Source organism: Tachypleus tridentatus, chromosome 11, assembly GCF_004210375.1.
Source record: "Tachypleus tridentatus isolate NWPU-2018 chromosome 11, ASM421037v1, whole genome shotgun sequence".
In the NCBI taxonomy this organism is placed as follows: domain Eukaryota; kingdom Metazoa; phylum Arthropoda; class Merostomata; order Xiphosura; family Limulidae; genus Tachypleus; species Tachypleus tridentatus.
In genome coordinates this window covers 4755491-4879487 of record NC_134835.1, presented here as the reverse complement: position 1 = coordinate 4879487, position 123997 = coordinate 4755491, and the positions used below count along the sequence as shown (strand labels likewise).

The 123997-nt window shown below is 32.0% G+C and overlaps 2 protein-coding genes across 3 annotated transcripts; one reads left to right on the top strand and one right to left on the bottom strand.

Annotated features, from left to right (window-relative positions):
- The first annotated feature begins 18551 nt into the window (after positions 1 to 18551).
- LOC143231627 (beta-1-syntrophin-like) lies at positions 18552 to 84439 on the top strand. Of its 2 annotated transcripts, XM_076466164.1 has the most exons (6): positions 18552 to 19330; positions 27526 to 27929; positions 39997 to 40139; positions 57302 to 57516; positions 77786 to 77964; positions 82993 to 84439. In XM_076466164.1, exons 1-6 carry the CDS (start codon positions 18892 to 18894, stop codon positions 83083 to 83085), a joined length of 1473 nt encoding a protein of 490 aa, XP_076322279.1. In that variant the 5' UTR covers positions 18552 to 18891; the 3' UTR covers positions 83086 to 84439. The 2 variants fall into 2 exon arrangements, with proteins under 2 accessions (XP_076322279.1, XP_076322280.1); XM_076466165.1 differs by lacking the exons at positions 77786 to 77964; positions 82993 to 84439 and adding an exon at positions 75385 to 75727.
- A 17317-nt stretch (positions 84440 to 101756) lies between these two features.
- beg (malonyl-CoA-acyl carrier protein transacylase beg) lies at positions 101757 to 116894 on the bottom strand. The gene is made up of 5 exons (XM_076466163.1): positions 115888 to 116894; positions 114182 to 114394; positions 104638 to 104725; positions 103273 to 103490; positions 101757 to 102220 (listed from the first exon to the last, which is right to left on the bottom strand). The coding sequence occupies exons 1-5, from the start codon at positions 116482 to 116484 to the stop codon at positions 101825 to 101827; spliced, it is 1512 nt and encodes a 503-aa protein (XP_076322278.1). The 5' UTR covers positions 116485 to 116894; the 3' UTR covers positions 101757 to 101824.
- Positions 116895 to 123997: the final 7103 nt, after the last annotated feature.

The following is a 123997-nucleotide window of genomic DNA, read 5'->3' as shown; positions in this document are numbered from 1 at the left end:
CTTTAAATTACACTGATAACAAGTTACTGCTCTCATCTCACGCCAGTTATAAAATCAGTTGGATGACTTGAAGAAACCGGAGCAAGAAAACAAAAAACTTGAGAAATTAGCTCGTCATCTGGATAGATTATTTGACATTATAATATTAAAGAATAATAGAATTCCAGATACCTTTGTATCTTATCGTTCCTTATGCTCTAAACGCAAACAAAGCAACAACAACAAAAAGTGATAATTCGCAATAGCCGCTGCATTTCAAATTCTTGAAGGATTAGAGCAAATGAATCCATGATACCATTGTTTCCCTTTTTTATTAGCTATATTTTTGTGCGACTGCTTTTACTCTATTCGATTTTATTATTAATCGGGATTTTTAGTGGCATACTCTTAAATTGAAATTCTTTTAAGCAGGATTAGAATATATTAATTTATGAGACCGTGGACGTAATCAAATATATAAATCAAAAGTTCTTGACCTCCTAAGTCGAAAACTGTAATTAGATTCCAAATCGATCAAAATATAACGAAGCTATGATATATAAAAAATTGTACATGGGATAAAACGGACTCTCAGCCATTCTATGATCCGCTAAAAGGGAAAAATAAAAAGTTAAATTACATCTTCCAATCTTAAACTGTTGTCTTGTTATTAAGCATTTACTCGGCCTGGCATGGCCAGGTGGTTAAGGCACTCGACTCGTAATCCAAGGGTCACACCAAACATGCTCGCCCTTTCAGCCGTGGGGGCGTTATAAAGTTATGGTCAATCCCACTATTCTTTGGTAAAAGAGTAGCCGAAGAGTTGGCGGTGGGTGGTGATGGCTAGCTGCCTTCCCTCTAGTCTTACACTACTAAATTAGGAACGGCTAGCGCAGATAGTCCTAGTGTAGCTTTGCACGAAATTCAAAACAAACAAACAGTTAGTATTTACTCTCTTGTCCTGATATATTTAAGCTGATAGCTTTTATTTTGGTTATATTGAAGGACAAAGAGCCTGTTGTGCTTTTCTCACAACAGATATCAAAACTCGATTTTAATAGTCTTTAAGTAAAAGAAGTAGAAGAACAAAAGAGTTCTAGACGTCAGGGGCACAGTTTGACCCTCTGGTAAAACTGTGGATTTCGGATCTGGTGAACCGAGTTTAAATCCGTGGATATATAGACTGAGTAGCTTTAATATACATACAAAATTCAAAGACTTATCGTACAATTCCACTAAGTCAGTTCCCGAAACAATAACTGATAATATCGATTCTGCTGTGGGAATTTGACATTTTATAGGAAAATAATAACTCTGGAATAACGCAATAGCAAAATCAACTCTCACACACACATGTATTGCTGCAGGACTTGAAAGTGGAGATGAGTCCCAACAGTTCATAAACTAAAAATATGCAGGTCCCTACACAGAATGTTTAAAAGGACGAGTTCTAATTCGTGAGATCAAAAACCAACACATATTGTGTAAGGTACAGTCAGTATTGCTAATGGTACGAGAGCCTAGGGGTATGCCCCTTATATTTGTAAAACAAATTATATGTTGCAAGATTAAATCTGGAAGCAGTTTTATATCGAACATAGATTAAACAATTGCATGGTTGTTCACACAAAATCCACAAACATCCAATGAAAAGTCGACAAATCACCGTTCTGTTGTAACACTGCATAATATGTATCCTTTATTATTGTAAATTACTGTACTATCTACATGCAAAGTAGTTATTAGTTGTTAAATTATATTACATATTTAAGCAGCTCTGTAGAACAATCGTATATAAGCTATTCCAGTCATTGACTGTTTTGTTTGATTTTTGTTTTTGAATTTCGCGCAAAGCTACACGAGGGCTATCAGCGCTAGCCATCCCTAACTTAGCAGTGTCTGACTAGAGAAGGCAACTAGTGATCATCACTCACCTCCAACTCTTCGGCTACTCTTTTACAAACAAAGAGTGGGATTGACCTAACTTTATAACGCCCCTACAGCTGAAAGGGCGAGCATGTTTGGTGTGACGGGGATTAAAATACGCGACCCTCAGATTACGAGTCGAGCTTCTCATTGGCTGTCATTCACGTTCATGTACTTACTACTGATATAAACATGTCAGCACGCTCTATTCTTCTGGAATGTGTTTCAATACAATACTTACAGTTTTAGCGATAGCAGTAGTGTCATAATGATTATGTATTAAAGCTACAGCACTCAGTCTTTCTTCGGTTTGAGTACAATAAGTAACCATATTGCCTATATATATGGAGGATTGTATTTTGTTTAAAGTGGGCTATAAATCAGTCTTTATAATCTTTGTTTTCTACCAAACTATATTTAATTACGTTGTTGTAATATTTTAATTCCATTTGGTGAGATTTTTTTATATTATTATTAGGTAAAAATTATGCGAAGTCTACTTCACTTTACGGTAAATAATTAATAAATTCATTCTATACGTTTGTTACAGGATTTCCTCGCGATTATAATTAAATCATAATTATTCAGCTTTGTTTGATGTACAAATAGTAACTCAGTGAATAACTGAATAGCACGATACACATTCATATGATACTTCAGTGAATTCTTACTAAATAATTCAGTCACTGATTATCACTATTTATAATGTACTCCCGTTCTTTCTACTTTCAACAAAATTTCAAGAGTATTACATCATTACAACATTTTTAGGTGTTTTAGGACTACTTCATTGAAAGTTATCGATCTACCGTTATCATCTCTCTAACAAATAATTAAATTATAACAATGAAAATATGTTTTAGAACTGTATGGTTATAAACAATGTTTTCAATTTTATTCTTTCAGTTGTTTGTTGTAGGAAATGCTAATAACGGTGACGTAATAATCGAGGAATTTCGTTGAATATCTAAAGAGGAGGATACATTATTTATAAATATGAGTAACCAGTTGCTGAAGATAGTGAGTTTATGAGTTCAGTATCAGAAAACTTGTTCACACTTCAATGCTAGAAGTGAGATTTGCCTGGTCTGTTTACTTACTACAAATAATAGCCAAGAAATTTTGTAACTTTGTTTGTAAGTAAGGCATACTTACCATTAGTCTTGGAATTTTGGTTGAAATATTACTCGTGAAATTATGATTAAAAATGTGATATGCAGGTATATCATACCTCCTCAGTTTCAACATTTTTGGATCATTTGATTTATACCCAGTAATGCTGTAACATGTAATTCATTAAGTTTGTATTGTTATAGTTATTTCTTTCTTTTGTTTTCTATAGTAGGTGATATCTTTTTTGTTTTGTTTTGCCCGTGAGGATACTGCAGTATCATTCAGCGTCAAAATTAAAAGGATTGACACTTACAGTTAATATCTTTTGTTGTTATGACGTTGAACATTGTAACAGCCAATCAGTGTTGTGAAAAGAAAAGTCACGAGGTGATGCTGTCGATTGGACAAAGAAAGCGATTTTACCTATTTAATTCAAGTGAACTTCTTTAGTTCAGTTCTACTTGGTTTTCATCGTGACTAGTTTCACAGAAATTTATCTCGAGGGACAGGATGAGAACGAGGTATCTATTAATCCAGTAGATTCAATTCTCAAATCGTTTATCCAGGTATGCACACTCTTTATTTTCACTAAATAAATTCTGTTTTCAGTGCCCATCAAACAAATTCAATCTACTATTTCTTACATAACTTAAAATTCAAGGACAGGATATTTTCCTTAATTTTTATTTAGTGATGTTATCTTTTGGTTTACCTGTGTGGTAATTGTTGGGAATAAAGTTTATAACTTCTTTTCACCCTTAGCCTAGCACGGTTTTGGGATTAGGGCACAAGATTCAGAATATGTAGGTTGTGTTTTTGAATTCTTTCACTGAACATACTCGCCCTTTCAGCCGTCGAGGCATTATAATGTAGTGGTCATTCTCACTTTTTATTTGTGAAAGAAAAGTTCGAGAGTTGGCACGTGTTAATTAGCTGTCTCCCTCTAGGTAGTCGCTTGTAAATTATGAATTATTTATGCAAATAGCACTCGAGTTGTTTTGCCAGAAATTCAACAAGCATATTCTTTTACCCTAGTTACTTATCCATTTTGTGCCATTCATATAAGATGTCACCTTTGTCATTCTGGATAAATATTTTTGTGAAGTTTACATATTATATGTGAAAGCAGAAAGATACTTTGTTGTTTGATGTTTGAGGACTAAACCTCCCTATTAATTGAAACATTCAACTGATCAACACTTTTTTCAAGTAAAATACACAATTAAAATCATTACGCTGAGCCATTAAATTGGCCAGGAAAGAGTATCAGAATGACAATCCTTTCAATCTGGATACTATATTTACTACAATATCACTCGAGGAGACTAAACATTTCCTACTATAAAGAACAAAGCAACGATAACAAGGAACTCTCAATAACTTTCTTCATCATGTGTTTGTACTAAAACTGCTTATAAAGCAAATAAACAAAAAAAAATTTCGAAAATTCATAAATCACTAAAGCAGATAGGAAACTTAAGATATGTCTGCATACCACACTTTTCCTCTCTTCTCTCTTTCAGACTTTACCACCAGGCGGTAATTATATTTAAATTTAGAGCCAATAACCATTAAATTCATCTACCATCTTTAAAACAAGTATAGTAAATATATATATACTTCATGTTTATTCGCACTATTGTGTTGTTTGGTCTTTAGCCATCGCCTATACAACTTATATAAATGAGCTTCGTTAAGAGACAGCACTTTTCTCGACATTGCTGTATCTGGATGGGCAAGGTCGGATCCTACGATTTGGAGAGAAAATTACAGCTAACTAAACAGTGGTGCATTGGAGAAGCTTACTTTCTGGTCTTGTAAGAAGTGGAACTTTATTCAGTTTCTCGTCAGTGAAGAAATCAATTTACATCAAAAGATTCGCAGACAAGTTTCTGTATGTGACTTCTGACGAAAGCTGCTTCAAGATATCCAATGGTGAGGGTAATTTATTTGTAAGATATCCAATGGTGAGGGTAATTCATCTGTACTTGATCTCTGTTCTACGCAAGAGGAGACAGACACTCAATTGATTTTACATTCTGCACATGCAGTTGACGATGTATATAAATCAGAGACAGTCATTGTTGATGATACTGACCTATTTCTTTTAGACCTATCATTCAGTACTAGTATACAAGCTTCCATCTATCTCAAGTGTGGAACATAAAAAAATAATCAATTATATAGACATATATAGAGTTGAATCTGCTTTAGACGATTCCGTATGCTAAGGATTGATAGGTATGCTTGCATTCACTGGTTGTGATAGCGTTAGCACTTTTGCTGGAAGAGGAAAGTTTAAGATACTGAAGAAAATTTGAAGAATTTAAAATTATTATTTTTTTCGAGCTGGGAGAATTATGAGAAGTTTCTACTTTACTAATGGATGATCTTGAGATATTTACTTGCTAATAATATCCTTCTAAGGCTACTTCGAAGAAAAATGAATGAGCTTAGGGTGTCACTCATTCAGAACAAGCACGTGTCATATTGAGCCACACCAACTTCTGTGTCCTAATACCCTTCACAAGCATGTACTCAGAGCCTATTATCAGGCAGCTATTTATAGAAGGAGCATTGATGCATTACCAAGCATACTTTCACCAAAAGGTCATGGAAGAAAGGTTCAAATACACAATGACAAAGAGGAGTTGGTTATTGCTTGGCTAGATGGAGTTCTTGCACCTGAAACAGTACTTGAATTCCTAGCTTGTAACTGCTCAAGATCTTACAAGATTTAAAAATGCACATACATGAGCATTAATATGTAACGCTCAAAACTTAATAATCCGAAGAACTGTAACAACTAGCCAGGAGAAGATGGTGAAAACAATGAACAGAAACTGATGAATGAGAAAAGTGACACTGAAGAACTCGAACTTTGATATATATATTTGACATGATTAATGAACCTGAAGATAAAAATATACAATGTCTATAAGAAATTCGGTCTTGACAAGAATAGGGCAAGACTATAGTACTTACCAAAGCAAACATTAAAGAATGGAATGCTTGTTTACATTTCTTGCTTCATCCAACTTACACTTACACTCTTGTGAGAACCAACAATACCAGTGGTCTCTTCAAGAAGCTGGTCACAAATCATTGGTAATATTATTCAACATATAAAATTGCAGAATTTTCACTTTGTCACTCGTCAAAGCCAGTCTCTTATCATAAGTATCTTAGTTGGATCTGTCAAAAAGTCCATCTATCAACATAACGTGAGTAAGAAACTTCATAATTGTTTACATTAGTGAATATTTACCAAGCTTCATTTTCAAATCTGCCATTTATATGTGCTGGAAGACCATCTTCAGATCCTTAGACACATAAATCCAACCAAGTATCAAACATCATTGATTTACGTGAAGCTTCTTTCCCATTTTATTCATTTGTGTATAAACTCCGTCACCTGTTTGAAAGTAGTTGTTTCATTATAGAAATCACAGGGCATGTTGCAGAATACATATGAATCATTTCTTTCGCTAACAGCAGTTTTAGCTCCGCTTTTAACATTCAACTTGAATTTTCAGTATTAAGACATTAGATTCAGAATATTTAACCAACGGGAGCTTTTAACATATCCAAACATTCATTTGCTACGGTAAGAGAAATAAATTCGATGAGAGTTACGATGTTCATCCTGCGAAAATGCACAAACATGACCATGTCCTCAAGATCTGCTGTATTTCAACACTCACAATCTTCCTAAAGCTCAAGGTAAATTGACACTGGACTTTTTTCATTAGATATGCATTTCTTTGTCCATGTGATATTGAGTAACATCTGTTTGACCCAAATGACCATCTGGTCCCACAAATACCTTTATATACTCCCAGAAAAACTCATGGAGTTGCTTTTACTGAATTTTGTTTAAACCATTAGTACAACCATCAACCAACAATTTCACATATGCCTATAACCTCATAGTTGCCTTCAGCTATGTACAACAGTTGCAACCCTGACTTTACCATAATAATTGATTACACTTACTTTGTACACCATACTTACAAATATTACATTATCCAGACAAATACATCACTCATAATTGCAAAATAGCAATGTGAGGCAGATCACTGCCTGTGCTAACGTTGTTTGTATCCTGGACAGGGAACATTTTTTTCAAAAGTGGCTTTTGCGAGTGGATTACACGTCACCAATGTACTAAACTTTGTCCAGGTTATAACCTGGATACCATACAGAATACAGAATACCAACTTTGTACATCCAGGTACTATAGTTACCTCTTCTTTATACACTGTTGTTTTCATCTGTTCCTAGGTTCGACCTGGGTGATACTGGAAGACTTTCTTGTGAAACATCAGATCATTCATTGTAAAATCATAGCGGACAGAAAACTCTGTAGTACATCCATCTTGAGGATAAACTTATCTGGAGATCAACATCTCCTGTAATTTCTGATTTATCATCACTTACGAGAGCAAAGTTGCTATTCAATGGCTATAGTGTTGGTCTTCTTCAAAAGATTTGAAGGATCACGAGGTCCACTAAGGAGTATTAGGATAATTTGTCATAGAATATTTCATTCCCAGACGTTTTGCTGCCAGTCAGATTGCTACTTGTCTTTTCGTTACTAGGGTATTTTGCTACCAGGCCATTTCATTACCTCTTTAGCGATGTACAAATGACTCATTATGGCTCAACGACACTTCGAAACAGTGAATGGACTATAGGCTTACGACATAGCAAATAAACATCATCTTCTCATGGAACTGCTCACAAACTGAATCTGTTTTTTAAGTTCAAATCTTTCATAATTTGAAATAACATGTTTTACAACATAAAAGCCTTTTCTGATGGAGTGTTTCTCTAATAAACTAATATTTTCTAATATTTTATTGACTAGGATGTTTGTCTAATAAAGTAATGATGATGAACTATTTTTATTTTGTGATCTTTAATAAGATAAGTAAAGGGGATTATGACATAAAATTATGAGATAGTGAAATGACTTGGTAGCAAAGTACCTAAGAAATGAAAAAACTTGTGGCAAGCTGATCAGTAGCAAAATGTCATGGAATGAAATGTTCAGCAACAAACTATCTGGCCATTCCACCAGAATCTTTATATCACTGCTGTTTCTATCAGGAACTCATATTCTTGTCCTTGAACCCTTATTGTCAAATGTCAATCTCCATGTTGTCCTGACAGAGCTAGACGGGTCGCTAAACTTCCTGACGCAAGCTATCTGATATGCTTCAAGTCATTGGCCAAAGCATTTGTCACAGAATTTAATACTTGTTGCTGGTAATTTTGAGCTTGCTAATCCAAGCCAAAACTGAAAGCTATACTGTCTTTATCGTGCTACAAATTATGGGTAGATCCTTTGCCAGTGTTCCATTACACTACAAGTAAAATAGATGCATTAATCATCCAATACTGGATAATGTCTGCAAGGCATCAGTCATGACTGCAGTATATATTACATGAGTGGACTTCCCAATTTTATTTGTCTTTGTTATGACACATACCATATAAACAAACTATTCTGCAGAATATATGCTATTGAAAAACATTGTTGCAGTATGTAACCCTTGTTTGGACCTGTGTAGTCCTGTCCACACATTGAAAGCCTGTGTTATTGCATCTCATTTATCTCTGGTAGAGGTGGTTATTGTTAATCCACTGAGTGGATTTATCTGTATATTGTATAAATACCTGTAGCATATCATCTGCTGGAAGAATTGCCAATATAACTTCCACCACAGACATCTTATTCTCTGATTGACAGATATTTCAACATAAAGCAGATGGATCTATTAACAAAGAAAATGCTAGTAAGAAAGAAGAATAGAGTGGGTGGCACTATAAATACTGCTGTAAGAAGAAAGAGAACCGTGGCAGCGCTTCATATTAAATATATGAAGAAAACACTATTGATCAGTGCACGAAAAATGGTTGACTCAAGTGAGCAAATTCATCAACAGTGGTAATAGTGATGGGATCATGTGACAAACATCAAGAGGTGCTAACAAATCATAATATGCCAATATGTGAAGGATATGTTGGGGACAAGAAAACTAAGGTTCTACAAAACACTGGATGCAGTATTATAGCAGTGAGAATCATTCTAGTATCTGAGGGAAAAGGAAAGGAAAAGTACATGTGTCTATGGGACAGCAAGAAAATTTCCCAAAGCAAAAATAAAGGTGGGTACTCCATATTATTTAGGAGACCTTGAGGTTATATCTATTAAGGAATTACTACATGACTTGTTAATAGGAAACATAGCAGGTAGTAAGAATATAGAGGAACAAGACAAAAAGAAGACAGCCAAAGCAACTGCAGTCATAATAAGAACTCAAAGTAAAAGGAGCAAGAAAGACAGCAAATCTCTTAAAGTCTAGAAGAGTTATAACTCGAATGTAGGTTAATGTGAATTGAAGGAAATGCAAAAGAAAGATACATCACTCAGAAACTTTGGGGCAGTGCCTGAGAAGAAGTCAAGCACAAGACAAAGAGAATTAAAAATCTGAGGACCAGAAAAGAGTATTGAAGCAGACTTATTAAAACAGTTTTACTAAGGAAACCAAACCCAAAAACAGTCAGGAACACTTATATAACAAGAAGATCAAGGGTAGATATTTCAAGGTCCGACAAAAACAAACTTATCTGACAACAGAAATAACCTTTCGCCATACAAAAAGTGGTAAAAAATGCACTATAAAGTGAATGGGATAACTATCTACCATGTCAAGTTGTTGAAGAGGCGCTTCGAAAGAGAATAAGACATTGCGAATGTTGATGCTGATATACAACTGGACATGGTGGTGTGGTTATCATAGAAGCAAAATTTTAAGAAGATAGTATCTTCACTACAGAAGATAAGGGCATACTAAACCTAAACGTGCTGAATAGAAGTAAAACATTCAAAGACGTCAACATAACTATCAACATGGCTAATAAGAAGCAAGAGGAAAAACTGTAATGCGTCAGTATGCCAATAGATCACAAAATTCGGACTTCAAGATGAAGACAAGGGATTTCGTCAAGGAGGCCCTACTGGAGACTCTATCATCAAAGAGACAGACAAATGACTGTGTGTGTTTTCTTATAGCAAAGCCACATTGGGCTGTTTGCTGTGTTCGTCGAGGAGAATCGAACTCCTGATTTTATCATTGTAAATTAATTGACTTATCACTGTTCTAGTGGAGAACCAGACATATGAAAATGTAAGTGTTGGTGTAGGCCAGGGATGACGAACCTTTTCGAGAATGTGTGCTCAAATTGGGGAAAATCTTCTATTCATTCAGCGTTGAATTTATCACCAACAACTAACAGACATCTACTGTAGAAAAATCCTAAGCCAAACAAATAACTCAGTATATATTTGTAGTGTAAGAAACATAAATAAAAGCCTTTAATGGACAATTAGCATAACATCTGAAAGAATAAAACTAAACTTTTCACTACTATTTTTGTATGAAGTGTGAAAAGTAATGTATGAAATAAAAATCGTATAACAGGTATGCTTGTATATTTGACTTATAAGGACGTTTTGTGCCAAACCTCTACTTATAGAGGTGAGTGATCAGTATGTTTACATTTAGTAAACCACTACAGCCTCATGTGGCTTTAGTTAGTTCTTTTGTTTATCTCTTCTAAACATTAAGTTTTATTATTTCTGCAAGTGAAAGTCCGGTATCAACTATCAAACAATGCCAATAGATGTGGTTTTTGAGTTGTTAAAAACAACCTCACTAGGAAGTGCTTGAGGTTTGAAGCCCTTTAACTCAGTCGGTGAAGCACTTGGTTTGCGTGAGGTTTTTGGTTGTTAGAGCGTTATTTTTCCATTTGTGAATTTTTTTTTTAATTTCTAAGCCATGAAGGTCATGCCCTGTAAACTACAATATAATATATACTTCTAAACCAGAAAAAAACACCTATGACCCCACTTTAAAATAAAAACATATTACAGAATTGCGAAAGATCAAGAAAATTGTACGTTTCACTATTACCCTATTCATTCACGACCATGGTTTCGCAAGTAAAGTAAAACCTAATGATTCCTTTAATGGAGTAAAAGTGAACGTGATGATTTAATAGAGAAACCATGGTCGTGAATGAATGATGTAGTTGTAAAATTATTCTTCCTCAATTTTTTATTTATGGAATTTCAACAAGTAGGGATTTCAAGTATCAATTGTAAAACATATATTAATATTAATTTTACTATATAATGTTCTAGAAATATTTTATCGTGCGGTGTAAACATGAAATATGGAGAGAGAAAAAAAGAGTACTTTACTACTATGTTTCTTTTATGGTTTTGAAATGTTTATTCTCTAAAATGTATAATTAAAGCGCATTTTTGGATTTATTTTGGTATAAAATTTAAAAGCTGGGATTGTGGTCAGGCAACATAACCAAAATGTAAAATACGGGCGAGTATAGTATTTGTAAAAAACACGTTTCTTCCTGTTTTAATTTATAAAGTTGAACACTTTGTTATTCAAAAAAATTCAATAATTTTCCACACTCAGACGCATTGGCGCATAGGTTAACATATAGCATTCTTTCAACTGTATGTTTGGTCTAATCTACACATCCTCAAAGATAATTTACCATTGATAATTCTAGGACCTTATGAGACTCATATATTGCTGGGAAATTCGTTTACTAAGCTCTAAATAAATTTTCTGCTGTAAAGTAGAGATGAGTAGGGCTCCGTCAGCTCCATCTTTTTGTTAACAGGAGTAACCAAATGATGTGGATGTTAATCCATTTTAATAGAGTTCAGAATATAACAATCTAGAGAGAATCAGTTCCCTCAATCAGCTATTCATTTAGGACAGATCTTAACCAGCACTTAAGTCTGTACCAAATTGATGAATTTGTCTGTATTGTGTTTAATAAAACTTATGGTGAAACACTGTTGTCAGTATTTTTCCTGTTTTAAAGCAGTAGACTCTCAAATCATAAATACATTTCGTTCCAAACCTGTTGTTTGAGCAGTTACAACACTTACCTGAATGAAAATCATCTCTGCGCCTGATAAGAATGTAACAATAAGATATAATAAAACCTGATAAGTCGAGCTTTAGGTTCTTGCTACCATAACAGTGACATAGGATGTAGAAGGGAATTTTTTTCAATCTGGCCCACTAAATTCCATCAAATGTTAGTAAATTTATTGTTAGCAAAAAGCATGCGAACATAACAAATTTAATAGAGCACCAAAGAGCTACCAAGAACCTCAGACAAACCCTGAATCCCGGTCATAATGTGTTTGTTACGCACATGCTCTCGTTTCACCTTGTGAAATAAATCTTAGGCCTTCCCAATTTTAATTTGCTTTCTAAATATCTGACTGACTGTAGATTACTAATTTGGAGAAAATATTTTAAAGTAAAAATAGTATTTGGAACAACTTTGTGACATGGGTTAGTTTCTTTGATTCCTTCAAACAGGGGGGCCGGCATGGCCTAGCGCGTAAGGCGCGCGACTCGTAATCCGAGGGTCGCGGGTTCGCGCCCGCGTCGCGCTAAACATGCTTGCCCTCCCAGCCGTGGGGGTGTATAATGTGACGGTCAATCCCACTATTCGTTGGTAAAAGAGTAGCCCAAGAGTTGGTGGTGATGACTAGCTGCCTTCCCTCTAGTCTTACACTGCTAAATTAGGGACGGCTAGCACAGATAGCCCTCGAGTAGCTTTGTGCGAAATTCCCAAAACAAATCCCAAACAAACCTTCAAACAGAAGAATAACATGAAAAGTATTATACTTTTCTATTATTAAAAGTATTATACTATAATACATAAAGTATTATGGACATTTGAATGTTTTTGCTGATAATGTCCATCCCGTAATGATGCAAGACTTCACCCGATGTTCAAAAGATCTTCGAAAACGATCGCGCGACAATTAATTATGTTTGCGTTATTCAAAATTTAATTTCAAGAACAAAATAAACTTCAGTCACCTTTTTGTTCTCTACAATTTCTAGATTCCAATCGCACTTAGGATTTTAATTTTTAAATAAGCTTGAACTTGACATTTACCACGATTAAAATATGCCGACATCTGTTCAATTTGGAACCATACACGATGAACTACGAATTATGTGAGATTTCCGAACAACGTATATTTCAGTATCTTCTAGGGCATGATACTATATGGCTTCATTTAATCCAACTTGTTATTATAGTGTAATATAGTTACACCCAAAACTGGCTGTACTATATATATAGGGTGTCCTAAAACGAATAAATCATAAAAAGAGTCGAATAACTTTTTTATTGTTTAAGATAACAAAATTCAAAACAAAATATCTTCAAAAGGCTTATAATTTTTATTTTAGTTAATTATTATTTATGTTATTTGCATGACATATCATTATTATTTATGAATGTCTTATTGTATATTTCAAAACTGACCATGTTTTTGAGTAAAATGACAACTTCTGAAGAGTTTCCTCGATTTAACTTCTATGGACTTTTTATATTTGGAAGCTTTTCCGAAAACAAACGTATTTTATAACAAATAAATGGATCTTGAGGAACTGCAACTTGGTATCAGTGATGCTGACTTACCCATCCCTACAGCTTGTTTGGAAAATATTTCTCAGAATTTATACACATTATTAGATTGGTTAGGGTTGATGAAGTTTATTAATTGAATGAAATAAAAGTCTTCAGAGCACATTTGTTTTTCTAAGTTTGCTGTTATTTCAAATAATACAAATGTTATTTAGTGTTTTATTTTTTTTTATATACATTTTGGACGCCTTTTCTATACATCATATGCTCAATATTTGCTTCACATAGAGACTACTTTTAAGTTTATTTTAGTCACTACACTTTATAAATGTAAAATAACACACACTGTGTTACTACTTAATAATCACATTAATCCTTGAAATCATGCGCAATTCCTTGGTTGATAAACAGCTTTGTGACAGTGTTTTGGCGAACAATTTGTGAAAGTGTTTTGGTGAAGAAACAATGCGAAAATTTAGATCTGGAACAAATAAGTTATAGAAAATTCTGATACCAAATTACTAGAAAATATACATACTAGCGGATTATTCTGAGATCTATAGAAAAGTTTAAAAATCTCAACGAGAAATGAAAACCTTATTGGATTTAATGACGTACGTTAATGTTTTCTTTAGTATTAACGTTATACATTTATAGCTGGGTTAACCCGTTAATACCTGGAACTGATGCATATTTAGGAGATCATCGATGGTTTTTGATCGATTATTTGTAATTAAGCACGAAGCTATTTGTGCTCTGCCCACCACGGGATTCAAAACCATGTTTCTAGCAGTGTGAGTTCGCAGACATTCCGCTGTGCTACTGTAGGCGACCATCGACAGAATGTATGTATTTTTCAAAACTTTTCAAGTTTGTGCTGTTTTCTCACCCCTTTCTTTATTTTTCATATGATTCATGAAACCTAAATCTAGAGGAATGATAGTCAAATAAGAGTTTAACAATTATTTGCAATACTCTAAAAGTAGATCAGTTTTTAAGATACTCAGTTTACATCTGTTAAAAATAAGTGGTTGAAAATTAATTGTAATCATAACGCTACTGTGAACTATCTGAAGCAACACTAAAATCAACGGTTCGATTCCACTCGATGGACCTAGCAGATAACCTGATGTGGCTTTGCTATGAGAAAACACACACACAAAATGCTTAAAAACAAAATCCTGTACCCGATGAATAAAAGGCTTCCAAAGTTATGAAATCCTTTTAACTGCAGACTACTTTGTTCAATTCAGCATGATAAAAACAAAAGAATAACAAAGTTCTTAGTAGATGACTTATTTGTTTATTCTCTTTTTGACCCAGCATAGCGAGGTGGGTTAAGGTGTTCGACTCCCCGTCGCACCAAACATGCTCGCCCTTTCAGGCGTGGGTGTGTTATAATGGGAGGATCAATCACATTATTCGTTGGTAAAAGAGTAGTCCAAGAGTTGGCGGTTGGTGTTGATAACTAGCTGCCTTCCCTCTAATCTTGCACTGCTAAATTAGGGACGGCTAGCGCAGATAGCCCTCGTGTTGCTTTGTGCGTAATTCCAAAGCAAACAAATATTCATTTTTTCTTTGATTTTTTTATTTTTGTACAAAAATTGCAGTTATTTGCAGAAAAGCAACATTTCACTCCACTGTTCTCATTGCAAATTTGCTTATATTTATTTCAGCAACAAGAGTGAAAAAAAGAGTTAATAACAACTGCTGATTTTAAAATTATTGTAAATATTATTGTAAATTACTTTTTTGTGAATTCCTCCGAAGAATAACATTCTCATGTCAAGATATTTATATTTTGCTAATCTTGAGACGCATGTTTTCATGAGAAATTATTAAAACAAATTCAATCAAACGTATTTAATTAGTGCCTATATATATTTCCCAATGACCTATCAGTGGATTTTTTTTTGTTGCTGTTATAACACAGTTGATTATAAATTTAGTTTGACAGTTTATTTATAATTTCAACAAGACGTTTCCTTAATTAAAAGTGTTTTAAACCATTTTTGTTTGTTTGTTGAGTTATCATCCAGAAAGCTACACAACGGGTTATATTTGTTCACCACTACGGATATCAATATAAGGGGTTTAGTATAATAAGCCTTTAGGCTTACTCCCGAATCACTGGGAGGCAGACATTTATATATATATATATAAAAAAAAAAGAGTTAAGAGAACAGTATTTGATCTCGCAATTTGACGCTTTAGCTGACTGAAGTTGCTGACCAGCTGTTGAGCGTTAACTACTGCTTCATTGTTCATTAAAGCTGCACTTGATGAGATTTTGAACGATGAAGATTGGCTTGTAAAACTTAAAATTACATTATAAATGTTCTACTGTAATATTCTGTCAGACATAACAAACATTTCCTACTATATAAAACAAGAAAAGAACAATTAGAACAAGAATGAACGTTGCTGTATTTATAGCATAGAAAGTAAATAATCGAAAAATAAAAATCTCCAAATCACTAAAGCAGGTAGAAAACATACGGTATGCCTATATACCTACATATCACATGAAAAGATATTTGTAAACTTAGGCCAATAACCGTGTACAAGTGATAGCAGCCTGTAACAATCGTTAAGGAGGAAATAAACAAATGTATCATTGTTACGAGGTCTGTAATTCGCATTATTTACGCCAAGTAACCCAAAAACTCACTTCAATATAAAGGAAGCGAGAGAGAGTTCAGTAAGGATAAACGCGATGCTTCACGCTACACTTAAATACAGGTGACGTATTCATTGAAACGTTTTTGAATGATATGATAAATGTACATGGTCTGATTAATATTATAACAGGGCCTGGCATGGCCTAGCGCGTTAAGGCGTGCGCTTCGTAATCTGAGGGTTGCGGGTTCGCGCCCGAGTCGCGCCAAACATGCTCGCCCTCCCAGCCGTGGGGGCGTTATTATGTTACGATCAATCCCACTATTTGTTGGTAAAAGAGTAGCCCAAGAGTTGGCGGTGGGTGGTGATGACTAACTGCCTTCCTTTTAGTCTTACACTGCTAAATTAGGGACGGCTAGCACAGATAGCCCTCGAGTAGCTATCGTTTTTAAGAACACCACTGAATTGCTCTGTCCTCGCCTGAAGCATCTCCTATCGCTTATACCGCTTTAGAGCCAAAAAGCTGCACCATAAACCTGTATATCGCCCATATTCACCAGTCTTGGTCCTTTTCATTCAGCAGCCATCTCCTGAAACAGGTGACCGAAGACTTAGTCCTCCGCGCGCTTCCCCTCACTCGTTCACGGGTCAACTCAAACAGGGATATCTGCCCCAACCACTAAACAGTCTATCCAGATCATCCCCGATTATCACACGAAACGCCTCCACAACAACCAATGACATTATCACAATCATTCAGTCTACCCAAATGAAACTCAACAAGAAATGGAATTTAATACAGATCCTGCCACCTACTTAATCTTCTAAAGATAGCATGGACCTCATATCTCCCCTCAGCACCATCACCGTTCCATGCCCTACCTCACAGACTTATCATTCATTACCCAACTTGTCTGATGCCCTCTTCATAGATACCTTAGCTAAACCTCAACTACTGCCAACAGACGAATCCGGTTACATTTATTTCTCTTTCTTCCGACGTATCTCGACCAGTGATGAAGAAGATGATTTACCTTATGATTGACCTCCTTACGATAGTTTCACAACATGTCAACCCCTTTCTTCTTCATCATTAGTAAATCAAAAGCAGTCAAGCCTAACTGAGCACTCGTTGGCACTAATTGGCGCTACCCGGTAAAAGTGGGTTTTCTCGAGGTAGAGTGGGGTCACCCCACATCTAACTGTATGGATCCGATCAAAAGATCTGACGCTGCTGTGATGAGCTGTAAGTTTAACATCGGCAGTTGGTTCTGTACTGATCGTTCCTTGTTCCTATTCTGCTTGTTGCTGATCTGTCAAACATCGTGTTGCCCTCAAAACTCTCCTTTTATTTCCCATGCTGCCATTTCAAAACTGTATGTCACGACGGGGGTGAAGATAAAATGTCTTTAAGAATGCTCCCGACTGTATTTACCTATTTTGGGTTAAACGTTTCAAATCAAAATTACTTCAACGATTTGATTCGAATATTCGATATCAATCTTTTTTTTTTTTTTTTGAATTTCGCACAAAGCTACTCGAGAGCTATCTGTGCTAGTCGTCCCTAATTTAGCAGTGTAAGACTAGAGGGAAGGCAGCTAGTCATCACCACCCACCGCCAACTCTTGGGCTACTCTTTTACCAACGAATAGTGGGATTGATGGTTACATTATAACGCCCCCACGGCTGAATGGGCGAGCATGTTTGGCGCGACGGGGATGCGAACCCGCAACCCTCAGATTACCAGTCGCACGCCTTAACACGCTTGGCCATGTCGGGCCTTCGATATAAAAGTGCACCTATATACTTCGTATGTTGTGGCTCCAAAAATGTAGGAGGAATTCGCGAACAAACACAGAAGTTGAATTAACGTGATATAATTATCAGTCACGTGCTTCTAGTTGAAATGAAATTAGTATTAGAAATTTTGAAATCGAAAGTGTTAGTTTATTCAAATAGTTTTAATCAACTTTAAAGTAAAACTAGTTCTTTGAGAAATAAAATCTGAATATATTTTTAAAAGAGAGCATTTGTGTTTCCTATTAACAAAACCACACCGGGCTATCTGCTGAGTCTACCGAGAGGAACCGAATGCCTAATTTTAGCGCTGTAAACCGTAGACTTACCGCCGTACCAGCTAACGACTTAAAAGGGTGAAACACTTATGTTTTGTAATTTTGTTTTTAATTTCGCGCAAAGCTACTCCCTAATTTAGCAGTGTAAGACTACAGGGAAGGCAGCTAGTCATCACCACCCATCGCCAACTCTTGGGGTGCTTTTTTACCAACGAACAGTGAGATTAACCGTGGCATTATAACGTCCCCACGGCTGAAAAGGCGAGCAAGTTTGGTGCGACGCGAATGCGAACCCGTGACCCTCAGATTATGAGTCGCACCCCTTAACCCACCTGGTCATTTTGTAATTGAAAGTGTTAGCTATCTAAGTAAAAGTGCCCATTTTACTTATTATTTAAGAGTTTAGTTTACCTGTTGATAGTTGATATGATTAAGGTTCCAGATTTTTTCTTTTTTATTTAACAATCGTTTCAAGAAAATATTTTTATGAAGCTTATTAGTTATATAATATACGAGTTCTTTACTGGAATATAAGCGCTTCTAGATAAAAATTAATATAAGTTAGCACGAACTTTTATTCTGCGTTCTTCTTCCAACACGTGCAGAGAATAAGCGCCCAGTGTTGATTTTATAACCAATACTATCCACGTGACCATCATATTTTCAGAGTGACTTCAAGATGGCGGGAACGGCATTCTCGAGAACGGGAATGTTAGAAGTTTATGTGCATCAACAATGGCATAAAGTTTTAGTTACACTTGAAGAAGACTGTCTCAACATAAGTTTAGACGAAAGTTATGAAGCTGCTAATGGTTCATCCAATGGATTGTCGGATACAGAGCCGCCAGATATATCTGAAAGCATTGCCAATCAAAAGAGAATGGTGCGTGTAGTGAAACAGGATAACAACGGTCTTGGCATTAGTATTAAGGGTGGAAAGGAAAATAAAATGCCAATATTGATCAGTAAAATTTTTAAGGGAATGGCAGCAGATCAAACAGAACAACTTTATGTAGGAGATGCCATCCTTTCTGTAAATGGGGAGGATCTTAGAGATGCAACTCATGACGAAGCTGTTAGAGCATTGAAAAGAGCAGGAAAAATTGTTGATTTGGAGGGTAAGTTAAGTTTGCTGTGTTCGCTTTCTTGAAAAAAAAAAAAAGTTATCAGGAGTTAACATGAATTTAACAATAACAGTAAATTTGGCAGTACAATAATGCTGATTCATATCACATGATCATTAATTTTGAGTCATTTGACAAGAGTTCATGATGGAAACAGAAATGGAACCATGATTTAATACTAATGTAACCCTTCATTTTCACTCGTGCCATAGAAACATTCATTGAAAAATTCAACTTAATATATAATTACCATATATGCTAGTGTACAAGGCAACTGTGAGTATAAGATGATCTCCTAATTTTCAAGTTAAAAGTGTAGGTTTCAGGCTATACTTGCCATATAAGATGACCCTCCCAAATTGTGCACTTGATTAGTGAAACCAAATGAGCCTGTGAGAAATTACTATCTGAGAGTCTTTAGTCATCAGTATTCGAGAGGAAATGGTGTATGTTTACTGAATGTATTTAAAACATTCAATACAATACATTTTATGATTTTATACACAGTATAGGTAATTAAAACAATTTAATTTTATTTGTGATTTAAACATTTTATAGGCTTATATTTTTTGGCAGTTTCAACTAAATTGTTTGAGTTATTACAATACTTTTAAATCTAAATCTTGTTCATCATCTGACATCAGAAGTTCATCAATTATGTCTGATTTCGACTAGTTAGGATGCCTAACTGGTTAGTATGTAATTGGAATGTGAAATAGTAATAAGACTTAAGTTTTATTATTAAAAGATAAGGTATTATATAATATTTACCAAACTCTTCAAGTGACATCTGGCTTGTTCTTTTGATTTTATTCCATTACCAATACATTTAAAGTCAACCCCACTATCCAACTGTATTGGATCTGCCAATATAATCTTAAAGTACATCACAGGATTAAAAGTTCACATTTCATACTTCATGTACAAAATGACCTCTATTTTTGAGGGATTTTTTAAAACTTCAAATGCCGTTTTATACACCAGCATATAAGGTATTTCTATAAATATCTAACAGAAGTTATTAGTTTTTAACTTAACAGCACATACCACTTCTTATTCTTGACATGATGATGAAGCAAAAATATTCCACCAGTTTACAACTGTTACTAGATAAATTATATTATCAAATTGATATTCTGCTACTCAGTATAGTGGTATATATTTTCAATATTATTCTGCTACTCAGACATTATGTAGGTTAATTTTCTAACAATTTTTAGTACCTCGATGAAATTAATTGTAAGTTTGTTATTTTTCAAAATAGAGATGTCTTAAGTTTATTCCTTTTTTTGTAGCCCAATTTACATCAGATATTGTTCTAGGAACTTTTGCATGCTTCCTAACAAATCTGTATCCTGTAAATGTTATGGAAGAAGCATCTAGATATGGAACTACTTCTTTTAAAAGAAAAGGAAAAGCCCACAGAATCAACCTTTTCTAGCATTTTAATACATACAGCAAATTTGTAGATACCATTGTTTATACAAGTATACAGCTATATAATTTGTTCATATAAATAATGAAAAGTTCCCTAAATGATTTAATGATTTCTCATAATGGGCATATTTAGGCAATTAGAAAAATGTGTTAACAATAATTCCTTACTTTATACAATTAATCTAATTTGGTCTTCTCCTGTCCACATTTTATCTTTGCTCTGGATTCTGTTCATCTCATTAACTAACGTATGTCTCATGTTAATGCTGTTGGTATTATTGAGCACCAGTGATTGAACCTTATTTATTTTCAAAAGTTTTAAGGTATTTTCTTGAGCATATTTAATAAAAGAAGTAATTATTCTGTTAGTTAAAAATGAGTTGTAAACATTTGAAAGAATTGATATTACCAAACTTGAAAACAACATGGAGAATGATTTGGAGCTCCTAAAAGCTCAAAAAGATACTTAATGGAATATTTTATGATCTAAATGTTCAGTATTGTAAAGGTCAGTCAGAACACACATACATATTCTTAACCCTGAGTAGTGTTTGTAAAATACTGGAATTGATCTGAATCATAGATATTAATCCTTTGGTATTAGACTTTGAGATTACAAAGATTAGAGAAGTCTTTTTTTCCCCAAGGTTTTAAAGGTGATCAAAAATCAGATATACAAGATTCTGCATAACATTTTTAAAAGGCCAGTAGAAAATGAACAGCTATAGGGTTTGAGAATTGCTAATGGTTAGACCTTGGCAATTAGTCAGTATAATAGACTAACTAAGAGCAACAGCTAGTATCTGTTGTGGTGGGCAGAGCATAGATAGCATTTTGTGTAATTTTGTGCTTAACTTCAAACAAACATTTAGTGTCATGTAAAATAGTCAAGCTTCCAAAATTATAATTAAGTTGAATAATGTTACACAGGGCTATGATGGTTTTATTGTGAAATTTTTGTATGTTCTACAGCTTATAAACTGTATTAAAAACATACATTTTTCTCCATTGCGTACAGATATTTCACAAACGTCAGATGCACTTTTACCCAACTGAATCATTTTCGTTGAAATCAGGTAACATTGTTTAAAAGGTTAACAACCATTGCCTGTACATTTGTCTTGACCATTTGTGCTAATAGTCTTATCAGTTGTTCTAGAATCTTTGAGAAATAAAAAGGGTTCAGTGTGGTAAATAAAATAATAATTTGATCTGACATTTTTTTTTCTTTATAACTTGCAAAAAAAATCCTTATGTGATTGAAAAATTAGGAATATTATTTTTGAAATCTGCATTGCTGAATTATAGAAAATCTGTTATTAAAACCAAACAACTTTTTATGAAGTTTAAATTTACAGGCATGTGTTATCAACTAATTTAAATTATTGTTTGTGATTTCTGTCAGTTTTTATTATTCCAACTATCAACATTATTGAAATATTATTGTTTCTGATTAAATCAGGGTTGTTCAACTTAACTGTATAGTGTCACAACTCATGAAAGTAATCAGCTAACTAAATTTAGTGTTTCAAAGTATTACTGTTTTTTTATTATTCGAATTATCCTAGTCTTGTGTGGGAACAATCAATTAGATGAATACTATGAATTAATGAGCTGTATGGTTTATTGATTTGCAAGTTCTATTAATTGCTTAAGTACTAATGATAGGACACCCACTTTTTAAATGGGGTAATAATAGTTACCTTGGAAATTATAGACTAGTTAGTCCTCTGCAGTGAGAAAAATTCACTTTTAGAGTGGTAAAAGAAACTTTACAAAATCATTTATGTAATAAATAAAATCTTATCATGGGTTCAGTAAAGAGAAATCTTGATTTGTTAATCTGTTATATTTTTAATATGTTATTTGTTTTCTAGATGATGGATAATGTGTGGACTTGCTGTACTTAGATATAAAAAAAAAACACTAAGGTTTACATTTAGCTAATAAAACCACATTAGTATGGACAGGAGAAATATTTTGACATTGAAGTGTAGGATTGTTGAATAGAAGAAAAGAAAATTTTGTTATCACAACCCAGTCAAACTAGTTCTTTTTAAAAAAATTGTCTTTTAACTTGCAGTTGTAAGTTGATGAGCAAGTTTGAATATACACAGAAGATAAAAGTGGATGTTTTGTGTATAAATAAGCTGAAGTGAATAAATGTTTTTATCCATAAAATATTGTTAACTTTATGTATATTTTATTTGTTTAATATATGCTTAATTGGATTAAAGAGAATTCCACACAATGATTTTACTTTTCACCTGATGGAATAAAATATACAATCTACAAGGCCTAATGATATGATATTTAATGATACAGAATATTAGGAACATTTCTCCTTGTCCTCCTTACTTGCACAAGTAAGTTAACATTAAGACTTAATATTATTTCTAACACTGCTTTGAAAAATATCTACATTTTCATAAATTACTTTTATATCATCATACAGCTGATTTCAGAAGAAAAGCTTTAAATGTCTTGTTTTATTAAAATACTCTGTGTTGATAATCTATTTGCATTGACACACATTGGAGGTTTTTTAGGTGTCATAAAAATAATAATTAAAAATTAGTTTATGCTTTTTTCTCACTTGGTAAATATAGCATGTAGTGAACATTGAATATGCTGTGGATATGTGCACATTTATTTCTTTGTTACACCTTCATATTGATGTTATTGTTAGATATATATACTAATGCATGTACATGCAGTCATCTCTCTATGAAAAATTTCTTACTTTCAACAGTTCAAACACTGGTTTTTACATATGCATGCTGTTTATTTTATGTATATGTACAGTTAAAGGTTTTTATTATGTTTTGTCATAGAATTGTTCAAGGACTTGGTGTTTTTTCATGTTCTTAACATTCTTTTATGAAGGTGATTGTACTGTTGTAGATATATAGCAAATGCAGTGTAGTTGACATGTAACATATTCTTCATTATCACTCAAGGGCTTTGAAAATGTATATGTATTAAATAAGATAAACTTTGAAAGTATTATATAAATAAATCAATTTATATATATGTATATAATACTATACAATAGATCAATTGTTCATAGATTATTAGAATAAGTAGGATAAAGAAGAAACAGTATAATAGAATTTAAAATCAAAATTATGCCTTTGTTATCATTCCATGTAGTCTTGTGTGTATATATATTTATAATATTTGCAAAAGTTCATTGTATTTAATTATTTGGGAGTTTATTATTATGCTGAGTTGTTAATGTACTACAAGACTTATTGGTGAGAAGTGTAGGACTAGAAGACACACAGATATAACTTTTGGCAGGATAGAGTTGTCTTCAGCTAGACAATTTATTTTTCCAATATAGTCGTTACATTTTGGAAAGAATTGCCTTCACATATGGTAGATCAGTAAAATTAAGAAGTTTAAGGGAAGGCTTAAGTATATAAATGATTAGAGCTGATTTTGAGTTGTTTTTTTAAGTATAGTTTAATATAATGGATGGGATGTCCAAATGGACCAAAAAATCACTTATCATTAAATGTTTTATATATAATCATCCTGTATTGCTTACCAACTGTGGTTAATAAATGATTTTTGTTTTTCTTATGTAATGGTAATCTGGAGTTACTGAACTAAGGTGTTTCTTTATTTGAAAATTAATGAAACTTTTGTTTATTTTTTTTGTGGAAAAGTAACTTTGAATTAATCTTTCCATTAATACTCTTTACTGTAGACAAAATATAATGTGTAATTATTTAAGCAGTTCATAAGAACTAGTAATTGTTTTATTAATCACAGATTATCATATTTAATATAAATTATATGTTATATTGGAAATATGACAAATAAGACTATTAAAATGTTTCTTGAACAAGTGCAAAGGTTTCACAAAGTTAATCTGTGCAAAGAAAATTATGAAACATTTGATATTTGTTCTTCAGACAACATAAGAATGGAAGGTGACTTATCCAAGTGTTCAGAATTGTTAAGGGTTTCTTTGGTAAGTGGAATAAAATGTTCAAAAATAAAGTAGATTATCAGGGGTAATAATTTAATAATTCAGAATCCGAGATGTAAACTTTCTTTGGCAGTAATATTTTTCAATGAGTTATAAGCTTGTAAAATTGTTTGTTTGTTTGGTCTTGAATCTGTAGTAAGATGAAGTTATTCTACCATGTAAATGTATTTTATAATATTACAACTATACAGATGTTTAGTTGTTTTTCATAATCTTGTTTTGATAAGTGAGGGGTAGCTTCAATGGGCTGATGACCTTCTGACATTTTGATTTAATGATCTTAACATGCACACACTAGACTATTAAGGGTTAACTTACATATGTGTGGGGGTGATAAATAATAGTGTATTCAGTACAGACAAGAAGCAATGACTCATTCTGTTTCTCATTATGAAACATAACTTTTCCCCAACATATTCATCATGAAGTCTTCAGAACATTGTTACATTATTTTAAAAAAAACAGCATTGATTTCTTTGAAAGCTTAAATTGTCTTTCCCTTTCAAATAAGCATGTTGTAGAAGTTAGGACAGACCACCACTATCTACTTCATGTCCTTCAAATGCCATCTTAAAGATCCTGTTGTTCTGGCATGTATAAGACTCAAGTTGAACAACTTCTTTATTTAAACTACATTCCAAGGCTCTTTATGTGCTACTAAAGATATACAAGTTGTTAGATAAGACAGCTAAGTAAGAAATAACACTTCACATTTTAGTTGTTTTTCAACACACATTATTTTGATATGCTCGAAATGTATTGAAGGTAATATTAACATTCATTAGTTTTATAATGCAGTTGCTCAAATGTAATCCAATATTTCTTGCTTTAATGTGATGACTTATGTACTTTGGCATTTATATAATTTCAAACGTGTCTGCTACTGTACCAAAGATTGTATGATTATTACCTGTAATATATATTATTATACTTGTGTCATTATTTATGTAAATTAGGAATATTTTATTTTGTTCCTCTAAGACAATATATGCTCAATTATAAAATTTCTACCAGTTCTTCTCTTTGATCACATATTTTTCAGTTTTATTGAATATAGATTTTTTTAATTGCAACTTTTCAATGTATACTTGAAGAATAGAAATATTATCTTTGTGCCATATGATTTTGATCTCTGTTCTTGTAAAGTTGGAATGTTTGATTACCAAACTGAGAAAAAGGAGAAGGTAATACGTTTGTCTATAGTCATTGTATTAAATTTGTTTATATTTGTGTAGCTCGAAGACTATGTTTCTGTTTCACCATATATACGGTGTGTGATTTTTTCAATGGAATACATAAGAAAGTTTGTTAATCTTAAATTTTGTGTAAATGCACTTTGTCTGGAAGTGTGTGTTTTGTGCTGGGAAACTGAAAACTTCATATGTGTGATACTACTACATGAAATGCTATATTTATGAGACAGAGACTAGCATTTGATGATCCAGTGCAAAATTTATCCATGTTTGGTTGGACAGTGATGACTTCTGTCATCTGATCATGCCAGACTTAGTTGTAGATATTGTTTCTTGATGTTATAGTGGGTGTTTGTGTGGTTTAAGTGTACATGTTCTCAAGGTTAGTGTTGCTCTTGTACTGGTATTTTATAATCATGCAAAATATGTTAAAGTAACTAATCTGTGTTTGAAGTACTGGATCTTAATCATTATAAAATGTCTTAAGAAGTAGTTAGTGTTTGTAATATGTATTAATTTTAAATCTTGCTTATTGTATGTAGTACTTGTGTATGTAAATAGATGAATTTTTTTGTCATCTTAGAACAGAAACTTGTATTTCACCGACACCTACTTAACAGTAATTGGCCAATTACAAGACATATATATAGATGTACAAGAAGGGTGTATATATAAAGCATTATGAGTTAATTTGCTAAACATGCATCAGAATTTTGTTTTCACATATCTGTGTATTAGTATCAGCTCAGATGTTAAATTCTGTTAATTTTTTTTTGTTTCAAGGAATGTTTTTGTAGAAAAGCTAGTTTTATAATGTTTTTATTGCATATATTTTAGGACTGCATGTATATCTACTAATCCAAGCTTCACATTTCAGTTTCAAGAAATTAGTTAAGCACATTTTCAGACCTTTTTGAATTTTTGAAACCATAGTGTGGTGTTTGTTTCTAGTTTATTATATTTAATTAGAATACACACCCACATACATATTATGCATCTATATTCCTTTTCTTCTGTTGTTTTTTATTTTATTTTTGTTGCTTGTAAGACTAGCTTAGAAATATCTTGAATGATTTGCAATTCACTTGTGGTTGTATAATGTATTTATTGTGACTAATTATTTAGTTTTTTTTGTAGATAGTGGCACATTGGTATATAAAGGACATTTTAATACTTGAAATAAACAATCTTAAAACACCACTTTGGAAGTTCTGTACTGTTTGTTACAGTTTGTGTTTTACTGGAATGTTCCTGAAGAACTTGTAAAGCAAAACTGTGTTAAAATAAGTAACAAAGTTTGTTGTGTTAAACTAATTTATTACTAGTATTAAACTGTAAGTAACTGTTCTACTAAGAGTAGCATGCTAACTTATTCTTACATATAATGTTGATACTGTTTATTAATGTAAGATAATCTTGCAAATTTAGATGTATGAATGTAAAAGCTCTATTTTTTGAGTTTTAAATGTGCATCACTCTTTTTGCATCATTATCTCATCCGCATTGGCAATTTTTATATCTGTCATGAATCTTGAGATTTTGGCTGATATATCTTGCAGTAAAGTATTTGCGGGAAGTGACTCCGTATTTCCGGAAGACCATGGTGCTATCAGAAATAGGCTGGGACTTTCAGCATGGTGGGTTTCTCTCAAGAGACACTTTAAGAGAACAGGACAAACTTTCAAGGTCAGATACTCGGTGTGTTCCACTGCTTTTGTGTTACCTTGTGCGGAATCTTACAATCCAAGATCCAGAAAACAGAACCTTTGAGCTTCATTCTCCAGACAGACGAAATTCATGTATTTTACGATGTTCTGATAGTGTTCAGTGCTCAGCCTGGTTTAATGCCATCCATACAGTGGTTTATAATCTCATGAGTAAGGCAGTGGTGGAAGCCAATCATTTATTAGTCGATGTTTTAGAGAAAGCAGAACTCAAGTATATGGGTTGGCTTAGTGAAAAGGTATGTCTCACATTTGTTATCAGTGCATCATTTTCTTTTCCTACTTTTTATGATTGAGAATAAATTCAAACTATTATGAACTGCAGCATGTGTATGTGTGTATCTATGTAGATATGCATGTACTAATTAATTCATAGGTCAGTGGATGTAAGCAATAAAAAGATTACTTTGTAATCAGTTGTTTTTTTTCTTTTGTTTACAACAAAATGTTATTGCTATCTTAAGTTTATTTATTGTTAAAATATACTGTGAATAGTAGTAGCCCATGAACCAGAGTTTATGTTATACAAGAAATCCTACCAAATGATTTTCGTGTCACCTTGTGACAAAGGATGACATTAATGTTTGCTGGACATTCAAAATGAGTAGATATAGTATTTTATGAGTGTCTGAAGTTTGCATCATTTGTGTTGTATCTTCATATGAAATATGAGATATATTTTAGTATCTTGACAAATTTTAAAGATACTACAATTCTGTTTTAAGTTTTGTGGAACAAAATGAAAAACTTAATGAAACAAGCATCAATATTTATCAAATTTCATATATTTATCCTGCAATGAGACAATTTCACAAAACTGAATGTCTTAATATTTTCAATCATGCACTTAATATAAAAGACACTGTGGCATTTATTACTGTTTTAATGATAGTCAAGCTATTAAAAATAAAAAATAAAACTTACTTTGTTTGATTACTTTTAGTAGCTGACTTACTGTAATTTTTCTTCCAAATTGAACTGGTATTGTAATAAATATCACTGAGTATTGTCACTATAGCACAAAGTTGTGGGACATAATCAGTATTGTAAAATATGAGCATTTTGTTATTGTTACCTAACAGTTCTTCAGAGACCATCTTGTATTACAAAAATGCTACCAATTTGAACAAAGATGATGAAATGATGTAATGAAAACTACAGATTCATTCAAACCTTATTTTGTACTTAAAAATCCAAACATTAGTTTCTATGATGTTAAATGTAAAGGTTTTTCTGAGGTCAAATATACTTGTATTTTACTTCAGCAACAATTAAACACTATATGAACATATTCACATTTTTGTAGAGATAAATGTAAAATTGGCCGATTTATGAATCAAGTGTCATTATACATATTTCATAAATATAATACACTTTACATAATAATCATGTGGAATAACATGCAAGTATCAATGAAGACTACAAGAAGAAACTGTGTTAACCATCTTTAATGATTGTATTTACCAAACAACTGTGATTAAATGCATTTTGCTGTAACAAGAATGCATTAATATACTCAAATTGATAAGTAATATACAGAGTAGTGTCTGTTCAGAGAGAATAGTGTCTGTTCATAAACTTTCATACAGTTATTGTATTTGACTGTAGAGCAACTTTCCTAGTGACTGACATATATTTGAAGTTTATTTAAGCTAGTATCATAGTCATTGTCTATCTCATCAAGACTATCTTATGATGATTCATATTTGGCATCTATCATATTAGTGCAGTTTTAAAACTTATACTCTTCTCTAAACTTTAGTCTTTAAACCAAACATGGACAACTGTGCAATTTACACACATTAGAGCATTTACAAGATAAATATTTTCAAGATGACCTTAGGAATGGGAGATCCAGTCATCTGGATTTCTTCTCCCATTCTCCTTCCTTGGTCTTGTGGAACTGGTACATCTGGTGCTGAAATCAGATATTGCCACCAAATAGGGCTTTGGTAATTGGTTCTGAGACTGTGTTGTTGAAGGCTGTCTGTACATGGAGACAACTGCCCTGAATCTACTGAGCCTTTCTTTGCCCATCTCTACATGTAGCATAGTTCATTCACATGGATGAATGGTGAATGGGTTACTATAACCCACATGTGAAATTTTGTAGGACAATAAATAGGTCTTTAGCCAAGTCACACTGATTTCCCAAAGCTGCAAATGAATCCTTGAAGGACTAATTCTGTTGAATGAACTTCAGTCCTTCAAGTTTACCATCTTCAGGTAAAGTGCTAACAGTGTTCCATCTTGTAAATGCATGGTATCCTAAGAGAGCAATTCAGACATCATTACCTACTCTAGCAGCTACTGTGTTGATGCTGATTATCCTAGTTCTGTTTTTTGTTCTGCACCTCATATATAGTTCACAGTTCATTCTGTGTGAAAATGTTAAGCTCATAACCATCACATCTGTGTCTTCCACTGTAAGTACCACTAAATTGAAACTGGACTCTGCTGCACATTTACCGTGAAGAAGAAGATGTGTATCTGCCTTTCTGTGTTATTTCAAAACATTCTGTGTTCTCTGTAATGTATTTTAATGCCTTGGTGCACTTACCACCATGCATTACATTTGTGTTTCTTGTCAGCTGTCTGCAAACAATTTTATTAATTTTTTCTTTACTAGCTGAGTGTGCCAGAAGAGACATCTTCTGCTCAGCTCATAGAGAGATGGTATAAAGTAACTGTGTGCTCTTACAATTTTGCTGAATGAGATTTCATGGCCTGCACGTCTGCATACCCTTTCTGCTTGCATGATTGAGGGTTCTTTGTATACATCAAAAACATCATCAGTTCTCTTGCTGACAGTAGTCAGCTACTGATTTGACATGTCTATGAATGTGTGGTTATCACCTTGCAGTTTTTGTTACTCATCATGGCTGAAAATACCCTATTTTGCAACTGGGCATGGATAGTCAGATGATTCTCTGAAGTCTTGCCATTTCTTCATGGTAAGTAGATGAGTACCTGGCATAGGTTTATTTATCATAGGCAAAGCACCATGATATGAGTGAATGTATGGCATGCACGTGGTCAGTTACCCTCTTTAGAAGTTCTCAGCAAAGCTAACAAGAGTTCAACCAGAACAAAAATACATTCTTTATTTTGGTGACAAGAAATCCACTTGAAATAAAAATGTATCTCAGAATGACTGGTACTGCTTATCAATAAAAGTGTTAATACTCATTTCAGTCGTTTTGAGAGACATCCTTTTTATTTAACAGTAGTTCATAGTATTCGTCAATGGAGATCGGGATTTGCCTAAAACATGCATTTTACAGATGCATGGAAAAATTGTCATGATCTGGTGTTCTAGCTACTTTTGTAACCTGTTAACACATCTCATCCAGCTTGGATACTTTTTCCTGATGGTATTCAAACATTCAGGGATGGAATCTATTCCATGAGAGTCTGAATAGACTTTCATATATTAAATTGTGAGACCGATTCCCCTATTATATTGCTATCACTACAATTTCAAAGGGGACCCAGCTGAGTAGGATCATCATGGCCAGCCTGATTCAGAACCTTTATAACCTTAGCATTTTCAGTTAAAACCCTTTAAGTATGGGCTTGGTCCTGGGAACAGATCTTGTAACTATTCTCTGTTTTTCATAGTTTTCATGCTATTACTTTTAAATTTATCAATGACATTACAAGGCTTTCACATGCAAAGTATCAAGTTTTTTTTTAAGTCTTAAGATTTTTAAGCAGTGTTTTTCTCATGCCTTTTTTATTTTCACATGTTGTCCTTCCAACCTGCAAAGTAATTTTCAATTTAAAATAAAAAAATATTTTTATATATCAGAAAATTTTCAAATTTCTCACGTGAAATCTTTGTAATGTCTAAACGGTTTTATCAAATGTTTCTTAAGAAAAAAACTTTTGTTAGTTTTACTATATAATCTCTGTATGGGTCCAGGTGATTTGACTGATTTTGTAAACATAAAAATTAAGAAATAAATTATGCCTTTTCAAATACATAATGACTATATATTATAGGACATAAACATAAATGCCTAGACTAAATACAATAAATCATATAACATATACATTTATTTATTTTTATTATATTGACATTTCAGCAGTGCCTGGTTAACAATACAGAAGTTGCAATGATGTGGGGCATATATACTCGTATTAACATATCCAATAATATAAAACTGTCCTTTGGTCTTTACAAAGTGACCTCTCTTGGGTGCATTTTATTATTTTACAAAATAGTCATATTTTAATTATACATTATATATATATTATTACTACTTACAAACAAGTTCTTAAACTTATTTTTCTTAAAACACAGAACAGTAAACAAAGAACTAAAGCAAGCAATATCTTTTCTAGTTGTGACTTTTGCACTTGTTTGCTGTTTGTCATAGCTTGCTAAGCCTTTTCAAATTTTCAACTAGGAGGAGGTGAAACAAAATATTTTCTTTTAAGGTTTTATGCATATATTTGAATTACTTCATTGATACCATAAAATTACATTAAAATTTATCAAGTTTAGTAAATAAGCTAATACTATTTGTGTCTACAAAAATAAGAAGTTTCAAACAAATAAAGACTGAAATTACCAGCATGAAAGTTTGTCTCAAAAGAACAAGAGGACATATTTATATTTTTAAATGACTGATAAAATCACTAAAGGGGCATTCTGAGCTTTTGATTGGCTATTCAAATGTCATACATAGAAGTAAGTGTATTTAAGAGACCATTTCCAAAAATGGAAAGAGTGAGTAGGGTCACAATGTTTTATTCAGTAAATTTAGTGATAGCTCAGCAAATCGAAAAGATAAAAGATTTTTATTTTATATTATAGCTTGTCAATACTGGTCATTTGAGTTCCTAATTTCCACAAAACTATTGGACTTTGTATTTTGGCATCACAAACAAATAATTTGAACCAGTACTACATTCAACATACTATGTGACACACATATGTTTAGATATGATTATTTATTATTTATTTTTAAATTAAGAAATTAAATAACATATAATAGGAAAATTTGAATTATAGTCTAGTTTGATACCAAAATTAATAACATAAATTAGTATAATAGTTCAATGAAATTTTGAATGGAGTCAACAAACATGATGACATGGCCTTTCAATCATGACCTGTCTGAAAACAGTTAACACCTTTATTGCCGTGGGAAGTGATATGTGCTTTGGTGTCTTCATATTTATATACTCATATCATAAAGATATATTCGGATTAAGGATATCCTTTTTACTTAACCAAATGTGCACAGGATTGGTCTGTTAGATTCATATGATACATCAATGTGCAGGGCTCAATTTTAAGGACATTTCCAGGTTGTTCGAAAAATACATAATCTTTATGACAATATTGCTGTACAAAGACCCTAAAAATACTTGGTAACAAGGATTTTAATGTTTTTATACCTTGTTTATTTCCAAAAGTACAGTTAGTATTTAATTGACAATTTTGCATCTTTATTCATCTAATTTCTGATGTCTTATTCTCAGAGAAGTTTTGTTACATTGTGAAAAAATAAGCCTAAACCATGCTGGATATTACTTAGCATCTTGAGGAAACAAATGTTCAGTACCTCTAAAACTTTTAAACAGAACAGGGATTTTGCCCAATCATTTCACTGTTCTTATTTTAATCAGCTTGACTTGCCTGCCAAGTACAGTAAACTACATCATGTAGTAGGACTAGACTTGTTTTGGAACTTTCACACATACTACACATAATGTGTATGCAATGCCTGTTAGCTGCACATGTACACACACTTATGATATGTATTGCACCTACTCTTAGTTTGTATTGACTTGGAGAGTGGCAAAGTAGTCTTATTTTATTTGTTGTTATTCGGTTTTGTACTGATTTAAACATTCATGAAATTTTGTTTGCAGTTATTATTATATTCTGTTTAATTTGTGGATTTTCCCACTTTTCTTATTGTAGCTAGGCCTTCTGTGTTTTCTCGACTTGATTGTCTTTTTGATGTTAACCTTAGGTCTATCAGTGCATAATCAAAAGGGGGTCAGTGTTTAAACTGTGATAATTAACAATGAAAATTCTAAGTTTGATTTTGTAAATTTATGTCAGTCTGACTCAACCTTTGATTAGTCAGAGTGAAAAATGGTGTTCATGTGAGGAATAAAAACACTTATGCATTCTATAGTTTGCATGTTAGATTTCAACAATATCTAGAATCTTGAAAGTACATATCCACAGTGTTTTGTGTACTTGTATATTTTATTACTAAATCTTTAATACCTGGTAAAATGAATAATTTTTAACTTTTGCATGAAATATGTAATACTTTGTTGAATGACTCACTGTCAGATGTCTTAGCATATACCATTTTATCCCAATCTGTGCACATCAGGTTAATGACGTCAGAAAAGAAAGGAATATGGATCATTTTGGTGCACTATTTAAAAATAAATCTGCAACAAGCTTTACCCCATTAATGTTATATAAGGTATGGCACATTGTAACAAGTGAAAAACCAAAAACAGAAAGGTCAGTGGCAAAGGTTGTCCACATATCGCAAACAACAGTATGCAGCATAATCGAAAAGAATCTTTGTTTAGAAAAGTTATACACGTTACTTCTGCATCATATCCATTCAACTGTCAAATACATCAGACATATTGAGAAGAAACTGGGTATTCTTTCTTTTCTAGTATTATATTAATGTGATTTTGGATCAGATCGCCTTGCAGTCTATGTCAGCACATCACTGCATCTTGACAATAACCTTGAAACATAGTTTCATTTGCAAAAGTCTTTCTCATAAAGGGTCATGTGAGAAATATTCCATTACTTTTTTTCAGACTTTCCTTAAGCTTGTTTAATGTATGAATATGGTAATTCTTTAGCATCCATTTCAACAGCCTTGCTGTGACGAGAAGTTAACACTTTCTTACACTGAAAATGTATTTCTGATAGGTACTGCCTAGGAGCATTGCTAAAATATTTTAATGCCCACTGAACCAGTATACTTCACAAATTTTTTACTACTTTTGAACATGTATACAACAAGTGACCACCCTTCATCAATAGTATTACACCACCTATTTTTGGCATAGCTAGTTCTCTCTGATGTTCTTTAGTCCTCACTTTTTTTATCAGTACAGTATAGCTTAGATGTGTGTTTTGCAATTTTTCTACTGTTTATGATTGTGTTTCCTTGACATTTCATTTTTTCAGCATTTTATTTGTTGTTAATGAACTACAGTGGAACTTAGAATGAATTTGTATTTCACTGTATGAATGTTCCATGCATAGTTAATAATGCTACCGGTATAACTAGTATTGGGTTTAACTTTATCTGCAGAGGAGGTATAGGCCTTAATTCACAAGGAGCTGAATTTGTGTACTTCACTTGTAATTTCTTCAACTTTTTAACTTGACAATGTTTTTGGTAATGATTAGAATCAAGGATAAAACAATGTTAATTCACTTTTTCTGGTGCCTTTCTATTTTGGTCCATCACATTCTACACCTATTTAGTAGATCTCACCTTCTACTCCTTTTTTACACATGGTTAATCAGGTGTGTGATAACCAACATTTCCTCTGTCTCCCCATCCTTAATGGGTGAAATTTCCTTATCTTAATTTTTTGTTTTTTCTCTATATTCAACATAAGGATTCATGTGCAGTGATTTTCAGACCTAAAACAGTCAGGTGTTGGTGTGCCTTATCCTCCTTTCCTGTTGTACCTCCATTGCTCTTCAGGTATGTATTTAGATTCTCAGCAACTGGACCTTCATCCTTCTCTTTGGAGTTCAAATCCTGACACTGATGTTCATTTTAATCATGCACAATTCTCAGTGATTTGTCTTTTCCTCTACTCTATTTTAAGACATCTGTCTTACCTGCATTTATTGTTGGAGGCTTTTCATAGACTCCTAGGACTTTTTTCAGATTAACTTAAATCCCTCCATAGGTCCACTGTGACTCAGTTATTTGCTTCCATCCTTGTATTAATACCTAGCTACTTTATTGTTGGAATATACTAAGAAGAGATGCATTACTTGCAGTGGTGCATCATTCCATTCATATCTGCAGGATTTGTGTCTGGCTTCTTTCTTATACAGTACTATATTTGAAGGTCTTCCAGATTATTTGGAATTCAGAGTTGAAGTGGCTTGGTTGCATTCACTTTTGGCTTTTCTGGACACATAGTTATTTTCACACCCCACTTCCTACAAGGAATTTCTCACCCTTGTTTCCCAGTCTCGTTTCTTGCACAGACCCTTACCTTTCTCTTGGCACTTCTGGCTTTACTCATGTTTTGTCCACTCCAGGCTAAACAACAGAATGGATGACTCCACAATAGGTTCAAGGCTGCTGGAGCCTAATTGCACAACTTATCTGAATTATTGGGCAGATTGCAAGGAATACATTGGTTCTACAGGTTCTGTCTGGAGGTTTCTGCCCTCATTTCCAGTTTCCATTTCCCTGTTTCCTTTGCCCCTCCATAGGGTCCTACATCTTGGTAGTCTTATTGAGGCAGTCAATGACCTGCTTCATAGAGAAGCTATCAAACAGATGTGTCCCATGCAACTGAGGTTTCATTCTTGTATCTTTATTTCCAATAAGACAGAAGATTAAAGACCTATCATTGATATATCTCACTTGAATTCACTTGTGGATTTCCCTTTTTTCACTCTGGGTAACCAGATTTAACATAACATTTCTTGACATCTATATTTCTCCTAACTCTTGTTGTTTTATTCTGTTTGTCCATAAGGGTTGAATGTTCCAGTTTCAAGTACTCCTGCTTGGACTAACCAATCCATCTTAGGTGTTTTTGTAAAGTGGTATGAACTTTTGCCTGACATCTTCATTTGTTGGGTCTTCACACTCTTTGGACAATTGGCTTCTGGTTGCTTCTTCCCATTCAATCCAAAGACCATACTTGTCTGCTCCTACATTAAGCAGTGTGGGCTAGATTATGAATAAAATTGGGGAAATCCATTCTTTTCCCTTCCTAATACCTTTTTCATATGAGGATTTTTGGTTTTTCAATTCCCACCTCAGTCAGGCCAAGTCCTCTTCTCTTTGACTTCAGGATGTGGAGTAAGCAATGCACAAGGTCCTCATTTCATATTGTCTAACAGCTCAAAAGGTTCTTTTTCTTTGTGAATGTGGACTTTTTTTGGAAGCTCTAATTTCCATGGTTTGGGCTCATACACATTTCCTTCAGTGGGTGCTCCTAGTTCAGTGGAATATCTATTTGGATCCTTTGGACCATCATTTTACCCTTCCCAAATCACTGCTGACCTTCCTTGGTAGTTGAATGGAGATCAGAGAACAGCAGGGGTTTCAGTTTTTCCATGTTGTCTGGATTTCATCTGTTCCCACATGCATTTCTAGAGGGCTAGGATGCTTACCTCAACTAATCAATTACAGTATTCACTTCATTTCAACAGTCTTCTACTTATGATTGTTTGTCAAGCTATGTCCCAGTTTCTTCCTCTTCTGCAGGTTATGTTCCTTTACAACTCCACAGTGGCCACTTATATTACCAAGTAAAGGAGTACTAAATCCATGAATTTATATTTTCAGACCCTGGATCCCTTTTTGGGAGGGAGCATAGTCACCACATTTTGGTCTTTAGCTTGCCATGTTTCTGGTGCCTTGATTCTGGGTGCAGATTGATTGTCTCAACCCAACAAGCTTCTCCATGTGGAGTGGTTACTCGATCCATAGGTTTTTAGTGGGAATGTTTTCAGCTGGGGAGACCTCATATCAATGCTCTTGCCACTCACTAGAATGTCAAACTTCCTTTCTTTTGGTATCTCATTCCACACCTCTGGATGTAGATGCTTTCAATCAAGATTGGATAGATCTTCACATCTGTGCTTGCCCTCCTATTTAACTCTTCCATTGCATTTTATCTTTAATCCAAACCATTCCATGTCTAGTCCTCCTGGTAAAACTGTTTTGATGGTAAAACCTTTATGTGTTTTCTGTTCCTCATCTTTCCCAGTTCTTCATCTGTTTGACAAAGGCTTGTCTACTTGACTGTGACCTGTTGGGCAGCTTCACCAAACAATTTCAGTTTCTCCAAGTTTCATAAAGTTTTGATCTTCCCTTTCATTTCACTTCTTTTTCTTTTATCATGTGTCCTCTACATTTCTTTAAATTGCATGAATGAGATCTCAGTGTGATAATTTTTGCTCTTTACTGTTCTTCCTTTGAACCTTTGTCAACATGTTGCATTTGCCATCTCTTCCTCAAGACCTATTTTTTTCTTTTTTTAATTGCAGATATCATGAATTGGACTTACTTCATTAATGTTAACAAAATCATGTACCATTAGAGTTTTTGGCATGAAGAAAAATTATTTCTTTAGTTCTTTAAATTTATATATATGTTTTGGTTTACTTTTTGAAATATTTATTCACTTATCTTTAAATGTAATTTAGTCTGTAGTCAGAAGTTTCCTTTAATTCTTCTTAAATACTTCTCATGTTAATTTTGACAGAAGGGTAGTAAGTAATAACCAAAGGAATTCTTTATGTATCACAGTCATTACAAATCTTGCTTATTGTTTTTAGTTCTAGCTGCATTAAAACTTGATATGTGGTATGTTATTTCTGCAATAACAAATATTCAAATACATTCTCAGATCAGTAAGTCTGTCTTCAACGTTAAATATTATTCAATATATTCTTGTTGCACTCTTTTAGTTTCATTTAAAAATTAACTATGAAGAATAACTGGTAAGATTACAAACCCAGTAAATGAAAGTTATGAAGCACGGATGTTAACATGTATTTCCATTTGTACTTTCACAGTGAAGATTACCTCCAACAGAAAATAAATGCTTTTTTATTATCTAAATATTACAATATTGGTAATTGGACCATCAAGAACAGTTTGACTTGCATAAGATTTGATTTATGCAGGTGAAACTGTATATTTGGCTTAAAATATTTTTGAGTTGTCTTGGAAAATATGATAATACAGTTAATGTAAAATTCTGTAAGTGTACAAGTGAGAAAAAAAAGAACAAAGTTAATTATATTTCTTGTTTAACAAATTGTTTGAACTCTTTTTAACTTTCAGTTGCCTACTAAAAGAGAAAGCTGTTTTACATGCTCATATGCTTTAAAATAAATTTCAATATTTTGTGATTTTTATATCTGTTGTGTGCCTACAAGTTCAATGTGGAACATACACATAAATGTAAGTCTTCCCAAGGATTACAACTCTTCTCACAATTCCAGGAAATATTTTCTGTAAGACTAGAAGCTAATGGGTTAAATTATTTTAATTAATGACACTATTTAAACATATTGGATGAGTCAAGAAATACAAGCTTTAGTTCTGGCCATTTTGAAAAGTAGAGTGAAAAATGTTAAGATTTCTTCAGTATTTGTGTATGCTGTAAATCATTTAAATAAAAATTATTTTCATCAGGATGGATAGTTCTTCACTAGAAGTATTTTTAGTACTTAGAGCTATGAGGTAATTAAACCAAAAATAAACTGAAAAGGAGTTAAGCTTGCATTTTTTGATTTTTTTATATTCATTTTCTGAGAAAAGTACAGATGTTTAGTAAAATCCAAGGAAATAATATTTATGAAGTTAATTAATGTCTTTATTTTTATATTCTTATCAGTTTATTAGATTACATTGTATATTTTGTATATTTTTGTTGTATATTTTTACGGTGTTCTTTAACATTTTGTTTTTGAAATGAAAACTTGAGTTCTTGAAGAATTTTTTAACAAAAGTGCTAATGAAAGAAATAGAACATATAAAATATCAGTATTGAAATAAATTCAAAACTTGTGTTAAAAAGGAAATTTAAATAAGAATTTGTTTATAATTGTTTCTCTCCACTCATATCACTGTTTCATATAAAATTGTTTATGGAATATTATTTACTATTAATTTGCTATTGGCTAATAGCATTGATTTTTTTAATCAGAGTTTTTAGTTTTTTTTGCTATTAGTTTTATTAAGTGTTACTTTTATACGGATTCATTGACGAAAGGGACATTTATCTATTTGTATTGTCCAGATGTGTTACATTTGTATAATTTAAATTCTAAATAATAATAATATACTTTCCAAATTTTAATTGTGGTTGAGGTGAAATTCATGAATGATATTTACTGTGAAGTAAACAAAATTAAATTTTTCCAGTTAACAGAAATTGTGCTGCTAGTCTTTTGACATTTAATTTATTCTTTAGTTACAAATAAGTTGTTCTTTAGTTCTGTTCAGTAGAGTTAACATACTTTTGATCTGCAGATTTATAAAAGAATCAGGTATGATAACAATAAAAATTTTCGTTTCTTAGACGCATGATGAATCAGGGAGCGTACAATGGAGACAAATATTTCTTGCTGTGACTGAGCGAGATGTCCTATTTTATGACCTTGTCCCATGGACCAAAGAAGCTTGGGCCGTCCCTGCACACAGCTCTCCTCTTGTTCAAACAAGGTGAAATATGTAATGTTCAAGATTTTCTTGCTTTTTAAGTATAGCACTGTCACATTTTGAAACATGTAGTAGTATGATGCTATTGTAGTGAATAGTTTTTATGTAGTGAAACTTTTTTCTACAATCTTTTATTTGTTGTATGTAATGTGAGTAGAAATGTCTAATATGTGTTTTAGGGTCTTTTGGGTATGATAATATTGATCAATGTTTTAAAAAATTATAAGTGTTAAAATTAGCAAATTCTCTGGCACTTTTGTGTAAGGCACAGAATTTCTCGGATAAATGTATTTACCACAATATATTAAATTCAGGCATAATTAGTATGAGTGAATTATGTATATAAAACACAAAAGTATGAAAAGAAACTTAACCATGTCTACCTTTAAATTGCTTAATGAGAAATTTAAGTAGGTTCAGTAATATTTATCGTTAAGTCTTTTCTTTTCCAGGACTTTCGATATTTGCATGTACTTAAAACCCCCAAGATCAAATATGTCATTTGTTCAGGAAAACATATAGTCAGAATCAATCATACCTTGTTTTTACAACTAATTAAGTATCATTAGAATAAAGTAATACTTCAGAACAGAGCTTGTAAAAATAATAGTACTTTGAATGTCTAAACAAAAAACTTAACCGTGTGCTGTGAGGGGGTGTAACTGTAAGATGTAAATTAACAAATGAGTTACTGATGTATGTTGATAACATGATGTATGTTGATAACATGATGTATTGTATGTTGATAACATGATGTATCGTATGTTGATAACATGATGTATGGTATGTTGATAACATGATGTATTGTATGTTGATAACATGATGTATCGTATGTTGATAACATGATGTATCGTATGTTGATAACATGATGTATCGTATGTTGATAACATGATGTATCGTATGTTGATAACATGATGTATCGTATGTTGATAACATGATGTATCGTATGTTGATAACATGATGTATGGTATGTTGATAACATGATTATGGTATGTTGATAACATGATGTATCGTATGGTGATAACATGATGTATGGTATGTTGATAACATGATGTATCGTATGTTGATAACATGATGTATGGTATGTTGATAACATGATGTATGGTATGTTGATAACATGATGTATGGTATGTTGATAACATGATGTATGGTATGTTGATAACATGATGTATGGTATGTTGATAACATGATGTATGGTATGTTGATAACATGATGTATCGTATGGTGATAACATTATGTATCGTATGTTGATAACATTATGTATCGTATGTTGATAACATTATGTATCGTATGTTGATAACATTATGTATCGTATGTTGATAACATGATGTATGGTATGTTGATAACATGATGTATCGTATGTTGATAACAGGGTCATTTTCAGATAAAACTAAAATCTATATTTTAATTTAATTTCAGAAGTATTCTTACCAATGCCAACACTACTGAAATTTTGAAACCATATATAGAGCTGATTATATTGATTGAGTTCAAGCTTTAGTTACTGAAGCAAATATTCACTTCTAAATACAGAATAACTTGTTTTCTATTTAGCTCACATAATGTCAGTGAAACTTTTAAGCAACCAGCTTTGTGAGAACCCCTACCTGATCTCATGCAAAACCATGTGAATTTGCACCACTGCATGATGACATTATTATGCAGCAGAACCTTCATCCACCCCCGAGTGGAACAGTGGTATGTCTGCAGACTTACAACTCTAGAAACCAGGTTTCAATACCTGTGGTGGGCAGAGCATAGACAGTTCATTGTGTATCTTTGTGCTTAATTTCAAACAAAACAAACAAGAACCTTGCACCATTAGGAGTGTGACATAACTCCATGTACAGTAGCTCACTCTGCATTCATGGTCGTAAATCCTCACTACTGCAGAGATGCCAACCATTACGATTTTGGTGTATACATTACCACTATACGCTCATACAGACAAATATTACTTGTTGCAACTCCCAAATTATTATATATTATATAGGCCTATACAATAAAGTGATAAGTTCCCCCAGGGCTTGAAAAGAAAATTTCTAGTGAGATACAAATAAATTTTGGTAATACATAAAACATAGTCGAAATGGCTACTTGTAATAATCATGTTTGTGCTTGAAATAATAAAAATATTTGTATCTCCAACATCTACCAATAGTTTGAGTGTGGTGCTTCTCCTACTGGGTACGTGGGGGAATCCATAGTTATGTTATCAGTGCTTGTCAGCCAATCAGCTCTCGTGTAGCTGGGTGTTTCTCATTTTATAAGCGGCATAGAAACACCAATGTGATCGTTTCCAAGAGGGAAAAAAAAGAGGCCTCGTTCACCAGATTGTCTTCTTCTGGCAAATATTAAAGGACTAAAACTATGAATCAAAAATTTAGGAAAGAGTTATAGTGCAAAATATCCGGTCATTGCATCAAAGGTCAGTGACAGTTAAGCGTTTTGTACAGTTTGTCACATTGATTTTTCTGCGGCGCATGGCGGGATAAATGATAGTTCCAGACATACAAAATCTCCATCTCACCAACAAAAGGCTGAGGCGAAGACAAAAACGATGCAGATAACAACATTTATGAGTAAGAATTCAGAATATGAAACCATAAATGGAGAAGTGATGTTCACGCAATTTGTCATTGCTCCTAATTTACTCCTAGCTGTAGCCGATCGTGCAGGACATCTATTCAGAAAAATGTTCCCAGACTCTGATATAGCAAAAAAAATATGGCTGTGCTAGAACCAAAACTACAGCCATTGTACAAATGTTGGGTTGTGAAGATGACAAAATGATTTCAAGCATACTTACTAACAATGTTTACAGTTAGGCCACAGATGGATCCACAGACATGGATGACTCAAAATTGTATCCAGTGGTTGTACGATATCTTGACCCTTTGCTTGGAAAAATTATTTGTTCTCTTTTGACAATGATGGAATGGAAAGAAGCTTCAATGGGAGAGAATATTTTCAAGCTTTGGGATCACAAATTGACAAAGAGGAAAATTCCATGGGAAAACTGTCTTAGTTTTTCTTCAGACAATGCCTCAGTTATATCTAGTGTGATGGGACACATCTCAAGACGACAGCCTAGCATTTACTTCATGGGTTGTGCCTGTCACCTCATGAATATTTCTGCCCAGAAAGCTACCAGAGAAGTGCCCTGCCCAGTTTCTGATATATTGATAGATATCTCCCCTTGATGTGGACTCCTGTATGTGGTGAAGGGACCTCCCAGGGAAGGTTCTGTTCTTTCAATTTACCTCCTCTGGGATCTAAACATCCACCCACGTGTTTGCGGTGCATGGTGACCCGTGAAGGGGAGGAGAGGATCCTGGTTGAGGGGTCCAACCCAAACACACCACTTTGGCCTTGAATTCCTGTAGACAGACGGCCTTTGGGTTGCCCCCCTTGGGTCAATCAGCTGGTCCACTTGGGCTAGGGTCAACTAAGTACAAGTGTTGGTAGTTCTCAACGAGTGTTGTGGACATTGTGCCTGATGCTGGTGTTTGGGTATAGTGCTCACGAAACCCTGGCATTGCTGCATTGTCCTTGCATTACTTTGTAGTGCATCCCCTTGTAGGGCTCCATGGTGGATGGAGTCAGTGGGAACCGAAATTTTTCTTTTTTCCTATGGATCCTCCTTCAAAAAATTGAAATAAAATAGTGAAAAAACAGTCAATGGGTAAGCAACCATGTCTTGAAGACTCCGAACAGCAATCTTCAACATCTGTAACACACGTACCTCATTTTCTTATATTACATTCTTTTTCGGAAAAACCTTTAGGGCAATTGTCCCCTTTTTATTCAGAAGGACTAGAGGGACTTGCTGACTCTCCAAAGTCAGTAAAGAAGCTTCGATCTGGAGACATATTGGTTGAAACATCCACATCCCAACACAGTGAACTCCTCTTGAATTGAAAGGCAATTGGGGATATACCTATTGAGGTTACACCTCATGCAACTTTGAATTCATCACGAGGAGTTATTGTTGAGAGAGATTTGAAGAACGTTCCAGAGTCAGAGATTCTCGCTGGTTTCTCCACTCAAGGAGTTTCTGCAGTGAGGCACATCTCCACTCGCAAAGATGGAGTTACACTGCCAACAAACCCTCGTTTTAGCATTTACTTCATCACGTGCACCTGCCACCATCAAGGCAGGTTATCTAATTTGCAGGGTACGACCATACATTCCAAACCCTCTCCGATGTTTCCAATGTCAGAGATTCAGCCACTCAAAGACATCATGTCGTGGTTCCCTGACATGTGCTCCTTGTGGGGGCAAGGACCACGATGCCTATGAATGTGACATGGACCCACATTGTGTCAACTGCAATGGTTCTCACCCCTCCTACTTTCGTTCTTGCCCAAAATGGTTGGAGGAAAAAGAGGTGCAGCGTTTTAAAACGACTCATAACATTAGTTATTCTGAGGTTTGGAAAGTGCTGTCTGCCACTCCATCTCGGACATATGCTGCTGCACTTCATTCCACAACTACAGTTGGAGTACAGACAGATCTCTCTATGCCTCCTAGAGAATCGTTTTCAAAACAAATGAAAAGCCTTTTGTCCTCTCTACCGCCAGTTGGGGAGTGAATTGATGTTCTATGTTAAAGATATATCGTGCTCTTATTCGATCAAAACTCGACTATGGATCAGTGGTCTATGGCTCTGCCAGACCCTCGGCCTTAAAGATGCAGGACCCCATTCATCATCAAGGACTTCGACTCTGCACTGGGGCTTTCCACACTTCCCTAGTACCTCTCCAGTTCAAAGCTTATACATAGAATCTCATGAACCTTCTCTGCACCTTTGCCGTTTGCAACTGTCTTTACTATATTCTTCAAAAACTTTGTTCCTTACCAAAGCATCCCACCTGGGGATGTGTTTTCCTTCCTCGGTGGGCTGTACTTTTTCAGAACAGATGATCTGTCATTGCTCCTTTTGGCCTTCACATTCAGGCGCAATTGGATGAATTGGGTCTGTCCTTGGATAGCATTGCAGAATCCACTGGTCTGCCCATCCCACCATGGCTTATTACAGCCCCCAAATGTGACCTTTCTTTCAGTCATCTGAAAAAGGCAGATACTCCCAATTGGAAGTGCCATCTTTTATTTACTAAACATCTTTCGAACAATCATTCCGTTCCAATTTATATGGATGATTCCAAATCAGGTAATTCTGTGGAATCTGCCATGGTTTGTTGTGGTTCGGTGGTTGCACGCAGAATCCCCTCTACAGCTTCTGTGTTCACTGCTGAACTCTACGCCATATCTCTTGCCCTGGATCATATTGAAGCTGAGCAGTACTCCAACTGCACTTTTTATACTGACTCGCTTAGTTCTATACTGGCCCTGGAATTGCTCCATGTTGGCTCACACCTTGTTCTCTCTGATATTCAAAACCGACTGGCCCATTTCTCATTGACGTTTACTTTTATTCAATTTTTCTGGATACCAGGCCACGTTGGTATTTGCGGGAACGAGCTTGCAGACACGGTAGCTAAATCTGTCTGCTCTGGCACTATCACCACTGTGCCTATTCTGTACATGGACTATGGTCCTGTATTCAAGGCTCGGCTCCATGCCAGCTGGCAGTCCACTTGGAGTGAGCCATAATGACACATAACCCAGAACCAGGACTGGAAAAACCAACTTCAGGTGACTGATGGTGGTTCTTGTACTTACCTGTTTTTCTTCCTTGTGGGTTATGATCATTACCATTTTGCTACAGGAAGTCTTTTATAACTTTGTAGACTGGATGTCAACATTAGTTTTATGCAATTTTATGTTTTAATTGCTGTTTTGTTTTTACATTCATTTCTTTTTCTGCATTTTACTACATTTAATTTATTTTTACCTTTTTACCGGACGTTTGGCTAATTTTTATTCCGATTTTGCTATATGTCTTTTAACACTTTTATTATTTTACCTTTTGATAATGGCTGTTATGACAACATAACCCGGAACCAGGACTGGAAAGGCCAACTTCGGTGGCTGGTAGTGGTTCTTGTACTTACCTGTTAGTCTTCCTGGTGGGTTATGATTGTTATGATCATAACCATTTTGCTAGAGAAAGTCCTTTATAACTTCTCTTACTCTGCTTTCTCCCTCAACATTGTAGACTAGGTGTCAACATTGGTTTTATGCTTTTTCTGTTTTTCAATGATGTTTTGTTTTACCTTCATTTCCTTTTCTGTATTTTACTACATTTAATTTATTTTTACCTTTTTACCAGACATTTGGCACAGATAGCCTAGCTGTTTTGTTCCATAAAACACTAAATCAATCAATCAATCAATTGATAGATATCTACTATTTTCTGGACAAAAGTGCTAGCAGAAAACAACATTCCAAGGAGTTTCAAGGATTATGTGACAAAGAAACAAGAAAAATTCTACAACTTGTTAACACAAGATAGCTATCGCTTGGTGTGTACCTCAGTAGAATATTGGACTTGTGGAAGCCATTGAAAAAGTATTTTCACTGTGAAAAGGAAAAACGAGATTCAAAAGAACCTAAACATGCAGCTCAGTCAGGCAGCAAAACTTTAACAGTCAGGATATCCTCTCAGCCACACAGGGACACAAGACGACAGTCTCCAAAAGCAGACAAAGAAACATTTGATATAACTCAATATTTGTTTAGGCAGTCTGACCTTGAACTAAAGAAGAGTCAATCAATGATAAAAGAGAAGAAAATGAAAGCTAGCAAGTAAATAACCAAGAAAAGTTATGTGCAGAGCAAGTTAGATAAGTTAACAGTTTTCTTGAACAACAAAATGAACTTGTTATTTTGTCTTTTTCTTCAGTCTGCAATTCCACTATTTGAGCAAGCCAATTTGATATTGCAAAGAGAAGAACCTTGCATACACATTATGCATAGAACTCTGATTACACAAGTTAAAAATATACTTGTCAGATTATTTTGAAAGCAACATCACTGAACTTGACTACAACAATGAATCCTTACACAAACTTGATGAGGCAGTTTCTATTGGAAATGCTGCCAAGGAATACATTGTTAAATATGAAAAGGACCTGGACCTGATCAGCTTCTACACCAATGCCAAGAAATACTATATTGCAGCTACAAATTACATGATGAAACATTTCCCTCTAAGTGATGATTTCTAACTTCTGATTCATGCAGAGGTTGCTGATCCAAAACTGAAAGTCAGCAAAGATTTCTCTTCTCTACACTTCTTCACAGACAGGTATCCTGTCCTTGTCAATACACATGGGCATGACACTATTGACAAGTTGGAAGGGGAATATTTGAAGTATCAAATTGATACTTTCTCAGAAACTGTCCTTCAGTTGAATGTTGACAAGTTTTGGGTTCAGCTGTCTACAGTGAAGGATGGAAATGGCAACTAGAAGTATGACATTCTGTGTAGGGTTATGCTTGGAATATTTACAATCTTCCATTCTAATGCTGACAGTGAAAGGATATTTAGTTTAGTGACTAAAAACAAAAGCAAGTTCAGACCAAACTTGAGCACCTCAGTTTTGAGCAGTATTATAACACACAAGATATGTATGCAGTTAAATGTACAATGTTGTTATAACTCCCAACCATCTAGAGACATTCTCATGAAAGCAAAGGCTGCAACAGCTGCAAAACTATTACAGTAAGTGTCATAAACATGATATAAACTAGTCCTTACACAAAGGCTTTTTCTGCTTACTGTTTGTGCATATTCAATATTGTTTTACCAGTATGTTTGTTTGTTACTCTGAACTAAATAAGACATAATTTCAAAAGATTTTTTTTTAATTTATTAAATACACAAAACACAGTCATAAATGAGCAATCTATAGCAGTAATAAATAATAATAGTTATAATAATAATATAATAATAAACAGCTTAGAGACATTGGTCAGGCCTAGTAGCTGCAAATGATAAAGGGCTCTGTCTACAATCATTACACTCAGTCATTTGAAATAGTTGGCATCTCTGCTACTGTAATGTACTAATGTGTGTTGAATTTGCTGAGATTTGTAACATTTTCAGTTTTCATTTGATTGAGTTTATTATATTTAACATGAATTCACATTTTAATGTTAATATTCCCAGTGTTGATGAGAGTGAAGATTTTCATATAAAACAAATTACCACAGTCTCTGCTGGAACTTCTTTGTCTTGGAATATGTGATGGCCATTGTCCATTGTTGGGTCCATTATGCAGTCAGAACTCTCTGTTCTCATTCCTTTTAAACTCTTTTCCCTTCCCTTATTTCAAGCTTGAAACTGAAGATGACAAATTCAAGCACCATTTTTGAACTACAGGTTTTCATTGGGAACTGTTGTACATAATGAATATCACCTTCAGACTTGTACCTTCCTTCATCCCCATTTCTCATGTATGTAAAGTTACTTGTTTTTCTCCATTCTCTTAACTCTTCCCATTCATGTTTTACATAACCTTTTTCTTTGTATTTCCTCCATCCTTATTCTATCTGCACATGCCACTTCCTTTCAAGTTGAAATTTGCTTACTCATTTTTTGTTTGTTTTGCTAACTGGTCCTCCCTGCATAACTGCCTCTTATTCTCCACTTTTAACTCTTTCAACATGGGGGTAGGCCTTGTGACCAGCAGGCTGAGCAGGCTAACCATTGGCATTTCAACTATTACTGCCAGTCAAAATTATTTATATTACATTGAGAAATGCAGTAGTGAGTGGAGCACACACTCACTAACTCGAGGAAGTTTACAGTTAAAGAAAAGAATCTGAATCTGAGACTAAGATTCTCAGAATGAAACTTTTAATATGCTTTATAGAATGTTCTCCAGTACAATCAACTGATAGAATAACTTTGAATAAACTAATAAAACTATTTTAGTATAACTAAGAAATGTTATTTAAGTGTGCTTTCAATAACATTACTACCTCATTACACTATACAACTCAACTAACTTTTAATCATGTTATTTGATGCAAGGAAAGATGGTAGAAGTTACTTTCAGAGACCTTAGGCAAGAAACATTAGGTAGATTCATCTTTTGAGTTGTCTTGGTAATTATATCAGGCTCGGAGACTCTGCTTTTGAAGGCCTCAACTGGCTATTGAGTTTTAAGATTCTTTCCAAAACTCTTCCACCCACTTTGACTTTTGAGCTTCAAACACAACTTTTTATACAAACGTTTTCTGGTATTCTTATGCTCTTCCAAATAGTGTACACAGCTACCTGCAAGTAGTCTTGACATTTAATTGGTTGTTTTCCCTTGATCATTTTGCATTTCTCTAAACCACAACTATTTGTTCATTGGTTGCAAATAAAGTCAGTGAATTGGCAGCTTTCTTACTTGTATCCATACACATGCTTTTGAAATGGATACTATGTCAAAGTTCCAACTTTTCCTTTTATGGCAACTTTGTGCAAGATGATGTAAATATCTGCTGTAGCTTATTCACTGCTGTGGTGGTGCCAAGCTATGGATAACAATCTTATTTCCTGTCTCTCTAATGAGGCTTTCAAAACCCTTCTCGTGACCTTGATAACATTGTATGTAGTTAACATAAACAAGAACATTTCTCAACATATCTCTCTTTGTGAACATGTATCGTACTTCTCTTTACTGCATATATTTACTCAATATCTGAAGCATTTGAAATTCCAGAAATGCGACAAATGTTTCATTCTGGGACAGACCACATGACTTCTTTGTACTTGTTTAAAGTCTTTGTAGATTTAATACTTCTAACATTCAATATATTGTGTATATCTTCACAAAATTTGACAGTATTTCTCTTATTATGAAGCATAAATATACAAAATTTCATATTTTTATTGAATTATTTTTTACAAAATAAAATAAAATTTTGTCCATAAGTATATTGAGTATTTGTTTTTAAAGTTTCTGTGTGCAAAGTAAATTTTATGTTAAAAATAAAAATACTTTTTCTTATCTCAAAATTTCAAATTTCCTTTGTGTGTAATCCCTAAGACCTCTTAAATACATTATGAACATTTTTTTTCAGTAAAACTTAATGGTTTGTTACTTTCTCAACCCTAACTCAAAAGATTGTAAATCTGACTGATCTTACAACCACTGCCAAAAAAAACAAACTAAATATAATTACCCTTTTATTGCTACAGTGATTTTATGTTGTAATATAAAACTAAGTTTGTTTGTCCTAATTATCTCTAAATTTGTAACAGTGTGCTTCTATTTATAATTAAATGTTCTTGTTTTATTGCACCTTGAACCATGACTAACTTCTGTCTGGGGCTTATAAGTTGTAAATCACTCAGGGAGTGTGCAGCTCATGTTACACTATCGAATTACATTACCCATGAGCTACTACAACCAGTACAAGTAGCTTGTGTGCATGCCTCATGAAACATTTTTAAATTTATTTTACTTAATCTAATCTTAACTAAATTAAAAATATTTTTTACATTTTAGTTGTTTTTATAATTTTATATATAAAGAATAAACATGAAAAACAAGAAATAAAATACCTATCAAATTTTATTTAATTAAATAATGCTCTGAAAAATATAGACTAATAACATACAAAATGTAGCTAAATTCCCTTAGCTCTCAAAACATTTCTGCTTTTATAATTCTGCAACAGCAGTCTTTACAGAGTCATCTAAGTTATTAATTTTCTCACAGGAAAACTGTTTGTACTCTGAGTGGAACTGACATTTAACCATTCAGAACATAACTTTATACAAAATGTCATTTGATAGATGAAAACCTTGTTTTTATTAGTTTTAGGTAATATATAATTAAATGTAAGAGAGAACTAAGAATAAATTATGAAAGTGGATGTGACAGGTGGGTTTGGCAGGAGGGGTTCTGATTTTCTATTTGTAACCAAACAGAGTTTAAGACTATAATCATTGTGGCTTATCTGAGTGATGATGATTTTATAGAATCTAATTTAGTTTAATTTTATACTTTTTCAAGGGGCAGTGGATAAAATAGGGATTGATGACATGCTAAGAAAAATAATACAGGAGAAATTCAGGATTTTTTAAAATATTGCCTTGTAGATTAAAACCTACATACTATTCAGACAGTAAGGTTATGCAGTCTTTCTAAGGTTGTTGTACATCTGTCTTGATTTTTGCCTAGTCCTGAGAGTGACATTTATCAATAGAAATTACATTTAATTAAAATACCTTGAGAGTAAAGTGCTCTAATTAAATTTGGATGTAACTTAGTTTTTTGATATCTTCAGTAATGGATTTATAGAGTACAGCAGTAGTCATAGGGCTAAAGCCAAACTTCCTTTCATTAGGCATCCTGTGCTTTATCTTTCTGCCACGACTGTCTATGCCCTCATTTAGGACTGGTTCTATCTTTTCCTATAAGCCTGTCCTTGCCTCTACCTCCTTTTTCTGGTCCTTTGATTCAAGACACCACTTGCAGAGTGATATTAGTGGCCTCTTACTAGCTACCCCACCTTTGGTTTCCACTATTCTATCTTCACTCTTCCAAGCCCCACCTTTCCCTTCCCAATGCACCATCCCTTCTAATCTAACCTACTATACAACTTTTCATTGGGAAGTGACATTCTTTTAGCTTCGCATGTAGAACTTTTCCGGTTCATTGCCTTTCAAGCCATACCCTCTGATTGTGTAGGTTTTCATTTGTACACCCCTGTTATCCCTCTTTTATGTGCAAAATATCTGGAATTTTGTCTCTATTGTTCTCCTTATCATTATTACCTTCTGAATGATCTGATTTGTAATGTATTACCTTCTCCTTGATGTGTGTATTGTCATGTGGCATTTTCTACTTGTTTCTCCTTTTTCAGATGCCACAAGATATTTTTTTTCACTGGTTCTTCTATTTTCTGTTCTTTCCTTATTTACATACATCACCCATTCTCTTCATTACTTGACTTGAATCTTACAGTGGCTATCTACATTCTTTCCCGAGACCCTTTTAAACCAATAGCAATGTGTTGGCAGGTAAGATGTCAAAGCCAGGAGGAATCATGGATCAAATTCACAATCAGCATCTCTTCTACCACCACTTCCAAAATTATATTGGATAAGATTCTGTAGTTCAGTGAGCAGTATACTTCCCTTCCACTTTTGATCTTGCCCTTCGATGGTGAGAAAGTTGCTGATGCTCAAAGCATTGCCAGTGCTCTCAGTGAGAACTTTTCTCATACTTCTAGCACTTCTGTTTCATCCAACACCTTCTTAGACATTAGACTCAAGCAGAATGATCATCCCTTCCTTTTTTATCAAAGTGATTGTCTCTATGACTATAATTGCCCCTTTACAATGGTGGAAATTAAGCTAGCTCTTCATCACTCTGGCAATACATCAGTCAGATCTGATGATATTCACTATGAGATGTTGCACCATCTCTCTTTTGCCTTTGTTGCTGTTCTTCTGGTTGTTTTTAACCAGATCTCATAGGAGAATGCTTTTTCTACTGCTTGACACCAGTTTGTTGTCCTGCTTTATACTAAACCTTGGAAGGATCCAAAGATTCCTTCAAACTATCTTCCAGTTGTTTTGAAAAGCTGCCTTTGCAAGATCTTAGAGATGATGGTTAATGATTGTGTTGTTTGGTTCCTCGAATCAAGTAACTTCCTTTCACCCATCCACGGGTTTTAACGACCACCTGATTTGACTTGAACCGTCAATCAGAGAAGCATTTCTCAAGCACAAATACATCTTTTTGTATTCATTGATCTTGAGAAGGCTTATGATACTGTGTGGAGTTACTGTATTTTGTGAAACGTTCATTCATGTGGATTACGTGATCATTTACCCACTTTTATCTAGAACTTTTTAATGGACGTGTCAAGTGTATAAGGGCACTGAACATCTTATGTGTCCTCTCCTCTACCTCTTGGGGAGTGGATTGATGTTGTATGCTAAAGATCTGTTGTGCCCTCATTTAATCCAAACTAGACTATGGGTCTGTGGTCTGTGATTCTGCCAGGACCTCAGCCTTAAAGATAGAGGTTGGATCCTGTTCACCATTTGTGACTTTGACTCTGCATGGGGAATTTCCATACTTCTCCAGGCCAGAATTTGTACACTGAGTTTTTTCATGAACATTCTCTACATCTCCACTGCTTGCAGATTTCTTTATGTTTCAAACCTTTGATTTTTAACACAACATCCTACCTAGGGGTTGTGTCTTCCTTCCTCATTGGACTGTGCTTTTTCAGAATAGATGTTCTGCCATTGTTCCTTTTGGCCTTCATATCCAAGCATAGCTCACTGAATTAGGTCTCTCCTTGGATGCCATCACTGTCTCCATTGGTCAGCCCATCCTACCGTGGATTATTACCATCCCCAAATGTGATCATTCTTTGAGTCATCTGAGGAAGGTGGATGTTCTAAATTGGAAGTACTATCTTCTATTTGTCAAACATCCTTTAAACCATCCTTCCATTCCTATTTATATGTATGGTTTAAAATAAGGTAGTTCTGTGGGGTCTGCCATGGTTTGTTGTGGTTCAGTGGTTGCACACAGGATCTCCTCTGTGGAGACTAGGTTCACTGCTTAATTGTACTAGTTATACTGACTTTTTTAGGTCTCTACTGGCCCTGGAATCACTTTATGTTAGTTTTTACCCTGCTCTCATCTATATCCAAAACCAACTGACCCATTTCTCTCTATCATCCATTTCTGTTCAGTTTCTCTGGATACCAGTCTACGTGGGTATTCACAAGAACTATCTCACTGACACCACAGTTAAGTCTGTCTCCTCTGGTGCTGTCACTGTGTCTATCCATATATGTACTACAGTCCTGTACCAAAGGCTCAGCTCCAAACTAATCAACAGTAGACTTGGAGTGAGCAACATTTTAACACGCTTTTCCAGATCAAACCCTCTGTTGCTCTTTTGTCATCTTGTTTCCTTAAGGATCAGGAGGAGGAAGATGTTCTAACAAAGCTACATATCAGTCACAGTTTTTAACTCATCTTTTTCTTTTATGTGGGACAGATGCACCAATGTGTGGCCTTCGTAACACTCAAATCATGATAGTCCACATTATACTATCATGCTTCTGTTACGTCCAGGAGCGATGGAGATTGTTTTAGACATGTTTTTACCATGGGTTTACCCTTGATGTTGGAGAGCATCATTAGTGATGATGATATTGTCAAGCTCACTTGTTTTTAAATTTTTAATGTCCTCTGGCCTTTTTAATTCTATTTAAATTTTTATTTGATATTTGGCCATTGTTTTATATTATTCCTTTTCACACCTTTATATAATTTTACTTTTTTGCTTGTATCCAGTTGTTTGGCACAGATAGGCGAGTTGCTTTTCACCAGTAAATGCCAAACAGTCAACCAGAGTTTGGTGTGAGTCACCCTATACACACACGCTCACGCACGCACACAAAAGTAACGTATCATTCATATACCCTACCCCTCAAACAGACAAGAGCTTGTAGTGATTGATGGTCAAGTAGAGGTTTATTTAAGTATTCATGTTAACATGATTTCAAACAATACCTTCCTCAGTAATCTTTGCACCAGTCCCTCTGCCATCTCAGTATGGGATTCTAGCTGTTTTGTGTGAAGAAATGAGTGTTTGATTTGAAATTCAACACCTTACCTAAAAATATATTCCTGATAGATACCTCTTTATACATTCCCACCTTTATGGTGCACATTTATTTATTGCCTTGTTATGTAATGAGAATTCATGAGTATAAATGTGGAGTCATTTTGCATGGAGTTGTGTTATAAGTGACATTGATGTTTGTTAAAGGGTTTTGCTGCATGATAACATCATCATGCAGTGGCACAAGTATACATGGGATTATGGGAAAGTTTCCACTACACTGAAGGCTTGAAAACATCTTTATATACAAAAGTATTAAACAATATAACACAAGGAGTAAGTGGGAACAGTTTCTAAGAAACTCAATTTTTCCATACATAGTTCATTCTGTTAAAGTTAATAATCTCTTAATTACCAGGTAGAGTTAATAATAACTTGGTTATCCATGTGTTGCTATTTTGTTGATTGTGGCTGTGATGTAGTTTTACTAGAGTGCAACTGTTGCAAAATATATAATGATTTGAACAGCATAAAGATAGTCTGTCTCTGCAAAGTGTAGCCATATGTTGAGCGATGTCTCAGCATGAGGAATGGGATCCATGGCAGCAAGAAATATTGGTAACAGGCTATTTCTACAAGTGCAGACTCCTGTTGCGATAGGCATTTGGTACTATAGAGGGCTAAATGTTAGTGTTTTTATTACATAGGTAAGACATATCTGTTTGGTTACTTTGATAAATAATATTGATTTGAATGTTTAATATATTTAGTTTCATTACTTTTTAATGCAATATTATAATTAGAAAGATTGGTTTGTATTGTTGGTTTAGTATAAAATCTTTAGGCCAATGAACATAAAGAAAAAATATGCATTTAGTATTGTTAGACTCAACCACTTATTTGAGTAGAGCTTTGAAAGATGAAAATAAGAAAAGGGAAAATAAAAATAAAAAACTTTTTTAGCATTTATTAGGGAAATTGTGAACATATGAAATTAGCTTAAATACTAGCTGGTCAAAAGTTTAAGACCATACTGAAATGAAGCGTTAATTGGTAAACACATAACGAAATTTAGTCATTTGTATTCAAGCATTACCCTTGTCACCATCTCCCACTGACATCTCCTGTGCTACATAAAAGGTTAACAGAGTTTGAACATGGCAGAATTGTCAAACTGCAAAAGCAAGGTCTCTCTCAACGTGCCATCGCTGGTGAGATTGGGCATAGTAAAACTACTGTTGCAAATCTCTTAAAAGACCCTGAGGGATACGGAAGGAGAATTTCAAGTGGTTGTCCCAAGAAAATTTTGCCGGCATTGAGCAGGAGGATTCAACGGGTTGTCCAGCAAGACATCAGCCGATCGTCGAACCAGATTAAGGCCCTTATGGATGCAGAATGCAGCTCAAGAACAATAAGACGGCATCTACGAGAGAAAGGCTTTAAAACCCGTAAACGTCTTCAAAGGCCACGCCTCATTTCACATCACAAAAAGCTCAGTTAAACTTTGCTGAGAAGCAACAAACATTGAACGTAGAAGAGTGGACAAAGGTTTTGTTCTCTGATGAGAAATAATTTAACTTGGATGGTCCAGATGGCTTCCAATGTTACTGGTACAATATGGATATCCCACTGGAGACATTTTCTACACGACACATTGGAGGAGATTCAATCATGATCTGGGGTACTTTCTCCTTCCATGGAACAATGCAGCTTCAGGTTATAGAGGGGCATCAAACAGCAGCTGGCTACATTGGCATGTTGGAGAGAGCATCCTTATTGACTGAAGGCCCTCACTTGTGTGGAAATGACTGGATCTTTCAGCAGGACAACACTGCAACCAACAATGACTGCAGGACAAAGGACTTTTTCATGGCGAATAATGTGATTCTTTTGGAACATCCAGTGTGTTCACCTGAACTGAAACCCATTGAAAATGTTTTGGGGTGGATAGTAAGGGAAGTCTATAGAAATGGACCTCAATTCCAAACAGTGCATGATCTTCATGAAGCCATATTCACCATTTGGAATAACATTCCAGCCAGCCTTCTACAAACGGTTATATCGATCATGTCAAAGCAACTGTTTGCAGCTATTCACAATGACGGCCATGCAACTCACTACTGAGACCTCTTGTTGGGCATTTCCTACCCTGTTTAGGACTTTTTTTTGGTATGGTATGGTTACACAAAATGCATATTTTTTCTTTATGTTCATTGGCCTTAAGATTTTTGTCCAGCAGTGTATCTAGGACAAACTTGTACCTCCTAAGCTGGCCAAAGCACAAAATACTATTCAATTTACAGCCAAGAATATTGTTAACAATGAGGATACCGACAGATGAAATAATACAGTTAATATGTATATATAGTTTGATTCATAAGCTAGATCAAACTACACATACTAAGCTGTATATATAGTTTGATCTAGTTTATGAATCAAATTATATATACAGCTTAGTATGTGTAGACACTGCATCCAGAGATCTAGTGCTCAATTTTGCTAGTTGTTAGTGGTTCTTCTTATTCCATTTATGCTTGTCACTATATTTAAAATTTCTATGGATCTCACTTTTATTCACTCACATGTAGGTAAGTTTTCTGTTGGAATAAAAAAAAAAAAAGGTGTTGCTGTATTTCTAACACATTTTGCTAATACAGATTGGTTCGTTCAAGCTCAACTCTAAGCCATCCAGGAAACATATCAATACCAGGTATTACAGATGTCACAAGCTTCACGCTTAGGATCGGTACAAGACAAGGAGTTAATTGTAGAGTCTTGAGAGTGGAAACACACAGGGATCTTGCCACGTGGGTTCGACATTTAGTTCAGGGTGCACACAATGCTGTTCTAGCAATGAAGGAAGCCCGATTTTGTAAGTACAAAAATTTTCTTTTATTAAATTAAGTTACCTTTTGAAAAAGGAAAAAAGAACATATGTTATAACTGCTTTTTACTTAAGTAAGTAATGGAGACACTTGAAATATTTACTTTGAGAACTACCACTATGAAAATCTTTTTCTTAGTGAAAAACAACAAAGGTATATTTGAAGCTCTTTATTTTTTAATTGTAATTCAAATGTAGTTTTATTATATTTTTGTTCTTGGTGTGTGTATGTATATTTAAAGGAAAGAATTTCAGTTTTCACTTTCTGATATTACTATGAATGTTGTCAAATTCATGATGACAAGGAACCCACTTGAAGTAAAAATGTATTCTAAAGATGACTGATACAGGTAAACTTTTAATTTAAACAAATAAATATTATTCAATGTTTTAAAAATAACTACGGATCTGCAGGGAGTCAGAACCCCCTCTGATTTATTTTTAGAGATCATTAAAAAAAGATATTGATAATAAAGAGAAATAATAAATGTCACTTTATTTTAACTAAAGCTTTAATAACCATACCATCCATCTTTAGAATGTTGTCAGATACATCACTAGTGCTTATTTATGAAAGCAGTTTTGTCTGGTAAGAATGGGGAAATGAATGGCATATTTTGCTTTTTTTTCAACTTTAAATATGTTTTAAGTGTTTTATTGATAGCAGAGATGCCAACCATTACGACTTGAGCGTAATCATTATGATTTTGGTGTATACATTATGACTATACACTAATACAGACAAATATTGACTTGTTGCAACTCCCAAATTATTATATATTAAATAGGCCTATACAATAAAGTGATAAATTTTTCCCCCAAGGCTTGAAAAGAAAATTTCTAGTGATATACAAATAAATTTTGGTAATAAATAAGACATAGTCCAAATGGCTACTTGCTATTATCATGTTTGTGCTTGAAATAATAAAAAAATATTTGTATCTTTGACGTCTACCAACAGTTTGAGTGCGGTACTTCTCTATACTGGGTACATGGGGGAATCCATAGTTACATCATCAGTACTTGTCAGCCAATCAGCGCTCGTGTAGATGGGTATTTCTCGTTTTCTAAGTGGCATAGAAACACCAATGCGATCGTTCACAAGATGGAAGAAAAGAGGCCTCATTCACCAGATTGTCTTGTTTCTGGCAAATCTAAAAGGACTAAAACTGTGAAAGGGCTCTGTCTACAATCATTACGCTCAGTCATTTGAAATAGTTGGCATCTCTGTAATAGTTGTTTGAATCTGTTAAAATTGGGATTTAAATGTTTTGCACATTTTGTGATTATGTTTTAGTAAAAAACATTTGTTGAGCTAAACAAATTTACAAATAGTGTTTTGTAAGCACCTAACTTCTGTTTACATTTACTTATGACATCTTAAAATCACTGTCAAGATATGCTATTGAATCAAGAGGTAATATCTCAACATCTCATCCTCCAACTTTACTTGTGCTTTATGTATCATTAACTTGTACTTTTAAATTTTCATACTATTCAATTCTACTATTAAAAAATGGTAATATGTAAACTTTATCATAACTTTGTATGTTTGAATATTCTTGAATGAGAAATATTTATATTTCAGCAGTCTTATATGCTCTTTATATAACTTACTTTATAAAATTTCTGTCTTAAGTTGTTACATTAATGTTTCATGTTCATGTTTCATGTATGTATGAAATTTGCATGTGGTCATAGGTTAAGTTCATCATTTTAATTTCTAATTGTACTAGTGTCTAGTGGTTCTTTTCTATTTGGTGAAAATTAATATTGAATTTACTGAGCTTTATTATACATATCAGGTGGTGGTGCTGTCACATTTAACATATTTATGTATGCTTTCTTTTGTTGCTGTAAATGGGTAGCCAATGTTTTAAGTTTTCCGAGATTCTTGTATTATAGCTGAGTGATTTAATCAGTTGCCTATTAGCCGTGATTACATAGATTAATGACATATAAACTAAATGATTTATTGAAGTTGTAATTGATTACGATTAATCAATTAATTCAAATTACATTACAATTAATGTCACAAAGTAATAAACTAAGAAACATTAGTGTTTCATGATTATATTTTTAATTATTCTGACATTCAATTAATTGAAATTAAATTAATTATCAAGAAAATAATTTACTAATTAAAGTTAGGGTTTTAGATCATTTGCTATTACATATTGTTCTGAATATCCAAATATTTGAAATATTGTCATTATGTTTATTAGTTTTTAAATACAATACCCTATACTGTATTCTTTAATGTTGTATAACTAGGCATGGATGTAGGGAAAGGATCCAAGACAGTCAAAACTCCCACCCATTCAGTCTGTTGTTTTCAGAAATGAATAACTATCAGTTAATGTTTTAAAAGCAATCACATATCTACAGGGAGTTTGAACCCTCTCTATTTTATTTTTAGAAATTATTAAAGAAATAGATATTGATAACAAAGAAAAATATTAAATGTCAGTGTTTTATTTTATTAATTACTGTAAAGGCTTGTAATTACTATTTTGGGAAAACAACTTAAAAATAGAACAAAATAATTGTAATAATATCAAGGATTTATTAAACATTTCAGAATCTTCAAAATTCCATCTTTGGTAATTTATAGATAGAAAACAAACAGTTATAATTACAACAGAAGTATGGTATAGTTTGTAATACACAAGAAGTATAAAAATGTAGTATAAAAAGTATAATGGGGAAATTAAAAATATGTAGCATAAATGAAATATTTAGGTTAAAATTAATTTAAATCAGTTATTTCATTTGTGCTGCATTTTATTTTATTTTTGTTGAACAATTTTTATTATGCTATTTTTTATTTCTTGTGTATTACAAGTGATATTACTGTTGTAATTACAGTTATACATGTCTTATACTTCAAGGTTGTTGACCTTCAAATCATTATAACTAAATTTGTTTATTTCTAGGATACTTAGGCCCGGCATGGTCAAGTGGTTAAGGCACTCAACTCATAATTCAAGGGTCGTGGGTTCAAATCCCCGTTACACCAAACATGCTCTTTTAGTTGTAGGGGCATTATAGTGTGACAGCCAATCTCACTATTCATTGGTAAAAGAGTTGGCAGTGCGTAGTGATGACTAGCTGCTTTTCCTCTAGTCTTACAATACTAAATTAGGAATGGCTAGCGCAAGATAGCTCTTGAGTAGCCTTGTGGGAAATTCAAAACAAAACATACAAGATCTTGGCATTGGTCTGAGTAAAGCCATAACCACAACTGCAACATGTGATTCAATAAATTTATTTATTTCCAGAATACTTACACAATTGGGGTTAGCCTCACAAGTCACCAGCTCAAGGAAGTTTATGTAAAAAAATAAATAATTCACTCAGTAATTGTGATTCTAGCCTGAACTTAACTAATTTGCATGTAACTATAACATGTTGCTTGTTTTGCACATGTTAGTAAAACCATTCTTTGAGTTTGTGTCTTTTTTAAGACAACTGCTATATTTCTTAGATATGCCTAGTATCCTTTAGCATAGGTATTTGCCTTGTATAGTTTCTCATCCATCTTTTGAGAGCTGTGAGAAACTTATCAGTGATAAATTGAGCCTCGTATTTTTTTCTGTCTAGCACTTATATCCTGGGATTTTACTTCTAATTAAACATGTGTCCTTGATCTGAGATTTCATCTAACACACTTGTTGCTATTGGTGCTGAAGTTCCTCATTATTTTATTTGGTTACTTAAAACATGTTGTAGTTTCCTGTAAATTTCAGTTTGATAGGGGCATTACCAATCGATTTTACAGAAAAATTATGAAACAGTCTAAAACATTCATCAAATAAGTAATTGTTTCACTCTCCCCTTTTAGAAAAAACATTGTTATATGAAAATAGTTTCACTGCAAAACTATCATGTTCACATGACTACCTTAATTTCTTGTAACATTTACATTATTTCCTTAATACTCAGTTTACATTTTCAGTTACTTATTTTTTCTTTATTACTATATATCATTTATTTATTATTTTTCACTTCATATGGGATAACTTGTACAACTATATAAGTGCAGAAAAAATCTTAAAATCATAACTCGTAATCCATGGACAAGTATTTTACCTTGCAGTACACTCACATATTTAATGTAAGATAAACCATTTATAAAATCCATAATATCTGTTTCTTTCAATTAATTAAATTAAAATTTTTATTTTATTGTTCCAATAAGCAGTATTGGTATCCTTATTTAATATCTTACATGTATTCATATTGTATGTCATTAGCAGAAACCCAGTTGCTTTGAGCGTATGTTTGGTCAGGATCTTGCAGAGCTGAACAGTGTACTTTTTTGTCACAAAATTAAACTTGACTTCTTATAATTGTGCCTCTGTATTTCTTGTTTGTTCAAGGCTTTTCGATAGATCTTGCCTCACAACTTTGTGAGCAAATCTATCTCTTTCTTCTCTTTCTTGCTGTAGTTTGTGTCCTGACATTTTATTTTCTTACTCACTCAAAGTTTCAGACTTTCTTTATGATAAGTCACTTTTTTGTTTGGTAATTTTAGGCATCACAGTTTGTTTTTAATCACTTTGCTAATACTGAAGTGAAAAATACCTCTGTAACTTGTAAAGACGTGTTACTACAAAATTCCCACAAATTTATAATGCAGCAAACTCCGTATGAAGAACTTGCAATTCCTTCAGTCACAGAACAGTTCGATACATTGCATACACTTAAATTCTCCAGCAGAAAAAGTCACTTTGCTTGAAATATCACTATGCTTCTCATCTGATAGTTTTTTAATGTCTTTTATCATGTTTTCCCAAAATAACCATATACTTATTTAACTTTGTGTTTTTTTGCAAATGCTATGCTGTCAATGGAGTGTCATGAGTTTGGTTTTCAGACTGTGTGGTACTACTGTTTGTGATATTATGTATATATTTCCTTTACTCTCTACCTTTCATATGTTTGGTATAATCTTTCTACAATACTTTATTTATAAATTTGTTTACTATAGCACCTTTATTTTGCTTATTAATAATGTTGTCAAGTCTTGTACAATTTCATAAGTATCTTCACTATCAGTTATTTTGTCTTATCTTTTTAATCACCTGTTTTACATTATTCTCTGTATTTCCTAGTCTAATTCTTCTTAATCCATCAGTATTAGAGCATTTTCTACCTGATCTGTGTGTAACCTTAAATTTATCATTGAGTTGTAGTAATGACCATTTCGCTAACCTTGTTTGATGATGGATCCTTCAAAATCATTAGCCATCTTAGGGGCAAATGATCTGTAATAATGGTAATTTCTACCATATAGGTAATGGTTAAATGTTTTAATGCTACGCACTAATGCTAAATACTCTTGTTGTGTTACTGAGTAATTTATTTTGGCTTCTCCTAATCGTTTACTTGGATGAGTTATGGGATGTTCTTTCCCACTTGTGTAAAACTATGATAATACTGCAGATATGATTAAACCTGAAACATTTGTTCTTAAATTAAACTCTTTACTGAAATCAAGGTGATTCGAAATCAATGTCTTTAACAATGTATGTCGTAATTTTTCAAATGTTCCTTCTCTTTTCTCTCTCCACTGGAAACCTATGTCTTTCTTAAATAATTCTGTCAAAGATCTTGTTAGCTTTACAAAATATGGAATACATTTCTTATAAAATCTTTTAAGTCCCAAATATTCATGGATATTTTTTTACTGTTTTTAATACTGAGTAGTTCTCACATACTTTTAATTCCCTTGGGTCAAGTTTTACACTATATGCAGTTACCATTTGATGTAAATAGTCTACTTCCTCTCAAAAACTGGCATTTACTTAGGTTGAACTTTAAGTTCCCCTTTATTAATCTATGAAGCATATCAATTCACCTCTCTTAAGTGTTCTTCAAAACTTGCAGCATTTACTGTGAAAGTCCAGCTCACATAACATTCTGATTCTTGTAATTGTGGTAATACCACATCCATTAACCTTCTTGTTATGGAGGGATTAAGGAGTGTATGGTACAATGTTTTAGTTATTTTCAAAACTTGATTAATCAACTTTATTATCAATGTATGTCAATAAAACTGACATAAAAATGAAGCTTATAACTCAAATTTTAATATTATATAGGTTTTAAATTCTTAAACAGAAAGATAATATTTGAAACATGCTAAATGTCCTGTCTGGGTTTCTCATGTGGTGCCTCCTCTTATCTTATTGCTTAGTTTATATTCTGTTACATCTATAATACATAGTTTATAGAGATTAATGAATCAGAAACTTAAATTTCAAACACTGACTACATAAAATACAAAATAAGAAGCTTCTACCTTTTTGACTTGCTGAAATATATCTATTTAGCAAACCTACCAGAGTAGCCTTTCACATTATTCTTTTGAAACCACTTATTTACTCACTTTGTAAGTATGCATTTATGACCAATAGGAGGAGCACATTCCAATCTACATAAATCTGACAATTTTTAATTTGCTTAAAGAGTAAACATGTAATTTGATTAGAAATAGTGAAGTCTTGTACACAAGTCATTGCTCTGAACAGAAACGAGATGCTTGTTTTTAACTAACTTATTTTCATAGCCAAATAAATTACAGAGGATTTATGTGTAATATTATAGTAAGTTTTTGGGCTTTCTAAAATGCATATTTGAAATCTAAGAAAATTTTGTCTTTCTCCTTCTCCTCCATTTGAGAGAAAAAAGAAGGTTTATCAAGTGCAACATGAGTACAAATCAACTTTGTAGCATCTTAAGTAATATAAGTCATTGTTTTCTTTTCTTTATTATTCATTGTGCTAAGTTTTAAGAAAAATAACTAAGTGTTTATGAATAAATAGTAATAATATATATTTATATCAGGTCACCCCTTAAGTAATGTCTGATTATAGGTTCAGAAAAAGAGAAGGGATTTCAAATGCTTTTAATGTTATTTAATCAGTAATGTGTGTTCCATTATTATTAATTACTTCCTGCCAATGATTCACAAGCTTCTGAATGCCACTTCTATAAAATTTTTGGGGTTTGGAGGAAAAGAATGTAGAGAAGGTAGTTTTGACATCTTCATGTGTTCCAAGCTCTTTTCCATCAAGATAGTTCTGTAGACTTAGGAATAGATGATAATCAGATGGGGCAAGGTTTGGAGAATAAGGAGGATATGGATGTTTTCCCAAGTCTAGCTCTTCAGTCTTTCCAGATGTGATTCTTGGTGCATGGGGCCATGCATTATACGATTGATCAAAGCAGGCTTATTTCTTTTTATTTCTTCAAGCGCTCTAACTGTTGACAGTAGAAGTCTTATGTAAGCATTACACTGAGTGGCTGCAACTCAAAATGGATCACACCAACAATTATCTCACCAAACACTTAGAGACTTTCTTAGGGTGGAGATCCATTTTAGACTGTGCTCCAGCCAATTTACTTGCACTGAGCCATTGTCTGCAATGCTTAACATTTTTATAATATATCCATTTTTCATCTCCTGTCACTAAACTCTCCAAAAAAGGCTTCTGTCAAATCATGGTGGACCCATTTTCCAAGTTTTGACACCCTTCCAAGCTGTTACAGGTGAGAGTGAACTGTTGAATGAGATGAATTAAGCTTCTGTGCTAGTTCTTCAACTGTTACAGCACAATCTTCATCAAGTGCAGCCAACAGCAAGTAATTATTAAACTCAACAGGATGACCTGAACATGGCGCATCACTTAAGCTGTAGTCACCTGATCTGAACTTTTGAAACCACCATCAACAATTTCTTTCATTGAGAGACTCCACACCAGAAACACTTTGAATGTTTTGTGTAGTTTCTGCTCCACTATTGCCTTTTTTAAACTCATAAAGCATTATATGCCTAATGTGCTCTTCATACATATCCATCTTCATAAGGGTTTATTTGATTATTGATCTGAAAAAGTGGAGTTGGGTTAGTTTCTTTTATTTGTCTGAACATTGTTGTACACGCCTTACTACATATTTTAGTCATTAAAGCATTTTATAAAGACAGAAATGATGATGCACTTTGTGTATTAAATTTTCAGACATTACTTATGGAATGATCTGATACATAATCATTATTACTTACACATTGTACACCTATATCCATAGATTCTAACTTTTTCAGAAGAATAACTAACATTCAAAAAAATATCAAATTTATAGGATGTGTGACAGAGTTACTATTATATATTATTTTAATATTGATATTTGTTTCAGTTAAGTACATATTTAGAAATGCATATAACTTACACTGTTAAATTTGTATTGCAAAATTCCCGCCTGTTTACTGAAATTGTAAAAAATTCCCAAATGTGTAAGATTCAATAATATACATATTTACAAAAGCATTATGGTATCATCAGTATTGTTGTGCAAGCTGAAATTTCTAGAAATTTTATTCACACTTATAAAACATATCTAACACAATAGTATGTATTATTGGTTTGCCACAGTTGGTATACCATAAATCTTGGAAGCTATAACTGTGATTAACACCTATTAATTGGGAGCTTGAGATGTATATACCAGGGACTTTTATAGGTTTCAAACATTATAAACCATTTAACTTCAGCTGATTCACATCAGACCTTAGTATTTTTACAAAAATATTATATATATATATTATAATTTTATCATTGGAAAACTTGACGAAGAATACAGAGCTCGCTAGCTCCCTATTAACCCTTTTGCAAGGGGCTCAGTATAAAATACACAAGTTTGTATACATATTAGCACGTTAAGTATTTACACTGACTTTTGATACAATATATGTATTTTGCAAAATTTGGTAGACTTTAATAGAAATTACAACTTTATTGTATACAAAATATCAGATTTTGTGAAGAAATATTTTCACTAAAGATTGTTTGTGAAAAGAGTCTGCTTTGTTAATAGTCCAAGTGCGAAGTGATTTCATGTTATGATCAAAGAAACTTCATCCCATAAACCTCAAATATTTGTTTAATCTCTTAAAACCTCCTAAATAAATTTCAAACATTTGTTTTTGGTAAGATTTTATATTTTGTTATTTTCTATACCCTAACTATGTGGGTCTGTCAATTGATTGACCTCATAATCATCTTTAAAAAATTGGAAATAAATGTAAATTATACTTTTTTCTGTAAAATGAATATCACAACATAAAAATACAAAGGTTTTACCTAAGTAGCGTAAGTCTCATAACATATTTATTTTTATTATATTGACTTTCCAATCATACTTAGTTAACGTAGCTTGAATTGTCATGATACATATGCACTCATGTTACATATCCAATAGTATAAAACTGGCCTTCAGTTTTTTTTTTAAGAAAGTGGCCCTGTCATGGCTATGTTTTAGTGGACTAGTATTTTGTAATATACAGACACATTTCAGTTATTATACATTAGATATATATGTATATAGGTTATTACTATTCAGAAATTAGTTATGAATCTTATTTTCCTTAAAATATAGAACAGTTATCTCTTCTAATTACGACCTTTGAACTCGGTTACTGTTGGAACTAAGTTACTAAGCCTTTTAAAATTCACACCTGGAAGATATCTAACAAAATTTTTTAAAGTTTTATATATACAGTTGAATAATAAAAAAAAATCATAAATAGCTGATACCACAGAATTCCACTATAAGTTATTATGCTTAGTAACTAAGATGTATTTAGGTCTTGAAAAAAATATGAAACTTTAAACAGACTGAAGACACCCTCCTACTTGAAGTCATGGTTCAATAGAATGTATTAGCCTTTTTGCAGATTAAAATTGCTGAGAAAATTACTAGGGTGACATTCTAACCTGTCAAATGGTTATTCACATGTCATATATTGAAGTGAATGTATGTAAGGGATCATTTCAAAAAAATGAAAAGAGGTGAATGGGGCCACTGTGTTTGATTCAGTATGTAAGCCATATCTCAAAAAAATAAAAAGATACAATGTTCTTATTTTATATCTTAGCTTGCCAATATTAGTAATATGAGTTACTAATGTGTACAAAAATAGACTTAGTATTTTGACAACACAAATGTCTAATTTTAACTAGTGCTGCATTTAAAATGTTACTGAACTACTAATTTATGAATGTATGTCAATAAGTTTGATATCATATTGTAGATTATAATTCAAATTTGAATATTATGCATTAGTTAATTTCTTAATTTAGAAGTTAATATTTAAAAAAATCCTAAATGTTGACTTGTATGTCATGTGGCATATTGAATGCAGGATTGGGTTAAATAAGATATTTGTGATGTCCAAATACAAAGTTTGTAGTTTTAATGGATTAGATACTCAAATTACTGATACTGATAAGAACCTCCTATCTTTTCTGTTTTCTGAGATATTAATATATTTATTGAATCAACCAAAGTGGCTCTACCTCCCTCTTTCATTTTATGTACACTTACTTCGCCCAGTGTGACATGTATAAACCAGAGGAAAGCTCAGTGTTCCACTAGTGATTTTCTCTGCCTCTTTAAAGTATCTGTGTAATAAACTCTTTTCATTTTAGATTCCAAGTGGTGAGGTCTTGAAAAATCTTTTCAAGACCCAACTACATCTCAGTTACTGAGTTTGATATATTATAGTGGAATTCTGTGGTATTAACATATTCATTTGACTTGTTTGTTTTTTTTCAAAATGCATATATGAAACCTAAACAAAAAATTTTGTTTCACGTCCTCCATGTGCAAAATTTGATAAGGCAAATGAATACAAAGTTTGTAACTTGAAGGGATAATTGTTTTCTGTACTTTATTTACTGTTTTACAGCACTGTGCAAACGTTTCAGTACAAGAAACTATTTTGTCATTCTATCCATTTTATGGGTGTGATTCTTCTGTTTCTGAAGAACATAAATTTCAACTATATATAATGTTTCACTGATCCCTGTTGATATCTGAATGGTGAGAATGCTTATCATTCTTAAAAATTACTGTACACTTGTACCAAGGGCATGTTGAAAGTGTTGTGCTTAAGTGAATATACTGATCAAATTTAGAATCTGAAATAACTGTCATGGTATCACATGCAGTGTTTTAACTGTGTAGAAAGAAGCTAGCATGTGTTATCAATATATGCTAAAAGAAAACAATTTAATAGCACACCACAAACAATCTTTGATAAAAACAGTGTTTAACACTATGTATTACATGTTCTTGTTGTGCCACTGCCCAAAAAGCACAGGGATTTTGAATAAAAGTTTTATGTGATGCTGGTTGAACTCTGACAAATTGCTGCAGAATTGAAATGTTTCCCAAACGTTGTTGAGTACACTCTAGTTTGTGAAATTGAGACAAGTAAGTTTGAAAATAGGAAAGGAAAAGGTAGAACACTTAAACTTACAAATACGTTTGTTAAGTATCTTTGTTTATGTAGCCTTTGGGGTAGAAGGAAGACTGCCACTGATCTCAAGCATGAGATAAACCATGCATCAAATGAAAGAAAAATGTCCAGATCTACAGTATCAAGAAGACTCAATGAAGATGGAATTTTTGGTCACATAGCAGTTAATAAACCTATACTTTCATCCCTAAATATTGTCAAGAAACTGAAATTTGATGATTGGAAAAGAGTGTTGTGGACAGACGAGTCTAAATGTGAAATATTTAGTTCAAAGCATAGGTTGTACATCCACTGAAAGAAAAATGAAACATACCTTAATGCATAGTACCTACTGTGAAACATGGGGGAATGGAGCTTGATGATATGGGGGAATTTTTCTACTGACGTGATAGAATATGTTTGCAAAATAGATGAAATAATGGACCAGCACAAGTACCATCAGATATTGACCCGTCATAGTACACTAAGTGGTTTGTGAATTTCTGGTAAAGGATTACTACTAAGAAAATGATGACCCTAAACACTCAACCAACCTATGCAGAAATTACTTAGTAAAAGTGAAGCTGATGGAGTGATTCAAATGATGCAATGGCCCATGCATAGCCCCAATCTCAACCCATTTGAGCACATCTGGGATTTGATAGATCAAAGACTTGACAAATCAAAAGTTATTTCCAAAGAAACTTTATGGGAGTGCATAAGAGACACATGGAGTAAACTTCCAAAGGACACTTTAAATAAATATGTTGTAATAATGCTTGAAAGACTATGCAGTTATTAAAGCAAAAGATTGACCCACAAAATAATAACTGTTTGTTGAACTAAGCACTTCCACGGAGTTTCTGTTGTACTGAATAAATATGAAGATTTATTAAATTTTGATGTTTCACCTGTGATTCAATTTCCATTGTTGTTTGGTAGCCTAAATTGAATTTTAGAAAGAATTAAAGTTTAATAATTATTTGTAATTAGTAATAATGTATATATTTATATAATGTATTATAACCAAAATGTGACTATGATTTACAAAATAGTGGTCCACTAAAACAGCCAAGACAGGTCATATTGTAAAGGCCAGTTTTATATGGATATGGTAACATGAGTACACATGATCTGCATCATTGTAAATTCTGTATTGTTAGACAAACATGGCTGAAAGATTAATAAAGTAAAAATAATAAATACATGTATTTAATGTTAAGAGATTTATGCTGTTGAGACTAAACATTTGTGTTTTCATATCATAATCAGTAGTCATTGTAGAATGAAAAAAAGCATAATTTATATGTATTTGATACTTTTTATGGTAATTAAGAGATTGGTGAAATCAACCAAACCTGTACAAATATACACTAATGAAAATAATAGATAAAATATAAAGGTTTTTGCTTTTAAAATTTGAAAATTTTTTAATGTGAAATAATTCATCTTAAAACTAAAAGTACTTTGTATATTGGACAGCCAACTTTAAAAAAAATACTTGAAGAAATCATTGCTTAAAAAATTGTAAAACACGATACAAAAATCTGATATTTTGTACACAAAAGCCTTGTAATGTTTACTGATAAGTTGCAGAATTTTCTGAAGATGTACTTACTGTGTTAAAAGTTATAGCATAAAAACTAATGAACACAAAATGGTTACAAAATTGGTACCCTGGAACCAAACTGTAATAAGAGAATTAATCATTTCTTTTATTCTATCCTGCACTGCTCTGTAAGGTCTTTGTGCTATAAGTGTACTAATGTTCAACACAATTTTGTTTTACCTTATTTATGTAACCATTAGGGTTACTTCCTTGCAAAAATATACATATATATAATCTAGTAAACTTGGAATCTCTGGTTTATGCTTCTTCTGTATATCTCCTATGGTAGATTCTTAATCTTTCATTCATATTTATTATTATTTTCTGCATTATACTGTCTTACCATAGTTACTTTATTTTTCTGCTGTTAGTCTTAGTTACTGCTCTCAGGTGGTATTACTCTCATATACAATCACATTTTATAGGCACTGTTTCTCTCTTTGAGAATTTACTAACATTAGCAGTGATCCAAACTTCTGCTTATTTTATCTCTATCAGCTTAATAAAAACTTCTTTATTTTGGTAAAAGTCCTCTTTTCTAGTTTCAACAATTTTATTTCTTTTTGGTAGTTTAGCGATGTTAAAGATTTGTTTGTGAAGTTGCTTTTGACTTTTTACACTTGGAATTTGACTGTCTGGTGTAAAATGATTTTTATATCATGATTAAAAAAGTATTTTCCTCATTTGAAAAATTTTAAATTTCATTTGTGTAACATCCTAAATACGTATCAAACATTTTTCTTTCAGTAAAGCTTTATATTTTATTTTTTACTTTCACTACGACATACCACATCAACCAATAAATGCCCAGCTTCTAGTAATATGGAAATGGTCCATATTACATCTGCTAGCATTTCTAACTTTGTATTCTGTTTTTTAATTAGATAATTCTATTTTGTCTGTGTGTATCTTCTACTACCTATGAGTAAGTAAATATTTACAATATAAACATGAAATCTCTGTTCAGTAGTTTCTGTATTCAGTTGTTGATCAAAATCTAGTGCAATTGTTTCTGTATTTTACACAATATTTACTTTTTGTAAAACCTGTGGAGTGCATTTTATAATACACTGTAACATACTTGTAGTATTTTGTTTTGTAAACTACTGTTTTTAAAAGTTTATCTTCATTGGTGCTTAGCAACTATAACTTACAATTAAGTAAACATTGTTTATCAATCATATAAAATCCCTGCTCAAAGTTTCAGTATATGGTTGTATTTTTGTACAAGTTTGTTTTTATCTGTACACTGTTGTATGTGCAGTAATGATGGTCTTTTCCATATTTTGAAAGTTTTTACTTTTATATATGCCATCCTTATTTATAAAATATATATAGAATCTCTGTTCAAACCTTCAGTATATAGTTGCTGATTAATATGTAGTGTGCAAGTTTCTGTATTTTAGCATAATGTATTGCTACCAGGGATGGGGTAAATTCTGGAGAACAGTAGCCATATCAAAATATTTGATATTTTTATGAAGATGATTATGAAAAAGAGATACAAGAAGAAATGCTTAATATCTGAATGTAAATACGTAGGAATGTATTAATGAATACTTTGTTTAGTAATATGCAGTAATGATAAACAGCAGACAATAAGATTTCAATATTATTTCTTGGCACTTGTGTATAGTGAAGGAAAAGAAACATGTAACATTAACATAACATTAAGATAGGTACATAACTAAAAATAATTTGAGACAAATCTATGACCATTAGAAAGTTAACACTATGTGTTTCTTTTTCTTCAGGAGTGAGTTGCAAAACATAATCATATGCTATTTATATGTTTATGTGTTAAATAAATCATGTGATCTATGTACAGGTTGACAATTCTCCCATGAATGTTTCAATGAAAACAGTTTAATAGTCATCTCATATTCTCTCAGTTGACTTGACTGGATTAATAACTGTTATACAATAACTTTTAAGGTGGAGAGTACTGACATGTTTGAACCACTGGCACCCTTTACTGCATGTCACAATGTTACATTCAAAATTTAATTACTCATATTGTATGAGTTTAATGCAAAATCATAGTCAGTAATTCATATTTTAATGATATATAAGTTTTAAGTTCTAAACTTTTATAAGGCTTTTGTTTTTAAAGAAACCCTAAATTTTCCATAGTGTGAGAAATGTGAACTTTTTCTCTAAGCATTTCATGCTTTAATCTGTTTATCCACCCCCTCTGAGAAGCATTACATTTAACCTGAATTATTCTTTACAATGTTGTTATCATTAAGGCAAACTATAATTTTCATATCCTTCAATTTTGTTTGGTTACACGACTATCAAATAAAAATGGACTCCTTTTGTCACACCTAGTTGTCACATTCTTTCTTTCAGGATATGTCAGTAGTTCTCCCTAATGTTCAATGCTGTGTTATTTATAAAAAAATAGAAATCAAAGATTTCAGCTATCAAGTGATGTATAGTACTGTGATTTTTTTCTGTATAGAAAAGTGTTAATTTATCTTTGAGTATAAACTTCATTCCCACGGGAAAGTTTCACGTGGGAACACAACTTGTACTGGAAAAGACATTAACGTGCTGCAGATGAAATAAGGACAGACTAGAAATTTGTTGAGTGTACAGAGGTTGACATTTACTCGTAAAACATTAAGTATTCACTAAATCATTTAGAAAATATGAATATTATGCCATCAACTTTGAATACAAGTACTTATCTTTCCCTACCAAAGTATTCAAATACAAGTACAAATACTCCGAAAGCTATATTCAAATGCATTCAAATACAAGTAAACCATGTCTGACTACCATGTATAATGATACAAAAAAACAGAAGATATGTAATTGTACACAATAGAAACCTGTAGGTAATGGTCTTTTTTTTTTCCTGTGAAAAATGGAATTTGAGAAACAACAATCTTGAGAATTGAGGAGGAAAGAAGTCCTCTTTCAAGAGGAACCAGAGTTCCTTGTGTTTTATTTTAATATGTTAAATGAGGCCTGTTGGAGGAATCTGATGTTGGAGAATGTGATTCTTTTCTCTTAAAAAGCCATGGATAAAAGTAAATGGGCAAACAATATTGCACCAGTGGTTCTTAATTTTGTCCTATGAACAGATAAGTATGTATCTAGTGAAATACCTTCATCATGTGAGTATGATCCTGAATCACCTAGGGCAGGGAGGAGTAGGGGGAAAATGCTAGAGCCAAAAACTAAAGAGTTTTTCTTCCCAGTAGGAGTGGTCTCTTTCCTGCAATGATACATTGACTTGAGTATAAATTTGTCCACTTTTCACAAAGGTAAACCTGTTTCCTAACAAGTTTTCTCTGCTATAACTGAAACAAACAGGTATGTGCATGATAAATACCAGAATTAATCTATGATTCCAAAAAAGATTGAAATGGACTGATGATACTGTTAAAAATATTTTAGCTTTCTGGTCTTACTATAACTTTTTTTTTACTGCTGGTACACCTGTCCTCTTTATTTCATACACCTAGGTTTACTAATATCTGTTTTACAAACAGGTTTTATTCCAATCATATGTTCTTATATTTCAGTAACAATGGTAATACTCTTCCTAAAACTTTTTAATTATGATAAACTAAGAACTATCATAGACCTTTCAGTTAAATACTTTGATTTCTACTAATCATTTGACAGGGTACTAACCATAGATGGAGAAGTATTGGGTACAAAATATAGAATTTGTTTCCTCCATTATGTGCAAAGTATTTATCATGTTGTGGGTGTTGGCAAAGTCTTGAGTTGATACTACCTAAAGTTTAAGATCTGCACAGGTAAAGATGAAGAACTGCCAGTTAGGGGTCTTGCAGCCAGTGTTTGTCATTCTTATTATAATCATTATTATTCTCTTGCCAGCCTACAACAAAAATGGCTTTGTATATTAAAGCCATAAATTTGTAGAATACTAAATAAGGTCATGCAAAGGTCATAAGGGTATTGAAAAGTTTGTTTCTTCTAAAAACATCAATTCTCGTATAAGTAATGTTATCATAACTCCTTTAAGTTAGCTTTAAGGTCATAAGGGTATTGAAAAGTTTGTTTCTTCTAAAAACATCATTTCTGGTATAAGTAATGTTATCATAACTCCTTTAAGTTAGCTTTCATACAAACATCTAATGTTCCTTTAAATAGCTTAAGTACAGAGTGAAGTGGAAATTACTGTTTGATAATAAATGAACATTAGATGGCTGTAACGTAGATATTCAATACTTTGTACACTGTACAATTGGTAGGTTTATGGAGTCAACCATTCTATTATATATAAAGTGAAGGAGTAAAAATAAATCAGGATTTCTGTATTTAAAACTCGGTAAAGTTTGTTTAAAGCCATGTTTTAGATGTAGAGGTTTTACTTAAAGGCTGCTGTTGTACTGGTTAAAGTTTGTGAACTTAGTGAAGATTGTCTTAGTTTAAGCATACATTTACCTTTTGCTGAGTGTTGCATATAGATAATTACATAGAAACTATAAATGCTCACTATAGTCTCAAACAAATATCCATGATAATCCTCAACTGTAGCTTAACATTTACTATCTCAAACTAATGCAGTCAAGTAGTAAATCATCATGAAACATATTGGCTAGCTGTTTATTATCATTAGAAAGTATGAGTTTAGCTACTATAACAAGTAATCGTTTGTCCATAATTAATATAAATAAAAGCCAGCATAATAAATAATTAAGAATTTAAAAACCTGCAAATATGAATCGTAAAAAATAAGGAAACAAGGCTGAAAATACTGTGTACATGTTGTTTACTCAAAATACAAATTTCTGTTTTGATTCCTCCAAAAGTAATACCAGGTAACAGCACAGAGCCAGAATAAGTAAATAAATGTCCACAGTAACTCCAGCATTGTTTTCTTTATACAATTCTCATTTACAGGCTTTTTAATTTTCAGTTTTTTTATTTTTCTTCTAAAACTTTTCTCATATTTTAGACTTGCCATTGTAAATACTTGTATATGTACAAAATGTAAAACAACCAGCTGGCGTTGTTGTCCGAGAATGGACCAGATCGCTGCTTTTGTTCATTGTTTACCTGCAAGCAGACTGGGTCTTCTATTATACCACTACCAAGAACTGTACAGAACTCTTCAGCCATTAGACTCACTCTTGGTAGACAAACACTTATTAATAAAAGTCAGAGAAAGAGGTGCTAATTCTGCCTTAAAATCAATAGGATCCAAATAAAATGTAAACTGTATTGAATTTTTCTGCATGAAACACTTTGCAAAATATCACATTAGTGCTGGTCTTCAAAGAAGTTAAACTTTTACTTAGTACATCAATAACACTGCTAAAATTACCATAGTTTATTTATTTTCCATATTCTAACATAATAAAATTTGTTAAAATAAATCAGTTATGAGAGTTTGTAAAATATTGTTTATGTACCTAGTAAATGTTTAAATAGTTTCTACTATTTTTTTTACAATTTCTGTAAAAATTAAAATATATCAGACATTCACGTGTAGCATCTTCCTATTTGTTTATTTGAAATATTTTATTAAAACTGCTAAATTTTCTTGCTTTTATATTGTCTTTGTTACTGAAATATTTTGTACAAGTTTTCTGTGTATCAAGAATAGTTTAAGCCATCATAAGTTGACATTGAAATTTTCTAAGAGGTTTTGTACATTTATACAAGTTCGTACCACTTTTGATCCTTTTATTCTGTTGTTATCATGTGTAAACATATGTATGAAGTTTAACACATCTCTGTGTTTTCACTGATTCATACAGTTTTGTATATACAGTACTGGTGTTCCTTTTCAAGATGAGTAAATATTTGTATTCATTTTTAAGTTTGTGCAACTTTCAATAACTTGGTTTGTATGTACCTTGTTCTCTTTGTTATAAATTTACTTCACTGATTTTGTAAAACATTTCATCCTTCTGAAATTTCATGAATAAACTTTTTTCAGAATTGTTAAGTTTCTCATTCTGCATAATTTGCTTTTATTTTACCTTGATGTAATAACAAACTGAGTAGACATAATTATACTATACTAGTCTGCAACATAACTACAAAGTTAATGTGTCTTATTCTTCCTGGTCTTAGAACTAGCACAGCAATATTTTGTAAAATACAGTAACATTTTGGTTACCATACATTACATATGTATACATTTTATTATTATTTATTCATAAATTTCAGATATTTTTTATATAACATAGAAAAGTACATTAACAAAAATTGTGGAAACAATTATCTTCACTACTAATCATGTCTTGTACTTAATAACCCTTGCCTTAAGCCTTGTTCAATCTTGTACATGAAGGGGTTTGACAAATTCACTGTTTAAATTTTTATATGCATAATGGAGTACCAACAAATTTTAAATTAATAGATTAATACCACAAGAAACTGATATTCTTAATATTTAATATTCAAATTACTAATATGTTTCTATACTATTAATACCCATTCCAGCCATTCTGAGATATATTTTTACTTCGAGTGAGTTTTCATTATCACGAATCACATAAATTAGGTTGATTAATGCAGTCTTTTTGGTATTTAACTTTTTTTTTTTCTGTGATTCTACATGTTAATATGAATTCTGTAACCAACAATCATCAGAACTGTCAAGAAATGAGTTGCATAAACAGTTTGAAAAAATGTTCAAAAAGTCTGGATAGGATTAAGTGCTCTGCAAGTAATAACCATAGTTGGATTGTGTAGAATGTTACTGCAAATTTCATAAATAAGCAGTGCCAAGAACTGGTTATTTTTCTATGTTAATTTTTTACTGTGACAAAGAATATATAGATTATTTTCAAAATTCATTACCCAATAATTTTAATTTTTTCTCCTTCATTCAATAATTTCAGCCTTAGCACTCAGAAACAAAGCCTAATGTTTATTTTTCACCTTGTACAAAGATGAATGTAAGGTGGGTAGTTAAAAGGTATACCCTATCTGACTTGTCACTTTTATTTTACCACTGTTGATGCCTTGGAATAGGTTTGAATAGGGTGTAGCTCAAAAATATATATTTTTGAGGGAAACATCCATTATTATTAGTTATATAATGTAAGGAAAAGTAAGTTGCTGTCATTTCAAGGAAAATATTGTTCGTTTACATTCAGTTGAAATTGCATAGTCTGAAACTGTTGTTCAATCCAAGTAAGGAAAAAAAAATAGAAAAAAACAATCTTTTGAGAATTAAATTTTTTCAACCATGTGTATGTGAAATTTTTGGTTTATTGTATGTTAGCTTACTTAGATATTGATCAAAATGTTTGTATAGTTTCATTAGAATTTTACATATATATGAAATATTTGAATATAATTTTTGGATTGTATAATAAAATTTGCAAATATTATGTTTTTAGCATGTGTGTATCAAGGAAATGATTGTCAGATTGTATTACATTATGAAAATGGTTTCTTGCTGTTGGATGGAAGACAACAAACAATATTATGGCAATATACATATGAAAAACTTATGATGTCTGCTGATGATGGAGTACAGTTAGTGTGGTTGGATTTTGGAAGTGATGAAGGAGAAAAGGTAACTTTTCACTTATATGTTGTAAGACAACTTTTTATTAGAAAAATAAGTCATTGAATTTTAGTTTAATGACAAGGCTGGTATCTTTTGTGATTTAATGGCATCACCTCCTTATTATAATAATTATGTACAATGTCCCACAAAAGTATTCACCCTGCAAAGGTTTTGCATTTTGATGCCATCTGAGCTTGCAGTTATGAAACTTTGAAATGGAATGTTATATTAGGAATTTACACAATCTACTTCAAACAAAAAAGCTAAAAACACTGATATTATATAAGTAAAAATTAGTGTAATGGTCTCTGTTTGTGTATACTCAAATTGGTTTAACTTGGCTTCAAAGTAAATACATCTGTTTAAGCCACAACTCACATTGTGATGTGATAAACCAGCCATGAAGACCAAAGAGCTTTCCAAACAAATTGTGGATAAAATGGTAAACAAACACAGGGGAAAGAAGATTACAAGAAAATTTAAAAGTCACTTATTATCCCTTTGAGTACAGTGAATTCCATCATTATGAATTGGATGTGCTTTATACCATCAAGATCATGATGTCTTTCCAAACTGTGTAGCCGGGTAAGTAAAAACTGATTAGGAATGCCACTGTAAAGTCAAGAGTAATGCAAGATTTGAAAAGTTTCATGTCTGATATTGGAATTGGTGTTCATATATCTCAGTCCTTACACAAAACTGGCCTGTATGAGCAAGTGGCAAGAAAGAAGCCATTACTTAAAATAAATAATCTTAAATTTTGTATGGAATTTGTAATAAAACATGTAAATGATATTGCAGACATGTGGCAGAAGGTTACATGGTCAGATGAGAGAAAAAAGTGAGCTTTTTAGTCTAACTTCAAAGTGTTACATCTAGCACAAGCCAAACACAGCACATCATCCAGTTTGTGCCATTCCATCAGTCAAGCATGGGGCTGGCAGCACCATGTAATGGGGAAGTTTGTCAGAATTGAAAGGGAAAATGGATGGTACAAAGTACAAGCAAATTCTAGAGAAAAACCTGTTTGAATTAACCAAAAATCTAGAGCTGGATTCAAAATTTACATTTCAGAAGGACAATGACCAAAAGGCCAAAGCCACACTGGAGTTGTTTTAAAAGAAGAATGTGAATGTCCTGGAATGGTCTAGTCAAAATCCTGACTTGAATCCAATAGAAAATTTGTGGCAAGACTAAAAGGTTGCAGATTATTCAAACATGTTAGAATTAGAGCCAGAAAGTATGAGCAAAATTTTCACCATCCCATTGTTCACAGCTGGTAGAGGCCTATCCAGAAAGACACAGCAATAATTGCTGCCTAAGGTTCTTCCACCAAGTGCTGACTTAGCAGGCTTAATATTTATGAATATTCAATAAATATTTATGCATTCATCAAATTTCATTTTATATATTTTCTTTGCAAGTTTTACTGACATTCAACCTCCTTCATACATAACAGTGTTAAGATTGATCATTAAAGTTTCAAGTAAAAACTATCATTTTTAAAACATTGTTTACACTATTTCTGTTTCATCAAAATGCAACATTATTGGTAGAGGGTGAATACCTTTGCAAGGCACTATATCTGTAGTCAGTGGTTCCAATTGCCCTGCTTTTCATATATTGTTATACATCTCCTAATTCTTTCCAAAGTAGCTATACTTTTTTCTTGGTTAAAAGGTTTTTTTTTAGTTACATTTTTAATGGAATTCCAAGAACATAATTCAAATGTTCAAACCTTCAGTATATAGTTGCTGATTAATATGTAGTGTGCTAGTTTCTGTATTTTAGCATGATGTATTGCTTCCAGGGATGGGGTAAATCCTGGAGAACAGTAGTCATATCAAAATATTAATATTTGATATTTTTATGAAGATGATGATGAAAAAGGTGTTGTTTAAAGTAATAATTTATTAAATATGGCAAATTCATTGTATTCTGAATTAGTTTTTTCCAACTACAACTATCTTGACTGTTTTATAATCTTGTTGCAATATATAATAAAATGTTTTCTTATTTGTGTCACTTTTTGTCCCTCATAGCAAAATAGGCCTACTTTGAAAATTCAAATCCTGCATTTTTTGAAATATAATGAAAACAGTTAAATGAAATACCATTTGTGCAAAATGGCTCGTTTGGGTTGAGAAAATATTTTACATGGAAGAGCGAACAACGTTTCGACCTTCTTCGGTCATCGTCAGGTCATTTTTACACATATATATTTCTCTACAAGTGGGTTTTCTCAACATCACTGAAATACTATTTGTTTCTGGTGTTTGTTTTTTGTGAGTGTCACTGTGTATCTCAAAATGTGCATCCAGAACAAAAGAGGCAGAGGGACATTGTTAGTAAATGAAAATGATGTTTTGAACAGTAATTGGGCTAAGCTGTATAGCTTGTCATTATTTTAGGCTGTTGTCAGAAAGATGGATAATATGTTTGAAAGTGTATCTCAGAACAGCTGGTAGGGGTATTAACACTTTTATTGAAAAGCAGAGAACAATGTTTCAACCTTCCTAGGTCATCTCCAGGTTAACAGATAGAGTTTGCAAGTGACCATTGCCAGATGCATGTTTTGGGGATGAGAGTATAAACGGGTACGAGATTGTAGAGGGCGTTGCAGTTGGATGTTAGGTTATTAATTAGTATAGGTATAAAGGTGTTCCTTTATATTGGTTTAATTTTGGTTTTAGTTGCTGTATAAATAGGGCTTTGATTTTGCATTTGTTTATATTTGTTTCCATACTTTGTATCTGGATGTTTTCTATGGTTACGTTGTGGTTAATTGACGTGTTTTTGGTGTTTTTTTAATCTAGTTTCCATTTTTCTGCTGGTTTCTCCAATATAGAAGTCATGACAATTGTTGTAGTGTATTTTATAAATCATGTTGATGTTGTGTTTGTCAGTGTAGTTTTACATAGTATCGACTTTAGTTTTGTATCTGGTTTTTGAATAAATTTGGTGTTTACTGTTTTGTTAAGTTTTTTCCAAATGTTGCTTGTTTTTTTGCTGATGTTGGGAACATGTGGGATGCAGCAGTACAAGGTTTTGTAGTTTGTTGTGTTATGAGATTTATTGTTGTTGATCTAGGTGTGTGCATATAATTTTTTCCACGGTTTTTGAGGAAATTGTTGATAACGTGTTGTTTTATTTTGTTGATTTCATCGTTAATTTTATCTGGTGAGCATAGTTTATTTGGTTTCTTAATATATGGAGTTTTTGCTTTGTTTCATGTGCTGAGTACCAGGGAATGTTTAATCTAGTGGGGGTGATTTTTCTATGGATTTCTGTTTTGAATTGTGTCTTAGTTATAGTGATCTTAAGGTTAAGAAATGCAATTTGGTTAGTTTTTTCCTGTTTATAGGTGAACTTAATATTGGGGTATATCGAGTTAACGTGATTGAAAAAAACTGTGTTTTCAGCAATTGTATTGTCAATTTATTTGTACCAGTATAGTGGTGGGTGTAAGGCTGAATTGATTGCTTGAGATTCAATCTGTCATAAATATGTTGGCTAGAACTGGTGACACAGAATTCCTGATACTTAGGCCACTTATTTGTAAGTAGTTTTGGTCATTGACATAAAGTTAGTTTTGGTGATTGTGAACTCTAAAGCCCATGCTATGTAAAAAATTACACTGACAAACATAACACCAACATAATTTGTAAAATACAATGCAACAACTACTATGACTTCTATATTGGAGAAACAAGCAGAAAAATCAAAACTAGATTTGAAGAACACAAAACAACACCTTCACATGTTTTTGAATGCTGCAAGTCAAATGAACACAACATAACCATAGAAAAAACAAAACAGATACTAAGTACGGAAACAAAAATAAACAAATGCAACATCAAAAAAGCCCTACTTACACAGCAACTAAAGCCAAAATTAAACCAATATAAAGGAACACCTTTAATACCTATACTAAATAATAACCTAACATCCAACTACAGTGTCCCCTACAATTCCGTACCCATTTATACTCTTGTCCCTAAGACGTGTTTAACAATAGTCACTTGCAAACTCTATTTTTTCACCAGACGATGGCCTAGGAAGGTCAAAACGTTGTTCTCTGCTTATCAATAAAAGTGTTAATACCCCTATTAACCATTCTAAGATACATTTTTATTTCAAGCTGGTTTCTCGTCATCAAGAAGTGTTTGAAAGATTTTGGTTTTATGTGTCCAAAACTTAAATATTCTAATAACAATAGATATTTAGGTTTTATTCACATAACTATATATTCATAATTCTGTGTGTTTGTAATGATTCTTAAAAGATGAACTTTTACACCTTCCATTTTTAAAGTGTTATAGTGAGAAAAGTAATGTTTTCATGAATAAAAGGTTTTACCATCAAACATCAAATAATTCCATTGATTAACATTGTCTATTCTGGACCCAAACTGGCAGCAGAGTACATTTGAATGATGAATGTGATGCACATTAACTTGAAATTACACTGGTTGAAAGTTTCTAGCCTGGATGCAAATTGTAACAAAGTGGCATTAAGTTATTAATTTGTTTAACATGAAATTTAATATATTAGTGATTTAAAAGTGTAAATTGAGAGTAAGGATGAATGTAGGTCATTTCCTTATTCAATTCACTGTTAAGTAATTGTAACTTATTTTCTTTAATACATTTAACATTGTCAACTAAAGCAAGCTATTCTATTGCTACATTTCTAAGAAAATAAATTTGTATACATTGCATAATCATTGTCTGAACTGTCAAGTTTTAATTTCATGATTAATTTATAATTTCAAAATAAACCTATTGAAAGTCCAACAAATAGGTTCGGTATTTTCTTTATTGACATATTTTAAATATTATAAGAAACTTGTTAGTATATAATTTTGTATTTATACAATTTTGAATTTTGCAAGTCAGATAGAGGCATAAAGTTATACTTATTTACACACTTTATTGTTATATTTCTTAAACCTCAGTGATGCTTCTCGATGCCCTTATTTCAGTTTGAAGAACTCAGCTATGAAACTTAAGTCGATGTATGCATTTCTTGCAGGAATTAGACATGATGCAATGTCCAAAACCATTTGTGTTTACTCTTCACACCTTTCTCTCTGCAAAAGTCACACGGATGGGACTAGTAGCATGAAAGACAGGAGAACACAACTAGAAGTCATGTTTTTTTTTGTTTTTGGCTCCGTCTTATCGTTACAAATCTGGACCAATATAATTTAGATATTGATTTTAAACTTTTGTCAAGTGTCTAAACTTTTCTGTGCTTTGTTTATGTCAAAGAAGAATGAAGATTGCCATGGTTACTTACTTATCCTTAAAAGTATATCATTGATTCATTTAAAAAATATATATATCTACTAAATTAACACACACAAAAATTGTACTCTTAAGTTTCAGTGCATAGTACTATGGTTTAAATAGTTTGTATTGATTATTTTATTGTGAGTTATAATTTACTTTTTAGTCTGGTGTAATATCATACAGTGAGATTTAATTTGATGTAATATGACTTTTAATTAAAACTAAAAACCATAGTTGTTGTTAGAACTTATGATTTTTTGTAAAAAGTAGAACAACTAAAAAAGTATACTTAACTACTTTTTATGTTAGGTATTTGTTGCTTAGTATTACATGGTGTAATAATAACTACATTATCTCAGTGCACCTTTTATTTGAGGAATCGGACATTAATATCATTTTAGATAGATATGTAACTTCTTCTAAGCCACTTTTGGAACATAAAATTTTCAAAGTTTTAACTTTTTTTTTCTTTAGTCTATGTTATTACCATACACTATGTACATATATAATTGTGTGTCTATTTGATGAAAACTACAAAAAACGTAGGTAAAAAAACAAAATCCAGTTTAAGGAGAGCAATAACATACATTGTGAGTTCAGTAAAAAAAAAAGAAACTTATGTTCAAATTCTCTAAAACTCTTCAGTAATAATTTGCATGTTCAGTTAATATAAAAGCTTAACTTGGTCAATTAAGTGAAAAACAAATTCAAATGTTTATTAAACTAATAAAGAAAAATAAATATTGTTTAAATAAACAATGTAAACATAAGAAAACTGAATGAACAGTGAAAAACTAAGATTTTTAAACTGATTCTCAACTTTCTTCAAACATTATGATGAAGAAAGGCAATTGAACAGTTACAAAGTTTTTCAGTTATTTAAGTAACATAACCTAATTTTTAAAGTAATTTCACATTGTGTTATATTTTATGCTTTACTCAGTTTTAACCCAGAATTATTTTAGCTAAATATGCAACTTGTTATACAAAAGTTTCTAGATCATGAAACCTTGTGCTGGAAAACTGGTGAAATACCACTCCCTTTGATTCAAAGCAAATACTTATTTCTATTTTGCATTTATAGTTTTTATATACAAAATAAATTGAAGGTTCAGAATAATTTGCCAAATTGGTTTAAAACCTTATGTAGATATGATAAACTCTTGTGTATTAAAACATTTTATAGAGCAATTTACTATAGCTTTATTCTTGTTATATATTAGTTAAACATCATAACTGTTTTATTGTTTGTTGTACAAAGTTAATATTACATCTCTTACAAAGTACTTTGGGCTTTATATTTTTATGTAGCATATCAAAACCTTTTAACTATTTTCTAAAACTACATTAGTGAATTGTTAGTTTTCTTTAATCTTTGAAGTTTACTAAACAAAAAAAAATTGAGTAATTTTAACATATCTTGAAACATGCCTAATCAATTGCCTTGTTTTATTTAATATGAATATACTGTCTCTTTACTTTTCAATGTTCTGTTTGTTCTAAAACCCCATTAGAAAAACTTGAGTTCTTCAAAAAACTTGTAACGATCCCAAAACAAAATGTTTATTTGAAATTGAGATTCCTTTCACTTTATAATGGTTTTATTTTTTCATATAATATTCATGAAACTATTTTAAATACAGACAAATATTTGAAATTGAGATTCCTTTCACTTTATAATGGTTTTATTTTTTCATATAATATTCATGAAACTATTTTAAATACAGACATTTAGTGGTTAAGTCAAAGTAACATGGTATCAATTGGCTGGTTTAATACAAACTTTTTTTATAAGTATATTTTTTAAATTGACTGTGCAATACATATTGTCTGAGGTAGAAATTTCCACCTATTTGTTTTCTACGTCTCATTATCTCTGAGTGCTTTGGGTGAAGCCATGCTTCTTAGGAGTGTTGAATTTCAATCCTGCATCAGTATTTATGTAAACATTTTGTTTTTCATACACTAAAAATAATTTTTAGGTTTTAAAACTTGTTAAAATTCACCATTTTATTTTGCTTATTCATTTTTAAGGGGTTTTAAAGAAAAACTTGTTAATACTGAATTCTATTTATTAGTTAAAATATAAAGATCTAATTTTCAAGAATATTTAAATTTTAGTGGAATTAAGTATTTTAATTATATTAACCAAGTAAATCATGATTGTTTTTTAAAACATTTTGAATACAGTTACTATCATGAATCAAAATGGTGACAATTTTGTATTGTTCCTTTAAAATTATGTGAACTAGGGCATGAGACATCTGTCTTTGTTCATGTGTAATTATTATCTGTTTGTCATAAATGTTGAAGAAACCTCATCTGCTTTCAATATTTTATTTTCTCTTAAAAGACTGAGTGGACATGCAAGGGTTTGGTGTCCTCTTCACAAGGTATTAAGTGTTTAAATATTATTTGTCAGAATGGTCTTAAGTGTTCATCCTGTAGGAATAACTTTTACCTTCTATATTTCTTTGAAGGAAAAAGAAAAGAATACGTAATGCTTACACAACAAGACATTTTACTTACTGAGTACAAACATCATGTTTTACATAAATGTAGCTTTTAATCCATAAGATATATTTTACCTTTATATTTCTCTTAAGGAGAATAAATGAATTTTATGGATAATTTTTGCAATCACTTAGTATGAAACAAGAGTATAGAATAGTTAAGCATTTTCATATATTTAAACAAGGTGTAAAACATATTAGTTTATGACCAAGGGAATATGTATAGATGATACATACTTAAAAGCTATAGTATACTTAAGTCTTACAACTTAACAAGTTTTAAGAAGTAATATAATAAGTTTTGTTCTTAAATTAGAAATTTGTGTACTTTTTACATATATGTTTAGGAAATTATATTAGTAATTTGTATTTAAGTAATATGTTGTTTTATTTTATTCTTACAGTATGTGTGTATCTTACAATATTATATGGATTCATTTAATATAATACACATTATATATTCTGCTTTTAACCTTACAGTATGTATACAAGTCTTGTGAAAACTTATCTTTACAGATATGTGTTTATGCATTAAAATATATAGGATTCACGTAACAGACATTATGTATTTTGCTTTTAACCTTACAATATATATGAGTCTTAGAAGGGTTAATAGTTTTTGTATATGATACACAGGACTATTTCTTTTATTTTTTACATATAGTACTGTATATTTACAATCTGTGTAGTTCTTAATTCTGTATAGCAGAAACTAATATTAATGTTTTTTAACAACAGTAATGTTTCAAAAGTATTTCTGAATTTAGTTTTGGTATCTAATATGTATATCATAAAGGAATTAAAATGATTAAACTTTTAATTTCATTAGATATATTCACTATACAAATAAATAACTTTTGGTTATTAATGAAAGTAATTGGTTGCTGCAATTGATGATTGATCATTAATAACCAAACTAAGGCAGTGAACAAACAATGCATTGGATAATGTTTTCCAGATTCTTTTCTGAATACATGATTTATGACCAGCCATTGTCAATGCACCATCATATCCTTGCTCAAATAGAATGTGTTTACTCATTCTATGAACCCATGAGTGAAAGCAAAAGAGAATATATTATAATATGTCAACCACATTACTCTTGTGTTCAAATAATAGTGCAGGGATAAAAAATTCAGATTTCAAATTTAATGAGTGTACAGGTTGAAATCATAGCATGAAATTGGATTTTCTGCTCTTCATTAAAGATGACCAAAAATAATCATGCAGACCCAAATAAGCATTGCGAAATTACTAATTAGAAAGGTATGATTATTTAGAACATAAAAGTACATCCACCCTATTCTTTGCTGAAGAGGCCTTTCATTCTAATACCATAATGTAATAATTTTTTTAATATTTTTTTTGCCTTCCTTCTTTAAAAGGTTGTAGATAATCTGAACATTGTTTGCATTGAAGAAATATGCATTAAGGAAATGAATAATTTCATTAATTAAATAATTACTTTTACTTGCTAAAACTAAAGTAATTCCATCATCAAAGATCCATAAATAAATTTTTATCATCTTTATAGAAAATTAGCTAATTAATAACATTAAGAGACTGTATGTAAAAAGTTAGTCATAACTATAACATAATTTGTTACCACTTCACTTTAAGTGTTGGGTTTCCTTCACTAGAAGTGTAGTCACTTTTTCTTTTATATTTTGATTTAAATGTTTCTTGTGGATACAAATAAGGACCAAGTCACTTATGTCAGTCTGATTTCATTGTAGATCTTAACAAAATTTTCAGTTGTCACATAGCTGACAAAGACTGCTCTGCTTCTTTACTATTGTTAAAAAGTCTTTTGGTTATTAATGAAAGTAATCCATATATATACAGTATAAAAACTGTGCTTTTACAATATTCTTCTGGTGTCTTTGAGGAAACATTCCAGTAGTGTGCATGTTTTTGTGATGTGAGGAAAAATAAGGGAGCCATCACTTAGTTTGTTGCAAACTTCTAAATATATTTCCTTGTATGCTTGTTTCCTCATAATTGGACCAATCCTGCTTCAGCATGTTAACAAAACAGTTAATAAGGTTTCTGATATGGAGTATATTGGTTTTTGTGGATTTTAACTGAGCTGACAGCAGTTCCATTAATGCACACTATCTTGAAACAAGGAACATTGCATAAATAAATTAGGAAATTTCTAAAGTTGATTTAAAAGAAAGAGCAGTGTTTCTAGGGCTTTAATGATAATTTCATAAAGAAAATGTTTGATGCTTATCTGTCCAATGAGTAGAACAAAGAAGTGGTATCTTCATGCCAAGTGTACTTTGGTATGAAGAGCTGCTGCAACTGATAATTGATCATTAATAACCAAATTAAGGCAATGAACATACAATGCATTGGATAGTGTTTTCCAGATTCATTTCTCAATACATGATTTATGACCAGCCCTTGTCAATGCACCATCATATCCTTGCTCAATAATTATATCTCTGTTTATTCCAGTTTCAGTAATGAAGTGTAAAATAGCTTCTGAAATAGACTTTCAATTCACATTTTTCATTTCAACAAAATCCATAAATTCTTCAGCTTAAATTGTTGTGTTTCATGTATCTTAAAACAATGCTTAGTTGTTCTGTTCCAGAAATATCTGCTAATTCATTTATAATCACTGATATGTTTTGGGACTCATTAGCTTCTACCACAGTGTTTGAAATTATTTCATTTTCTATTTTTGGACTAGTATATTAAGTATTCATATGCTTTCCCAGTTCTATAACTCCAGCTTCAACTCGTAATTTTGATGAGTTCACATAAAACACCACTATTAGCTGTATCTTTCCAAAGAGGAAGATTATTTTATGCACAAAACAGAATGGAATTTATTATTTCATAAGTTATCTTTCTGTTGGCTGCCATCTGAGCTAGCCTTACTGATGATAGCTTTGAAGAGATACCTTGGTTGTGTTTCACATTATTAATAAATGAGTTAGCTGTCTGAGAAACAATGATATGAACTGCTGAATGTGAATAAGGCAGTCTTTTCAGTAAAGTTCTTAATGTTTTGGAAAATCTGAATGACACATTCTTGATTTTCTTTTGAGCCATGCATTAGACATAGAGACACTGATTGATGCATACTTTTCATAAGCTACTGCCACCATCTTTCTGCATATATACCAACCAGTCAGTAAATCTGGGGTCAGATGATCAACAATTTTAAAAATGATGCCTAGCACCAGGAGAAACAATAATTTGTACAGAATGGAAATTCACTAATAAATGATATTTCTCTGAGTAACTCAGCTCATTAACAAACACACATCCTAGATCCCCAGCAGCACTAGATGATGATGGAATATCATCTGAAATGGTTGCTTCATTTGAAATTGTAGTATCAACATGAAGCTTCTTGAGTTTTATCAAAAATTTACGTGTTTGAGAAAAACAAAGGATAAAATATATAGTTGTCCAAAATTAGATCATCCATCATTTATTGCTACTTATTATAAATGATGCTCTAAAGTTCAGCTTATAAATACTTTTTCTTAAAACCAAAAACTGTTATTTTACAGCCATAATAGTTTACTACTAATAACTCAGAGTGTGCATATAATATTATGCATAAGTAAACACATTTTGCACCTATAAAATAGCAAAGACATTCCAAGTAAAATGTTAAGAAAACACAACTGACCTACCTTATTAGTTCAATAAATGGCATTTAATGACTGATGTAGCTTGGAAATGGCAGCATTTTCAGTGTGTCTTTGTAAGCTTACTAGCTTTAGTTGATAGGGACCAATCATTTAAATACCAAAAGAATAAAATTTACTGGAAATATTGTTTTAGTAAAATTTGTGCTTTTTTTTTTTTACTCAGATTTAAAAAAAACTTCAGAAGGAGTCTTGGACCTTCTCCTGATTAGACTTTATTCATACCTTTGAGCATATTTTTGTTCAATCATTTGTATATAGATAATGTTTGTGTACCTATGCAGATCTGAGAGGTTCTGTATATTTTACACATTTAATGCTTTTTCTTACATCGATAGCATCTCTTGGAGACCTCCAGTGTTGTTAATTTTTAATGAGTTTAGGGGTCAGTGTGTTAGTTCTTCTGAATTATACTTCTTTTGTTTTGCCTCTTATTTGTGGTTAGGTGATGGCATTCCATTTAGTCACATCTATCTTAATTTTATACTTCATTTAGTAGTATAATACTTATTCATGATTTTGGAGAATTTTTATTTCCATATTCAGACTTGTTTAGTGAGAACAAGAAATTACATTTCATATTAAACTTTTTTTTTTCCTAGGACTGGATCTGCTTTCTCAATCTTGCAAAATTTTTATTTTCCTTTTGGGATTTGTCTTCACCAAACTCAGTTGTATGATTCTTTGGTACAATATTGAATTTAGTGTCTAGAATTGCATATCATATCATTTCTGTGCACTAAACTCATTAGGGTGCTGATTTTTCTTGAACTTGAACAAAGATGCATTCTTTTCTTTTTTCTTGGGATAGTTAGCTGCTCTTTGAGCTCTTAACTTCTAAAACTTTTCCCAATGGAATCTTCTGTTTTCTAGGAGCTTTTCCTTCTCCATATTTTGATGATCTACATTATCTGTGGCCCTTTCCTTTCTGTATCATCCTGATTCTTAGAGCTCTGATATTACACATCTTTGAAATTTTGGCTTCATTTTTTAATGTTGTTGTTTATCAGCTTATTATATTTTGTACATTTACACTTTTTTTATAGTTTTTTCTTCAACTTTATTGGTGAAGGAAAGTATTTTCCTCTTTGGACTTGCCTTGTTTTGCATATACTGATTTCTGTATTCTGTCATTATATCTTACTATTATGTATGTCACAAGTTGTGATATGTTGCTTGTAAATTTTTTGTTGTATGTTAGCCAAACATAAATGATATCCTCCTCCCTCCTTGATGGCTCAGTACCACAGATAAACTGAAGATTGTTATTATTACTACAGTCTTGGTGAATTTTTGATAACCTTTTTATCAGATCAATCACAATTTTATCCTGCTGTATTTTCTCACTGTACAAGAAAGAATGTGGTTTGGGTGTGTGAAACTCTCATTAAACCCATCTGTTTTGTTTTTTTTCTGCTTAAAGGCTTTTATTAATTTTTGTCATTGCTTTGTAGCCCACCAATATTTTTAGTTTAGAGGTGCATGAACATCATATTTCATGTTTTGTGTGTCACAACACACTGGTTGCCAATTTTGGATTGGTTGTACTTTAATAAATACCTCTGATTTGACTGACATTTAACCTATAGGCACTACTGTTCTGTGCACTATTATGAAGTTTTTTTTATACATCATCTGGCATGAACAGGTTGTCTTCTCCAGAATGCAGTGGGAAACTCATTCCATTTTTCCAGTATATTTTAAACCTAACTGCCTTAGGTGAACCTGGCTTGATGTGAAGATACTGTCTATCATTCTTTGCAGCATCTTTTATATTATTTCTTACATTGACTCTGTCCTCTATCAGGATACAGACAATTTGTGGGAATTTTTTATAGTACATCTGTAGTGAGCATTTTTAAAACCTTTTTACATGACAAATTTCTCTTTTCCCATTACATAAAGATGCTTCCTCATTCTCTTCAGTTTTGAGACATTTGTTTTGTCTTTCTAAAAATGTAATAACAAGTATTAACATAATTGAAACATATTTTAAAATTTATGACAGTCAAAAATATTGTTGACAGTAAGAGTGGCCAAGTGTTGAAAAAATACATTTTAATTTTTGTCAGTAAGAATATAAGAAAAGGATATTTAATTAGTTATACTAATCACTAGATTGTTTTTTAGTTTAATTCTAAGTAGATAGCTTGATCTGATCAGAAGATAATATAATTAGCTGTTGTAAAAATAATGATAGAAAGCATCTGGGCAAGTGCACACTTGTGGTACTTTCTATTTATGGAAAGAGTGTCATAACTCGTATGAATAATGTTGATAAAAATTCTGTGAGATTAATTTCAAAACAAAGTATTCATATGAAAGAGAAATATTTCTAATTTCTTTTTGTTGTTATTCTTTTTATAAAAAAAATCCATACGTTTTTAATTTTAACAGCTTGGGTTATGAACCTACATTATCCCTCATTCAGTTTGTTTTTTTGTCTGGAATACTATTAAAATCTTTGTGAATTCCCAAAGGTATTATTCCATATTGTTTTGGTTTTCTTTAAAATATAAGTATCACACATCTTCAACTGAAATATTGTTATTTTTAATTGAAGTTTGATATTAAAAAATAAAAATAGCAAAATTTACAAAACATTATTCAGGGAAGAAAAAGGGGGAAAAGGATGAAATTACCTAATTCAAGTTATTGAACGAATCTTAAGGTAGGTTGTAGCATAACTTCTAGAACAGCAGTTTCCAAATGTTGTTCCACAGAAACAGAAAATAAAAATAAATAAATAAATATTAAAATTATATATCCTTTCAAGCTTGTATGTACAATCCTATTTAAAACTACCTACATTCAAAATACTTTGTATTCGGTACTGAATTAACACACAGACTGCCTGTGTTCTGGTCATACACGGACCCTGCTAGTCACCAAATTTAAAACTTTTGGTTTGTAAAACAAATAGAGTAGAAGCGAGAGAGAGTTATTATTATTATTCCTAAATATTATCTGGGGTGAAGGTCCTACTAAAGTGTAATACAGCCTTGCTTATATACTTTTATGAACATTTTACCAGTCCTACTGAGTGAAAAAGGAAGATTGTGAATTCCTGTTCTGGAATATGATTTAATACTCAATCTAATACATTTACACAAGATAAAGTTAACTTCATGAAACTTTGCAGAAATTTAGTGATTTAATTAGTTTAATCACACAGAAGTAACTTAATATATATATTATTAGCTTGCAAGAACCACTTATATATTTGAGACTGTAACATGGGTTTTTCACTATTTCAGTTCCATAAAAAAAAATGCAGTTGTTCATGTATGTCATTGTTGTTAAAATTATAATTTAAAACTTGGAAGGTTCCAGATTAAGTATTTTGTTAATATTACTTTGTTATAAAATTACACTTCTATTAAGAGTTCGAAATGTTAAGCATGCATGATATTTTCTAGGAAACAAGTTGCTTTTAAAATATTTTTTCCATTAAATTGATGAGTTTTCTGGAAGTTGAAACTTTTGTAGACATTTGGTCTTTTCTTCATCACAATTTTGTCTGTTGTGTTGCACAGCAGCAGAAACTGACAAAAGAATAGTAAGAAATTGTACATATTAAGTGATTAGCAGAGCACTGAAGTAAACACAGCTTTAGCAACATGTTGATAATAAAAGAAAAATCAAGGATACAATACCAATTTCTATGTGAATTGTGAAAGTATGAAATTGTAAGCAATACCTTCTGTAAAAATAGTTATATATTGAAATGATCTTACCTCACAATAACATAAACAAAAAATTGGCCATTCAGTGTACTTATGTTTACAATGTAGACATTTCATGTAGGTTAATCACTACCAAAGCTCTGAATTTAATTAAATATTATTCTGAATTTCTACTAACAAATTACAATCATCAGCTGTTTATTCTGTACAGTGTTGAAATGTTTTCAACAACCCTAAAAAGGAACTTGCCTAAGTGAACATGAGCAAGGTGTTTTCTATAGCTTGTAAAGATAGCTACTTGTACATATGGTTTTAAATATTTATATTTTTAGGAGATATATATATAAATAAATGTCAAACAGTAGATGTAAAGTTAAAAATTAGTTCCTTCAGTGTTCTCAGCTTCAATTTTGCAACTATTACATTTTTGAATAAATAACCTGCAACTATATAACTGATACTATATAGAAACTACACATAAATATTTAGTTTTCCATTGTTTATTACATATGATAAAAATATCCTATATAAGAACAAGAATCTTTTATTCTGTCCCATTGATGTTAAGTGTTTCATACTATATTTTATGTCATTTTTACCAAGTTGCCTGTACTTTGTTATTTACCTTGTAGTAGTTTTCATTAAACTGAAGTTTCTTTTTATGTTTGAAGATTTTACATAAGAATTTTGTTTAGGATTAAGGCATAATACATTTATATGGACTGGTTATACTTAGTGTAATGGTGCACCCAAAAAATTGGTCTGTGTTTTTTTATGAGTTTTTCATTTTTGAATGGGAGGATGATTATTAAAGAAATGAGGTGTCAACTAGTGTGCCAGTGGAAGAAATGTTTAGTTGAACTATTGCTACAAATTATTTTAATGTGTATATATAATGGTGTCTTAGCTCTTAAAATACTTAGGAAATAAAACATCTTACAGGATGTCTTATTTTGTTGTGTACTTTTTCAGATATCCTTCTCTGGTTTCAATATCATCTTACCAATAATGTCACTACCTGGTCCTTATATCTTGTATACTTTTATACTTTCTTACATTTTGGAAATTACATAAGAACATAAATTTTATTAAAAGTTAAAGAAAGAAACATATCTATTGTTACTGAAGCTTTAGCCAGTTAGAATGAAGTTAATTGTATATATGTATATATGTGTTTTGTAGAGGTTTTAATTCTAACGTCTATGTAAAACTGCTTGATAAATGGCCATGTTATTGATCAGATTTCAGCCATGGTTTGATAACAGTTAAATGGTATAGGTGGGTTCAGAGTATCTCTATATTTAAAATAATAAAATATACTGCCCTTTTTAGTGATAAGGTTTGCATGTTTAATGAAACTGGTTTATAATGTGTTTCATCATACAAATTCTTTTCTAATGTCCAATCCATTGTACTTCTTCAAATATCAGAAAAAGATATTACAGCTTAAAGTAAAGGTAATTATAAAAATTTAGTTGACAAAGCTACAGCCATCTATTGAACTAATTATTTAAAGTTTTGTTGGGTTTTGTTTTACCTCAATAATAAAATATAGAACTGTTAAATTTACAACAAATGATTTGTCCAGTGGTAATTATTTTAACATGTTATAAGGCTTCTGATTTGTACAGTGTGATTTTCCTGTATTTTATATTTGAAGTGAATGATTGTAATACTTCACATAAACAGTACTGTGGATTTGTTGTTTACTTTTAACAAAGATTCTGCTTCAGTATCATTTTGTTTCTCAACTAATATTACCAAAACAGATTCCTCATCATATGTAAATCATAAACCATTAATTCATGAATTAAGAATGCCATGGACCACTCCACTTTTTACAGTCTTATGTGACCACTACCATTACTGTAGAATAACTGTATTGTAATGGCTGAGATAAGAGCTGCTCTCTGTTGGGCCCTAAAGCATTATTGTACAACAACTAAACATTGAGGAATTTTTAATAAAACTTGTTAATTTGAATAATAATTCTTGATTGATATGTGAATATGTTAATTAAGTTTACTCAGATGTGAACTTCTTTTTTTTCTGGTAAATGGAAATGTTACTTAATTCAAAATGATGTAGTTTGTAAGATGTATAATAGGTGGAGCTGTGGGAAAATATGTGATAATCTTTTGTAATATAGCACACCACAGTTGTGGTTTCAAACAAGAAAGAAAAAATAAGAAACATTAAGGCCTATCTTATGTTGTTGTTTTTTAAATTCCAAACTGATGTTTCCTTTATCAAAACTTAGTTTGAGCATAAAAGAAATTTAGAGGCCCGATTTGTTCTTGGATTTGTCACATCATTATGTTAAACTAAATCCTTCAATTTATCAGCAACCCAGAAAAGGGGAAATACCTTCGAACATGACCAGACTTCTTGTAGTGATAAAGAATTCTTGTTTACTGAGCACATAAAAAATAGCATTTATGAACATAGATTGCTAATGATGAGTAAAAGATAAATCAAACATCAAAACTGGTTATCATGAGACTTGCAAGGATGCTGGTCCACATCGTTGACATTTAAGTTCTAGCTGATTACTGAACTTGCAAGAATAATTAATTAAACTGTTGCACACTATTCTCATCTAAGAATGTGGTTAATGAATCCTAGAAATAGGGTCTACTTGAAAGAAAATTAAGAAGGCATTAAACTATTGGTATAGCTAGAACTGGAATTTTGTGTACCAACATATCTAAAAGCCACAAAAATCTGCTTGAAAAAATTTTAAGTTAACTAAAGTTACTTTTTGTTATTTTACTTACATCTGTAGAAATATAAAGCTAGTTTTTGCTGCTTAGTAAGACTAAAATTATGTGCTATGTTGAAATTTAAATATAAATTGAATTTTTTGGAAAATGCCAACTTCACTTTTAGAAATTTCTGAAGAAAATAATGGTAGCAAAGCAAAACATTGTAGAAGAGGAATGCTATAAGTAGTAGTGATGACACTGGCTTCTCAGGCTTTTGGTTGAAGTAACCCAGAAGAAGGTTGGTCTTATGCAAACTCAGAAGCTTTTTATGCCTATGTTGGGTTGCTTAATTCATCTTTAAAACCTGTTAATCTCCTAGATGCATTTTCTTTTTTGGATTTGTTTTGAATTTCGTGCAAAGCTACACAAGGGCTATCTGCACTAGTTGTCCCTAATTTAGCAGTGTTAGACGAGAGGGAAGGCAGCTAGTTATCACTGCCAACTCTAGGGCTGCTACTTCATTGACTAATAGTGGGATTGACCCTAACATTATAATGCCCCCACAGCTGAAAGAGAGAGCATGTTTGGTGTGTTATTTTCTGGAAACGTGTAAAATGGGCAAGATTGATTTTTACACATAACCTGATCACAGAAACTATTGTAATGAAACAAAGCAGAAACTAGCCTTAAAGGTTATGTTACTTTGATAGTTTCAATGTTAATTTAATTAATAAGAGAAATATTACTTCTGCACATACATTCTATTTTGAAACCTGAAACTTCTACATATTGTTCAATTGTAATATAATAATGCTATGAAGAGCTTATGCACTGGCTAAAGGTATCTTAAATAAACAATAAGTAAAGGTAAAATGTATCACCTAAAAATACAATATCCTATAATCCAAGCACTTTCAGAAGATGAACCTTTTTTTCTTCAGGAGCAAACTGAAAATAACTGTGTAAAGCAAAGCGAGAGTGAATGTCATCGTGCAAACTACCATAGAAATCCAGAAGTGTTCTGAATAACTTTTAGTTGTTACAAATTTCTTATTTCCAGTACAATACTACCAGAAACAAGAATGTTAGGTAAAACAACTTAGAGGTGTTTTAAAAAAGAAAAATGGCCATGAGAAACTACGATTAGTGATGATTATATAAGATACAAAGATTGATTAAAAAAGGAGAAATGAACAGATGTAATTAAAACGTCACATGCAAGTTACCATAAATACATAATAATTATTAAAAAGATTGAGGTTAGAATTGAAAATTCACACGACATTTATAAAAAACAAACTTCATTCTTCTGACATATGAAAATCAAATATTGGACATTGCTGATTCCAGGATCAAGAAGTATTGCACAAGATTGAATAGTACTTACAGTTGCAGGCCAATAAGCTTTTCTTACTTCTCCATTGGCTTTAATTTTGAAATTGTTTTCAGTACAGATGAGTTATATCAATAATAAAATAATCAGATTGGTTATAACGTTTGGCAATGATGTCCAATTACTGTCGGCTACTAAACTTCTGCAACAAGCGCACGTCTTGTTAAATTTCGTTCCAACATTAAAAACTAGTAAGTGAAATTATTTTAAACTTTATAAGAACTGTCATAAATGCATGCCATTAAGAAGTGTAAAACCTGTTGCTTGTGATAAGTTTGTGTGTTTTGGTTGTTGTTTTTTTTTTCCATATGATTTTTAATATTGTGGAAAGTTCCGTTAGGAAGCGGTATTTATAAGGTATGATTACGATATTTATATTTCTTTGAGATTCAAATTTATTTTTATGTTATAGTACTTTACTTAAAATATCTAAAAGGTTTTTATCGTCCAAAAAATGCAAATTTTTATGTATTTTTGTAATAATCACACTCTCCGTACTATATACAAGACCAAAAATACTTAAAGAGTAAACTTGTTTGTTTTTAAATTGAGCTTAATATTTATATATGTTGATAAAAACATTTTAATTTATTTATGAATGTATTTTTATTTGTTTGTTTCATTGCAGCCGTAATTTTGTTTATTGTGCCAAAAAACAACTGTCAAATTAGCATCATGCATATATTTGCCGTGAACTATCATGCCTGTTTGAATCTCGTTCGGTCCAGATTATTACTGTAACTCTGACAGTAAGAACATTTTTCGGTACTTGAATATCATTTTTAAACTTTTAGACAAATGTATTGCAACACATTCCCTTATATGTTGTTTTACTACATAGACGCTACTACCATATGTAATAGCTAACCTGACCCTAGTTGCATGACACACTATTAGTCTTACAAGAGATTACCAAAGGATACGTACATCATAAATTACAAATAAAATCACTTTACAGAACTTAAAAGATAAGTCTGGGTCACATTCCTATCACTATAGGTAAAATGTATAATGGAATTATAAATTGAAGTTCTTTTAGTGTATTGATACCTCAACTGCGAGAATATCACTGCAGCCCCTGTATTATTGAGATGAATATGTTTAGTCTGTTTCACAAATAACATGGGTTTTATTGTTTTCACTTGTACACCAAGTTTTAAACCCTTTGCAAAATATCAGAATAAGCGTTTTGTCTATACGTTAAACTGTTTTAATTATACGGCAACAACTACTCAAGGGCAAATCTTACTATAAAGTAAAGATAGAAGGAAAAGTGTGAAATTCTTACGTCGTACGAGTACTACATACAAATTGCACAAGGTTGTTATTCTAAACACTGAATCATTTTTTTTTATTATGAACTAAATATAAAATTACACCAAATTACTGAACTTACAACTGCTAATTTAAATGCAGAATATTATGAAAATCACAAACTACTGCAATTTGAAGACCATGCACTGGTCACTCAATAGATCTTAAAGCTTAACATTTGTGGATCAACTTTTTACATAAAAATATCTATTTTAAGTTAATTTTTCAATGTAATGATTAATATACATATATAAATGATATAGCATGATTTAAGCTACTATAGAAAAATAAAGGTCATATGTATCCCATGCAGTTTTGTCCAAAAGCATTTTCTATAATTTATCAAAAAACTTGTGATTTAATGCATTACTTGGAATTTAGAATTCTATATCATGTTTGATATTTTGCTTGTTCAATCCACGTATAATGGCTGTCAAAGGTTATACCTAGAGAATTGGCTGTGCGGCATATTTTTTATTTCATTATTGTTCAGTTTGATTTTGACATTTTTTAAATGTTTGTTAAAGCTATGCCAGAATATAATTCCTGTTGTTTTAGGTGGGTTTCAAATTACTCTTCAGTTATTACACTATCTGATATCTAGGGATGAACCTCAAGTTCGGAAAGGGGATCTTACTAACAAAGAGAATATACAGGAGTGGCAAGAGGTTGGAGCTACATAAAATAAGCACCACCCATATTCATATTGTAAATTCCAGATAACGGCGTTTCGTCACGTGCTTTACTTATCATTCTATAATTTGTCACACGTGAAATACAGCGACTGGAATTACATGGAGTTGAAATCAACACCTTCGACTAGAATCGGCTGAAAGTTTTACAGTTGAGATTTAACATTCCTGGATGGTGTTTTATAAAGAAAACAGGCTATAAAAAGGTTTAGATGTCAATCATAGACGGCAGACCCAATGTTAGAGGGCAAGGAAAAACGTTTTTGAAATATTGAAAAAAAAAATCCATTTTTATAAAATACAGTGTAACAATTGTCACGACTTCTTTACCCGAGAAACAAGCAGAAACCAGATTAAATGAATGCGAGAAAACCCCTTTGCACGTTTTTGAACACTACAAATCCAATAAGCACAACATTACCATAGAAAACCATCCAGACACTAAGTAGGGAAACAAATATGAACAAACAGAAAACCAAATAAGCCCTACTTATACAATAACTCGAACCAGTGAAAAGGAATACCTTTATACCTATATTAATTAATAACCTAACTTCAACATCCCTTAAAATCTCGTCCCATTTACAATCTCGTCCATGAATTACGTGCCCAGCAATGGTCAGTTGCAAACTCTCTTTGTTAACCTGAAGTTGACCAAAGAAGGTCCAAGAGTTATTCTGTACTTTAATTAGTTTTAGTACTCATTCCAGCCATCTTTGAAATACAATAAAATTCTGTTTGAAACCTATTATGTTCCAAGAATTGTTTTTCCCTAAGGTTAGCTTCTTCATTCTCTCTGTCAATTTCAATATCTTTATATCCTTTTTGTAACATGCTTCGTTTTAGACCAATTTGTAGTTTGTTTAATCTTAACATTTTCTGTATTCGGAGATTTTTACTATAGTTCATGTTGGGTGAATGTGGTTCCAGCTATTCTGGTGAAAATATTGTGGTACATCAGTAGGTTTTCTGTACAAATGAATGAGTAATATTCCTTATTTCTAAAAGGCAGTGCCATCACGAAAGTTAATGTGAGTAGAGGAGTAATGAAGGGTAAACTGTTTTGTGAAAGGTATTGACATTAAGGATAGTCTTTTAAGTGATTCATGTACGAGGTTTTATGGGACTTTGTTGTAAATGCTGACTTTCAACATATCCCATAAATATATTGACAGAGAAGTATTACATAATGCATTATAATTTGAATAGTCCAAAACTGAGTTAAATAATAATATAGAAGTTAAATAAATGTCAAAGGTCAAAACGTTGTTCTCTGCTTTATTAGCAAAAGTGTTAATACCCATACCAGCTGTTTTGAGATTCAGATTTATTTCAAGTGGGGTTCTCGTCATCAAGAATAAAATAAATTTCCCAAGTGGATTTTGGTTATGTTACAGAGATCAAACTTCCTGTCACAATGATATCAATTTCTTCTAGGTCTAACCCTTCTACAAAGATTCTATAGTGTTAAAAAAAAGTGTAATGAAATGGAAAAACAAGCTACACTCAGCATATTTGGCCACAAGTTTTAATGTTAATTTTGCCATGATATTTAAAAACTGATTTCATGTAATTTAGACTTAAAACACAATTCTTGTGTTATCATGTCATAAACTTGATAAATCTTGGAGTACTTGTAATTCTGTCATATGTGTATGCATAATTTGGTTACAGAGTTTAAAATACAACTTATGTTTTTAAATAAAATGAGACATTAATGTATTTGTAGAGTGTACCAAATATAAGTTAAAAACTGGACATGTTTGGCAGAAATAATTCCACCATCTTTAGGAGAATAAACCATGAAGTACACAAAGTTTCTTGTAAATTCATGTACATGTATAATTAGCATGTTTTTACAACAACAATTTCCAAAACTTCACTTCCATGGCTCATTGCATCTAAATTTTTATTTATATTCATTTTGTTTTCACAGTTTCTGAGAATTCTCATATGTTTAGTTCATCTTTTTTGTTACATGTTTAAGTGTTTCACATTATCCCAGCCAATAAAATGGAGAATTTGTTACATGTTCCACCAAAGCTGATTCATCCATTTTTAATTTATCCACCATATTTTGTTATTCTTTTATTCTAAATTTTTGGTTCCTAATTATTTGTCCAATATAACTTTGACCACAAAATACATGAAATTATATATATAGATATATATTATTTGATTCAATTTTACCTTTGAAACCATTAATTTTAATTCAGAAATAAGCATTATTTAGTAATTCATATTTTGTCTAAACACATTCTTTCTCTAACTAACTTTTCTGTTATCTGCAGGTTTAGTACATACAGAAATGACAAGTTTGTTACAATATTTACTATATGCCTTATCAATGATTTTAGGTTTATACCCTCTATCAATCACTACCTTGTTTAAATGTTAATTTTAACATTAAATCCTCATAGTATGAAAAAAACATTAACAGACCTACAAATTAGGACATTTTTTGTGACCATAGGTGACAATTTGTGTAGCTTTATGTTTAAAAACAAGAAAAACAGTTACACTAATATCAGCAAAAACATTTATTTTGCACTTTTATTTCATCAAAGCATATGGCTGCAGATAAAAAATAAAATCTTAAACTCCAACAAGAAAAGAAGTATTCCATGCTTTAGCATTCACCATTTTTAAAATAGTCCTTAAGGACTGTCCAGGGCCACACTCAAATGTACGAGGAAATGATGTTGTTGAAGGACGCTCATATATAATATGCATGGTCTGTTCCCATTTTACTGGAGAGCAAAGCTGTTTTAACAAGTTCTTACAAATAATATCTGCATTCTGATAATGCTTTCCATCAACATTAGAGTGAACAGAAATTAGAGGTGGGTTGATTTTACACTGCTTTAGAGCTTCTTTTAACACAAGCTGAGCTGGTTTCATCAAGTTGGTGTGAAAAGCACCACTTACAGCAAGATGTTTTACCCTACGTATTCCAAAAACTTCAGCATTCATTTCAATAAATTTCAGAGCCTAAATGAATGAATAGAAAACTTCAGTTGGTTATGAGTGAATTTGAATGTTTTCATACACTGATTTTACATTATACCATAAGTTCTACATTTTATTTTGATAATCAAACTTTTCTGAGTCTACCTTCTTAGAAACTTCCATAAAATATTCACCACCTTTCTAGTTTAAATGTAAAAATGCATTCGTAAAAGTAAATTATAGCATAGTGAGAGGTGCAAGAAGACTGGTAGTTGGTTAATGTGACTCCTTTTGATGGGAGGTGATAAAAACTGTCTCTGTATTTATAGAACTACTAGTCTTGTGTCTGTGGTGGGAAAATGTTTTGATAATCTGATAAAAAAATACCTTGCAAAGTCATTTAACAAAAGCTTAAATTTTTTTTGGATAATCAATATGTTTTCACTACAGAAAAATCTTACTTATTTTTTGACATTCTTTGAAGAGGTTACTACTCATGTTGATCAGGAAACAGGTGTGAATATGGTATGTCTGGGATCTTAGAAAACATTTAATGTAGTGCCATAAGAATAGCGTTATAAAAACGTTCTCTCTATGGGTATGTAGGTTATGTTGGATTATTGTATAGAAAATTGGCTAGATGGAAGAAAGCAGAGGGTTGCCATAAATGGTGCTCAGCAAAGCTAGATTAGTGTCATGATTGGGGTACCTCAGGTCAGTGTTAGGACTTTTGCTTTTTTTCAGTTACATCAATGATAGAGATAAAGGAATGGTCAACAAATTATTAAATATGCTGATAATGATTAAGTTTTGGATGTTGCTAGCTTTGAGGAGGATACTACTGAATTTGATATGTTGAACAAGTAAATGGCAACTAGCTTTATATCTTAATAAATCTAAAGTAATACATAGGGAATATAGAAATTTTCATTATGAATACAATTCTCAGAATGATCTTAACAGATCTTCATGTTCAAAAGATTTATAAAAATGTTAGTTTAAATTAATAAAAATGTGTATAAACACAAAACTTGTTGTACTAGAAAGTTAAACTTTTAAAAATTATACTTTAATATAACAAGAGTAATGTTTACCTCCTCATTACCAGCTATGACTTTACAGTGAGGGTATAGAAAGTTAGCCACTTTACAAACGGGATCTTGAAGACCTTTTCTTATGCACCATTCTACAGCTGCATGACATGCAAAGTTGATCTTTGCATCTGCTCTGTAAAACACTGTCATCATTCCACTAGGAGTTAGTTCAGATGCTGCCTGCATCGCTTCACCTCGAATCTTGACTAATCTTACAGCTTTAGTTTTTGTAAGAAAGATAAGGTTTGAGTGATAACACATCTTTACGTATATATATATATACATATTATACAGATATATATCTTTTCATACAGTGACTTACAAACATTTGCTTAGAATAAATTAATGTCATTTGAATATATATTACCACAGAAATAAACTGTCTTCTATGAGAAAACTATCACATTCATTATTTTTAGTATTTAAAAAAATTAAGTTAATTATGTTAATTTTTGTTTTATGTATTTATTTTCTAAACTTTAAATATAAGTATCAACAAGGTAGTCTAGCTTTGGATATCAAACATTTCAATATATTATCATGAAATTATTATATTAGATTTACCTAGAAATATAGGTAGCAACAGACCAAGCAATTAATGATTTTTATACTTACTTGCATAAATAAATTATAGCCAAAACAATAGTATACCTAAAAAGTCTAAAACCTAATTCATTTATCAAAATAAGAGAACAATGCAGTAAAATGTAAGTATACAAAATATTTTCAGCATAACCAAAGGTATTAGGTATGTTAAATTTGTATAATAACCAAGGCTAGGGTAAGACAGCATACATCTCATAACTTCTGGAGTACCCATCTACTGAAGAGATGAAATAAAAACACATTTGTAACAAAGGATAGGAAATTGTGCTTTTATTTTTCTAAAATAATAAATATTAAAGGTGCAATAAAAATACTGAAAGGTACAAAGTTGTGCTGATTTGATAGTTTTCCAAAATTAAATGGAGGTAAATCCCCCTGTTATGACCTTCGTTATGTCATCCTGTATCACTGATTAATCAAGAGATGTAGAAATGTGTAAGGAACAGATACACACACATATTGATACTTGTTTACAAGAAATATGGAGGGGTGTTTAACCCTCATCCTTTTAATGAACTTCTTCATGTTATGTTGTATTACTGTGACAAGTTTGGTGTTGACTAATTAAGAAATGTGGAAATGTATAAGTTACAGATAAGAAAGAATAGATATACAACCATTTATAATGTTCACTGGACACACATTTACTTTATATAGTAGATATACTGGAAAATAAAAGCATAAATTGTACAAGCACCTTTAGAGACATCTATATTTCAGTAGACAATGAAGTAAAATATAAATTTTAAAACTTCTGACCTTCTTCAAATGAAAGTGCTCCAGCAAAAGTCAGTGCTGTAAATTCCCCCACACTAAATCCTGCTGTTGCCACACAGTTTTCTACAGCCTAAAAATGTAAGGCATATATACATTAACTGAAAGCATTTATGTTATACAATTACCATAATATCTGATTAATTTCATTTATTTGTTATTGTTTTGAAAAAAAAAAAAAACTATTTTGAGAATAAAACTTCCAAACCTGAAATGAAAGTGGACATTAAGGAAGCAAAGAAACACTGTGTGTCAACAAACAAAAATATAGTAATAGATCTGAGAGTTGACTGTCATATAGTAATAGATCTAACAGGTAATGTTTCATATATCCCATGAGGCTAGATGTGATGTTCAATATGATTGAATTATTGTGGCCAGACTGATAATGTGAGTTTTATTTGTCACAAAAGCTGTAGTCATATAAATTGGTTGGTTGTTATATATAAATAAGTATTGCTACAAGTGCCTGTAAATCAGCTTTTCACTGTATGTTAGTTATTCCAAAAGTTTCTTGTCAGCAGACCATCTGAATTGTTTTTATTTAGGCAAACAATCTGAATGGAACTTGATGGTACTCCAGGAAAATAAGTTAATTAAATGTTTCATCATACTCAATAACTAACCCATGCCCAGTTGTAATGTCTTTATCTGGTATCAAGTAAAATCATGCATACAATAAAGAAAAGAGAACTGACAGGTATATAAAGACACTTGAGAAAGACTTGCTTGAAATTCTATCAGAGTCTAGTGAGTTATACTTAATCAGAGAATCTGTGACTGTTGTATTATTGCAGCTTTTCAACCAACAAAAACCACTGTTGTTCACTAAACAATTAATTATTTTTCTAGTCATTCACAAACAAAACATTTAATGCATGACAACTATTCACACTTAAAATTGAACAAAAATAAAGAAATATGTAGTTATGAAAAAGTAAATGTAAATTTTTAACAGAAAAATTCTATTTTTAATTAACAATCTGTTCACAGGTTTGGTAAAATTGACTAACTCTATATCCATAATGCTATACATGCTAATGTTGAAGTGAATTATACAAAAGTGTCTTCATTAGATTTGGCAAGCTTTTAGTAATATCAGATGTATGTTAGTCTGATTTTTATGCTAAAGATAAAAATACTTCATCTTACAGTTTTCTGTTAATTATATAATTTTGTTGATGTAATCCTTTATCAGAAGCAACACATCACGGAGATAGCCTGTCAGCTGAAGTTAACATCACGTGCAAGTATCATGTGCCATATTATGTTCAAGCTTGTGAAATTTAGCTTTATTATAAAGAGGTTTTGTTAGGCTAAACTGAGTATTTTCTAATTGTTTACATTTTAGTTACTTTGCTAAAGTGTATATAAAAATAAATAAAATATACACTTTAAAACAAGTACTTACTAAATACTAACTGAGTACTTGATTAAAATATTTTAAATGTTCTTCTGGAAGCCCAATTGCATTTCTGAGGTTTAATTATTCAAAAAATAATTAATATAGTTCTCAAGCTTATGTTTTAGAACATAAAAAAATCAGTCATTATAATAGAATATTCCGAAACTAATTTATTCACTTTTCTAAGTAAGCTATCAATAATTTAGAAATTGTTCAATTCCAATAACTAATTATTCACATCATGAAAACAAAACAGTCATTTGAAAGATGTATGTAAGGATAACCTGCACACTCTATTGGTTATATATGTCTATCAGTAAACAACCTTGAATATCAGAGAGAGAGATATGAGGTGGGAACTTCTATAGTGCATTTGACAAATTTATTAACACATCAGCAACTCAAGAAGGTAGGAAGCTCAGATTTTAAACAGCTGCCCTAAATTACATGTAGACTGTGTCCACTTATTGTTAGGTACAGAGTTAACAAATGTTTACTTAGTTCTATGGATTAAGTTTATAATTTTATATGAACACAGATAGGTTGAGGTAATCAAGCAAGTAATGTTGAACACTGTTCTTCTAGTCAATGTGTTAAAGGATTATAATTAATAATTAGAAAGTAGTGTTTACACAGTAGGATATCTCTCATTTTAAGAATAATTTTGCCTGAAGTGAAATACAGCCCAAGTGAGAAAAGGCTCTCTGGCTCATTGAGGTACCCTAGTGACCCCTCAAATTCATAGTTTCAATAGGAGTAATGTCTGAACACTTAACTAAAAATAAGAGTTTCTTTACTTGGTAAAATATTGTTTTCTTGGATTTAGCTGGTTCAGATATTTTTAATATTTCATATTGCAGGATATCACATCATCTACAGCAGCAGAATACTATTACCCTACTCTCAACTTAATGGATTTATAATCATTTCTATATTTTATCCGTATTTCATTATCTCATTCAGGAGAATGCCTCCATGGTCCACTATCTCATGAGCTTAGAACTAGATAGTGGTAAGGACTCTCTAACTCCACCAAAAGAAAATGGGAGTAAAATATGGTGGAGAGTCCAAAGGAATGACAAAACTATATTTTAAAAAGTAGGCCATACCAATTTATTCAATACAAGTCATGACAGGAATGGACAAATATTCCCTTCTGCTTTATCCATGCAGTGCATGAGCAAATACAGCCTGGCAAATTGTAAAGCAATTCAATCATGAGAATACACCTACAAACGATCATGTAAAACACTCCATCTTTGCAGTGTGCATTGCATGGCCATGGAATTATGAATCAACATGGCTTAACAGTGCATTTAAAGAACACCTGATCAAACAATACTTGTAAAGAGTAAAATCCAGTAAGAACAAGAGGGACACGCCCCTGGAAAAGGAGAGGCACATACAAGTAATTCGTGACAATGAGAAACCCATTCGAAGAAAACTTTGTTCTCAAGATTGCTGGTGTGGATCTTTAATTGAAATAAAGTACAGAACAATATTTCAACCTTCTTAGGTTTGTTTATCTTGAGGATGACCTAAGAAGGTCATAACATTGTTCTGTACTTTATTTTAATTAAAGTTCTAACATCCATACCAGCTGTCTTGAGAATACATAGGTACATATAAAACAAGGTAACTTATCCAGTCACATTCTTATGAAAGAGTAAAAGATAACAGGTGAACGATGGAACTCCAAAAAGAAATAAACAGCTACTCAGAGCAGACAACAAGAGATGAATGTATGAGATGTAGTCCCAATGCGCTACAGATAAAGTACCTCTAAAAGATGGCAAGGCAGATATGCAGGGAAAAAGGAAGGTACATGATAGGAGTGAAAACACCAGGAAGTGAAGAAAGGATAGAAGGAAGAAAAGGCTAATCGATAGACATTCTAAACTCAATGAATAAAGGTAAAAGGAAAAAAAATCATAGAGTAAGGGAAGGAAACGTAAACATCAACTGAAATACATCTAGCACATTCTACAGTAGAGGCCTGAAAGACCCTCCTCAGAACTGTAGAGGAAAACTGACAAAATCTAGGTTGACTGAAAATGGGTTCTGCCACTACAAAAGGAAAATGAGCAATACAGGTAGTAGGTAGGGTGGGTCCCAGTCCACAGGGCCCCTTACAAACAAATTTAATGGTAAGCTGTATAAACTATAAAGATGAAAATGAACTAGTCAATTCAATGGAAATGTTAAGAAACTGTAAATAAAAATGGATGTAATGTGAAGAAAAGGTAAATAATAACAAACCCTTAAAAAGAACCAAACTTCTGAAGCTTAATTGAACAATATGTAACAAAGAATATCACTAAGCTCTAAAAGAAAAACTTAACCAAACAATAGTATGTATAATATTGGGAAAAGTTTGTGTATACCACAGCTCAGGAGTTCCACACAAACAAAGTGAATAGGGAGAAAAATGATATAGTGAAACTAATAATAGATGCACCAGTAAGAGGAATTACAGATAATCCTAAAATAACAAATACTGGATTAAGCCTAAACAACTGTTATAATAAAAAGAATACAATTAAGACTAATGGATAACCTAAATTTGACTACAAGGATTAACTCATCAAATGAAACTTATGTTATGGAACCCAAATAATGATAGATAACTTTAACAATAAAAATATATGAAAATTACAATAGCATAATGTCTTATCTTTCCAAAGTTGACAAACTTTATTGAAAATGTGGGCCCCCAATATTGAAGCGGGGCCCAAAGAAAGTCAGCTCGTAGGACAGTCTCTCAATGAAGTACAGTAACCTGAAGCCTGTGTAGATGTGCTAATAAAACATAACCTCTGAAGTGGTAATGGAAACTTCATAATACAAATTTGATGACAAAACAGGACTGTGTTGACAGAAACAATAAAACGTTTTTGTAATGAGGTAATAAGTTCCATCACCAGGTATAAATATAAAATAATTCCAGTTGAGAACAACTCAACAAGTGAAAAATATTACTACTGCATAATAAATAGTAAACTTTTTGAGAGAAATTAATGCAAAGATATGGAAAAATATTAAACTTTAAGAGAGCACAAACTAAATGTTAGAACACGAGTACAGCCAAGTTAGAAATGACAGTTCAGTAGAATTAAATAGAGGGAATTGCATGTGTCAAGAGGGTATGTTACACTTATTAATGGAGGTTGTTTGTACAATGATTTGTATGAGATGCTATGGAATCAGTCAATCCCAATTAATGGAAGATAAAAAGCTTGTGGCATGCATAAAAACTTTTGTATATATAGGACAACACTGAATGAAAATAGCTAGTTATGACAGTGGAGGTATTAAATTCCAAAGCAGACTTCTGAAGCTATAAGATGTTAAAAAGATAGTCAGGATCATAGAAATGACATGAGAACTGACATGCACAATTAATCAGTCTATTCAATATATATTTAAATATATATTACCATAGTTCAGGAAGAAAACCTTTAGTTAATAGCACTGAAACATTATTTATGCTAACTACTCTGAGTATCGTCTTTAAGATCTTTTTTGTTCCTGAGCTGTTCAAGGAAAGTAGGTATCTCCTGTCTCTTAAAGACCATAAAGGAAGTTTCATAAAGGAAGTACCGGTACACTTCAAGACAATTTATCTGAATCCTACAAAAATAACTTTTCTGTCTTGTGATGTTATGTCCACTAATACAGTATTATTTAACTATATTACAAGATCTAGAAGACAATTCAGTAGAAACACACATCATGATTTTGGATTTGACAAAAGCCTTGGATTCCATTTGTCACTCTTCTACTGAACAAGCACTTAAGAAAAACCAATGCCAATACCAACTTGAGTGAATATATTAACAATTCATATAAGAATTATTTGACAGATATTAGGTTTGGATTTGATGTTATTATTATAGTAAAATATAAAACTAGAATGACAGATCAATTGAAAATTGTTTCAATACTTTTCTTCGAAGATTTTTATCTTAATATGTTTAAATGTCTCTTTCTACCAAAATGAAAACCACAACTTAAAGTCTGTTTTCTATTAATAATCACAATTTTGTATAATTACGATCTGATGTATTTGTTTCATAGCTTGGCAGTAAACTTACATCATCAGTTAAAGTCAACTCCCAGACTTATCATGTAAGTTTAGAGCTTCAACTAAAAGGTGTTTCTTAGTAATAAGTGTTTTCCTACTCCTTTTCTGCATGTACTGTTCTTATCAGGAAATCAAAGTTTTATATATAACAGAACTATCAGAAACACTATTAAAGGAACACACAAGTTAACATGCTGTTTCTTATAGAGCCTTATATGTTAAAATATCACAAAAGGGTCTCGGGGTAATGAATATAAGAATTTTATTCTTCACATTACTTTAAAATGAATGAAGATAATTAAAAAAGAATGATGTATCTATTATTAGAGGAAATTAGAAAACAATGTGACATGACCTTTAACTCCACATGTGTGGACTTGTTCATCTTGGATAACCTCACAACCATGAAACAATATGTAACTCAAAGCATAAAATGTACTTTCACAAAGTTTGACAAGCTTTTAATAAACATTTTTAGTCAAGGATTTTCACTACAGATCTGTCTGTGAATTTACATAACTTTTATTGAGTAAGTCTCAGTGAAAGGTGATTTTCATGCTAAGAATAAACATACTTTTTTATCTTACAGTTTCATATTTAGTTTTCATAGCCTCCAAAACCTCATAAATATCAAATGTTTTTATTTTGTCTGATACTTTCCCAACCAAAATACTAATCATATCAAAATCAATGCAGAGTAAAATAAAAACTTAAATACAAAATAAATATATATTATCCTTTTTTTACTAAAAAAACTGCACATTGTAACAGGCAATTATACTTCATTCTTACAGCATAAGCTAATAATCTTCACACATCTAGTTTTGATTAATTTTACCACTTTGCAGCTGTACTTAACTGTCTCTGGTTATGCTGAAACCATTTACCACAGCAAGAGTTTTCTGTAAATAATCAAATGAATTATTAGCATGTGAGGTTATATATGTGTGTGTGTGTGGTTTTAATGTTGGATAAATTAAAACAATATTTTTATTTTCACTTAAGTTTTGTTAATGAATCTAAGTTTCTCATTTTTACATTTTAGTTATTTCTATAACAATAAACAAAAGAAATACATAAAATCAAAGATATTTGAAATTTCTGTTTGGATTCAGGATTTTTGCCACTGAGAATGAGGCACTATAAACCGATTTATTTTTATGATAATGTTGGTTGTCCACTAAATGATTCATATTTATTTCAAATATGCATTTTGGAGCATAAATATACATCATGTACAAAAACTACTACAATTAAATGGCTTTCTAACAAAGCTATAAATAGATCAAAGAAATTTCATTAGCTGTATGAACACCATAATACCAAAATATGAAACTAAGGCTAAATATGTACTTATAAGCAGTAGAATTAAGTAATCAGTAAAAGTAATCTTTTAATGAAAAAGATGTTCTTTCTCTTGGTTACAAAAATCTATTACCAATGTAATAGAGTATGACTGACATTTCTTTTAAAGACAATGATACAAGAGGGGTATTTCAAGTGGGTTTTACATTTTTTATATCTCATTAACCCTTTTACAACAGATCAGGGTTTAAAGGCCATGTCATTGCATTTTTTGACTTGCATTGAGTATTTTACTGAACTACTCTTTTATGAATAACCATTCTTAAAGTAAACTGTATTTAACTGTAGTGGTAAATGGATGACATATATTTTTCATACTTGTTTTATGATGATTATGAGATTGGTTAAGTGACAGAGCCCATATAGAGTATACAAAATAACAAAATTTTACTGAAAATTGCAGTTTTAGAAATTACGCAAATAATATTTGAGATCTTAGGGATAAAGAATAATTTTTAAAATCATAATATGAAATTACTTTGCACTCAAACTAGTAATAAAACACTATTTTATGAACAAAAAATATTTCATTAAAAAATCTTATTTTTTGTATAAAAATACTTGTAACTTTTACTAAATGTGTATCAAAAGTTACAAAGCAAATACTTCACGTGTGCAAATGTGTAGATGAATTTGTGTATATTATACTGAGCCCATTGAAAAAGGGTTAAAGCAGAAAAACTAGAAGTTCTAAATGTTCATTTGGCTTGTCAATATCTATAGTATGCATTTATAATTTAGTTGGAAAATTATACTCAAGTAGAAGAAACTACAATTTGCAATGTGGAGGACAAGTGCTTCACATGATAGAAGTTAACACTGAGAAATTATATAATTATTTTAAGAAAGTAAAACTTATGTAAAAATTTGAATTATAAACTATATTTTGATGCTAATATTTAACGTACATTGAATAAACCAGACTACTTACATTTTTAACATAACTTTGTAAGGAGGTTATGACATGTTCACTTTGACCTGCCCATAACATTTGGGTTTGCTGTTACCTCAAATATAATTGGAAAACATTTTATGATCATGCAAATGGTAAACGTCTAGACGAGAAAGATGGATCCCCATATAATGGATTATTAATTGCAGTAACTAAAATATTTTCTGGCTCAATACATATTTTATTGGAACTAATTAAGATAGTGTAGTTCTTCCTACCCATTCTAATATCTATCACGGTAAACTTTTTCTGAAAAATTTGCAAATGGATGTTTTGGGATTTAAAACACACACCTGTAGTTGCTGCACTGAAACTCATCATGCATGTGTTGTTTGCCATTGTTCTGCTTAAAAGAAACCAAAAGATACTATGAGTGTAAATAACTCTAGAATTTCATAATAATTTTAAGTAATCAAACCAGTTTCCCACCTTAATAATATAAACTGTTGTGTCATCCATTAGTATTAACTCAGGTTTACATAATTCACCAAGATTCCTCTATTACATCCTTAATCTTGAGAATTTACCCATTGAAACAAAGAAAGCATTAAAAATGAAAACATCAATTTTTTGGCCCTATCATTTGAATGTAGAGGTGGAATGTCAACAACAGTATCTATGACATGCAGGAATTGGATGCATAGATTAACCTGTTGATATTTATTTGACAGAGAAAACCATACAGACCTATAAATCATTCATCAGATCCATATTTACAAATTAGAAAACTCTTAAGACAAATAACTTATTAGATTCATACCAACAAAAGAGAAGTAAATCTTTATGAGACCATCAGTGTAACAGGGATTTTTCATGAAAATGTACATTAGGTAACTCAGGAAACAGGAAGTACAGACATGAGGTGCTAATCTTCACCTCTCTGTCAACTAATTATTTAAAAAAAAAAAAGAGGCTAATTCACTTATCTATTTAGTGACCTGCATAAATGAGTTGATGAGATTTATAGCATCTAGTTAGTGACTTGCATGAATGGATAAATGAGAATCATACCATCTAGCTAGTGAGTAGCATGAATGTATTAATGAGACTTCTACAATCCTTATATATTATCTAGCAAAACAATTAATGAAAGGATAATTAAAAAAGAGAAACAGCTAATGTTTATATATGTTCTAATCTGCATAAACATTCCTTAAAACTTGTTCTAACACTGAAAACATTTTACTCTGGAAATCCTATAAAAATTTTGTTTACCACAACAATTGTAAGTTTGTTACCAGTAATTAATATAATAATTGTCTATTTTAAGTCTTTTTTTGTGACTACTACCATAATCAACAAATGAGAATCATATTTAGAAGTTCTTGGGTTATTCTTGGCAATATTTCAAATACAACTGCATTTCTTGATAATTTAATTTTCCTTTTTTTTTATTTTTCTTAATAAAGTTTAAAATTATATACACTTTCACTATCCATTGTTTTCCTTCAGCACTCGTGTTCTTTACTGAATATATCTTTAATTTCTTTATTTACCAGTTATGGGATAAGGTAATGATTAGATTATCATAAAGGTGATAATTTTTGTTGTTTGAAAACTGAGGATGACAATACTATGAGAAATGGCTGGTTTTCAACTTGCATATTTTTTCAGCAAAAATATTATTCTGAACAGTTTTCTCTACTGTGCATCAGTCAACTCTCCTAAATACGATTTTAAAAGACAAGGAATATCATGTTATGTACACGTACACACAGCTTACCAAAGGCCTTTCATCTTTTAGTTTTTCCACTGCTGCTAAAGATGTTACAAGGACAGCTGCCTGAGAGTGACGAGTTTTGTCCAATTCTGATTCTGGACCTTCCAAACACAGTTTCAGAAGGTCATAGCCAAGTATTTCACTAGCAAGTTTGAACATTTCTTGCACATTGGGAAACTTTAGAAGGTTATGTCCCATACCAACAAACTGTGAACCCTGAAACACATGTTATGTTGTTATATATATATATATATACATTGTATGTTGTTATATATATAAATATTCATTATTTTGATTCCTCATACTATTATTTATAATACTGTACCTTTAATGCACCAGTGTAAGTTTCTTTTAAGTGGATAAAGAATAAATGGCATCTGTTTGTAATCTCATATAATTTAGAAACAAAACAGTTTTTTACAAACAAATTGAAACTATAGTATTTTAGCATATGAAACAAGACAAATGCAAAACATTAAATACATCTTTTTAGGAAATAGTCTCTACAAAACTTCTACACCCCCAATAAAAATACAAATCCAGCTAATGTTTTAATAACTACTGTCAGTTGTCTACATCAAGAAAACAAAAATAATGTTGGTGTATATCCAATGTACAAATAAACTGCATTTATACAAGTTGTAACTGGCAAAAATTAGGATGAAGTACTCATTTACATATTGTTGGAATAATTTTTATAAAAAAAAACAATTGTTTTATATCTATAGTTATTCAAGTAACACTACTATCAATAATTTTGCTTTTACAACTGTTGCACCAGCCAAATGTATTTTACTATTGAGATTAAGATGACAAAAGGATTCATTATGGAAAAACTAGTAATTTAAGGTTAGATTATTTTGAAAGATCTTGACAAATGAAGCTCAATACAACTTTTAAAATGGAAATCAAATTAAATATTAGTGAAAATAGAACATGACAAAATATATATAGAATTAGATATTACTATGGTGGTACCATACTGGGCACTATATCATCCTTCTTATATTTATTCTTCACAACACAAATGGAATTTTTAACTTGAGTGTCACAAGAGAAATTATCTTGCAATACATCTGTTTCAACTTTAACACTGCATTTCTTGTACCATTAGTTTCACAAAATATTGAAACTGATGATTTCTTATATATAATTCCAATCCCCCTTTTTGAATATAATTACCAATACTGTTGTGCACATTTTCTTTTATGTTTTGCAGTCAATTGACAAGTTTCTAATAAAGCTGGTATGTCTAACTGACTGGGATGTCTTTTGAACAAGTTCTTCCCTCATCCAACCTAAACCTACAGTTTAGCTTAATTGCTATACTTTAACTATCATATTCACAACCACATCTAAAATATTTCAAGCATGTTTTACTGCAACATCATTTTACTTTCAAAGTTAATTTTTATATGTTGGGTCTCAGGTCTGGTCCAGAAACCTAGACCTCAAAACTAGTACCAAATGTTTTTGCTTTTTTCTGTCATCTAATTAAAACAGCCTAAACCTTTCAAAATGCCTGTGTTTATTTGTTTTTAAAGCTAATATATAAAAAAGGAAAAACATTAATGAACCTACTGTTAGGTTCTTTTATTTTCTAAATTAATTTGTGCTAATGGGTGAGGTAATATAATGGCAAGGTTTTTATTTGAAAATGAGTACACTACACTTTTCAAACAGATAGTTTTATTGTTGTTTATACCTACCTGCCCAGGAAATAAAATAATGCTAGTTTCCTTTGGATCTATTGCTGGACGTACAGAATGAGAAGCTTGGTCTCTTCTGGGATCAGCATTTGCAGGGTAAACAGATGAACTCCACTCATCCATGTTATCAGTATCTGACATCGTTGATGCATTCAATAATAGGTTTTCAACATTCTCCTTTTTAACCAACTCACTAAACTTGTATTCAGGATCATTTTTATTACCTGAATATGTGTTGCTTGAGAAGTTGTTTGCTTGATTACAAAAAAGTGAACAATTGTAATTGCTGTCAGCTACTGGTAATGATAAGTCTGCTCTCCACACTTGATTATTTTGTATTTTTGAAAAACTTTGATTGACCTTAGTATCATTGATTCGTAAATAGTTACTGAAAGTACACTTGGTACTGGTACAAAAATGATAGGTATTTTTTATACTACTACTACCATTCCACGACCATGACTGTAAATTTAATGATAAATCAACTAAACGATTACCGGTTAATAGAGACTTTTCAAAAATTCTATCATTAAAAACATATCTAACTCCGCTCAAAACCGTCATAGTTTTCTTGAAAATTATGTTACATTCTCTCATATTCTAAAATATCTAATCCCACCACTCAACTATACTTAAATTTGTAATAATTAATTTTCAGTTTTTAATTTCTGGTGAGGTTGAAACTAAAAATAAAATTAGTGTTACAAGTTACACTGACTATAAATTATGAAGATACTTTGTTATAGCCAATAGTTACACTTTATATTTATTTAATCATATTCTTCGTCTGTGCCATACGGCACTTTAATAACCTACAAGCCTACAAATACCTCCCATTTTAACTTCCCACTTCTGTAAATTGTACGTATAATTATTAAACACATTCACGACCTTTTACTATAATTTGTAAAGCATTAATTGTACTTAACTAAAACAACTGCCTTCACTATTAAGTAACATGATCAAATAGATGTCGCCCTGTCGGCTTGGAGTCATTTCAATCATTACCATTTTAAAAACTAAAAATGATCATACTATAAACATTTTCTGTTATAGTGAAAATAACTAAAAATAAAAAAAACAGTTTTGTCCTTGTGTATTTGTACTGAAAAGAAAGAAGAATTTAAGATTTTAAAGCATACAGATAAATACCAACATCTCCGTTTTTCGTTATTCAGGTTAGTTTCACCAAACACTTCTCAAATAAAACTGCAAGAAATTTAGTTCAAATCAAATTCTTAAAGTATACCAAACAGTAAAGTACATTTTTTTTTAGCAATGGAAAAAACTAATAAACTTAATAATCTTATGAATTTCGCGCAGAGCTACACGAAGACTATCTGCACTAGCCGTCCCTAATTTTGCAGTGTAAGACTAGGGGGAAGGCAGCTAGTTATCACCACCCACTGCCAACTCTTGGGCTATATTTTTACCAACGAATAGTAGGATTGACTGTAACATTATAATGCACCCAAGGCTAAAGGAGCGAGCATGTTAGGTGTGACGGAGATTCGAACCAGCAACCCTCGGATTACCAGTCGAGTGCCTTAATCACCTGGCAATGTCGGGCTAGATTCAGGAGAAGACCAAAGTTTAAAATTAGGAAGAAAAAAAACACTAAACTTCAATTAAGACAGATTTATTTTTCTAACACGGTGATTCACTTATAACACTTGTTGCCAACAGAAGCCAGATTTTTACAAGTGTTTTAAAAATCGAATAGATGATTTCCTGAAAAAAAAAATTTGGGTTAAAATTTTTACCTTTCCCAAGGGTGAATATGCAAGAAAGTCTTAAAAGATTCATTTACCCCTTACTGATCGTAACTTAGTTTAATATATATTTTATGGATTTCAAATAAGGTTTTTAAAAACAGTATTTCATACCCAACTTTGGTTTTCTATTAATTATTGCGTTCAATGCCAGATCCTTTCAACTAAGGACGAGTTATCTATATGTTTTATTGACGGGTGGTATTTCCCTGTTACATGAATTTCCCACAGAGTGGTCTTTTGAGTTCCACGAACGAAAGCGATTTGAAACTTTCCTCAACGAGGTGATTGAAATGAGTTAGACAGAAATACTTAGGGCACTGAAGTAAAATGAACAAACTATTGAATGGACTACACATCCTATGGCACATAAACTGAAGTATTTAGAAAATGAACCAGCTTTAACAGTAAACATTGACTGTTGGATTCAGAAGCTATGGGAAATACTAAGATATATTTTGGGGTAGCTTCTGCTCTTGCAAGCTCCTCCTTACCGTCGCCTCTGCCACTAACTGGAGGTACAAAATATAACAAGTTATAAAGTATTTGTCTGATTATTTCTCCAAATTCTTCGTGAAGAAAGAGTTGAAAGATTGAAAGTACACATACTGGACTAGTTTAGCAGGCCTCACAAAGATTTCAATTCCCCCCTCTTTCTTACCAATCCAACGCATAACACAGAGTTTATTAATCCCTATTTTGTTTTAGTGTCTTGTGTTAGTAATTGTGTTTGTGTGTAAATAAAGAGTGTTGTGTACCTTCCATTAGTGGGCAATTATATAATAAAGAGTTGATCCTTTATTCCAATTGTCAAGTGTCATCACTTAATACATAGAGAAATTCAATCAGACTTACAACGAGACCTGATTTTGATACCCGTGATGGGCATAGCTGAGATAGCTCATTGTTCAGCTTTCTGCTTAAATACAAGCAAACAAACAAACAAACAGCCTTTATAATACTAAACATGCAGAAAGAACAATGTGTATACTTCCTTAAACATTTATTTTGCAGGAACATGTTTAGTTCTACAGCTTTCTTTCTTAAAGACTGAATTACATTGAACAAAACACAAAAAGCTTCAAGTATTATCGTCTTTCCAAATCTTTCTAATACAATTAGCTATAATAAGCATACTTGAATGCAACAGGCAAACGCGTTTGTTTTGGCCCCCCAGTGGCTCAGCGGTATGTCTGCGGACTTACAACGCTATAAACCGGGTTTCGATACCCGTGGTGGGCAGAGCACAGATAGCCCATTGTGTAGCTTTGTGCTTAATTCAAAAAACAATAAAACAACAACGTTTGTTTGTTTTTTTCATACATCGACAGCGCTATCTTGTGACTTTTGTTTTCTGACAGCGTTGATCGGCTGTTGCATTTAATCAATGCCAATTCAGCTAGCAGAAGATATTACAATATCAATTATTTCAACCTGAATATGATATTTTACTTGATAGTTATTTTAGACAATACAGATATTACTTATCAGGGAAAGACTGGTTTGCAGGGATACTGAGCAATTGTTCAAAGCATTTGACGAATTCTTAGAAAGTTATTTTAAATGTTAATTGTTTAGCCAGTTTGTGATATAACTCGAGCTGGTCTTTTGATGTCAATCCACCTTTATTATTTATTACATATAACGAAACAACTGGAACAAGATAATCTTTAAAACTTTATTGGCCAGGCTTTGCCATTATTACAATATAGAAAAACTTACTTTACCATATACCTGACAGTTTCATATCATTTTTTAAGTTTAGTGTGAACGTTGTGATTAAGATTTTTTGCGCAGTGCATATGTTAAAAGTGAGTTATTTTGCGAAGTGATAGATAGCACAGGTTGGCTTAAACAACTGTTTACGAATCATTTGTTACATATTTGAAACTTCTACATTTTTTCGTTGCGTTGAGTATTGTTACATTATAACTCTGATGTAACGACTCATATTTTGTATAAAGTTCTAGGCTCATAAGGGTAATAGATTTATGCAGGCAGCAAAGTTAGTACGAGTGAGAAAGTTAAGTTAGAGAAGGTAAAAGTGAAGTTAGACTGCGTGTCAGTATAGACGTAAGAGGCGATTTCTAAAGTGAGTTTTGTACCCTTGTGTGGACTTTGACGAAAGGGATACAATTATTTAAAGCTATTGATACAACTGTGATAACCAACAGTTATAGTAGTGATTTTAAAGTTAGTGTCACAGCTTTATATTCCAACAACATAGTAGGGGAAAATAGTTTGTCCTCGATAGATTGTTCAGGCAGAGTATTCATGATGAAACTTTGTAGAATGGCTGACTGACCTGAAGGCGGAGGACTTTCGAAACGTCGTCCTCTACACTTGTGTCTCCACAACAGGCAGTTGCCGTCCATTCCACAGTTTCATAGTTTGTCTCGTCAAAGGGTGATCTTAAATTAACTGAACCAGCCTCTATGAATACAACTGTGATAATCAAAAGTGTAACAAAGTTTTATAAATACATTTGATACGTTTTAAATACATTATTTTAAAACAAGTGGATTGTGTGTTGCCTGTTTATTGTCAAAATTTATCTTCAATAAGTTACAGAAACCTACTGTAAAGAATATGATACTTATAAAAGCCTAAAATACCGAATGTTTATGAACATTTCTGAATTATTAAACTTGATAAAAAACAACAAATAATTACATGTCATACTTTTCCTTATTTCAATGTTTGAAATTTGTTCTCAAGTCAAAAATTGAAATTAACTTGAAGACTATATATATAACTTCTCAAACTCGCGATACTAACAAAGTGGGCCCAGCATGGCCAAGTGGTTAAGGCACTCGACTCGTAATCTGAGGGTTACAGGTTCGAATCGCCGTCACACCAAACATGCTCGCCATTTCAGCCGTGGGGACGTTATAAAGTTATGGTCAATCCCACTATTCGTTAGTAAAAGAGTAGCCCAAGAGTTGGCGGTGGGTGGTGATGACTAGCTGCCTCCCCTCTAGTGTTACACTGTTAAATTAGGGACGTCTAGTGCAGATAGCCCTCAGTAGCTTTGTGCGAAATTCAAAAAAAAACAAAGTGTACATTGTACTTCATTTTATTTTTAAGAATAGGCCCGGCATGGCCAAGCGTGTTAAGGCGTGCGACTCGTAATCTGAGGGCCGCGGGTTCGCATCCCGGTCGCGCCAAACATGCTCGCCCTTTCAGCCGTAGGGGCGTTATAATGTGCGGTCAATCCCACTATTCGTTGGTAAAAGAGTAGCTCAAGAGTTGGCGGTGGGTGGTGATGACTAGCTGCCTTCCCTCTAGTCTTACACTGCTAAATTAGGGACGGCTAGCACAGATAGCCCTCGAGTAGCTTTGTACGAAATTCTAAAACAAAAAAACAACAAATTTTTAGGAACCGTTAAGCCACACCATAACATCACAAACCTTTTAACAGAGAACTGCATTAAACTAAAAAATCATAAGCCCGGCATTTCCAGATGGTTAGGATGAAAGACTCGTGACCAGAGGGGCGGAGGTTCGAATTCCCGTCACATAAAACAGCCTCCCCTTTTAGTCGTAGTGGCGTTATAATGTGACGAGCACTACCACTGTTCATTGGAAAAAAAGAGTAGCTCAAGAGTTGGCGATAGATGGTGAAGATTAGTCTTACACTGCTAAACTAGAGACAGCTAGCACAGATAGCCCTCGTGTAGCTTTATGTAAAGTTAAAAACAAACAATCACGGCACAATATTTACTTATAGTTTTAAAATGAAACATAAAATAAGCCTGTTTAACTTAAATATTTAAATGTTCAATACTTAAGATTAAAACTATTCAGTTTACATTCAATATTAATTGAAGTCACAATGAAATAATACATTAAAAATCTTCTTTACCATAATTAACACGTTAGAACCTTTGCCACAGAAAATGTAAAACTCAAGCATATACAATCACAAAAATTAAAGTAAATACAAATAAAGTAAAACATAGAATTACCTTTTTCACTCTAAGAGCAGATAGTTTAAGAGAAAGTAACCACAAAAACGTATTTAAAATAAAAATAAAATCAAATGGGAAAATCTTTTTATATTGAAATCATATCCACTTTTAACGTGAACAATGATAAATTATTCAAGGTAGGAGCAGCCTTAACTCACTTCAGAAAAGGAAAAAAAACATTGTTTAACATTGATAAAAATGAAACGTAAAATAAAATCACTTTACCAATAAAAATGAAATATGGAGAATAGTAATAATACGAAAAGATTCTAAAACAAATAACATATCCTTCACTCAAATGCACTTGTGTGCACACACAACTGTGGCAAAATGGATGTACTATTTACATAAAAAATTCATATATAGATAGATATAAGAGAAACTTTTAAATGCCTGATTTTACATGTGCAATGACATTCATGTAAGAGTGAACGCCTCGTCATAACATACAACAAAAACGAAAAGCATATATACATTTAACAAATCCTCCTTCTCTATAAAAGAAAAAAAAATTTTAGGAACCTACCTTCAACATGCACTCTTGAATGCAGAAAACTAGGGACACTCTAATTTAAAACACTTTAAATAAAAAATTACAATAAATCAAAATAATACAAAATTTACATTCACCCCAGAAAATGGTCATAGCTTCACTCCAATCATCTTAATCTCGCTAGCAGAGTTTCTACTGTTGCCATTTTCATCTAATTAGTGGTTATGAATGTCTTGAGGTCACTTTGGGCTTTCACCACGTTCTGTTTGGATTCATCTCACCTGTCCCATAGGTGCCAAATTTCCTCTTTATTTCTAAAACAACCGATTTTCTTTGCATTTATAGAGGGCCCAGGCCTCCATCCATTCAAATTCTACCTCCTTGTACTGGAACTTGACTAGTTGGATATGTTTTAATATCGAATGTTGCGTGGTCACTGACAAGAAAAGGAGTTTTTATGCTCTGCCCCTCCAAGAAGGTCTCTTAATTGGTAGTTCCTTGGAGACTTTAGTGACGTATATCCCTAATATTTTGGCAGGCACATTCGTTGATGTTAGGAAATATTGGTAAAATTATCTAGTTCGTCTGTACCACTGTTGCTTTGATCTTCATATTCAAAGTTGAAATTTTGCTAAACCTCACCTCCCTTTTAGTCATTTAGAACTTGGACATATTTATAAATGGAAAACTGTTCTTAGGCATATGGATAGAGTAATCTTATTAAAGATGCAGACACATCTGCCATATTTTCCTAGTTGTGTTTCCACCCTCTGATGAAACAACTCACTAGGCTTCTCTTTTCTTTTTTTTGCAGTTTTCATTTTCTTAGGTAGCACCAACAGTGATATAAACTCCTGTTGATGGACCATTTGAAGGATAGACTCCTCCATAGGAGATTTCATCAGCTCCAATGATCCAGTACTAATGAGTTTCCTGGATTTCTCAGTGACATAAAAACCTTCAAAAATCATTGTGGAAAACCTGGCTCTTGATGATATTAATGTCAATATGTTCATCAGTTCAATAATTTATCCCAAGTTGAATGCATTGACAAGTATGAGTTAGATTTGTCTTCTGCCAGGTTAGATGGCGGACACACACAAGTAAAGATTGTGACCCAAAGCATGAGGCAGTGAGGGTAATGGAAACGCCTTCTATTGTGTTGATGGCAACTTCCAAAATAGCAGTCATATAGGGATGTATGATAAGACACCACAAACAAGTCATTGCTCTGTAACCACGGGTCAAAGATCAACTGCCTTTTGGATTGTCATAATATCCATAAATAACTTTTTAACAAAAGCCGAGAACATCGATGATGCCTTCTCCTGGTTTCAGAATCATTTTGAGAGATAGAGGCTTTGGCCCGACTCAAATGGTTCTATGCATGAGGTCGATCAGATCACACTTCTGGCCTTCAAAGGGACTGCAAATGAAGAGACGTTTAAGACAGGTCATTGACTAGAATAGATGAGCTCCAGAGAATACTATTTGATTAATGTCTGGTCCTGAGTTTAGATGGTATAGTCCTCTATGCTGTTCACTACTTATATAATAGATAGTCAAATGACTGATAAACCATCATGTATGAGGTGCAACTTCAATCTGACCCAGCAGAAAATAAAATAATCTATCGAGCCAACTTACGATCGGAGAGAGAGAGAAATGTTACAAAAATTAAAGGCATTTGCTACCTATGCAGACGAGTTATGACAGTTACATGTGAAGATATACTATGCAGCGCTCTCTGCAATCAATTTATATGACAATAACTGGAGGTAAAAGACCTTTTGCTCTCATAGAAGCCATATTCTACTTTTAAATAGCAACTTCAAGCTGGCTACTGGAACAGGGAAAGCTTACAGCTACAAATT

Excerpts from the sequence above, each read along its gene's own strand:
- LOC143231627 (XM_076466164.1), top strand. The coding sequence starts at position 18,892 with ATGGCGGGAACGGCATTCTCGAGAACGGGAATGTTAGAAGTTTATGTG. Across the intron at positions 27,930-39,996 it reads TGGGTTGGCTTAGTGAAAAG|ACGCATGATGAATCAGGGAG; the intron begins GTATGTCTCACA and ends TTCGTTTCTTAG. Across the intron at positions 57,517-77,785 it reads AATGAAGGAAGCCCGATTTT|CATGTGTGTATCAAGGAAAT; the intron begins GTAAGTACAAAA and ends TTATGTTTTTAG.
- beg (XM_076466163.1), bottom strand. The coding sequence starts at position 116,484 with ATGAGAGAATGTAACATAATTTTCAAGAAAACTATGACGGTTTTGAGC. Across the intron at positions 104,726-114,181 it reads TAAAAGATGAAAGGCCTTTG|GCTGTAGAAAACTGTGTGGC; the intron begins GTAAGCTGTGTG and ends TTACATTTTTAG. Across the intron at positions 102,221-103,272 it reads TCATAGCTGGTAATGAGGAG|GCTCTGAAATTTATTGAAAT; the intron begins GTAAACATTACT and ends TCATTCATTTAG.